Raw genomic sequence first — 144,179 nt, forward strand, 5'->3', positions numbered from 1 at the left:
GTAAGGAGTGCTTTGTATTCTGGGAAAAAAAAATTCGAAAATTCCCATATTTTCTACAGTTGTTACTTTCTCTCAGTCCATTGTTGTTCCAATTCAAAACAGTCCGTTTTATTTTGTTTAAAAATGTTTTCATGTAACAAACAAACAATAAAATAGCAATAGAAATTGTTTAATTTCTTTAGATCTGCTTAGTTAGCGGTAACACATTTGACGATATGAACACTATATACTCAGTAAATTATATAAATAAAATTAATTTGATCTTATTAGAAGAAGAGATTTTTGTGTAATGTTTTATATTTACTTCACATTCATTAAAAGGTACCGCTATGCTGTTCTGGTGCTTTAGCCAAAAACACAACATTGATTATAACAGAGCTTTAACAGACGCTTCGCCTATTATGTGCTGGTCCTGGAAAAGCTGTAGAGACGAACTTCAATTAAAATAAAATGTAAAAGTTCTTTTATAAATTATTTGGAGCGTAAATGTTGTTTTCTGACTTTATTACAAAAATGAGGATTAGTTAAATAGATTAATTATTTTGAAATGTATATAGTAAATATTCTGTTAACTGTTCACGGCATCTTATTATCTGGTGATAAGTTGAAAGTAATCTTTTGACACACCAACTTTTTCGGTGTTTTATTTTTCTTACAGCTAATTGTACCATTCTTGTATATTCTTCAATACCTTTTTTTCTAAGTTACACACTTTTGTTTTTGCAGGAAAAGAATAAAAACAAAATTGGGTTTTGTAAACTATAGCTTATTAAAACGAGCACTGTTAGGAGCTCATTAGATGAACAGCACATATAAAAATGTTTTTCAATCACGTGGGCTTGCCGTAATTACATGATTCGTCGAATAAATCGCGTGGCAATAAATGATAATAATCTTTAATATCATAGCAACCACATTCTATGCTACAATTCTATTACAGTGTAACGCCGTGAAACATAGGTCTGGCGCCGAGATGTCCATGCAAGAATGCTCTTTACTTCGAAACAACAATGACATTACTTCACGGTCACAAGCAACAATTTAAGTTTGTTTGTTTTTTTTCAACTTGGAATATCCTTATGACCTCATCGAGTTTATTTTTTTTTTGTCTGCATTCTGCCTCTGTGTTTTAATATCGTAATGCTGTTTCAGTTTCGCCCCATTGATTTGGTTCAACAATTTTGAGATATCACTCTTTCTAAAGTGCCCTAATAAAGGTACAAAAGCAACCAAAAATGCACCCTAGGATAAATTTTGCCACGTGATACTCTTTTATCATGATTATCACTTTGTTACAGATTTATTATTCACAACTACTGTTGCCTATAGGTTCAAAAGAAGGTGGGTGAAAATCTATCGAGTCTTAGAAGAACTAGATTTATTTCTTAATCCTACTGGTTATATACCGATATAACTCATTCGCTGTGAAGAAGAATTCTCCGAGAAAGACGTTGAAATAATACAAAATATATTTTAACATTCAATTAATAAGACAACAAGAACATCGGTATAATTGTTTTTATATCAGTTACTTTTGTTGGTTACGGTTAGATTTCAGTTTATTTGCTTATTTATTTTATTTTATTTTTTGTAAAGTATTAGGTGGAGAGAACCACCCACTTTATCCGTCCGTTTTTAAACTGGCACTCCGGTATCACTTAAAGAAGATGTGTGAATCTCCCAACTGCGTCGATTCCTTAGTGCTGTATTTGAACAGTCCCACAGAAAATGATGGAACTAGTTTACTATGGGACATTGATGGAAATGGACAGGTGATGCCTGTCTTTTATTTTTATTTGTTTATTGTATTTGTACATGTTTACAATTTGTTTACTTATCTAGCGGGGGCCTGGCATGGCCTGGCGCGTTGAGGCGTACCTCGTAATCTGAGGGTCGCTGGTTCGCGCCCGAGTCGCGCCAAACATGCTCACCCTCCCAGCCGTGGGGGGCGTTATAATGTGACGGTCAATCCCACTATTCGTTGGTAAAAGAGTAGCCCAAGAGTTGGCGGTGGGTGGTGATGACTAGCTGCCTTCCCTCTAGTCTTACACTGCTAAATTAGGGACGGCTAGCACAGATAGCCCTCGAGTAGCTTTGTGCGAAATTCAAAAACAAACAAAACTTATCTAGCATATAATCACCTGTCCTTCGTCTCTCCTTTCACCCGTCCATTCTTTCATATGTCTGTTTTTGTGTACTTTAAGTAAGTATGCCTGATCATAGGAATGTTACTAAGTAATCTGTTAACACTTATTAAATTTATTAAATTATACATTTTTAATTTATGCTGTTAGCTCTTCGGTTTCTTCAATTGTAATCCGGATCATTTTAACATATATTTTGTACTCCATTAATCTGCCTGCATGTGTGATTTCGAATTTTAACTATCTTCAAGTACCGCTCTGAGTATATCAATTTATATTTACATCCTCCTTTTTATTTGGTTTTCTGCTTACATGTACTCTATTCGTCTTTAGAAATATGACCGTTTCGATCAATCACAAGGTGTCTATGTTGCAGGCCTAGCATGACCTGATGATTAGGGTACTCCTCTGGCAATCTGTAGGTGGTGTGGAAGTTATTATGTGACAGTCAGTCCCACTATTCGTTTGTAAAAAGTAGCCTAAAAGTTTTTGATAGTTGACTTGCTGCCTTCCTACTAGTCTATCACTTCAAACTGGGGATGGGTAATGCAAATAGTTTTCATGAATTAAAAGACCACTGTTCGCAGTATAAATTAAGTTGTGCTTAGATAAGGTCCAAAAGTGACAATGCCATCCATAAAATTATAATATAGAATTTAAAGTTTTGGATTAACCGATATTAAATCTGGTGTTGATCGACGTTAAATTAATTCCCTTACACATTTAGAGCTGTACTACATATTCGAAAAACGCGTGGTAACGTTGGATTGCTTATTGTTTGTAATAATTCTTCAATACGCTTATTTTTAGGCGGACGAAGACGAGATATACACAGTGGAAGAAATGATGGCAGACTTACAGGACTGTTCAGCTCGCCAGGTGTTTGTCATTGCCGATCAGAGCTTTTCAGGTCAACTTGTAAAGTCTTTCAATCGCTCGACGAGGCACAGTAACGTCCACATCTTCACCAGCAGCCGAGAGCGAGAGTACTCGTGGCAAGGAGAACTAACTAGACTCTGGGTTAGCTTCCGTCACCAACACGCATGTGTGGACCAAGTGTATGAGGTGAGATTAGAAGCGATAATAAATATTGTAGAATGATCTAAATTATTTTTGAAAAAAATTGTATAAGGGTAATATCTAATAAACCAAGTTTATCTTTCAATATCAGAACGACTAGAGCTATTTAAATTGGGAAGGAAACTATTGTGACTTCAGGCTTAAGGCCAGACACCTGTAGACAGGTGTCAACAGCGGCCTTAATCTTTAGTAGATGCCGCTACAAATAGGGTTAGGGAAAAGTGGAATAAATCCGTTTTGCAACAGAAGTGCTGGCTCTCTCTTTGTTCCAAAACTTATAGATATATAACGTTCTCCTCAAACAGCTGCTAAATGGAAGTTCAAAGCATACCGCCAGTTAGTAGTACATGGTAAAAGCTTTCATTTCTGACAAACGGCTTTCAGCTGGTACTGCACTCTTTTGACGACAATCGCCATATTGAACAGTCTTTGGGTTAATCCTTCAAACATCAAACGCCGACGATGGCTTGTAGAAACTTTTGTTCCGCTTAATCTTCTGGCAACTAAGCACATAGTGACTGAAAAGACAGCATCAGAATTTTGTTTTCCAGCTCCTTCATTTCTCAATTCCAAATTCTTGATATTAACAACCGATTCTCCAAATATGCATACATATATAACACGAAGAGAAAGGCTTAAAACAGTTTATTTTCCTCACATGCAATAAGTGCTAAAATGTAAGCACATTTGAAGGATTCAAACCTCTTCTTCCCCGATGAGGATAAGATCAGTTGATTCTTTTTTTGTAATGCCAAGGGCAGCTAATTTAACCAAATGATTAAGGTGTTTGTACACTAAATAAGTCCAATAGTTCCCAGTCACTTAGCTTTGATATCTGAAGAGAACGCCAACGCACGTTTCTCGTTTTGTCATCAGAATTACGTTTAGTATGATATTCGCCTCGCCTAACATTTATTACTTTTATTATTGTTCTACATTCAGTTAGGGAAATAGTGCACAACTTAATAGTACACTAAAGGTATGTCCATTTTCCCACTATTTCAGCCACTGTAGTGGAAAGATGGGCATACATTTAGTAGTGAAAATGTTTAAATAAATATATATTTTATTGTACGTTATCTACCAATTTCAATTACTAACTGTTTATGTTAATAATACATATGCATATCAATATATACATTACAAAATAAAAGCTGAACCTTTAAAGCTCCAACGTTTTAAATAAGTGGACTTATCTTCATTAGATTCTACTCTTTGGTACAGAACCATTTACATTCAGCCCTGTAAACTTTATATCTCTAATTAGGCAAGTCAGCGAGCTGTTAGACAGTCCAACCCAATGATGTTTAGTGGCTCTTCCGGAAGTAATCGTAAGACTCTGTTCGGAGCACCTTGCGATGTCGTATCTCCTTTTACCAACAGGGAGCTCCATCAAAATTACTATGGTTGTCAGAATCTTCCAGCCAACATCTGGGTAAACCAGTTAATGCAGTAGTTGGACCACAACTGGTTGGATAATTGGCATTTTATGTGTATGTATATATATACACACTTTTTGTAATAAAGAAAATTTATAGTGAAAGGGTAGATTCGTTAAAGGACTTAAGAAAATCTTAACAATAATTTTTTTTCGTGTATATATATATAGAAAACAAACTGGTGTGGCTTCAGACTTAAATCTGTGGTTTGATTAATTATGGGAGAACTGATATTGTGTTCAGTTCTTTTCGTTGTTTGCTTTAGTATTTAATAATTACAATTAAACTATTGTCAAAGTGAAGCTCGACAATCAGTGATGTCGAGAAAACCCACGTTGTTCGCTCTTCTATGTAAAATATTTTCTCAATCCAAACGAGCCGTTTTTGCATATATATGAAGCTCGACAAATTTATTTTTATCGTTTTATTTCAAATTTCATAACTTTAGTGCTGTAAACCACAAATCATATTTTGTCAGATTATGTTTACGTCTGGTCACCTTTTTAGACTGATCGTACGTAATCAACCAGTTTGACAATATTAGTCGTTAAATTTCGAGATTAAAACATTCTCTACAACCTAATAACCAACCATGTTAGTATAATCCACAGTTCTTAATTAATAAACGAGTTTATCAGAAACATGGGCGGAAATTCAGAAACTATGAAGACAATGTAGATGACAAACGTTTTGAATAAGTAGCATAAAACTGTGTTATGAGCTTTTATTATTATTTTTGAATATATAAGTATACATAGTGTATATATATATAATAGTTTTTTTTATAGGTTCTTGTCTTTTAGAAATTAAAATAAAGTTCTAGGGGCTGGCCTACAACATTGCCAGTTCATTATTGTACTGTATGCAAAGACTCTTTGAACAAATATAGACCTCATTGTTATCTGAGGTCATCTTCTGTCGCCAGAAAAGTTAAGTTTGTTAACACTATCTGGATGATGACCATCATTTTTCTTCTTCTCTGCAGATCCATTTATCAGAGAAATTATGAGTAAATTCAGTAAAGGAACAAGGACAATATTTTTCTAGGGCTTATTACTGGTAGAAGTGTAACAGACCGGTGTTTGTATGTTTGTAAATATGTAGCTCAAACAAGTGTTTCACTGTAAATATCTTTTGTCCAGTTCTGTAAGTTTCTGGAAACCTTTGATCATTGTATTCTAACTTCGAAGTACGCTGAATGGATGTATTAAAATCTATGAATAAAGTGAACTTTAAAATGTTGCGTCGTTAAGTCTGTCTTCATTCAACACTAAGTATTAGTAATTCTCACTTGCTTAACACAGAAAATGTTTCATTCGCTTCAGAGTGTATTACCAAACACATAATTCTGAATACACATAATATAATGCGTTAGTAACTTAGATGGTTTGTTTTGAATTTCGCGCAAAGCTACTCAAGGGCTGTCTGTTCTTAATTTAGCAGTGTAAGGCTAGAGGGAAGGCAGCTAGTCATCAACACCCACTGCCAACTCTTGGGATACTCTTTTACCAACAAATAGTGGAATTGACCGTCACATTATAACGTCCCCAAGGCTGAAAGGGTGAGCGTGTTTGGTGTGACGGGGATTCGAACTCATGATCCTCAAATTACGAGTCGAGTATCTTAACCACCTGGCCATGCCGGGCCAACTTAGATAGAAATATGACATTCTTTATCTTCTTATTTTAGTATTGATTTTATTTCAATTTAAAACCTTAATATACATACGTATATTAACATTTTCACGTGCATTGATTAGTGATTCTAAACGAACTACATTTGTTAAATATTCAGTATACTTAACGTTAAAAAACAAGTTATACTATTCGATTTCTTATCAAGTTGTAATTTTTCTCTAACTTTTATAATAACAATACTGTGGTAGAAGGTAACTTTCGTTATTTATTTGCTACCATACTCTACAGTTTTATGATCCTGTTGAAGAAATCTCTGCCATACGAATAGCTGTACAATATGTACGTTTCGTTGTTTATATTCCAAAATATTATTTTCATTCGTTTAAAAGAAACGGAAAAGCTAAGTTACAAGGATCCACTACGAATAAGTGTCTTTATTTACATAAAATAAATGCGTACGACAAAGATACAAAGGCAATCTGCTGCCGTCCCTCCTGAACGACTGACGAAAAAGCAGCCAATCCGAATCACTCTACTACCTTACATTAACACTTAAGGATTGAATTTAACTCCTATTACGCACTCAAAGTTTAAAATTTTGAGAAATTTAGTGTTATCCTTTGAATTATCAACTCCGAACTTTCGAGTCAAACACGACACTAAGACTGAAATATGAAGAAAGCTATGTTTTTTCCATAATTTTTGTTTTACGTGTCACAAACGCCCATTGTACAAGAACTGATCAAGCAGTTGAATCAAACTCATTTTCTGTGTAAAATACATAGGAAACCCCCAGCTATCATATAGATTAGTATGTGACTCGTGTTATTATGATTACTGTAACTAACAAAGTAATGAACTTATGCATAAACAATATGGGGAGTAAATTGTTTAGAAATATGTGGTTAAAAATAAGCAATTAATCCCATTGATAATTCTAGGGTTATAATTCAAAACTTTGTGTCAAAGCACTTGTATTTGAATCCGGCTAAAATGAAAGAAGTAATTTTCTAAAATCGCGTCTCAAATTTCAAAGACAATAAATTTTTATGTTCATGAAATCTACAAAGTTAATTGTTTTGTTTTCCATAAAGTGTATGTGAAGTCATCATCGCTTAACATTAACAGAATTCAAGCTGTAACAACGAAATATACTTACTTTGTTTTAATTTGCACTATAATTAATTATAATTTCCATGTTACAAATTCGTTGTTTTTCAGAACTGTATTTGATAGTTTTTAATCTTATACAAACTACCAACAATAAAGCGCCCATTGTACATTATTGACAATTCTTAAGATATTGTCAACGACTTACTTTAGTGTCAAAATGATATATCAGAAAAATAATAATGTATAGAAGCAGTGAGTCTGCTTGTTTCATGTTTTTTAATCTTTGCGCAATGCTACACAAGAGCCTGTCTGCGTAAAGAATAATATTAATATCAGTAATGTTAGTTTTAAATTGATAAGCAGGAGCACCCACCGTCAACTCCTGGGGTATCATTTTCTAACGAATACTGGGATTTGATCATCTCTAATAGCCCAACAATGGAAATTTGTCTATGTGACCTCCTAGTGTTTCAGGGCTAACAATCAGGTCTCTATACCTGTGTCTGTGACAACACAGGTAGTACAACAAACAAACATAGTCCATGAGTGCTAACTCGTTGGCCACGCCAGAACCATAGTGACAGATTTTTTCTCTCTTATAGTTTCAGTTTAGTTTCCTACGTCAGGGAAGGATAGTTTATTGTTGATTTTACAAGTATATAATGTCATGTAAAAAAACACCAAAAAAACTATACGTAAAAATAAAGGGACATGTTTGTTTGTTTTAAAGCAAAAACAACAATGAGTTACCCATGCTCTGCCCGCCTCGGGTATCAAAAATCAAAATCCGATTTTTAACGTTATAAACCCATTGACTAAGAAATGGTGTTATGATTTGCATAGCTTGAAATCTATCTATACCTTCCCGGTAACGTAGTAGTAAACTTGAAGGCTTATAAAATTAAAATATGGAACTCGTTCCTTACGATAAGCACAGTACATATATGAGCTAGAAAAAACCAAAACATTCGGATGTGATTATTCATTAAAAATTAGATGTTGTAGAAAATGATGCGTAGCACCCGCTAGCAATGCATGTATATTACCAGATAACTTATTATGAATAACCTGAAACAAAATAAAGTTACAGATATATCGATATTTTTCAAAACATAACATGAAACATGGAATTAGAGGGAATAAGTATAATTTCAAAATCATAATGAAAGAGGAAATGCAGAACCACCAATATTTTGATTGTTTAAGAATGGGAAGGCATTAGGAAAATTATTTTTTTTCGTTTTCAGACAATTACATTTGTAATACAAACAATTCGTTTACATGTGAAACAACGATAGTATTTCATGTGTAATAATACAGTGTCTAAATTACAAAATTAGAATTTTCAATCCGAACAGCATCTTTATACACAAGTGGACTAAACATCCAGATCAGATAGCCCTCTGCAATGTTGAAATACCCATCAGAGGAGTGCAGCCAAGCAATAACACTCAAATAATTCGACTGACTGTAACTTTTATAACATAAGGCATCACAGCTAATAGGACATTGCGCCTCTTTTATTTGTAATTATGTATTTTGATAGTCTTAACTGGTAATGAGTCAGTCCGTTACTAAAACCAAAACTGGATTACCTATTCGTTACAGGTCATAACGCTGAACAAAGAACTGTCTGGAAAGTATTTATCTAAGCAAGAAAAAAATAAAGGATTTATGCCTCAGAAGAAAGATTAAGACAGACGGCCAAACAAACTGAAAACACACTATGTGTTATTAACAGGAACAATAGTTTAGTGATTTTCCACTTTCTGTAGCTCGGAATGTGGTAATACATATATTCCATGGGTATGCTCTACTGGACCCTTACTTCACATACCGAATTTTAAGGTAATCCATTACGAAATACAAGAGATAGAAAATATCCAATTTTGATTGAATGAATCCCCCCTTTTCTTTTCTTCGCACCGAAAATATGGAAACTTTGTTTAATAGAAAAACATTTAACTTTTATGAACGTTTTTTTTTTTTTTTTCAAATATGACAAATCCTTACGACTTAGGTGTCAAATTGTGTCTAAATACAGTCAGACACCATCTTCATCGGGATTCAGTGATGTTTTCGACCAGTAAGTCTCAGGTTAAATATATATATATAAGCCACATGTGCAGAGTTATTTTTTAAAAAAAACTTCAAATTCAGCCAAAATGCTTGCGCACGCCTACGCAAAAAGTCAGGGGAACTATCAGTTTAACATTTTTTATTACAACTTTACCTAATAATAAAAGTGGATCATTTTACTTTTTCTTTTTCTTCATTTAAATTAAAAAAGCTGATTTAGAGCAACAAAACTATAGGGTAAAGGGACATACAAATAGAAAAGTATTGGTTAGGCCAAACAAACTAGATTAGCAGTTTCTAGCTTAGCTAACTAATGGATGAATATTTTTCGTAATTTTAAAAGAACTTATGAATGTTGTAAGTTTAGCTACAAGTTTGGCTATCAATTTTGATTTCATTCCTTGAAGTTGCCCACTCAGTTCGTTTCTGGCCACTCCTTTTTATCACACCTCAAGTATTTTCTTATTAAATTATTTTCAGTCTGAGAGATTACACTTGATTTTTTTGAAGTTTTGTTCATTTATCTGAACAAACATGGAAGAAAAACTTTGAAGTAGTAAACTCAATGTTGACAGATAAGTAAAAAAAGCACGATCCATAAACGTTTACCTGATGGAAAAAAAACAACAAAAAATTATATAAAATAAAGATTTAGAAAACAGATTTGATATTAGTCAGAAAAATAATCGTAGAAAAGGTTACTATATTTGTCTAACTTTTTGTTCGTAGCTAAGCACAAAGTAAGCAGTGAGCTAACCACGAGCATCAAAATCCAGATTATAGCGTTGTATGTTCGCAGACATACCGCTGATCCATTGTAAGGCATTCGTCAAAATAATGGGTTAACTTGTGTCCTAGAAGCTCTTTCGGGGTTCTGGAGACTAAATACTGTTTTGTTTTTTTTTGCTTGTTTTTGGCCTACAACTACGTTTTACCGCGACCATTTAACCTAGAATATACCTGACAGATTTGGTTCACACTGGGCAACCTTTTCTTTTTTTTACTTTTTTTAACCTGTTAATAACCGTTACTTCATTCTTTCCTTAGTAATGTTTTGTAAATGTTGGCCTGGCATGGCCAAGTGTGTTAAGGCGTTCGACTCGTTATCCGAGGGTCGCGGGTTCGAATCCCAGTCGCACCAAACATGCTCGCCCTTTCAGCTGTAGGGGCGTTATAATGTGACTGTCAATCCCACTATTCGTTCGTAAAAGAGTAGCCCAAGAATTGGCGGTGGGTGGTGATGACTAGCTGCCTTTCCTCTAGTCTTACACCCCTAAATTAGGGACGGCTAGCGCAGATAGCCCTCGAGTAGCTTTGCGCGAAATTCAAAACAAACTTGTAAATGTTTATATCCGACACCTTAGGCGAATTTTTTTTACGTAACACATACACGTTTAATGTGCATAGCATGTTTTTAATGTAGTGAGACTTTATTTTTCTGTTATTATTACAAAGCTATAACGCTTGATTTTACTAACACAAATATCTCGAGGAGTAACACTATTTACATAATCCTCAGTAGGGTTTATTATACCTGTCATTCACAGCTAAAAATTAAAGTCTCGATTCATGAGATTTGTAGTTAAAGCATTCAGGTAATAGAATTAAACAGTTAGACTCTGCTCTCAAAAACAACAACAGAAATGCGTGTAATATCTTAATGTTAGAAACAAAAGAAAAACAAAGCATGTACTTGAAGTTTTTGTTATACTTTCTCTCAGTGCTTCTGAATATATAAAATAGTTTATTCGTTTTATACATGCATACGTATATGTGTATGTATATATTTTACGATTAAAATATGAAATCTCTGTCGTTCCGGCTCAAAGTTAATACGTATTTTCATATGGAATCTATCAGTTGTAAGTTTCCAGTTACTTACTTGTATGTTATCGACTGACAAGAACATTAACGCTGTCAGTGGTTCAGCGGTAAGGGATAATGACACTAACAATTGTTTTCTGATAGAAAGAGCACACGTGTAGTTACGTGATTAACTCATTACTTTACTATTTATTCATTACCGTTTTGAGCGGCTTACACTATTTCTTCGAATAACGAACAGCTCGTAATATATAATGCTAAGTATTTTACTTTATATTGGATTATAAAACACAAAGCTTAAACAGTGGTTTATATATATAATAATGTATGTATATTTGTATATTCAAATTGACCAAAAACAAGTTTTCGAATAGGTACGACAATAGGGTAAAGTTGAGTTAATAGAAAAAACAAAAACAAGAGTGAATTCACTCTACACAGAATACAGAAATCAGATATTGGAAACAAACAAGAACAAAAACATCATAAAAATGACAAAACCTCGAAATGTTAGTTAAACTACCTGGCTAAAATAATACATTCAAAAGTTCCGTCAACATTGGCTGGCCCTAATAAATTTCAAGTCTGTTTGAGTACTAACGAGCTTTATGTTACATATATGGAGACCAATTACTACATAATTAACTTTAAAACGCTGGTTATTCTGACTTAACCCGTTCTAACGACGTAGTAGAACTTTTATTACGACTAAAATCTGATGTCCTATTATGGTTCGAAATAAATTTCGATAGGCAACGTTCTTTTATCACAGTAATATAAACACGTTTTCAACAATACATAACACAGTTTTTTTTTAACTGTAAAAGAACTTTGACAAGGCAAATTTCAGTCTAATGATGACCTGCAGATAGAAAAATGCGCGATTTCTTGTATTGTGTAAATTATAGAAAACAAAAATGAAAGGCATATATAGAATTCCTATATGCTTCTGATATATTACTTACAGTGTCGCATATAAGGTGCCGTTCAGGTAAAAAATATTTTTTTAAAAATTGCAAAGTTGATTACCATTTCTTAGTCATTGAAGACTGAAATTATATTACGTGAAAGACAAAGAGATTTCATTCTTTAGGTTAAAGCATTTTAGTGAATTGATATTCTAAAATCTATAATAAAACCGCAAGATGGTAATAGTGTGAGATATTCAGAAGACGAACAAAATGGAAAAGATAGTAAGGAAAAAGAAATTTCTACTTCATCGCAAGTGTTAAGTTATATTAACGCTATCAAATTGTATGCAAAGATGAAGGGGTAAAATGAACCTAATGAAAAGACCGTAGAGCTTGCGTTCGCTTTTAACTGCAAGAGAAAGTCCATTAAAAAAACGAAACAGTCGAAATAGGACACTTTCTTCAAATAAATTTGATTAAGATTTTGTGTTCTTATGTATATTTTGAATGTCTATTTTTGTTCTTATTCTGAAAAATATAACGTAAACAATATAATAACTTTATTCACAAACGTCTTACTTCCCTTGAGTCAAGCAAGTATAACTTTCCACTAAAAAACAATGTATAATTAAGAAAATGCATGTTCGCTGCCTAAGCCGGAAATTTTTCTCGGTCCCATGCGATTTCACCTTAGACAGATTTTACCGTATTCTGAAGAAAACTGATATTTAAAATCGTTAGTTAGGCACTCTTTGCGAAGGAAGGTTTTAAAAGGAGTTTTGTGAAGTAAAGGTATCTTAAAACGAGACACAATTTGAAATATTATACATATATCAATGAACACTTGATTCAGATTGGAGAAGAGAGCAGCGCATAGACACAATTAGAAATAGTCTAGCAATGAACCTAAAACATTCAATAACCTTTTTTTTTTTCATTCCATCGGATCTTCTCTGTTGTTGCAGGTTAAGCTAGTGTTCAGGTATACAAGGTAGCTAAGTCACACACCGCCACGATATTTTAAAGTCCCACCCTTACTATGACATTATTTAATAGTGTTTCACTAAATCTCTTTCTCTCCCTCTCTCGTTTTTTTTTTTCTTCTCTACCAGTTTGCGGAAGTAATCTTTTAACATCGTATTTTGAAAACAATGGTTGATATTTTCAACATCTATTAAGGGCAGAACTTAGAAAATCATGGTAATACGTGACACTAACATTGTTTTGTATTATTTTTCTTTGCTCTCGTGTTAGTATGAAACTATTACAACAACAAGAAATAAACATCTTTGCTTGTTTGTTTAAGAAGTAGGTATTGTTTAATAGAAACTACACGTTTCTAGCATCAGATTCAAGCATGATATTGTAGCACTTTGTATTCTTGTCTCCAAAACTGCGAGTGGTATGCATTTCCTAATGTATAAGTTTAATATCGAATTATCCCGTAGTTTATCTTTAAAGGATTTCTCTAAGTTTGTTTTTTGTTATTATTTCTTCATACAACGTTTTTGTTGTTTTCTCTTAAGATATGACTGATTGGTGAACAGTCGTTAATGTACAGACGGCAGTCGCTTAATGTGAAGGAGTGAGACTGTACCCAATAGAGTGGCACATATTCGACTTATTTAAATGTCATTACACCTTTCAACCACACCTATAGATCGGACCAATATCAGCTATGTGTATATGGAACGGTATCCATTGTTTGTACAATGAAGCTTTGTCGTCATCGCTCCAGTTTTACTCTTTTCAACTGAATATAATTGATTTGTCCAAAAGGCAGCAGGGGGTTCTTCATGGCAGAAGGATAGTTTTTAGATTACAAGCCGGCATGTTGTAATTACAAGATCTACCTGTTGCGAACAAATGTTTTGGGTTGAAGCAAGGGAATTGATTACAAGGGCAGAGACGCCTCCCTCAAGTCCGACCCACTGTTCAGTGCAAAGCTTACCGCATAAGCCCTCGCGGGCTTAAAATATTAATTATCCTATACCATTGACACTAATTACGGCTAATGCGAAGCGAGACGGATCGTATTAAAGTTAACTTCTTCCAACTCCGGAAGGAGAGACCTAACACTGGTGGACGAGAATATTAGTTCTCATAACCCACCAAAATTACATCCTTTATTGGTTACCATCTGGAGTAGTCGGCATCGGTTTCCCTTCTAAACTGACTGCGGCACCACTACCATGTAATTATTAGTGACCTTAACTTAGCCAATAGCTTTGTTATTTCTTTAGGCACAGAATGAACCGCGTAACAGCTTTATTATCCAAGCGTACACTTATACATATATATATACAGGGTGTTCGGAAAGTCACTGTGCACTTATATATTTATTAACAGACATGTTTCAATATAGAATACAGGAGGTAAATATGAATGACACTTATAAACAATGTTGGAAGTGACCTCCGTTGGCATCAATACAGGCCTGGATCCTTCTTATTTTGTTTCTAAACACCGCTATCAGTTGCTGGCTTGAAATAGACTGAATAAAATATGATTACAAAACTGTACGGTGACTTTCCGAACACCCTGTATACACACACACACACACAAATACGTATATGAATGTACAGAAGTACACTGTGCCATATCTACAGTGTCACGTTCATCTCACAGCTTCTACAGTGTCACGTTCATCTCACAGCTTCAACTAGTTACAGAACTTCAATAACTACTTTATATTATTGCTCAAATTAACATTTATGTACGTTGTTGGATAAAATTCAAGTTCTCTGGTTGAAACACATGGACACTTACTTACCTTAGTTACCTATAATAGTAATTAATCGAATAGGGTAAGAAGATAGGTCGAAAATAAATAAATATTGACAATCAATAAAAACAGTATAAAATACTATTCAATAATTTCACAGAAAACTAAAGTATTGTATTATGTATGCAAAAACATACAAAATGCAAATTGAATTGTTTACTGTATGCTATAAAGTCCTAAGTCATCCGAATGCCAAGAATGTTTCACGTAATAACTAATAAACACATTATACAGATACAGAAAAAGTCACTAATGCTGTTATGTTTAGAATCTGTAAGCTTCAGCCCATAGAAAAAGTATAAATAAACAATTACTTTCGGCAAATATTGGGGAAGAGAAATTATACTTGGGCCCTTAAATGTAATTATTGTGAAGGTACGTGTCTCTTCCATACAGTTCCGACATCTGCACAGCTCTCAAGATGTGTTGAACAGACGAAATTAAGTACCATTATAAATGCCAGCCACAAGACGCGAAATATTAGTGTTAATTTATGTGAGTCACCAGTTGACGAGTTGTGTTTAATGTGCAAAATTAGGTCCTGTATAAACTTCGATCATAAGAAAAAGGGAAATAGTATTTATGAATAAAAATAAATATTTTTAAGTGTTTGTTTTGATTTCGCGCAAAACTACACGAGGGCTATCTGCGCTAGCCGTCCCTAATTTTGCATTGTAAGACTAGTGGGAAGCAGCTAGTCATCACCACCCACCGCCAATTCTTGGGCTACTCTTTTACCAAAAATAGTGGGATTGACCATCACATTATAATGCCCCACGGCTGAAAAGGCGAGCACGTTTGGTGTGACGGGGATTCGAACCCACTACCCTCAGATTACGAGTTGAATGCCTTAACCCACCTGGCCATGGCAGCCCATAATTTTAAGTGAAACAATCAGATCTTTCGCAATAAAAAAAAATTGTCGTTGAGCATACATCAGGCCCAAATTTTAATTTATATTTCAAACAGTATATTAGATAGCAGTAATATGAGAAAACCAGTAAAGAGACAACATTAAGTTGGATGAATTTATTTTTTAGTTTCTTGGAAGACTTGTAACTTCACAGTAATAAGTATTTTACCGTTTTCCGTTACAAATCTAGAAAAATCTTTAAAGAAGTGAGAACAAAACTACCATAGTAGTAATTCAAACAAATATAACCGATTTTAATGCTCTATATATAATATCACACCTTTATCTTTGCTTTCAGGTACAAACGAAAGGCTTTCCCTCTCTTCAACAGCGAATTGTGTACTTAAATGACGAATGTTTAAAATACTATTAATATTATTATTCCATTCTAAAATATCACAAAACTCGTAGAAGTGCCATTATCATAACCTTTATAAATGAATAACTTAAAACAACGTGAATTTTGTTTTAATCACATTTGATTGTTTGTACTCACGTTCATAAAACGAAATTGTTGTGACTGTGACTAAACTAGAACCCGTAGTTATTTCAACTAATGTTTGATTTTACAAACTTACAACGTGTTGTTTATCTTACAGCTTAAAGCTACACAATTATAAAACTTACACTCTGTGTTGTTTTCTCTGTATTGAAGATAATGTTAGCGTTTACAGACAAAAGTATCGTATATTACCGCTTGTGTTATGTTTCTGTTTAAATGAAACCTTTTGTGTTAATTCTATTTTTCCATTAAGTAAAATAAGTTTACTTCTCATCCTCTATATTGTCCTGTCCTCTGATCGGACTTTCAACGCTACAGTTCGGGATTCGATCCCCGTTAATAATAATATTCGAATATTCTCACTCATACTGTCATTATATTTCGTAAAACACGATACAATGTTCATAAAAATCAACGCTGATTATGTTTATTTTTGTGTGAATTGAATAGAAATTGTATTAATGCACATTATTCTCCCTTATCGCAAGAAAATTACATTTCAACTTCTTAAAACCCGTTTCTTCTACAGTCATTAAAAGATAATAAAACACAATGACATTTCTCAACAAGAAATTTAAGGTATTTCGATAAAACTTAATGATAAGTCTCAGTACATGATTTTAACTGTTTTTAACATATCTAGTTTAAAGTTCCATTGAATACCATATTTGGATTATCCATGATAACTTTGGCTTTCATTTTTATGAGATAATTAGACGAGAAATAAGACAATAATATTTAGTTATGATATGAATATAAGTATTTTGATATGAAACGTAAACAGCTGTACAACGGAAAAAAAGGCTTAATAAAATTTCGTTGTCTCATTTCAATATAATCTCAACCTCAAATGTAATTAGTAAAGTCAATCTCGTGCTGACAGACAGCTTCAAGTTTTATTGTCTAATTCACAAATGTTATATGGTCCACTATCAAGTCTATATAACTGAAGAACATTATTTCAATATTACTACGAGTAACACAGTTTTTGTTTTCAAACAAGGTGAAAGCACTTATACATGTAAAATAGGCAGAGCTCAGCAAAATGTTCTATTAAGTAAGTATCGAATTTACAAAAAAAGGTATATTAACCAACCATGATATTTTTATTGGTAACCATTGTTAATGACATCTTTAGGTCAAGGAAACATGTTTTTGTTGGAAGGACCTTGATAGATATCAAATAGAATTAGTAAACCATAATATTTTTATTGGTAACCATTATTAATGATATCATTAGGTCAAGGAGACAGGTTTTTGTTGGAAAGACTTTAAAAGTTATCAAATAGAATTAGTAAACCATGAGTTTTTATTAGTAACAATTATTAATGGTATCATTAGGTCAAGGAGACAGGCTTTTACTACAGGCTTTTTGACCTGCATATTGATCTTTAATACAGGTTCTCAGACCTTACGACTGAAAGTAAAGAAGAATATATAGTATTTCACTGTATCTGCTATACACAAAGCTGAAGAGGTATTTTTTGTCCTCTATCAGGACTCATCAAGCTGGCTGGAAAACGACAGACATAGTAACGGTTGAGACACTATTCGTATTAACTACCCGTGAAAACAACAAATGTTATGGTGTGAATTAGATTAAGTTGACGAAGCGTGATTAATATCAATTTTGTTTAGTTCACTTACAAATCAGAATTATTACTTACTTACTTTAATCAATTATTTATTACTATTTTTTTTTTAATACATTCTTCGTCATTGATAAGGTATGGTAAATTAGCCAATAGTCTTATTTCTGATACCACAGCGTCATTGTGTTAAGATCGCATCGGTAATTCTAAAACTTTACGGCTAAAATAAATGTAATCATATTTATATCATACTATACCTTTTGAATTCAGTGCCGACTAGGCCTCTTCGTCAATACCATCACTAATCAGGCCGCCTGCCATATGAGATATGACAAACACAGCATTAATTGAGATGCTATTTATGTCATAAAACTACATGAACAACATCTAATAGTATCAATGGTATGAACAAGATTAAGTTGATGACGTTTAATTTTTAAACCATGGGCAGGCTCGCTTTTAATAAGTGCAAACTTCGTATAATGCTTACCTAACAATATTTGCATTTTGATGGAGATTGAGCTGTTATTTAAGAACTGTACACACGTATATGATTTAAAAAGAAAGAAGAAAAAACGTTAATGTACATTTTAAACTAAAAGTAAGAACGTGTGATCTATAATGGGAATAAACACTGGACAAAAAATAGTTCTAAGTTGTTGTTGTTTTCAGCATGAGAAGTCACTCACTGAATTATCTGCACTCTGTCCACTGTGGGAAATCTAACCATGGATTGTAAGTCTGTCGATGTGTCAATGATCCTGCAAAAGGTGCAACATTACTACGTATTTAATGTTTATGAATGTTATTCCTCTAAGTGAAATATTCCTAAATTATCTATTTTGTTGTGTTATAATTGTATAATTAAAATTAAAGAAAAACCGCCATTTAACTTCATATGCTGCTGTATATTAGCTGGAGTAACCGTCTCCTAGACTGAAGTAAAATTATGATTAATGAAAGTTTATCTTGGAACACGAAAAGTTTCTTCCCTAATATGTAATTAATAAAAATAAATGAGATCGTGTTTGGATGCATATTTTACGTCTTTTAAAGTGCTTTGAACAAAACTCCTGGATGTGGCAAAAATGAAGCAGTTAAGTTATTCTGATTTAGGTAAATGTTTCACGCTTCTAACCAACCTTTCTTCCAACTGACCATTTTTTGGACGCCCTGTCACTAAGTCTCTGGTGCAAGCGAATGGTCTCACGAACAGTGCGTTGCATGTGGTAAAAATTATAAATGTTTCGTTTACCGATTTGCATCTTGCATTTCTAATAGCCTTATAATTTCTTCTCTGTCATATTCGTACAATTCTAGGCTTCTTCGATACACGAGTCTTCCTATACTTTTGATAGGGTAATGCATTTATTAGTATTCCTTTTGTTTTATCAGAATAGAGTACAGTGGAACCCCTCTAAAGCAACCACCTTCGGGATTGAGACAAACGGGTCTGATTAGAGGGGTTCCACTGAACATAATTAAGGATTATGTAAACAAAAAAAGGGACTGTGATTGAATGACCGTTTTCAAGAGGTGACCGGATCTGAGGAGTGGCCGCTTAGAGGGCTTCCACTGTATTAATAACCGCTGGTTTTCTTGCCTTGGATGTTTAAAGTACACATTAGATCATAGGTATGTATTTTGACTACGTATGAAGCTAAAGTTTATTGCAGAGTAAACACATGGAACTTCACATTTACAACACAACTGAAACAAACGTTTCAAAATAAAGTAAGCCCATTATCATAAAGCATACAAAAAATTAGTCCATCAGATATGAAATGATATTCATGTATAACTTGGTGGTCACAACATTTAACTTTAAAGAATTTCGTTGCATGTAGACCAATCAAAAAGAAATAGCGGTAAATCTGAAGGCTTATGACACTACAAAACGAATTTCTATACCTATGGTGGATACAGCATAGATAGCCCATTCTGTAGTTTTGTGTTTAACAACAAACAAACAAGTTTGTTGCTCTTTTTTTTAATTTTTATTTGAAATGCAATTCTGATATGACACAGTGTTTAACCCAATGATGAGAAATATGATAAAAAATAGCAACTACAGAACGTAGTCGTTACATTTATATGTATAATTTCATATGTATTTGATGATAATAAAATTTAAAAAAATTCATTGGTTTCACTTTCGCAGCATCTTCAAGTGGTACATGAAATTAAAGTTCTCTTACAATTATCTGAAGTGTAAGAGCCGTTTTATCTAACTTTGTTATGAAAATATGCAAGTCTCTCTACTATGCACTAGAAATTCTGAAAGACAAAAAATATATCTATGATGAAGTTTATCTTAATTATAGTCTATCAAAATTTGCCACATCTGCTGTAAAGTGTATAAAAGCGTCATCTTGAAACGAATTTCTAAATTATGATCTCCGAATAACTGTTTGTACTCTCTTAACTACTGATATCGCTATTTATTTCAGTTGCATTTTATGTTACAGAAGTTTAAACTAAAATATTCCTTTCATAAATATATTAATTGTTTCCTTTACAACGAAGACCTCAGTGGCACGGCGGCATGAGTGCAGACTTTTAACAGTAGACAAGTTTTCAGTACACTCAGTGAGCAGATAATAGCTTTGTACTTACCTTCAAGAAAGTCACGATGATCAAAATGTCTATTCTAAAAACGGTATTTTGGGTTTTAAAGAATAAAATACATATTTTTATATTATGTAAATACGCTGTTTTATTACTCTTGAATTCTTATTCAGTTATTTGATACATTTATTTCTATAAGTGTACAAAATAATCAGTGGAATGGAAACAAAAACAGACTCCGATATAAGAGGCCATAACTCTAAATACTTTCTACCCCAAGTAGGCCCGGCATGGCCTAGCGCGCAAGGCGTGCGACTCGTAATCCAAGGGTCGCGGGTTCGCGTCCGCGTCGCGCTAAACATGCTCGCCCTCCCAGCCGTGGGGGTGTATAATGTGACGGTCAATCCCACTATGCGTTGGTAAAAGAGTAGCCCAAGAGTTGGCGGTGGGTGGTGATGACTAGCTGCCTTCCCTCTAGTCTTACACTGCTAAATTAGGGACGGCTAACACAGATAGCCCTCGAGTAGCTTTGTGCGAAATTCCAAAACAAAACAAAAACCTCAAAAGATGTTTGGCAAACAGAAGACAGTACTTCCAATTCGGTGTATCTAGCTTTCTCAGGTGACTCAAAGAAAGATCACAGGTGGGGATAGTAATAAGCCATGGTGGGTTTGGATTGGTTTGAATTTCGTGCAAAGCTACATAAGGGCTATCTGCTCTAGTCGTCCCTAATTTTGCAGTGTAAAACTAGAGGGAAGGCAGTTAGTCAACACCACCCACTGCCAACTCTTGAGCTACTCTTTTACCAATGAATAGTGGGATTGGCCGTGACATTATAACATCCCCACGGCTGAAATGGCAAGCATGTTTGGTGCAACGGGAATTCGAACCTGCGACCCTCAGATTACGAGTCGAGCACCGTAACCACATGGCTATGCCGGGCTACCATGGTGGATGGGCTGAACAGTGGAGACTGCAACATCATCCAAGAACAGACCCAATTCAGCCATCTGTGACTGGACATGGAGGCCAAAAGGAATAATGGCAGACTGTCTATTCTGAAAAACATAGCCCAATGAGTAAGGAAGACACAACTCCAGGTGGGATGCTATGGTAAGGATCGAAGTTTTGAAGCATAGAGTAAATAAAGTTGCAAGCGACAGAGTGAAGAGGAGGTTTGTGAGATTCAGTGTACAAGCTCTGGACTGGAGAAGTGTGGAAAGTCCCCGTGCAAAGCCAAAGCTTTAGATGGTGAACAGGGTCCAACATCTTCAATGCCGAGGTGCTGACAGTACCATAGACCATAAAAACATAGTCCAGTTTTGATCAGATGAAAGTACGATAAATCTTTAACGTAGAACATCTATCCACTCCCCAGCAGGTGGAAGAAAGGACAAGGAAGATATTGAGTGTCCTCGTACATCTGACTCGTGGGTGCTTGATGTGTGGAATGAAGGTCAGCTTACGGTCAAAGATAAGCCCCAAGAACTTTGTCTCAGGGACCACAGGAAGAACAGCATCACCGAGACGAAGCTTAGGATCGAGGTGAATGCCCCATTAGTGGCAAAAGTGCATGCAAACGGTTTTAGAGAAAGAAAAAGTGAAACAGTTTGCTGTGGTCGACTTCAATAAACAATTGAGGACAGTCTGAAGCTGCCGCTCTATTAACCTTATGCTTTACAACTTCCACATATCGTGATGCAACTGTAGGAAAAAGTTGTCCTGTGATGGCATTAATCTTCACACTGAAAAGTGTGATACTGAAAGCACAGCCTTGAGGGGGAAAAAACACTAGCTAAGTTATAATTTTGTGTGGTATATATCATAATCAATCTCACTTTATCCCTACGTTTATAATAATTAAGGAAAAGGCCAATTTGAAAGCTAAACATTTTAATTGTTTATATTACTAAAACCGAAACTGAAAGAGAAAAAAATAAGTTTTTTTTTTTGTGTTGTAGCAGTATTAGTGATTTGTAGTCCACCCTTGTTCTCAAGATCTTTACATCAATATTCTTCCTGTTAATGAGATTTCAGTGGACAAAATGTGCAGTTTCTAATTTACACATGTCCGTCTATGAAATTAGTCAGAATTCCTATAACTTGAGTATAGAAGAAACTAAAGTAGAACATTTCCTGTGATTATTGTTCTAAATAGAAACACTTTGAATAGAAGTTATTGTTCACACATTTGTTTTGAATAGTTCTTTAATAACAAAACACAGCGTAATAGACTAGACCCGTAAGTTGATTCTGCTATTTGAATTTTTAAGCATTTAAGGTTGAAGGTATTTTAATACTATTTAATTCGTAAATGTGTAAAAAATGAAATGCTACGGACAATTTTAAAATTGTTTTTCAGAATATTTAGAGCTATATAGTAGGTCAGAATGAAATCAATTTAATGTTGTTTTTTATTATTTGATCTCTTTTGCAGGTTTCGAGTAAAACTGTTATCGTATTCTATGAAAATTAATTATTTTGCTCATGTAATATTTTAGTGTGAATGACCAACACATTTTTCTAGTAGAAGTGTGAATAAATGTGTCAAGTAGCATGAATGAAATGTGTCAGAGATTCGATCATATCACATTTGTTTGATAATATATGTATTAATTTTCCTTTGAACCCTAAGTTGTTTGAATATTTTATAATATACTGTTCTAGGGTGAAAACTGTTTAATGTTAAGTTGTATTTGAGTAAACATAATCATTCGATTTTTCGATTTTTTTTTTAGTAGTATGTGACTTTAAACTTTATTTGATCTGGTCTGGCATGGTCATTTGGTTAAGGCTGAACCCTTTTAGCCGTGGGAGCGTCATTATGTAACAATCAATCCCACTTCCTTTTAGTCTTGAACTGCTAAATTAGATACGGCTAGAGTTGATAACCTTCGCGCAGCTTTGTACAAAATTAAAAAAAAAAAATTACTTGATCTTTTGTTCCTGATCTTGCGGCCATCTGGTAGTTCAGCAGTAAGGGTTAGGGTTTATAATGCAATGAATCAGGTTTCCATAAAAGCACAGATAACCAATTCTATAGTTTAGTGCTTAACAAAAAATAAGCAAACAAATGTATCCTACAAGGATCTCTTCCAAAACAGTTTCATATCATCATGTGATTTAATAAACTTTCTAAAGTGACCACAGTTAATGGCTTATTGTCAATAACTTAAATTATATTAAAGATAACCTTAAAAACTACAAATTCCAGACCAACAATGGCAGAAGAAAAACAAAAAAACACAAACACTACAGTAACAAATAAGGTTGCAAGAGAACCTCTCCATGAACAAACCACGATCTTTAATCTTCTTAATGAATGAGAAGAAATTAAGTAAATAAGCTGAGGTCCAAGCTCTTTAATAAAGATAACTCTACCCTTAATTGAATAGTACATTAAAACTCTGTTCAAGGCTTTTGAATATTCTAAATAACTTATTTCTGAAAATTTATAGCACTTCTTACAGACAGGCATGTGATTGTACTCATGTAAAGAATATCAGTTGATACATCTACATCTGTACTGGATGATCTAACAAGGTATTTGTTATTTATAAGTTGTCTACACGTAATAAATTATCTTATGCTGAAATCTACATAGAGAAAGAAAATCTTCCAGTAACTGAAAACTCTAAACATCCAGTTAGTTGGTAAAACGTTCCTGATTATCAAAAGGTTTTTATAACATGTTTTTAAGTCTTTAAAACCATTAACACTTTACTAGTTGTTTAGTAAGTAGTGTATAGAATAGAATCATAAAACATTGGTAAGAAACAACAAGAGACCATAAAATTTGAAATAAATTTGCTTTATTAGGTTTTAGTGAGCATTAGTTTGAAAAATATACAATGTTAATTACAAAACAGGTGTTTCAAAAGTAATTTTTGCATTTCAGATGACTGGAGGAGAGAAATTTGTTTAACTCAATACACAGACCAACTGGACCATGAAGAAAACAATGTACACACACGTTACTCCGACTTGTTGAAAACTCCCTCAATATGACTCTGGATGATAGCTTTTAAACTTTTAGGTAAATGAAATATTATTACATACTATACTCTTATGCTGATGTCTTCACACAGTAAAATTAGTTTGCCAATGAAGTTCATAGCATTGTGCCAACTTGTTTTCTGGACACAGTAATTTAAACAATGGAAGTGACATTTGAAACAACCAGCATATAACAATATGAAAGATTAAACTTCATTCTCTTTTCTTTGTCATGGTAAAATTATCACTTCATAAAAACGTCCATTTTAATTGTTTAGCTTTTAAAATATTTCTAGCACTCTATCTTAAGTTTCATGTGGAATAATAAAATCTTTATTTACAATTTTAAATTTCAAATAAAAATAAGTTTTACATTTATATTTTAAGCGACAAGCACACAAAATGATCAATGTTAAATTTTCTGTATTTAAATACACAAACTGAATTGAAAAAGGTGTTTAAAAACCACTTTTGTAAGATGTGAAGGTGTGGTCTTTTACCTTAAAAATGTGGATCTTTTCTTCTATATAAAGATTTTAAATGATTTATCTCAGCCTAAATAAAACTATTCAAAATGTAAGAGAGCAAAATCAAAGTCAAGTGTTTATTTTATAAAACTTCCCTTGAAAGGTCAGCAGTAAACATACAGACTTAAAATGCTGAAGTCTAGGGTTCAATTTCCCAAAGGGGACAGAGCACCGATAGTCCACTGTGTATATTCACTACAAAATAAAACAACAATTAAACAGTAGAAGACTGTGAACGTTTTAGACTTATTAAAATATTGATGGTAATTTTTTGACATTCCCCCAGCCACATCCCTGGTTTGGTATAGCTAAAAATTACATTGAGAGTTATAAAATAACGATAGAATATAACATAAACAAGTAATGTCATAAATAAAACCATAATATATTTCTTATAATTCATTTATTTCTACAAAACCCTGTTTCTAACCAAAGTGCCCTAAAAGTTTGAAAATGTTATTTTATTATGTCTTAACTATCTACCAGTAACCAAAGTAGTCTAAACAAAAATCAAGTAAATGGAGACCGTACAGAAGAATGAATTTGATTCTGATATCAAAAATGCAGTTAATTTAGGCATATTAAGCATAATTCTATATTTAATATCTTTTCAAATACAACATTTTAAATTTTAATTCTCACTTTTCCAAAATTATTAGTTTTCAAAGAAAATACTAGGATTTTAAAATGCAAAACTTTAGTTTCTCAAATCCAACATGTTCCACATAAACTTAAAAATAACTCATTAAACAGCTAAATACTGTTTAATTTAATGACAGTATAACAAAAAACACAGGTTGTAAATATAAATAAAACAACTGTGTGCAAAAACATAAATCCAGAAGCAATATTTAACTTTTTTCTACTGTACAATGGAAGTGTTTATAAAATTATCCAATGAGCTCTACTGTTAAGAGAAATCCACATATTACTAATTAAACTAAAATACATTTAGATATATTAGCTTTGAAAACATTTCCACAAAGCACCATCACTACTGCATGCTATTTATTGCCCAGTCAAATATTTGTATTGAGCTTCAATACATAATAAGGTTCACATTTTGGGAACCTTCAAGAACACACTCTATTCATTTTTTAAAAATTTATATAAAAAACGAAACATTTAAAGAAAATGAAACTAGGTCATCAATAAATTCTCGTTAATGTAGTTTTTTAACTCTTTCAATTATATGAAGCTACTGTTGATGCTTGAGGTATATTGATGCCCAAACCAAAATTAGTATTATAACTTTTCAATATAAAGCTCTTTTGCATCAAAATTAACTTAATATTCAATTTCTTCAACATAAGTGGATGGAAACAGCCCAACAACCCCATTAAGTTCACCTTCCCACCAATCATCACCACTCTTCCTTTTCAAACAAATTATGTCACCTACAGAAAGACAGGAAAAACATTTAAAATTATTGCATTATTTTAATTTAGAAAACTATAAACACAGAAAAAAACATTAAAAATTATTGCATTATTTTAACTTAGATAACCACAAACACTTAAGTCACCATCTTTTATATTTCAATGGAATAAATATACTTTTAATTCCCCCCCTCCTTGGCACTGCAGTATGTCTGCAGACTCACACTACTAGAAACCTGTTTCAATACCTGTGGTGAGCAAAGCACAGATATTTTGTAGCTTTTGTTTAATTTTAAACAAATGAATAAACAAAACAAAAATATACTCTTAATGTATCTTGCATTCCTTCTTTCCTTCTAATATGGATTAGCAGCTCATCATTTAAGCATAAATATCCCTTTTGTACAAGACTAACATTTAATGTTAAATAGTTCATGTCCTTCCATTTATATTTGACTGAAACATGATGATGTATATTTTTCTTTGACATTAACATGTTCTCATTAAGTCTAAATTATACTTTTACAAACAGCACTGTGAAACAAAATTTGTATCTGTTTCTATATTTTACACACATTTGTCATAATTTTAACATATTAAGTATAATATTTATAATCATTTGTTAATACATCATTTAGAATTGTATTTTTTTTGTTTGTTTAGAATTAAGCACAAAGCCACACAATAAGCTATTTGTGCTCTGCCCAATGTGGGTATCAAAACCTGGTTTTTAGCAGTGTGAGTCTGCAGACATACCACTGTGCTACTGGGGAGCTTAGAATTGTAAAATTATAATAACTGATTTTGAGAAGTATTCACATATTGCTATTTTTAATTAGGCATATCATAATTATTATAACAATATAAAGTTCACAAAACAAAAGAATTCTCATGAACTCAGTTTTATCAGCTTGTAAAATTGTTTTAGTCTAACTTGCTACTCAGTCAGAGATAAAATTTTTCACATGTTGTGTTTTAATTTCAAGTTCTTGTCAGAATAGTTGCTTTGCATCCTGGTTTCAATACAGCTTGACATTTTACTAACCTGAATGAAGTGTTAATTCATCACTTAAGTTTGCCTGATAAGTGTATATGGCTCGACAGTATTGTAGAGTCTCTGTACTAGAAGGCTGGCTTAGTTCTGAAGGTGAATGTTGAACTGAGCCATACACAGATGAAGAATCTGAAAAACATTCGTAGTTAAAGAATTTTACATTTCTATTTAAAACAAGATAGCTATGTTGATGTTTATTGAATTTTTGCTCCTTAGAATTAATGATTTTATCTGTTTTATTCTGTTAATGACTGAAACAAATATACAACCCTAGAATACTGATATGTATTTAACTACAGATATTAGTTTAATTTAGACAGTGCACCACAATACAAGTTATTCTCCCCATGCCTCTGTTAAACAGCGATTTTTTACAACTAGCTCTGTATATTTTAATATCAGCTTCTAACAACAAAGAAAAAAAAGTAATATTATATTTGCTATACAGTGATTCAATTCAGTAACAAGTGTAAAGGCTTATAACCTTAAAAATCAGGTTTCATTACCCAAGGTTGGAAAAGCATAGATAGCCAATTGCATTCATTTAACATGTTTTTAAAGTCTACAACAATCAAGAATAAACACTAACATCTGAGGGCTCATTTGAACCACATGAGAAACCTGTGGGAGATGTCTATGTATGACATAGTGCAAATTTCCATTTGTATATCTCCATCTTTTGAAGATATTAGATTATTAACTTGGATGTGTGGCTGAACATTTTAACTTGACAAATTTATAATGTTATCAGCATTCAGTCTGTACAAAGGTGGTATTTCCTCATGGAATAATGATGCTAACACATTAACCCGATATTATGCAGGGTTCATCTTGGCTTTCTTTCCCCAACTCTCGAATTGTTTAACTTAGAATAAATATCTTGAAAAACTGATATGACCTGCTCTGTGCTATATTTGAAATCATGTACTACTCACATATTGATAACCAATTACTTACACTTTATTGCAGATGGTTAAATACACATCTGCTCCATCCAATGTAATAATATACTTCATATTACCATTTGTAAAATGACATATTATACACACAGCCTTTGACAGATCATCTCACATTATACTGCATCTTTAGAGAAGCTTGTATTGCTTTTGTAGGCCTAACTATTGATGCATTAACCTGCTTATATTCCAAAAGAGGTTACTACTTTAGCAAAAATGGAATATTGTGTTTAGATTATTTCCAGTGACAAGCTGTTTAACTATCTTCACTACCTCCAACCTACAACTTATAGCTAGTCATGGAGTAGACTGTTTTTCTCTGCTGAAATCATAACTTCTTTAATTTTATTATTGGAATCACATCTTCTTTTGTTTTAGAAATAAAGTTCAATACTACACATATTCCTTTCTCCAAAATGCTTAAACTTCATATCCTCAGAAAGTCCAGTAATGCAATTATTCTGAAGAGGTTTAAATTTAGGTACCATTTACTCTTGTAAATCAACATGTCTCAACTCAGTTTAAAATAACTTTTTAACCTGCAAAGATAGTTACAAGCGAAAGGAATAGTCAAGGAAAGGAAGACTGGATATGCAAATCAGATCTATATCTGATAGAAACACATTCTTCTTTAAGAGAAAGAAGAGTATGTGTATTTCTAAATGCACATTTTCAACTTTTGTTTTCAAACCATTCAGTAAGTTAACATGAAGTGCTCAAATGTTTTATACAAACTGAATTAAGTACAAGTTATTAGGGCTTCATCACTGTTCCTGTATGAAACACAAAACATCTCAAAATGTACAAATATAGAAGTCCAACATTATAAATATTTTGTTTCTAAAGTCCTGACTTATGTGTTTAAGAGAATGTTTATTGTACATCCTTAAACTCACCTAACTGTTCATGTATGACAGATACACCATCAGCTATGCCACGGTCAAGTCCAAGTGAATCACTACAAGAAGACCAACTTCCAGATGAATTTCTTCTTTCTAGCTGTGGCCATTCTGGCAGTTTTAGTAAGGTTTGTATTGCACCCTTAAACACAAAATAGTGTTATTTGAAAAGATATTTTTCAGAAAGTATATATATATATATCTTAAAAGAAATAATTGCCTAAATAAGTGAAGTATTTTTTGCCAACTACTACAATATTAAGTACCAGCCAAAAAAAAAACATTAAAGCATAACTTGTTGTTTATATATATTAAAAGAATACACTGAGAATGCTTAGGGAAGAATGTGTTTTTTATGTAAAATAAAATTTAAGTATACATATTTAAGGAATATTTATAATTTATGTTATTACATAAAGCAGGTCAGTGTACTCTTTTCTCAAAATAATACATAATATGTAACTATCCTCATTACAAAAGGCTATATATATATATAAACTTATAATGTATTGTAACTTAGACTAGCTATATACTCACAATAAACTTCTCTCTCTGGAGCCTCAGCGGTATATCTGTAGGCTTATAACATTAAAAATTTCCCATGGTTGGGAAAGCACAGATAATCTATTGTGTAGTTTTGTGTTTAAAAACAAACAAACACAACTAATTATTTACTGGTACTTCAGTAAGCTTATTAACATGTTATGTATATATATTGTGTTGTCTCTTTTAATCTAAAAAATTGTTGAAAGAGAAAATATCTTACTGATTTTATCATTATAATAACCAATGATTAAAATAACAGAATTCATTGCATAGATTTGGTGATTGAGTTGTAGTTTATGTTGAACAACTACAATAATGTTGAGAATATAAAGGGTTTATTTTGATAATTCAGAAAAACTAGAATTAAATGAATAAGTTACATGACAACACTAGCTATTTCTTTTTAATTAATTAATTTTGTTCTGACAGAAAACTGAACTTTAATAACATTCTGTGAATGTTACAATAATCCATATAAAGAGGTTTTGTAAACAATTTGCCAAAGCTAGAATATATCATTTCAGAGTACTCAGTTACCTGCTTATCTTTATATTGATGTAATGTAATAGAGAGTGGACTAACTGGATGAACCACTCCTTCTAGATCGGCCAAAACACACTGAATTTTATACCGAGTTGCTTCCAAAAACAACTGCAAAGCTTCAATCTGAAATATTTCAATGAAAATTGACAAATTTAAATATAATAAAGAGGCACTGAAGTTAAAAAAGTTTATTAAAAAATCAAACTTACAAATCGCCTGTAGTATTACTGGCTAATATCCTATCAAACTTATGTGACAGTTTTCCTTAAATTTAATTTTTAAAATTTTGTCTCTCTTCAAACATTTCATCATTTGTCAATTATTTGGTGAATATAGGTATTATTCTGTTGTAAAATATTAACTGTTAGGTGTTTAATAAATTAGATACTTAACGAGCCCACCAAATTTTTAATTAAGTTGTACTCAGGCAAAAAAAACAAACAGACTAGTTTTGGTATTCCAGGTAAACTGTTTTCCTGTTGAGATTTGGCAGAAGCCATAACAGAAAATGTTTTACAATTAGAGTTAAATTGGGTTCATTTAGCACTGATTGAGTTGTGAGAGAAGAAGGAGACTGGACACAATGTATAGCACACTGAAAACAATCTTTAGTTAAACATGTAAACTTTATCAAAATTGACATGTGCACAGAACAAAAGACATCTCTTTTACTGGATCATTAACTCTTTAAAGTTTAAGAACTTAAGAGATTTGTGAAAAACTTGCTATCTCTAGAAATTTACTTACTTGAAGAAGAAAAAAATGAGTGAGAGAACACTGTATTATACACAAAGTTTTGTAACATATAATGCCATTCCTCTTAAAGTGTGCACTACTACATCACCACTAGTTATTCCAATACAAAAATAAGAAATGACATAGCCTCAACATATCACTTGACCCACCAGTGAAAAATATCTGCCCATTTTGACATTGTATATTATAATTTACAGCAATATTCCTCATGAGAAGCCCATTTGGTACCAAAGATGAATGATCCAGAATGATAGGTAACTAATGTAAAACGATCTTATCTACTTCTTTGACTAATGTTCTACCTTAAACCTACATGCACTTATAGGCATAATTTTTTTTAAATGTTAAATGAACTTCTAACAATTCACATTACTAAGTAAAGGAGATAGAACATACCTAGTATGTCTACATACTATACTGATCTCACCATATGTTAACATTCTTCAGGGTGTTTGGAAAGTCACAGTGCACTTATATATGTATTAACAGACAAAACTGCATAGTGACTTTCCGAACACCCTGTATGTGAAATTCATAATTTTATGCAGGTTAGAAATTATTAAAGTTCAAATATTTTAGTGTATGCCATTAACAGATATTTCTTTCACCAAAGATAGCTTAGTATACATGAAGATGCAATAAATGTGCTTTAAGGACTCATTTTTGTACACATTCTACAACAGGATTAATACAAAACTTAAACTTACATGTTGAAGTTTCTCACTGACATGATCTTGTGTTCCATCAGCAACTAAAGGTGTGTGATCCTCATTAAAAACTCTAACCATGTCTTCTAATCCTAGGGAAAAAGTGAAAAAAATATTACTTTTTGTCTTGTATGTCATGAAAAGTGTTGTTAAAGAAATGATCTTTAACAAGCATTTCATTACATTCAATATTCAGTATATTACAGCTAGCAACAAGCATTCCTATTTCTAACATAGATATCCCTACAAAAGTAATATATCGTACAACTTAGAAGACAAATTAAACTCCATTTACACTTCATAATCATCTATACAGATAAAGCTTCTCAACAAATTTGTTGAGAATATTCAACATGAAGCATAATATAGAAATTACTAATTTATTTCTAGATGGGTATGTAAATTATTTTTTTGAAAGAAAAAGACACATATGAAGACTTAGCTATTTCAAGGCCAAATAACACAGTTTCAAAAGAAGGGATCATCAAAGTTCCCTGCTAAGGCAGATTAACCTGTGTAGTAACGTTTTAGCCATTGGATTTGAAACAACAACACTTTCAATTATAGTATTTAAGTGCACTTGTGTCCTAGAAAAAGTTATACATATTTGCAAAACAAAGGTTCTGAAAATGTTTGGCAAAGAATGTTAAATGAACTTTGGTACAAACATGCAAAAAACTTTATTTATACAATAGCATATGTAAATTGCCCCATTTAGTAGGCACCTTCAGAATTTTCCAATGTAACACTTACTAGCTTATGAAGCAGAGAGAAGGTTTAGGGCATGAATGAAAAGGATAAAAAAAAGTCATCATGAAGTAGACAATGCCTAGTACAATATCCTACAATCACAATATTACCTGTGTCAATGATAAATCTATATAAACATTTAGAAAGGAATTAACCACCAACCCATACCAGCTTTTACAAGTCTCTGTATCACCCCTTGAAATAAGTAGTCTCACTTCAGAAATCTGACACAGAATTATAATCAAGCATCCAAAAACTAAAAAAAAACATTAATTGGTACCCTTAACAATACAGAATTGATGTTGCATTTTTTTGTCATAAGGTTGTTTAAAGTAACTGTACATTCATCCAATGTTGATTTTCAGTCAAAAACAAAAAAACTAATTTTCAAGTATTAATTTTGTTAAACCATTAGCACCATTAAAAGAAGAAAGCAATTTGTCACAACAAAACTATTGTTGTTTATTTAGTTTTAACTAAAAGTTAAATGATGGGCTACCTGTGATCTGTCCACTACATACCATTGTAGCATCATAAGTCTTCAGACTTACTGCTGTGCCACTGGGAGGGGGGGTTTGTTTCTTGTAAAAGGTAAGTTAATGTACAAGAACTTGACATTAAAAATTAGTTGGAGTTACAACATAGATCAAATTTTAAACATTTTAAGCTTTTGAGAGCTAGAAGCTATCTTTAAGTACAAGTTAAAATAGTATGTCTAAGTGCCATAATTTCATGTCTATCATGCAACTTAGCTTGTTGTAATTCAAGGAAAGAGTATTTAGGTTTCAAAAATCTGTGTTCATAATTTAACTTGTAGTACATATGGTAAATACAATGTCCACACACATGATACAAGATTAAGTATGTGCCCTTTTCCATGGATTATTTACTAAAATCAACGAAACTCTTACCAAACCTGGATTTTATAGTGAAATATTCTGTATTGCAAAAAACAAAACAAATATTTGTTTTGTGAGAGAGGTTTGCTGTATAAACATTCTTACTGTTGATTTAGCTTTCTTTTGGTTTCTTTTATTTTTTAGGAGTTGGGCTAAAAAGAATTTTTTCATATTACAAATACACTACTCTACTTTATTAATGTTAAATTTTTTAAAGTTTTTATTTTTTCTTGAGATATAAAAGGGTTAAAGACTGTGTGTAGTGAAGCTAAAAACCTTTATGCATCACACATAAAATTACCTTTTTTCTATTGCTAGTTTACAAAAAAATCATACTTCATATTTATACCTTGTTTTCCTTTCTTTTCTAGTTCTAAGTCTTGTTGCAATAAATTTAATATTCTTTCTAATAATTCTTGTCTTCTTTCTTTCTCCATTTGAATGGAAAAATCTTCTGCCTAAAGAAGAGAAAATATAATTATAACTGCAATAAAATACAACACAAGTTCCAAATTATAGTCACACATAACAAATATCTTGATATTTATATCTATGCACGTTTATTTTATCAAGTTCAATGCTTAACTGTCATTGTATACTTTAGTAAAACTGGATTAATGTAGAGCAATGACATAGATCTACTTAACAGCAAAAAGTCCAACAACATACTTAGGATAAAATAACTCTGAGCTTTCAGATTTTGAGTTTGAAAAACAAAGAAATAGGATACAAATATAGAAATACACTATATTTATATAGTAAAACAATCTTTATGCAAAACACAAACACAAATAAAATGATGTGTACAGGACAAAGGGTGACATTTTTACTGTAGTTCTCTCTAAACTCTCTTAACTTAAGACATTTAAGAAGAATTAGTTAACATCAGAGGTTAAACTTTAGGATGAATTATTACTACTTACAAGGAAAGGTCTTAAACTTAATTCATTTATAAAATTGAGGGCTCAAACTTAAAAGGGAGAAAGCTAACATTTTCAGTTTAATACTTACCTCCACTTACATTAAACTTACTTCTCGATTTCCAGGGTTTCCACTCTTCGCCCATCTAAGCATTGAGGATGCTCGCTTCTAGTCTTTGATACACCACTTGAATGCCTTGGGCAAATTCTAATTTGCAAAATTTTCCACCAACTTCAATGAATTCTTATCTAGGTACTGTATATAAGCACCTCATCTCGATAATGCAATCCCTTTTTCGAGGCATAAACAGATTTTTAGTGGTGAGGTAGAGTGAGAAAACATCAGCAGTGGTAAGTATTATTGGAAATACATTTTCATTTTAGGAAAATGTTAACTTCCAAAACATAATTATTATCTACTAATGATATAATTAGAATCTCACACTGAGAATGTAAAAGGGCCACTGCAGGCATGACCCTTACACAAAGCATCTGTATAGAACAGGATTATACTAAGAGGGCAAATGGTACAAGAGTGGGGGAGCTGCACTACATCCACATTAGATATACCTTTCACCCAGAACTTGTTTTCTACAACTAAGGTAGAATAGAATATGTGTGTTAATCAGTACAGGCCAGCCTTAACCCAACAGATGAGGTTCCATAGTTTGGGGTTCAAATTAAAGGGTCATGGTACCTATATCCCACATTGATAACTAGGGCTATTGGACCACAATGTTATATATATTACACTTTGATTGGATCCCAACTTGTAGCCATAGAGTGGTGCATTTTATACCACCAGAATCACAATGAGAAAGTAAGCAACACCTAAGTAGATGAACTTTCTCCTCAATCTGAAAAAATCCAAAAGGCATCAATGCAGCCTTGGAATAATGGGATCGTGTATGCTGTGCTCAACCAAAGGAAGAGAATGCATCAAGTCTGCAATTACAAATATTCATCCTCACTCCCCAACCAAGTTGGCAAGGAGTATTTTGCTATTGTAACCTATAGTAATTATGTTGATAGTGGTTGCTATTGCAGAATTGAAAAAAGAAGACATATCTGTCTGAGCAACACTCACCATAGAGTTGGATCCAGTGGAAAATAAAGAGACCCTGAAAATAAAAGAGCATATGAATGAGGAAAATACTCATCTCTGGTTAAAGTCTAACAGATGTGGTGAAAATGGCTACAGGGATAGTAAAAAAAACCCAGAAGAGGAAACTGCTAGATTATGTAAGTAATGAGATAGGAAAGCATTAGGAACAGTATATATTCCAGTCTATACAATGTCTTCCAGAGGGCAGTTCAAGCAGGTGGCTAATGACAGATATGACAAACATGGTGAGATGTGACACACAGAAAATTCCTTTTCTATAACAATAATCCATTATGAACTATGTGAATTAATTAATTTACAAATCCACCTTGTGAAGATAATGAGAGGTAAGTCATGATAAATATAAGGATCCCAGTAAAGAAAAATTGATTTCTAGTATCTCAAAATGAGTTAGTACAAGCCACCTAACACTTAAGAGCACTGACAGGATGTAACAAACAATCAGGATCAGAGTAGTCATACAGGAGAGAAATAGCTAGCAAATGGATTAGTGAGAAGGAGTTTTCCCCTTCCTTGGCTGCCAGAGTCTTAGAAAAGACCTATCAAGGTAAAGCAAGACAAATGTGGAATGATAAAGAGTCCTGTGCACATGAATTGCAAACAACTCCAACCAATAACAGCCACAGGCCAACACCAACAAAAAACAGAATTTATGAAAAAGATGAAACAAAGAACATGAAGCTAAGGTCTCAAAAGGAGGATATATAACATATGTAAAACAGCTGTAAAATCCCAATTTCATAATTGAAAAGTTTATTTGGGTCAAAGAATATGAAAGGATTTTAGTAAAACTGATAGAAATGGGGATTAAAAATACTTATAATACTTTCAATACTTATAATACATAAAAATAGTAGAAAAGGATGTCTTATATAAAGCCACCATAGATGAAACAAGACCATTCTCAAACACCCCTAGTTAAAAAATGTGATATGATAGACACTTTTGAATTAAGAGGGTTTACATTCTTTTTACTACACCACTGATGATAAATATTCCATTTCTGTTGTTATATGGTCATGACAGGCCTACAAAGAGATTTATTTAAACAGAGAAAAACCTTAGAAATCAGACCTTTATGTTGAACAAAGAACCACCTAACTTCCAAGCATGAAAATTGAATTTCTAAGCATCTGGGTAGAGAATTTCTGATGAAGGTTGTCTCAATAGTTTTCCAACATGGAAGAAGTAGAAGTGGATATTCCTGCAGATACTGAAGAAGTGAAAACCACACTTGAGCTGGCTATTAAGGTGCAATCAAGAAACTTGACAGGTAATAGAATAAACTCTAGTCAGAATAGGGAGACAGTTATATAGATGTAAATCTGTCCAATCCTGACTGTATGCATCTACTGTCAGTGCTTGAGGATGAGGTATTGGTAACCAAAACAATTGCACTGGAGAATTCCATTGAGTCACAAAGTTATTGGTCACTGGGGGCCCAAACTGAAAGCAAGTCCACTGAAAAACCTCAGTGTAGTATCCATTTCATTAGAAGAATCTGAATGGCTTGAGACAAGTGATCTGCAATTAGATTCATCACTACTGGAGCATAACATGCTAAAAGACTGATACAATAGGAAGGAGCAAAGAAAAAAAATCCAAAGTACAAAAACGAAGGTCTCAAGAATGTGTGCCTCCTTGATGAGAAATCTATAACCATGGAATTGTCTGAATGTATCATGACAATTTCTTCCTTCAAGAGAGACAGATCTTGAATCACTATCCAATGCACTGCAAGAAGTTTGAGAACGTTGATATGGAAGGTAGTTTTGTCTTCTGTCCTGGAACTCCTGAACATGAAGGTAAACTCCCCATCCCTGAAAAGATGCGTATGTGAACATATGGATTTTGGAATGGGTATCCCAATATTAGTGTTGCTGTGATCCAACCTGATAATTGACAATGTCACTCCTGAGTAATAAAATAGGATGATCCAAAGAATTGGAGTGCATGACTGAAAGGACCTCATATATTCTCAAGCTCAAGGAATGAGAGGCTTGAGGGTTGCCCACATCCTCAAAAGAGAGAGAACCATCTACATAGCAGGAAAAGGGAATAGAAGCAAATGCCTAATGGCTCTTTCAATGGATTGAACCCTGATAGGGGTTGATTGAGCATGACTTAAGTGAGTATTGAAAAACACACAAATGGATGAGATACTGCATCAGTGATAAAACAGACTTCTCCAATCTGATAAGGAAGCCCATTTTTGTGCCTTCTGAAAGGAAAATCTGGGATTGTTGTTATGCTAATTGAAGGGATGGAGCCAGAATGAGTCAATTATTCACAAGTGCAAAGGCCCAAGGAATGAAAGTGATGAGAAAAGGTTCAAATAACCCTATAGAAAACAAAGTGCTGATACAAAACCAAAAGAAAGAGTTCAGAACTGTAACAACACCTGACCCTTGTGCACAAACGTAAGAATCCTTTGGGAAAATTCTGCTTTAGAATATGAAGATAAGCATTGATAACACTGAACTTTGTCATCTAGAGCCCTGGTGTAAAGTGACATCATAGGTTGAGAAAAGATTCTATTGGGAAGGAATGAGGATTTAAACATTGGTTGAGTCAAGATAGATTGAGTATTAGACACCAATCTCTTGCATTTTTGGGCACCATGAATAAATGGGAATAGAATCCTGAAAAATGGGATAGACCCTATTTACTGCTTATTTGACTAACAACTTTCTTATGGCCTGGGAACAGAGACCTACTCACTGTTTGTTTGTTTGTTTTTTAATTTTGCACAAAGCTACTCGAGGGCTATCTGTGCTAGCCGTCCCTAATTTAGCAGTGTAAGACTAGAGAAAAGGCAGCTAGTCATCACCACCCACCGCCAACTCTTGGGCTACTCTTTTACCAATGAATAGTGGGATTGACCATCACATTATAATGCCCCCATGACTGAAAGGACGAGCATGTTTGGCGTGATGGGGATGCAAACCCGCGACCCTCAGATTACAAGTCACACACCTTAACATGCTTGACCATGCTGGGCCATCTTCTTACTGTAGATCTGTTGAAGATAAAAAGGCAAAAGGATGAGCAAATAGCAGTGAAGGTGATTTAAAATTAACTAATCATGAAGCCAGAACATGGGATAGCCATGGATCTCTGCTGAGAGAACTCCAGATGTTCAAGAAGTGATGTTATCATGCTCCCACTGCTTTCCTGCCCCAGGGATAATCATCAATGCCATTGTCATTGGTTTGCCCAAGAATAGAGATGGACCCCTAGTATGAGAACTATTAGACCTGGGAATCAAAAGGCTGATACTCTCAAATTAGAGCCAGGAGGATGAGAAGCCAGTGACAATAAAGAAGAATGTGAATGAGCAGTAACAATTCAGGATTTTAACAACTATAACTCCAGCAAATAACCTGGGCCAGAGAAAAGGAGATAAATTCCTGTAACTTTCTGAGGGTAGAAAATGATACACAAATCATTTCTAACAAAATGTCCCAACCCAATGTATCCCAAAAACAAACAAGTCAATAAACCAAAGAAATAATTGAAGAAGACAATCTGACTGAGGTAGACATCAGCAAAATCCCCAACTCGTCCTCAAATTGCTGAGGGGGAACACTGATAAGCTATAAGCTTCACACAAGTGTTAGATTAAAGGACAGTTGTAAAAGTAAGATGAATTGGAGAAAACTGTAATCTGTTTAAAGTGATCACAGGTTCCAATCTAAACCCTTCAGGTAAAAATCCATTGAGAATGTAAACAGGCCTCCTCCAGGTGGTGATAAGCGAAAGTATTCTGAACCAATAAATGTGGAAAACAAGGCCTTTCTATCCTGTCACACAACTGAGCAGTATATTTCCCAGCATGAACAGTAATATCAGAAAAAGGAGGAAAATATGAAATAGTCACTTGCCACCCTTTCTGCTAACTAGGAAGGCTATACGCAATTGCAATGTAAGAGACCTCAGAACCTCACCAACTCGAACAACCAACTGAATAAAAAGGGTTGAAAGTGGCTGATGAAAATTATCTTCTGTTGAGGCTGACCTAGTAAAAGAAGGAGCTTGAGAAGCAAATCTAAATTCTCACCAGCCATTCCCAAATTATTTGTAAAGGCCACCTCAGAACCTCCTGGAGAGACATCCTCAGTCAGCATATACACCTCCATCTTGCATTGGATCATATCACAAACAGGTTTGACTTAAAGTGACCCCTACTCTGGCTGTTGACAAACACTAGTCTAGCAGAGGTGGAAGAGAAAAGGTCTGGTTGACTTGTGTAGCATAAACATTAACTTGGAAATTCATACCTGTTGGTATGTTTTGTTTTTTGTTTCTATTTTTGTTAAATAATTTAAAAGAATAAATGAAAAGATAATCATAGAAACACCAACTGTATTCAAAATCACAATTTAAATAGTAAATTATTGCAACTCTCCTGTGGTAAAAAACCAAGCTGAATGCTTTGTTGAGAAAAAGTAATTACATTATCAGGAGATGTGCTTATATACAGTACCCAGATAGAAAGCAATTAAAGTTGGTGGAGAAATTTGCAAATTAGAGTTTGAGCTAGGTATAAAAGACTGGAGCAAGCATTCTTAATCCTTAGATAGACAAAAAGTGGAAACCATTGAAATCGAGAAATAGATATAGTGTCAGTGGATAATAAGTATGTTTTGGAAGAACACTATGAGGTCAATGTATTACATACCAAAATATCTGTAAGAACTATATTTTATGGATGTGTATACCATCTATGTCATTCTTGGTAAATCTCATCCAAGAATAATAGTGGTCATACTTTCAATATATCATCTGACTTGCCATTTGTAGACACTACTCTCAACATTCTTGCACAACATATAGCATTACAGTAAAAAATTCCATGGACAGAACAGTGTTATCTCAAGATAATATCAAAGTAACAAAGGCAGCTAGTTACAAATTTAGAATAATACATTTACATTAATACAAGAGAAAAGAAACTCATGGTATTTTTATATACTACAATACTAAGCTCAGGATACTGTTTTGTAAGACTTTTGCTCAAATATGATTTAAAAACATCAGTATTTTTGATAATTTAGCAAACTTTTCATAACTTTATAAATTCTAACTAAATTAACTTTACTTTCAAGACACCTAAGTCATACATATATATTTACCAAACAAAAATTACTTAACTCATCTGACTTTACAGGTTATAAGTTATACTTATAAGTAAACTTAACTTTTTGTTTCTTTAATAAGCACCATGCAAGTATTGGTCAGCTGATGCATAAAGATGCACATTTTTACAAAAGCAACAAACATGATACATTATTGTTGACTCATCTAAGCTTATTAAATAAAGAAAATAAAATCTTTGACTGTATCAATTTAAACTGTTTCTAAATGCAGATTTTCTTGAGTGTATTTTAAATCTAGCGTTAACGAAATTATAAACATTAAGCGATATTATTTAATAAAAAAATTATTAATTCAACATACTTAAGTATCAGATAAATATAATAAAGTGAATCACATACATAAAAGTCAGGAAGCAGAGGATCTAAAATATTGGAGTTTGTTCCCTTAATCTGCATAGTTAACTTGATGTCATTCTGAATATTGATACACGATGTTGAAGCTTTTAGTCTCTCTGAGCACTGTATGAACATAATTATAATCAAATTGTTTTATATAGTAATCAAAAGTCAAAAATAATTTATTGTTGTGATATATGCAAGTTCCTTTATAGCCTACAAACTAACTCTGTTACTGTTGCTCCACATTATAAAACACCTGTATAAATTATTTATAATTTTTTGATATAAAAATGACTAATTGGAAACTTCTAAATAATTTTTAATCAGTGGATTCACCTGTTTACTGATAGCTACTAACACAATAAATTAAACTAGATTTTTTTTTCTGCTACAACCTTTTTAGTAAAAAAAAAAAAACATCATTGTCTGGTCAACGACACTAGATCTACGCTCAAGATAAAATTAATCTAGCTATATCTAGTTTAGACTTCAGATCTATTATAAGTATGCTAAAGGGTCATTCCATGTCAAATCATCCAGATTTTGGAAAATTTTCCAGGTGACCCCTCAGAATGCCTTGAAAAAATTCACATGTGCTCATCTACCCATATAATAAAAAACTGCTAAAGATTAGATCAATATCTCTAATAGTTTCTGATTTACAGCCCTGTACAATTTAATTACTTATTTTTTTTTTTTTGGCAAATCCATTTTTGGGCAACTTTGGCTGCTTAAAGCTGCAAGAGTAATGGTGTTAGAGGACTGAAATTTGCTACACTGATTGCATTAATCTCACAGAATCCAAAAATGGTCTCAAACCTAGTTTATCTCTTTTAGGATTTTCATAGTGAGGTTGTAAAATCACCTGAAAACCTAAAATCGTAAGAAAACATTGGTTTATTTAATAAGCCATAGCTCTAAGACTTAATATGATACAAAGCTGAATTTTGTTTTCAAATTTTCTATAACATATCAGTTGATAAATCAGCAATTGTTGTAATTAAAAGTCTATTAGATCTCCTGTAAAACAATTTAGTTGCATGCAACTTTTTATAATTTAGCTAAAAATGGCCCTACTGCAGGCCACAGTTTGACCATGTCACCAGTTATTCAGCCTTTTCAGATTTTTACCATACATTTTTACATTTCTGAATATGATCTACAAATAAAATCAGGATGGTGTTCAACCTACTTTTTGAGTTATAATTTTTTAAAGTATCTTCTGACTATACGTTTTTTATTTTAAAAAAATTCAGTTCAGGTGTGTTATTGTGTGCAAATATATCCATACAATTTTGAAAAATACCTGTCAGAATTTTATGAATCCCAATGAAATATTCTAACCAGCCTTTCACAATGTTAAATAATGAAGTTGTAAGAAACAAGAAAGAATTAATTCATTTCTGAACAAGTTTATTGACATAACTAGTTAGATCACATGGCAATGCAAATATATTGTGTATGCATTACAGTTATGCAGATATGGCTGAGTTTAAGATTCATAATATAATAAATACAAAGGTAAATCAGATACAAAAAGCACAGTGTTACAACAGGGGATAACTGAGAAAGATTATAGTCACACCAAACTGAAATAATCATGACAATGAAATGTTTCAAAAACTGCTTTGGTGATAAAATTAGCCTTAACAACAACAAATAAACATTGCTTTGTTCAGACAGCTTGAATAAATTTTGAAATTCGAGTTTGATTATGTTGAGATCACTTTGACTTAAAATATAGTGGCAAGCACTACTGCCTTGCACAGTAGGTGCACTTATCAAACAAAAAATATGTTGAAAAGGAATCCAGCTTTCATCTTTATGTGATCTTGTAGGCCATGAGAACAGTTCGTTTCTTGATTTCTTCATAAATGACACCAACACAGCAGAATGTTCATCTGATCTATCTTTTATGTTTCCCACATACCATTCATGATCGTATATGCATGCCACATATATCCCTGGCTGATAATTGTCATTGCTATCATTAGACCCTATTTGAGCTGCTGCAGCATCACTTTCACTGCTACTACCAACAGTTACAACTGTGTACACATCATCATCTGATAGCCTGCTCATATACAATTTGTTGGTAGAGTGGGGAATAAAGATATGATGTGACCTAATACCTGACACAGTTTTGCATTTTTCATAGAGCTTAAGTAGATCAAACTTTACACAATTCTGCAGGACTGATTCCTGATTGGCAAAAAAGAACTGAATGCCCTGAATGTGGTCCTTTGCCCAATGGTACATATCAGAGACACTTAAAATTTGATAATTTATTATTTTTCTGAACTGTGATTTTTTTTAAGATCATGTTCAGAGATGTAAGAATATATGGTAAAGGCTGATTAGAATATTTCAACGGGATTCATAAGTTATTTCAAAATTGTATGGATATATTTGCACACAATAACACATCTGAATTGAAGTGTCTTTTTTCAAGTAAACAACGTATGATCAGAGGATACTTTAAAAATTTATAACTCAAAAAGTAGGTTGAACACCATCCTGATTTTTTTTGTAGATCATATTGAGAGATGTAAGAATTATGAAATAGTTTACCTTGTATAGCTCACAAGTAAATTCTAGATGATTTTTGGCTGTTCTCCTCAAGAAAGACACCCTTTTTGTAATCAGTATACAATATCGGGTCAATGTTCACAGCTTTCCATTATTATTGATGAAGAGAGAGAAACACTCATCATTATTTATAGCATAATATAATGTTTAAGAATAGCAAGGAACATAGTGGTCCAACTTGGTTGTCCTATCCTTTAAACTAAACTATTAAATATATTATATTTACAAAAAAAACAAATCTTAAAGTTAGCCTTTATTGTTCATATAATTATAAAGTTTTCTCTTAAATCAACTTCAAATTAATACCTCCACAACATCTGAAGGCAACTCATTCTAAAGGCAAAACATTCTGTTAGAAAATTAAAACTGTCTTAGCTGAAGATGACTGCTACCTTACCACAAATTATATTTGTGCCCACTAATCCTACTATTATAAATGTTAAGTGTGAAAAGAATTGATGGATCAACATTATGAATTCCCTTTACAATCTTAAACACCTTAGACAGGTTCCCTCTAACTTCTTTTTCCAAGGAAAACAATATGAGAGATTCCAGCCTCTCTCTGTATCACAACCACTCCATCTCAGGCACAGTTCTAGTAACCCTCCTCTTCTAAATCATTTCCAAAAATATGATGTCCTTATTAAGGTAAGAAGCTCAAAATTGAACACAGTATTCAAAAATGTGGCCTAACTAACCTATATGATGAAATTATATCACCTTGTCTCTTAATTGAATCACTAATCATGGCTTTATTAGAATCAAGTACTATTTGTTTATTCTTATTTTTCAAAACAACCATTTATTTACAAAATCTAGACATTTTTGGTCTTATCCACTTCATATTTAAAAGTATAAAAGTGATATATAACAACTTAACTAAAGCTAGTGTTACAAAGACCCTCTGTTCTAATTTACAATCTTATTTGTATAAAATGTTTCTTTACTTGAACCATCCTAGGGCCTAATGTACTGAGATGAGATATATATTTTTGAGTGAGCTCCTGCAGATGAGAAAGTCGTTCTTCTTCCAGATGTTGAAAATGACAAGCTGCTCGATATGTGGCTGTTTCTAACTGTTGTCGGGCTCGTTCTGCCTTCAGACAGGAACTGTAGTAATCAAGTTCAACTTTCATGGAAGATTCTGCTGATTTTCTTTTCTTATTTTCTATCTGCAGGAAATTGAAATAAAGTGTTTAAACAATTGATAGGACAGCATGAAAACAAGATGTGTGCAAGATTATTTGTAATTATATTTTTCCTTATTGTAAATGCACAATTACTTCTTGCAAGTATCACAATCCCTGCACACAACTAGCACTTTTTAAACATAAGATAAATAAGAATGTTAATTTATCCAAATAAAAACCTCTTAATTACAATGCATGAATATAATGAACAAATTAAATTAAGCAGCTTATTTCAATACTTTTTAACCCATGGTTTATGTATGTAATGATACAGAAAATTATAAGGCTGCAACAAAATTTAGTTATATTTTAACTGGACAGAAAGGTATGGTTTATTAACAATAACTACATATAAAACTGAAAATTTATTAACTAAGACAATCATTTCTACCTCCATCATGATTAGTTACTATTACTTTTAGTTACAAATACAAAATTGAGATTTGCCATAGGTTAACAATGCATTGTAACTTAAGTTTATATCCAAAAAGCAATTCCAACATGTGACAGCTAGTTCTGATAGGTAATGTGTCAGCACTAACAAACAATTCTTGTTGATAAAGCTACATTAATTTTAATTTTAGGTTTATTTTGATAATTTGATAAGGTAATTAAATATTAAACAACTGCTGAAATATAAATACTGATATAATAGAAATCATATTCTGTGGCTGTTTTAATGCAGTGGTTGCATAATTAACCTTCAACTCTAACACACCAGCACCTTAAAACTCTCAACAATCAAATAACTAAACACCTTACAAAAAACAGTGTCCAAAGATTAGCACGTAAATTCTGCTCTTTAACAATTATAAAGAAAGAAAAAAATCTGCCTGCTGAAACCTGTAGATTAGAATTCAAGCATAACATCATATAATGCAATGAATTGAAAACTGTACATAAAATGCTTGACCACTCTATATATGTCACCTATCATGTGTCAGTGATTCATTATGTCTTGTCTGCTGAAAATGATTATATATATTAAGAAATAAATCCACCTTTTTTTTTCTGTAAAAGTGTCACAGATTTGTTTCTGTCACCTATGCTCAACAAACATGAAAAATCAATAAAATGAAACATCTATCAAATGCTCATCTGTGTCTCCTTTGTAATATAGAGCACAACCTTAAACAAATGTGGTCTTCTACAAATCTCTTTAAAAATTAATGAGGATTTAGAAATGTGAATTTCGAAGTCTATAACTGACAACTAAAACTGCATTACTGACTGCAATAGCATGCATAAGGTAATCATTAACTGTATTATTCATTGATGATAAATATCATTAACTTTAAGTCAATGACTTATGAAATGTTGTATAATAAAACTAACCTTCACAATATCCTTCTCTGAAACTAATCTACCTTGAGCAACTTTACTGTCAGCCATTTGATCTTGTATTCTCTCATTTTCTTTAGCAAAAGCATGATGTTGTTTCTTCAACTTTTGCTCTTCATTGCGTTTTTCAGATAGGTGTTTTAAGCTTCTTTCAACCATAGATTCCACCTGTGATAATAAAAGGTAAGCAATTATGATTTTATATGCTATTTTTATTTGAAAATAGAAGATAACATAAGATAATAATATGAAGAAGAGAAAAGCTGAATTTAGGTGAGACTTCTTCCAGTTTTAAGTTCTTCTGGTTAATTCTTTATTCTAGATGCATCACTAGGTACCTAAAAGATTTGGAGCTCAGGCCCACAACTCACAAGAATTTTTTTAATTTTTCAGCAAAATATCAATCATGGGTTTCTATTCTGATTTTTCATGAGTACCAAATGGATTTGGGGCATGGGCACCATGTGTCAGTGCTGCCTCTGTTGGACACCACAAAACAGTATGTCATCTTTAATGTTTCTAGTTACTCACAATGCCAAACAGAAGAGTTCTTTAACCATTTATCCTAATAACACTAAAACAAACAATATTTGTATTTAAATAGCATAGTATTGGAATGTTTCTTATGACTCTTCATTTATTTTTCATTTTTTTTCCTACTATAAACTTAACTAGATGTGCTAGAAAAAAAAAAGGAGGATAGTATGATGTTAAGCTCACTTCACATTCATTGATTCAGTGAAGTGTCCATGTAGCTCATATTTTAAGTTATAAACAACAATACAAATTATAATGATTATCACAAATAGTTAGTACAAGTAATGATTTATATATAAAAGTTTTACAAACATATAAACAATACTGAGCCTTCTATCTGATCTGAAACTGAATATATGTTATCAATGGTCTTGTGTAAATTACATTTATCTGGAAAGTTAACATGCATTAGTTGAAAGATTGCCAAATAACTACAGACAGCTACAGATATAGCAAGAGCCCTATTTCAGATTTCAATAAAAGGGTGAGGCAATTTTTGTTGTTGGTCCAGAATACTTAATTTGGGAGCATTTGCAGTGATTATTTCCTATATGATTTAATATCCATTTAAACAGTGCAAACTACAATATATATATATATATATATATATATATTTATTATTTCCAAAGTAAATAAATGATATTAAGTACTGGAAGAGAGCTGAATAATGGGGGCTTACTCTACCTTATTACAGAATCTAAGAGACAAATACTTACAAGTTTTTTTGTTTTATGTTGACATTCCACTAAAGTTTTAAGTGGCTTTACAGCTTCTTCTTTCAATCCTACTGCAAACTGCCTGTTATAAATGTTATGGTAAAAAACAAATTTTACAGATACTGTATTATATATATAATCTAGGAATACTGAAATAAAAAAGTAAAGTTAATTATACAATTGTGACCTTGTATCTACCATTTATTTCTATAGTGAAATTATAAACATTTAAGATTCAAACTCAATTTCATTTCATATGTGAAGTGTGCAACTCAAAATAAACAGTAGTACACACACCAACTATATGTTAAGACCTGATGAATTTGCAAGGCCTTACCAATTCTCCACAATACATAGCTTTAGCATCTCTGTAAAAAAACACTTTTCCTTAATTATTCATCGATTTATAAAAACAAAATCACTTTTAACTCTATAGGATAGTAGCTTGGTTAAATAAAAACCAATTTGTGACAAAGGACAGAAAAATGTGCTTCTATTTTGCTTTATTAACATAATGAACATTAAAAATAAAAGTGTAATAAAGAGATATAAAAATATCAATACTGAAAAGAAAGACAATGTTCTCAAATATTCTAACAATAGTGATTACATAGTTCTTTCTCATACTGATGGATATATAAAATTTGTAGTTTCTCAGAAATTAGATGGGGGTATACAGATATACCCCATGAACTTCTTAGTGTTATCTTGTATTACTGTATCAAGTCTGGTGCTAATTGATCAAAAAAATATGAAGCATATAAGGAACAGATGTACACAAACACACACACACACATACATACATACATATTGTTAGGTATAATAATTCATCTCGAACGAGTCTCCAGCTTACTATGTTACTTATTAAAATTTCAAATAGCCTGAATTTTTTATTTAGATTTAGAAGTTAATTGAATGTCAATATGTATCAAATTTATGACATTTGCCAAGAAGATTGATACACACAATTTTCTTTCTTAACAAAGATATATTTTAATATACAAACAGCAATACAATTTTTAATAACAGTTATCACAAATAGTTATTACAAGAAATGATTATATACAAAAGTTTTATAATCTTGCAAACAATACTAAACCTTTTATTTGCTTTAAAACTGAATATTTTATCAATGGTTCATGATGAGCAGCGAATTAATTCTATGATGATATGCGGGTGCACTTCATTTGATGGGAAGATAGCTAGCTCCTTTTGACGTTTTTTCTACCCCTTCCCGATAAAAATATTTAATGTTCTCATAGAAATACTAGTGTCCAAAGCTATTTCACTGAAATTAAATGATTTATAATGTTCAAAATCTACAAACATTCCTGGTCAATATATCTGTAGTTTTCCAAATAATAAGCGTATATGACAAGTATAGCTTACGAGGTTTATAGTAAACTAACTGTAGCAAACCAACAATATTAAACTGTCTTACCGCATTGCATTGGTTACTTTTTATAAGCTTTAAGGCAGGGTTTTCAAAAGTCCAGTTGGAAATCTCTAGTATTTTACATACATACATCGTACATTTTTTATTCTTACGCTGGAAAGTCTTCTACAAACTTAGAGAATTGGCAGGACTTTCGTAATACACATTTTACAACACAAGTTACATACATTTCTAAATACATATTTAACTAAAACAAAAATAGATATTAAAATAAATATACATTAATAAATCCGTTACAATATTAACGTTTATTTATATAGATGATATGAGATTTTGTAGTTATTTGCACAAACCAAATTTAAACATGGTCAGTTAGGTATATGTATATAGGTATGTATTGTTTGTTTGTTTTTAAATTTCGCACAAAGCTACAAGAGGGCTATCTGCGCTAGCCATCCCTAATTCAGCAGTGTAAGACTAGAAGGAAGGCAGCTAGTCATCACCACCCACTGCCAACTCTTGGGCTACTCTTTTACCAACTAATAGTGGGATTGACCATCACATTATAATGCCTCCACGGCTGAAAGAGCGAGCATGTTTGGTGCAAGTGAGATTCGAACCCACGACCCTCAGATTACGAGTCGAACGCCTTAACCCACCTAGCCATGCCAGGCCTTAGGCCATAGGTATGTAACGAAAGTTTCTTACAACACAGTTGTTATATGTAACACTGATAGCTCTACATCAAAGAACACTGAAATGTTTGTTCTCACAATTTCTGTTTGGTAAAACTACATCTAAAATCTGTTAATGTTGAATAAATTTCCGAGAGCTGGTACTGGGTATGTGTAGGATTAACAATTTTTTTATGTATAATAATTTTATATTGTAGTGTAAAAATAAATAAACAAATCTATTTATGTTTCTATTCAATCATATGCATTGAATTAGCAATAACAGAATATTAGTGTAGGAAACCAGTAAAACAATTCTACATTACAAATTTCACATAGCATAGAGGTGGAATATTCAAATCAAATGTATAATTTTGAACTTTCAAGATTAAACCTAAATGGAAGGGTAGGGATTTAAATGGGATACTACAAACTAATAACATAGCGCTAATTAATAATGGCTTTACTTAGGAAATGATTATTTTCTTAAATGACTGGTGTAGGATTCTTATGTGAAACTGATTTCTACTAGCATGAGAAATGCTAGCTTTAAAACAGGAACAAAATTGTAAATTAACTCTGAGTTTAAGCTAAAAAAGTAAGCAGACTGTATACATCATATAAAATAAAAACAGTTTTTGTTACATTGCAAATGAAATACACAGTGTAGTGGAAGACATTCAGGGAAGGAATGTTGTATGAAATCTACATGATAAGGGAGTGAAAGCTGAAAACGTTTATTTGACTGTTCATGATGAGCCAGATGAGCAATTGCTAGAATAAAAGGAAAAATACAATTCCAGTTGTTAATCTGACAACTATGACCTCTTGATTGATATGGATGGGACTGGTCAATCATCACAACAGCCACAGAATCATTACAAGTGACCAATAATCAAAACGTTTTGCAAACCTTGGTTTCTGAGCTAATGGCTCATGTACTACATTGTAAGATTACCAAATGATTTACACTAGTTAGAACAGAAATTTCATCAAAAACCAATGGCCAAAATTAATTTGTAACCCTTACTTTCCAAACTATCAAATAGTCTTATCTGGCAGAATGTATGGACTATATTTTTGCAATTATTACTCAACAGTTACCAACTAGAATGATCAGGTACTTAAGATTATTGACGAAAAGAAATTCACAATCCTTAATGTTTAAGCCCCTTTAAGTGATAATGCAAAATACCTTAAAGTATATGGTTATTACTCAATAAGCAGAAGTTAAAACAGCTGGAATGAATAAATATCTAATATTTCAACAATCTGTATAACTGAAGATGGCAGGTAAGAGTTAGGAAACTCAGTTGGAAGGGTTTTGCAACTTGTTTCTTGAGTTATCAGGTAATATTTCACAATATGGTGTAAGCCTTATATTTTATGATTACCACTTGACTTACTTCAAATGTTAGGACCCATTTGAGAGCCACAGAACTTCGTAATAAACTGCTAAATTAGTTTATAGAGAGTAACAGTAATATGTATATTAAAATTAAAATACGAGTGTGGTCTCACAAATATATATGAACATTAAATTGTTATTATGAGTGTTATATAACACAAATAAATTATACAAATAACACAACAGAAAGCAACAAAGGCACGGAGACAAAAGATTTGATCATGATGTTGATGGCTAATGAGTACGAGATCAAACGTGATAACTAACTTGAAATATGTTTTAGAAAATAAAGTGAAACCTGCCATTTAGCTAGCAAACCAATTACGAAGTAACAAGTAATGCTAAATCTCTTATTGAATTGTGGTATTAAATAGAATAGTGAGACTGAACACAGTAAAATCCAAAATGAACAATCTTTGTTTTAACAATAAACATAAATAGTATACAGTGGGGAATTAAAACTTCCAAGACAGGAATATCCCTTGTACTTAATAGCATTCAGTAATAAAGGAATGTGGACAAGTTGAGGCAACAGGACCATCCAGATATGGAAATGCAACAACTTATAATCCAGCCACAATAACCAAAGTTTGGCGCCTTGTAACAGGTTAAAATCCACGAATACATAGGTCAATGGCAAAAGTCGTCCACGTGTCCAAGTGAACAGTATGCAACATGATCAAGAAGGATTTCCATCTAGAAGTAGAGACACAAATGGAAAATGATAGCCATTCATGGATTTCTTTGTGATTGTACCATTGAAATAAGTGCTGAGAGTACCATTGTCCTCGTACAATAGATAGATTACGGAAACTATCAGGAAATAATTACGTGATTTTAACAAAACAACGTTACGACGACACTTTTTTTGCAGTAAAAATACGCTGCAGGACTACTGACATCAACACGACCGTTAGGCACAGCGTGACCGTAGCTGGCAATAAGGACGGAAACAACGTAATGAAGCTCCAAATTGTTTTATTATAACGTACTCATCTTCTGTATACACATTACCTTGCAGTTGCAAGCACTTCTTTTACAGATAAACTAAATATATTATCATTCAGTTAATCACTATTTGTTGAATATTTTATATTAAAGACAATCAGTAAATCTTGTCAAAATCAACATTCTACGAGAATACCAGTAGGTCAGCATATATAGAAGCGATACCAAATATTTTTCTCCATACTTAGTTTTGGAACATAGAGACCTGTCTCCTCATGTTTCAGCAAAGAAGCAAAAACAGGAAGTTCGTTTTTTATATATTTATTTTGCTGGTTCAGAGACAGCACCATCTGTAAATTAGGTCTACCTTTTACAATACCGAGAAAGTAAACAAAAGTATTCCTACACTAAACATCTAAACAAAAGTAACACCTAATTCATGGCTGGTTTTTATAATCACTGAATAAGGAGGGCAGTAACATCACACGGAGGAGACTACAAAGAAAGGCTGAGAGCATGGCTATATTCTGTATGAGTAAAAAAAATCAGTGTGAATAATTACACGAGATTCAAAGAATCGCCATTGTAGTAGAAAAAATTCACCTGAAATGAAAAGAAAGCAATTATCTTTAATAATACGCATTCGAATAACTTTTGTGTGCTCCTACCTAGAGAGAAAACAAAAGCTAGGAAGTCCAGGTTAAACCGATGCTGACACGGAAGGTGTGCAGTTGAAAGTTTGTTAATACTGTTTTATCCACGTTTGTTTGTAGAAAGTAAGGCAATACGTAATATAACTTTGAGGAAGTTCTGGTATGTAACGTGCGTATGTTAATACTGACGAATTAGCAGAATTAATATTTATCCTAGCATCCATTAGATATTTCATTATAATGTTTAATAGCCTATACTAGTTCTAATTGTTAATTAGACAATCTCCTTTTGTTTCTTTTTTTTTTCAAGAATAGCACAAGAATGGAATTAGAACTATAAACGCAGTCCTTCTTGGGTTTACTTGAAGACGAGTGTAGAAGATAAACTAGTTTATAATTAGTTTCTTGCATTAAAAATTAGTAACTGTTTAATAATTACACTTTGTGTATAAGTTACTAATCATGACAACAACTGATTTATGATCGCTATGTCAGATGACTGTTATTTAAGCGGTTATTTTGTCTGGGATCATACATTCTCAACATTTTCTTCGTATATTGTTTAACAATGACATCGTATGTGCTAATTACTTAAATGCTTGCCCAGCATGGCCAGGTGGTTAAGGCACTTGAATCATAAATCAAAGGTCGCGAGTTCGAATCCCCGTCGCACCAAATATGCTCGCCCTTTCAATCGTGAAGGCCTATAATGTGACGTTTAATCCCACTATTCGTTGGTAAAAGAGTATCCCAACGGTTGGCGGTGGGTAATGATGACTAGCTGTTAAATTAGGGACGACTAGCGCAGATAGGCCTCGTATAGCTTTGGGCGAAATTCAAAACAAAAAACCAACAAACTTAAATGCTTCCTTTTCGCTTTAAAATTTATGCCAGCAAGTAATGCATCTTGTAATCCATTATAATTGTCTCAGGTGTGAAATCAGCATCGATTTAACGAAAATACAACATGGAAACATTCACGAAGTTACTACGAATGTTTAAGCTTTGTGTTTGTATAAGCCTAATGATCGTACATCATTTGGGTAATGAATTTAAAAGGATTTGCATGTACTTTTTCCTACCTATATACGTATATCAAACATTCATGTATATTACATATTTGCCTGTAAGCTTAGCAAATATTAGGTTCAATGAATAACCATTTTATAAATTTTAGCTTGTTCTTGACAAAGATCCAGAACTTTTCACAACAAGACATTTGAATTTATTAAGCATGATAAATGTTTGTAACCACGTTCACATTACGAGTACACAGAAGTTACAATCAATAGTTTATTTATTCATTAATCTTAAACAAAAAAATGTATATAATTAAATATAACAATATAATTCTATCCTAACAGACCTGGCCATGCCAGGGCTAGGTGGGTTAAGGCGTTCGACTTGTAATCCGAGGGTCGCGGGTTCGCACCAAACATGCTCGCCCTTTCAGCCGTGGGTGCGTTATAATGTGACGGTCAATCCCACTATTCGTTGGTAAAAGAGTAGCCCAAGAGTTGACTAGCTGCCTTCCCTCTAGTCTTACACTGCTAAATTACGGACGGTTAGCGCAGATAGCCCTCGTGTAGCTTTGCGCGAAATTCCAAAATAAACAAAAAAAAACAAAACAAACCTAACAGACCATTTTAATATGAGAGATAAGGCTTCGTATTCCATGTAACAGAAGACTACAATGTTGGCTTGAATATCTTGAAATTTTGTTCAACATTTTCTCGACTTATTTAATAATCGTTTTTCCTTCAAGAGTTTTGTTTGTTTGTTTTTTCAAATAGTGAGTAGAAGGAAGTCCTCTTATCCAGCATTACTTCATTTAGGATATAAATATTCACGGATATGTAATAGTCCCCTCGAAGGCCAAGGTCGAACCTCAAGGTTGGCTGATTATGGATCAGAAAATTTGGGCGTTACTTGCTAGCAACAACCTGTTTGTAACCTGCACAGTAACAGTTATCCGGCTAATTCCCGGTACTGGTATGACGAGTTAGAACATACAATACGTAGGAGTCGGAAAGTGAGAAACATGAGGCATAATGGTAAACCACCGCCCTATGGTATTTAATTTATAACCATTATTAATGATAATTTTCAAAATGATATCAGATAACAAAACTCCAGAAAATCTATTTTATGTTTAATCCTTTAAATATTCTTTAATAGCATTAAGCCTACACCCAATAGTGAAATAATATAATACAGCATTTAGTTTCTTATTGTTTAGAAAACTGAGTAATTAATTATATACTTTAATGGGCATTTGATATAAATAAATAATAACTTTTTTATTCAAGGTCGATTTTTTTGACGTGAAGTGTGGAAATTTTCCAGTTTAAATAATACGTAAACTTGGTCTGTACTATCATTCTTTACTTTCATCCATGCCTGGCATGGCCAAGCTCGTAAGGCGTGCGACTCGTAATCCGAGGGTCGCGGGTTCGTTCCTATTATACTAAAGTAAAAAGGTGAGTGGATGTACAAACGTTCAACAAATATATTGTTCTTTGATTTTGTTAAACAAGGCCTGGCATGGCCGAACGCGTAAGCGACTCGTACTCCGAGGGTCGCGGGTTCGCGCCTGTGTCGCGCTAAACATGCTCGCCCTCCCAGCCGTGGGGGCGTATAATGTGACGGTCAATCCCACTATTCGTTGGTAAAAGAGTAGCCCAAGAGTTGGCGGTGGGTGGTGATGACTAGCTGCCTTCCCTCTAGTCTTACACTGCAAAATTAGGGACGGATAGCCCTCGAGTAGCTTTGTGCGAAATTCCAAAAACAAACTTTCATCCACAGATTTGGAATTGAGAAAATATGTTTATCGTATTATCAAAGATTTTAATCTTATAATATATTTATATTTTTAAACGGATCTCAAGTATTATACTTTTTAAAGATATTCGGTGCGACCACACTTCCATTTTTCTTGTACTGAAATACAAAACTATTGCAACCACATTAGTTCTACTCCACTTGGTGTACAAAGTGTACTTTTGCACTTCAAACTATTTTTGATATTTTAGCCAATCCACAGCGACAAATATCTTAAATATAATAAAAATAATAAAGCTAAAATAACTTTTTGAATGGTATTTTTGAAAATTTCCTGTTGTATGTTACATAACCCTTCATTAACATTGGTAAATTATGTATTATATATACTAAGATTAGTCTCACTTCATAAGAACAATATTCTATATCCTGTACTGTTGTTGGAACTACTTCCTCGTTGTCAGTGGTGGTCCTACTGATGGTTTTGATTACTTGCTGTTTGTTACCCATTGCCATAATTACCACTGTAACAAGCTGCTGCGAAGAAGGAAAACGTTAACCTTGGACCACAAGTTTCGACATTTTTCACAGATTCCCTCCCTCAAGGTACGTGGAAATCATTCAGCTCCCAAGACCATAAGTAAATATATAGCAGGTACAAAAACCGTCCGCTGAAGCTCGATCAGAGGACTCGACAGATATATGGTCGAACGGGATTGTTATAACTGCAATCTCTTCAGCCAACGTTCTCATGCAAACGGTTGTTGTTTTCGAAATATAAGTAGAAGCTTGTGAACTTTTACATTATGAGCATTCAACTTCAATTCATTGTTTATTACTTTGTTAGCAGTATCAGTAAAAATTCCGAGATTCACTGCATGGCTTTTTGGGTCGAAAAATTTTCTATCGTGATCATAGTTAAGGACATTTCTCCTGAGTGACTTATGGTGAGGTGTTGGATTCCAATTCCGTCGTAAACATTCTGATGTGTAAGTTTTCTTGCAGCCATCGCGATTATTGCAGGTTCCTTTCTTCGATACATTGTATCCTTTAGCTCTACATTATTTAATGATCTCCAAGGAAGGATTTTTGTATAGTGAAAATATTTAAAATATTTATCCAAATGCCCTAAACGGGTTGTATTCGTCGTTAACCATGTACGTAGGCAATAAAATTTCGCTTGTGGTACCATGACTGGCATCTAAGGTAAAATGTGCCGCCACAGTATTTATATGTTAAAAGCAATTAATTTTCTCTATATAACCACATTCATATACTACCTAACACAGTTCATGTTAAATGTTACTAACATTCTTAGAACTTATAAATAACATACTTATACTAAGCACAGCATTATTTTCATCTCAGTATCATATTTATGAAGTTCTAATATTACTAAAAAGAGGATACGAAATAATAACGTCCAGGAAAAATCTGTACAACTAAGTTAACGAAACCATAAGAGGATGCAGAGATTCGATTAATGTAATAGTTAACAGTCATTTACTACTTGGTTATTTATTTGTTTGGGAATTTCTTTCTCTTACCAAAACGTGAATTTCAATATAAGGAAAATATTATGCGGATGTTTAATCTGTTCTTTAATTCGTTATTTCCGCCACAGGAGACTAGTTTTTATTGAATTCATATCTCATTAGTGCTGCTTGGAAAATTCAAGCAACTAAACAAAGTAGGCCTCATATTATGGTGGAACGCAATAATTTTGTTTCGTTTTGATCTAGAGCCATTACTTTAAGTAATTGGTAGAGAGTATGAGACTACACCTTAAAATCCAACAGCTCTTCACTACGTTACATATCAGTGTTTCCTAGTTTTGGATATTCAGACAAAACTATAAAAGAACTGTGCGAGCTGTCCTTAATTTTGAACTCATGATCTATAGGGAAGGTAGATAGTCGAAAGCACACAACGCCAATTATTGAGCTACACAGGTTTCAAAGCCTTTGTAATGCCTATACATTATATATATTTGATTTATTGAAAGATGTATTAGATTAATAACACTACAAGACCTATCTATATACGCTTTATAATATATTGTATGGGTACACGCTTCGAGCCAAACGCTGGTTTATAATACGTACGTTAAGTCATTTAAATATCGTGCTTCTTGTCCAAGCATACTATATAATGCATAATGAGTTGTTTATTAAAAATACCTATTGTTTTTTCTTTATTTAGTTTTTCTCTGTTCTCACATTCAATTTACAGTAGGAGCTTCAGTGTGCTCTGAATTTTAACATTATAAACCCCGATGCTAACCTCTGACCTACCAGGGGAGGTGGTGAGGACACACAAATTATTAATAACATAGTTTGAACACCACACACTTTCTTCTGCTCAAATTGTTTGTTTGTTTGTTTGTTTTGGAATTTCGCACAAAGCTACTCGAGGGCAATCTGTGCTAGCCGTTTCTAATTTAGCAGTGTAAGACTAGAGGGAAGGCAGCTAGTCATCACCACCCACCGCCAACTCTTGGGCTACTCTTTTACCAACGAATAGTGGGATTGACCGTCACATTATAACGTCCTGACGGCTGGGAGGGCGAGCATGTTTGGCGCGACAGGGATGCGAACCCGCGACCCTCAGATTACGAGCCGCACGCCTTAACACGCTTGGCCATACCGGGCCCAACATCTCTAGAAGATTTTCATGCAAAGATAAAAGAAATTGTACCCGAAAGGGACTTTATGTAATTTTTGTTCGAACTTCTATTATTTTTGTACTTATTTCTATTAGTGTATTTTCTTTCCTTTCTGTTTTCCAAGCCTGATGTGTGCGTCAGTACAAGATGGAATCATAACTAAAGTTTATAGGACGAAAAATTTATTTACCACTTGTTATACTTCTAGATAGGTTCATACATTATAATCTTCTATATATATATATACACTGGCACGTGCAGTAGTACAATTTTAAAAACCAAATAATTGGCGAGACAAAAGTGTCATACAGGTTTTCAAGCACATATGAAACTGGTTGTGACAAGTTTGTAACTTCGACTTGATACACATACGGTTTGCCAACACAAACATTCGGATTTCTACCAGAAACAAAAGTTACAGTCACTAATTTCAGTGTCTTTACACCTTATTTGGTTTACGCGCCGTTACCTTGTCCTGATCACAAGTTTTTCTTAGGAAAAACTGGTTCTATCGAAACTCGATTAGATTTAAGAGATCTGGCGTACTCTTTTACCGTATCTTTCTTTAAAGTTTTTATTATAAAATTTTGACAAGTCCTTAATGAAAGCAGGGTAAATTATCTTCAGAATTACGGGGTATAAATTACAATAACATTAACCACACTTTCAACTGATTTAATCCAAATAATTAAACATTCGTATTCCACTTTTAAAGAACCAAAGATTTGCAGAATCTGAAACGGCATTATTATTGTATGAAGGAGTGTTCAATAAACTCAAGAAATTACGAATAAAATTCAAATACTGTGATGTATGCAGTTTACCTTTTTGTTTCTGTACGTGATGCTACACAATGAACTGTCTTCATTGTGCTAATATCGGGAACGGAGACCCGAATTTTAGTGTTATAAGCCCTCGTGCTTACGCCTCACTACCACCACCCCTGGTGGTGAGAACATACAAATTACTAATAACATACTGTTTGACTGTCATACTTAATAGAGTGGCCGTACTCATTTAAAACTTTCTTCTATTAAATTAACCGACGATTTGCGTTTATTCATTTTAAGGAAAAATATCAAAATCTTACAATTTATGCTTCATTATGTTATTTTGGAACGACTAACGAAAGCACACACACACACACATATATATATAACGCTGAGTTTTAATAGTTTTATTATTAACATATCTAATTACAAATCTCTACATTCTCAAATCTAAACATGATTTATTTGAGAACTTGTTGTATTATCATTATCCATCCATTTATCGTGTGTGTTTTTTTTTTTCGTATAGCAAATCCACGAAGGGCTATCTGCTCAGCCCACCGAGGGGATTGAACCCCTGATTTTAGCGTTGTAAATCCGGAGACATACCGCTGTTCAATACCGCCTTGGCACATATTCAATAAAAACTATTGCTGTTTCGTCAATGTCCGCCAGTTGAAAAAGTAAATTCATTCAATTGATTATTTTGAACCAACTCATACTTATTTCCAATTTTTAAATTACTCCAGCAACAATAAAATATTACAATCGTAAAGGTGAATTAACTTACAAATAATAACAACAACAAAAAGAAATAAAGTTGGGAGTATAATGTCGTTTAGAGTTTTAAAACTATCTCTGTATTTATGTTATTCCTATTTTTTCACAAGCCTGTCATTGTGTTTTACCTTGTAGTTACGGCATGGTAGTCTGTATTTATGTTATTCCTATTTTTTCACAAGCCTGTCATTGTGTTTTACCTTGTAGTTACGGCATGGTAGTTATGGCGCTCGATTCGTAATCTACAGGTCACGGGTTCAAATTCCCGTCAAACCAAACATGCTCGCCCTTTCAGCGGTGGAAGCATTATAATGTAATGGTCAATCCCCCTATTCTTTAGTAAGAGTGTCCCAAGAATTCTTGGCAGTGGGTGGTGTTGACTAATTACCTTCCCTCTAATCCATCACTGCTACACAGGGGACGACAAGCACAGATAGCCTTCAGAAAGCTTTACCGCGAAATTCAAAACAAACCAAAAACTTGCAACTAACGTGTATTTACCTCCCTATCTTTCTAGTGTTTACATCAGGTACTCATATTTCTTGTCATTATTAACTCGTGTCACACAAGCCAGTTCATCTTTTAGTAGTGAGCCTAAGATGATCGGCGAGGAGGAAAGAATCATTCCATAAAACAGATATTTGGTGTTATTTCGATACATGTCAATAAATGAGTCTCGGCACAACTTGTAAAATAAAAATAAACTAAATATTAACGAAAACATGGCATGATGAACTCCATGTGGAGTATATTATGACGGTACCATTCTGTGCATTATATCATTTATATTATTTATTCTTGATTGCAGAAATGGCATTTTTAATTTAAGAATCGCTAGAGACATCGTGTAATGTGTCGTACATTCAACTTTAATTAACAGTGCATCTCTGGACTTTAGTATGCCGTTGGTCTCACAAAGACTGAAACTAGTGATTTCTTACATGTGATTCCAATCTTCAATTTTGAAGATAATACTATTTTGCCTATTTTCTTTTTGAAGTTTCGCTGTAAATGCAGTAATCAATTGACAAATCTCAGATTCAGCTAGTTATGTCAAGCCAAATGTGATATCCTCTTATAAGTTCTTCCCTCATCTGATCTGGGCCCACGGCTTAACTCAATCGCTACATTTAAACCAACGCATTCACAACCATACCTAGAACATTTCAAGCATGTTTCATTGCTTCATCGTTTTACTTTGCATTCACAAGTTAACTATGCCATGTTGGATCTTATGGTCTTGGGTCTGGTCTAAATCAAAACAATCCAAACCTTTTCGATATGACTCATATATGTGGGTCCCTCATGAAAATGCAGAGCTGGCTCGTGTTGAATATTCTCTTTCTAATGACAGGAACACGCTTAAAAATTTATTTAAAAACACACAAAAACTTTCATACATTATTAAAATTCTACCACTTAAAATGAAAAATCGTGTAAATAAAAAAGGAACGAAACTAGGGTATTTCTATAAATTTGTACATCATCCATCATTATTTCAAGGAGTAAAATAAGATAACTAGGTTTTATAATTTTTGTTTGCCACTGAGAACAACCTTTACGCTTTGTAATTGTTGCTGTTTTGAATTAAGCACAAAGCTACACAACTGGCTATTTGTGCTCTGCCTACCACGGGTATCGAAACCCGGATTTTAGCGTTGTAAGTCCGCAGACACACCGCTGAGCCACTGGGGGGGGGGGCACGCATTGTAATATTTAGCTGAAAACCGCAAAATTAAAGTACGATGCAGAGAAGAATTAAATACCCACTAAAAGAAAAACCTAAACAAATTTAAACATATTACGTCCTATTTTGTTTATAATTTTAATTAATACATAGGACACTTCTAAATATTCCAACGAAACAATCCAAGATATTTTATATATATATCTTCTATAGTTTAATTAGAAGATGTTTTTTTTCCCCTAGAGTAGTCAGAATATATTTTTTGTGTAGTAAGATATTTTCCTATTATCCAACTCTATTATGTATTTACTATAATCCTCATGAACGGGTAACAGTATTTGATACATGAACCCACTAATCCATGAACTATGCCGTGTGTTGGAAAATTAAATATTACATACACAAGTCGTACTTCTTTATATTTGATAAATAATTCTAAATTGTGATCAGCTGACAGCTTAATTACAAACACAGTAGTGTACCTGTGTAACTCCGATTCCCGTTCCATCAGCACGGCTATTTCTTGCCAAGTGTCCGAAACGGTTCTGAAAAAAAATAATGAAGACGAAATAAGTACGTGTATTTAATTTTACAAACTAGGTTATCCACGAATCGAATACACTGATACGTTTCTGAAGAAACCATGTACATGAATTCTAAATGTTAGATTTGACGTTGTGTACATAAGCTGTTTTAACAGTAATACTAATAGATTTGACGTTGTGTACATAAACTGTTTTAACAGTAATACTAATAGATTTGACGTTGTGTACATAAGCTGTTTTTACAGTAATCCTAATAGATTTGACGTTGTGTACATAAGCTGTTTTTACAGTAATACTAAAATATCTCTGAAAAGATTCACAAGTTTCTTTTATGTCGTTCACTCAAATGTAACATAACATTGTATTGTCTAAACATTTTGCTCTGGTTAGGCCCAAAATATGATATTTTTAGTAGCATTCTCTCTATCTGTCTCTTTTTTGTAACACTATAAAACTCAGTTATCGATATTAACAATATTGTAGACTAAACGTCTAAAGAAACAAAGTAAACACTTCATTTCAAGACCAAGTCACTCCTTCTCAATTCGATTCTAGAAATATTAAAACTTGTATTTAATTTCGAAACCAGATTATTCCGTCTTGATTCAATTCTAGAAAATAAAGTTTAAACTTCACCGTAAGACCAGGTTATTCCACTTAATTCAATACTAAAATATAATAAAGTTTAGACATCACTCTTAGAATAGATCATTTTGTCTTAAGTTTTAAAAATAAAGTAAGACTTCACTTCAAGACCATGCCACTTTGACCTGACTTAATTTCTATTTACCTTCTAACAAGCAAGATGCATTTGATTTTTAGTTTAAGTCTTATTAGCCATATTAATTAAATCGTGATTTATTCCCGATTGGTTAGCTAATCAGTATTACAACTGCTAACAGTTATACTTCCCTCCAATTTCTAAAGGTTTATCATTACACCAGTGATAGAAGAAATCATCCGAATTAGGGCAATTCTCATGCAGTCAGTTTTATAAAATCTATATTACTAAATATACTAAAAATTGTATATATATATATATAAAAGTAACCTACCAAATTATGCAATTTGAAAGTTAAGGTCCTAAACCCCGCCAAACAATTTACACATACCTATAAGGTGTTTGAGAATGTTATAGTCGAAGTCAGTGTTTAGTAAATCATTAACAATAAAAAGCACACAGCTTACTACCAAACAGTGAACATTTTCAAGTTAAATTAGGCCCAGTGTAGAACTAATGCTAATGAGGAATTTCGTTTGTCAGTAACAACGTTCCACTTATGAATAGGGAAGCTTTTCGTACCCTTAAATTTAGTAATTTAATATCATGTGACAAAATGTCATATAAAGCTATGAACAACATGCTTACCCTCGAACTTCACGTGAAGTTTTGGATAGCTTAGCTGACAGCCTCGCCAGACCTTTGGCATATGTTGATTCCAGATCCGATCTATTGAAAATAAACTTCCTGCATGAATTTTGTAGATTCAGGTATAATTTTATACACAGATTTAAGTGAAATAAACAAGCATCAAATAAGCATGTTACAACATAAAATAAATAAAATTACACTTTTAGTAGTAGTTGTTGTGTGTGTGTGTATTTATAACAAGTCACTTCTATGCATTAGCAATGACTTTTGAGGCCGAGGGGTAATTTGAAACGTTTTGGTTTTTAATTCTGCTCATTTTTTTTCACCAGTTTTTGGTGAGACAGGTATAACCTAACTTATATAAACATGCAAGGTCACATTCAATGAAAAATATCTTAATAACATTACATATTCAAAGAGAAAATCAAGGGTCGCATTTTAAGAAAAAATTGTGTCAAAAGATATATCAAGAACCTTAACTGTAATGCCCTAATAATCAAAAGTTGAATCTTCCACCATAGATATTAGTTTATATATCATACATACCTACACAAATGAAAAAAAAAAAAAGTTAAAGACCTATTATACTAACTCTAGTGAAGGAAATTAGAAGTTTTAAACGTGGAGGAAAAACAAACATATGTGTATACTATGTATTGAGCAAACTGGTCTAGAAAAACTAAAACTACGGGAGGTAAACATAAAGTATCCATCCCCGAGAACGGAGAAGTAAGTAAATCTATCAATTTAAATTATTTCACATACATTAAACAGGTTTATTGTGTTGCACTCTTGGTTTCACTCAGCCAAAGCTGCGAGCTAGATATACTGTCCACCAGGAATAGTAATTGTTGATTATTTCAGTCATGTTAAGAGACGCTCAACAACACTATACGGTAAATTCATATTTTTATTATTTAAGTTACGTCACATTTTGAAATGTGAATGATAATGCGATTGATTCGTAACAGTTTAGTGTAAAATATTCTGTTTGCGAAATAAAATTTGACATTAACATTATTCATGTCTATTCTCCAAACATTTTAAAAGTTAATGTTGAGACAGATTTACTGTCGTATAGCTATTTTAATATAGATGTTTAAGTTACTCATATTTAGAAATGTACGTAACTTATACTGTTAAATCTGTATTACGAAATTCCTACCTATTCACTAAAGTTGTAAAACGTTCTTCAGTGTAAGAATCAACAATACACGTGTGTACATAAACATTGTTGTGCAAGCTGAAATGTCTAAATTTTTTCCAGGCATATAAATACATCGAATACGACCTGCCAAGAAACAGTATATATTATTGGTTTGCTATACTTGGTACATCATAGATTACCCAAACAATCATCATCACAGGCGGGGTGAAGAGAAATAAAACTTTTGAGCGGTCTCCGTTATATTTCATTCTGAACTTCAGCTTGAGGTTAGATAATTTTAAACCGAAACTCCTGCCACGTTTTTTTTTTGTAAAACATTGTTTCGTCAGTTGTATCTCCACATGAAGGACCAACAAAGTTTAAATTCAATTTTTTCTTGTGTATTTAAAAAAAAAGTATACAAACAATTAACATACCTACATTTACAATAATTTTACTCTGACGAATTCTACAGATAGAAACTTATTTCAACCTATGAAGAGTGAATTCATATGCAATTTCATTTAGCTTACTTTAATAAGCCTCCAAGTTTTAATGCAATTCCAGGAATTATCACTTTCACGCACAGTGGTTCCACTATCATAAAGAGAAATATCAATTAGAGGCATCATAGTTGGCTTCAGTCTCTCTTGCCTCTCTCTCTCCCACCTCTAAGGAATACATTTTCACATTCTTTTGCCTTCTTCCTTTAATTTACGTTGAACATTGTGTGAAAGTTAAATCACATATCTGATGATTTTACAGAGTTTCTCAACAGCTTTCGTAGTGTGTGTGTTTTTTCTTATAGCAAAGCCACATTGAGCTATTTGCTTAGTCCACTGAGGGGAACCGAACCCCTAATTTTAGCGTTGTAAATCCGAAAACTTACCGCTGTACCAGCGGGGGACAGCTTTTGCAGAGAAAAAAAAATATACAAGTAATAGACGACAAAGAAGCAGAACTTATTAGTATACTTTACAAAGTAAGACTTGACTAACATGTAATATGTATGATACGTTATTAATGCAAGCACGATACAAGTCTTCCTTCCGGAAGAACAAATTGTATTTTTTTTTTGGTTCACTGCTTATTTGTAGGGCATGTCTTGAAAGTATGTGCGAGACACTGAAGTACAGATTACATTGTCTGGTGACAATCCAAAGGTCAATCAACTAGAACAGAGAGCCGGAATCATCATTGTTTTTAGTGTGTTTGTGGTTTTTCTTATAGCAAAGCCACATTGGGCTATCTGCTGAATCCACCGAGAAGAAGTCCTTCAGTGAGTCAGTTTACTGATTAATCCAATAAAAGTTGGGGTTTAGTTCCTCGCAGTGGCTAGAGAACTAAATGCAAAGAGTAACTGTTGTATTTTTTCATGGTTAACACTATATTATATATATATAAAATGATGTAGCTTTACGACAAGGAGGTCAGATGTAACTGCGTTTGTACTTAATGTAACATTATATTCTTGAATACTCTTACAAGCTTCTAATTTGATATAACTGAGTACCCTAGTATTAATGGCGTTGCACGAATGACATATTAACTGTAGAACTGGTTTTGAATATTTTCCACTTTGGACAAGATCCAAAATGTGCGGAACTCCTGCAAAATTATCATATTACATATTCGAAAATATAAACAACAGTAAAAAAACATAATTGATAATTAAATACATTACAATCAATATTGTTTTTTATTTTGTTTTTTTAGTTTTCTTGTTTAACGTTATGCATTCATTGTAATGTGTTTTATACAAATGGCTTCACTAACTAACAAATTGCCTTTATTATTATTATTGTTATCAGTAATCACTAATACCGCACATTTCGAAGCTTACAGCTGGGTTTCCCTAACTTTTATCATCCATGCCCATTTAATAAATGTTTTCTTGTGTCTCATTCTTGTGAAAGAGTTAGTTACGTGGCGAGGTAGTTATACGGATACACACTAAAATAGTATACGCATTTTAGTAATTAGTTATTATTTTGTTGATAAATAATATATTAAAACGCTTAATTTTGAATTATTCTACTAGTGATTACCTTTATCGCTACCTTCCCAAAAGACCATATACGCTCCTATGAGAGTCGTATTTTGGGAAGCACTTTGTTTCATATTTGTTTTCTTCTTTGTTCAAATTAGACTAAACATACTAATCCATGCGTACGAAACTTGTATTGGTGTTTTTTTGTTTTCAACAGGTGTGCACACATCTAAGGTCGCGGGTTCGAATCCCTGTCACATCAAACATGCTCGCCCTTTCAGCCGTGGGGGCGTTATAGTGTGACGGTCAATCCCACTATTCGTTGGTAAAAGAGTAGTCCAAGAGTTGGCGGTGGGTGGTGATGACTAGCTGCCTTCCCTCTAAGTCTTGCACTGCTAAATTAGGGACGGCTAGCGCAGATAGCCTTCGTGTAGCTTTGCGCGAAATTCAAAACACACCAAACCAATATATTTATATAAGTTTATTAAGTCTTTGCTCATACATTATGATAATTTATCTAAATAAACCTAGTCCACAAGTGACAGGCTTAACAATAACTGCGTTTATCCTGTTTATTGAAGAGCGTATATATCAAGGTATTACCAAGGTAATGATTTCGTCATTTCGTGCTCAGCCTTCTAGAATGAACAGCGCTTTAACACACCACAATGTTTAACCACTTTCGACTAACTGAATGGTCCTCTTCCTTGACTGGATCGCTTAACAAGGTGACATATTCAATCTCAACCGTCAGGTAATACAGGAAAAAAAACAAAAACAAAAAAACGACTAACGACACATACTTCACACCCACTACTGAGGCACCCGATTCCGCTAATCAAGATTCTTAGTGCCAAGACTAGAACAATGTCTTGGTTTTCATACAAAATTTAATAGCCCAGCATGGCCAAGTTGTTAAGGCGTTCGACTCGTGTAGCTTTGCGCGAAATTAAAAACAAATTTAATTAGCTACAAATCAATTTCACATCATGCTTTCGAGCATTAATTCCACATATTGCACAAGATAACCTAAACGTGGCCTTACATTTGTTTTATTCTTATTCATTTCCAGGCTTACGGCGACAAAAATTGGGTTTCGATACCCATGGTGGGCAGAGCACAGATAACCCTTTATGTACTTTTGGCCTGGTTTTGCGTGAAACAAACCAAACTAGTGTTGACAGCCAGACTGTGTAGCTTTGCACGAATTATCAAACAAACAATCCATTTCTGGGATTCAAATGGCGTTTCGAAATGAAAGGCTGCAGAACATAACACTATTACATGCTAACATAACATGCTTTGGGGTGGAGTACGTATTTTAAGTGAAAATCATAATTTCAAACGATTGTAATTATTCAACTGATATTTCATTACAAACCAGAAGTTTTTGTTGTTGTTATTCCCCGTCCCTTTGTAAATGCTTGATGTTTATTATTATATATAACATGAAGACGTCGCAAGATGACCTGTAATTACCAGAAATTTGGATTTTAATCACGTGAAGTTTTAATCGAATAATAAAAATCAAATGAAATTGAGCAAGAGTAGTGAAATCAAATTCAAATCCATAGGGCCCCCAGTGGAATTGTGGTAGTCTTACTGTGCTAAGAAACAGGATTTTGATGCCAGTAGTAGCACAGCACAATAGCCCTCCCTTTAAGTAGCATAAGGTTTAATAACAAACAACAATAATTCAGAGAAACTGATTTACAATACAATAAAAACCGCAACCTAGCGTCAGATTTTACAAGCATAAAAATAGAGGACATATCAAATGCGATACAAGATTTGATTAGTAGTTCTTAGGCTTTTTTATAGATTTAGAGAAAATATGCCACTGTTACCGAGAGTACGTCTTAACGTCAACAGCTTGTGGAGCTTGGCAACAATAGCTGCGAAGCATGTTTTTTGTGAGTTTTTTTCTGCTACAAGTTATTTTAAAGAGAAAAAAAGATAAACAAAACACGATCGTTTCCATTAAATTTCAAATATATAGATCTATGTAAGGTGTTAATCAGTTCGTTAACACAAATTACAGTTGTTTTATCTAACCACAGTATTACCAGTTCAGGATTAGCTTGTAACTAACTACACAGGTATGGTTTTATTGTCTTGAAAGTTTTACATATTCTACAGTTATTCCTGTACGTTGAATGGAAAATTTCCATTTTCTTCCACCACTTGCAGATTCTTTTCACAAAACATCATATGTACTTTTATACAAGTGAATAACTTTCACTAAAACTGGGTCATATTTTGTGATGCTTAAAATGTCAAAAACTACTGATTATAGATTTCTCTAAACCAATCGCCATCGTGACAGGCTTATCAATCATTCTAGAACCCACAAGAAATACACTGCTTGTATATAAACGATCAACAGACCGCATGACGTCATTTCTGAATAATATTTATTTATGCGTAATTTTTGACATTATTCTTTACCTTCAATATTATTTATTCGTCGTTATGACAACAAGTAGTTGTGTAAATGACCCATATATATTCTATTATATTTTTGGTAAATTTGTTGTAAAGAAATAAAGACAAAACATTACAGAATTTGTCAAAAAAGCGTATACGCATATTTTGGAATAAAAATTGAGATCAAGACAAATCATGGGCTTCACAAAACGTTTGCATTGTTCGTGTCGATCGACGAGTTCGAACAGTGGACAAAAAGCATTTTCCACAAATTTCGTAAACACAAAATCAGGATGAACAACGATGCATATTCATTTGATATCAATGTTATTCTCTTTACTTCAGTTTGTTTGTATTTTTATTAACAAACATAATAATAAAAAATGTTCATGTTTTGAACAAAATAATCTGATAAGTAACAGTTTTTACTTCCCAATTCGTAAAAAAATCCTTACCTTACGTTAATATTATTATCGAAATCTGCGTAACTGAATTATGTTAAATGCGTTATTAAAATCAAAAGAACTTAAGAACTTCAACTTCGTTGGCCTGTGTTATTATTCACAGCGAACTTGGGACATAGTGTTGCACACACTACAAAAGTTTTTGTTATTTTTACCTACGTATGAAGCGCGTATTTAAATTATAAAAAAACATGCCTTCTGTGGTATACAAATCTAGATGACACCGTCACGTGGAAAGTTTTGTTTTGGAATTTCGCACAAAGCTACTCGAGGGTTATCTGCGCTAGCCGTCCCTAATTTAGAAGTGTAAGACTAGAGGGAAGGCAGCTAGTCATCACTACCCACCGCCAACTCTTGGGCTACTCTTTTACTAACGAATAGTGGGATTGACCGTCACATTATACACCCCCACGGCTGGGAGGGCGAGCATGTTTAGCGCGACGCGAACTCGCGACCCTCGGATTACGAGTCGCACGCCTTACGCGCTCGGCCATGCCAGGCCTCCACGTGGAAAGAACACGTACCAGTCAAGACTCATTAACCAAAAGGAATGTTATATTATTATCAAACAATCCAAATGCGCGATTATTTAAAATTCGACATCTTCGTATAAAATCCCAATATTGTAATTTGTCAGAACATTCTTCTTCAGCACGATTTATTTGAAAAATTACAGGATAATGAGTGAGATTCTAAATGATCAAGTTTCACAATATCTAACGACGGTACACGACACACATCTAATATACGATGATCGACTAGGTAGGTACACGAACTGATTTATACTAGTGTATTGGTGTACGAATTACACTCTACAGAGTTTCACAAACTACAGTCAGTTTCAAGTATTATTCTTAACTACAGACACTGTTGGATTACATGAAATACGCAGATGCCTCGTTGCCTCAAAATCTCACTCCTAATTAAGGAATTGTAAGTGTTAAAATCTTACTGTTGCTTATAGATCATCTTCACGTAATTATGTTCGAAATAAAAGCAGCGAAACGCATACAGCCCTTACGTAGTTTCTCACAAAAACTTTAAAACAAACAAGCCTGTTATAGTATATAGCAGATGTAAATATGATGTATGCTACATGTTTTTATCCAGATATCAGAGCGGTCAGTTAAAAAAGGGCGATGAATCGAATATTATGTGACAATAATAGACGCTTTATACAAAAGATAAAAACTTCTTATTAAAATAAAATACTATACTTTGCTACGCCTCTATGAAATTACAGGATCACCACAATTTTTTTCTGAATTACTATGCAAAATTCTAAACTTTTCAAACCTACTCTCTTGCACGTAGGACACATTGATACTTAAAGGTTTCCTCGTTATTCTACCTAATTAGTTTTTAATATGGTTAAAAATGTAAAGAATAAAAACTCTAATACATTAGAAGTACAGAAAAGGATATTCAACTAAGTACATTTCAACAAATGTTCAATTTTTGTTAGCAAATTAATATCTGATCTAACCTTCCATCAAATATAATAAATTAGAATTATCAAAAGATAAAGTAGTACAGAATGAAGCACCAGTATTATATTAAACTTAACTATAATTTACATAGTTGTGTGACACGATTATGTGAGTTTCAAAGATGAAAAAGAAAAGAAAGGAGTGAAATTTTTCAGTGTTCGAAGATAATTTTTACAGGTTTTTTTTCACCCTTTTCCAAAATTTTCATACTTCTTCAGGCTAGACAGACTTGTCTGACAAGAATGATTGTTTGTAACACCTGTATTAAGAAATGTATATTCAAATAATTTGCTTTGAATTTCATGTAAAGCCCCAAACGGTTATCATGTGAAACATAGAATACCAGAGTATTTGATAATTTGTAAACTTGTACTTGTCAACATTATTATACCTTTATTATAAGATGCACTTGTTGACTTATTTTTATACTAGTGTAAATGCGGCTATTTTATAAGGTATCACGTGTAAATTAAGTTTATTTTCCTTTAAAGGAGTGTTTTTGGATTTAATTATTCTTATAGAAAGAATACACAAATTGTTATATGTTGTGCACGTTTAAGACTTGCCTATACAATGCTGTAGTTTCAAGTAACGTTTTTATTCTATTCAGTGTTGGATTGGTTTGTTTTGAATTTCGCGCAAAGCTACACGAGGGCTATCTGCGCTGCAGTGTTGGAAATGTAATCTTAATTTCAGTAGTAAATTAGAGATAACTTATAGCTTTTGAACGTTTTACGGCATATTCTTAAAATCGACATCATACTCTGAAGTGTTCATAAAACTTGAATTTTTTTTTTTTTTTAAGTATACTGTTGACACAGAAATATAAATTAAATATTAAGCCTGATTCAGTCTCACGGTTGACATGAGAATAGCTTGATATATAATAATCTTTGTTTCTTTATACATGCACAAATTACTCTTACATTTTTAGTAAACGTTATTTTATGTTCATCGTTTTAATAACTAATTTAGATTTTAAATCTACAAATCTTATTAAGGCAAAACTGAAACTATATTCGATCCCGACAAACATTTATTCTTCGTTTTACTTTGAAAGTTAGTACTGTTTATAACTGGTAATTATTGTGAAAATTTAAACCTAATATATATACACATGTGTTCACATACACTAGGTGCACTTCCGCAGGGCCCTGAAAGTATTCTGTTACAAGAGTAAATAAATCCAAAATTAAGAGTAACAACTACTTTTAGTTCTTGTTTTTGAAGTTTATATATCATGCTGTGTTGTAGCCTACAGAGTTCATAATTCTTCTCGTCATTCTTGGCATGCGTATCTTCTACTGACTTTACAACAGTACACATTTCAACGTTAAGCGTCCCCTATGTGCTGTCATTTGAGTGTTTAGTGGTTAAAACAAGTGATCACTCCAGGCGGCCTTTGGCCCCCTGTCGGAAAGAATTACTTGGAGTGTGAATTAAGAGTTACTATTTTCTGACTTCAGAACTAAATGTTCCACATTTACCTTTAACATATTTATTACTTTTTTAAGTCGTCCAGAAACTGTACCGAAAACAAGATGAATGTGAAACATTTAGTAGTTACATGAGAACCATACGGAAGAATTGTTAATTTATGTGGCAAAATACTATAGATTTTTTTTTCGTCACAAAGAAATCTCAAACATACTTTTTACACCTTGTGCGTTTGAACTTTATTATGACATGTTCATTCATGGTCCGATTACAACGGATACTATAATAACATATGCAAATAAAAAAGGCCTTATTTCTGAAAATTGTTACTCTTCTAATAGTCAATAAATAACATGGAATCAACAGGACGTGGGTTAGTAAGTTGACACGACTTAACTACCTACACAATCAAGAGCTGGAACGAGAACAGAAGTGGTCGTACATCCTCCGACACCCATGACTAATCAACCAATCAAACGTGTAACCTGTTAAAGAAACCTTAAAATTATTTGATTCTCCATTCTTGTACACAAGGCTGTTGACTGGACTACTACCGTGACCGGTGAATAAACAAGTGGACAAGAGGTGAATAAATAGAGGGTAGAGAATTGGTATGACTTGCACACTGGGAAAGCGGTCGTCGATATTGCTCAATCACGTACAGGTATACACACACTCTGCGACATTCAGTTTATATCAAAAACACAATCGATAACTGTGGAACAACACAGTTGTAAAATAAAGCAGGTAAAAGTAAAATAACCTACTTCCATATTTGAAACAAAAAGAAAAGAGTTGTATCTCAGCTAGCTAGATGAACTAACGCCGGATACAGCAGATATCAGGTGGTCCACATGTCTTTAAATTTATTACTTTCACTTCCATATACAACTCGATTTAACAAACCAGAAGAGTCACTATTTTTGCATTCGATAAATAAAGACTTCTGTTATATTAAACACATATTTTCTTCTCATTTCAGGTTCAGTTTCTTTCTCATTATAGCAAGTTCGAATCTTAAATTAGTTTATGCTTGTCAAGACAGTCTACAATAACGGATTTTAGTCAAGCTCCTACATTTAAAACATCAAATTTCCATGTATATGGGTTCTGTCAAAACTACCCTTACGATCACAAGAATAATGAACTCTTTAACATAAAGGGTTTTAAATTTAAAAACTTAAATTCAAAGTACAGCAAACAATTTCGTAGATAACTAATCTATATACATGTAGAAACTCGACAAAATAGTAGAAAATTAATAACTGTTATACCCCTTTTTCGGGCTGCTAATTTCACGCCATAAATAAATATACACAAGTTAGACAGCTGTTGCCAACAGTTGAGAAAACTATTAAGCCAGTTGAAAACATTCTGTTGTTTCAACCTTGTGTGCGTTTTCATTTACAATCTTAAACAACTGTTCATACAGTTCTCCCATTCTGCCTTCTAAAACCATGTATGTACTTTAATACAGGTGACATGGTTTTATTTTCTGATATGTAAATTGTTAAAATCCGAATATCACAGACCAATAAGAGTTTTCAGGCGTGGATTCCACTCTACAAACACGTTGATCATAAATTCAGACTAATCTAAAGTGGTAAGTCTGTTTTGTTTTCAATTTCGCGCAAAGCTACAAGAAGGCTATCCGCGATAGTCGTCCCTAATTTTGCAGTGTAAAACTAGAGGAAAGGTAGCTAGTCATTATCATTCACCGCCAACTATTGGGCTACTCTTTTACTAACAAATTGTGGGGATTGACCGTAACATTATAACGCCCCCACAGCTAAAAGGGCGAGCATATTTGGTGCGACGGCGGTTCAAACTCGCCACCCTTGAATTACGAGCCAAGTGCCTTAACCACCTGGCGGTAAGACATCGTAATTCGTCACTATCGTGATGATATTGATGTATGGAGCAGAAAGTTTCAAAAATTACACACAAGTTGTAAATTAAAAATGCTGCAAACATTTTGTTTACAGCATTCCCTGTAGCTTTGAAATGCATAGTTATTAGGTCCAGTTTGGCATCATTATACACAACGATGCAACAAAATACAGAATCTGTGTGAAATCTACAATGTTTATGAACAAGATAGATATATATTATAATACTTGCGTATTCTTTGATAGATTGTTTAGGCAGAGTATTCATGATGAAATTTTGTAGAATGGACGGCAACTGCCTGTTGTGGAGACACAAGTGTAGTGGACGACGATTCGAAAGTCTTCCTCCTTTCGTCTTTAGGACTGCCGTCCATTCTACAAAGTTTCATCAATACTGGCATACATCCCGCCAAAATTGACAGGGCAAGTACTACCACCTACCCTATAGTATACCCTATCCTCTTATTTCATAGTTAACTAAAATAAATATATTTTAGAAAATCAAATTTCACTAACAAAGAGACAGAAAATTGCAATTGAGGCAGTTGAACATCGGTAAATTCCTTTGTAAACCAGCGCAGATAGCCCTCGAGTAGCTTTGCGCGAAATTCAAAAAAACAAACAAAAAACCTTTGTAAACCAATCAAAACTAAGATCATTCATGAAGTGAATTCGTGGCGTATTCACAGAATAATTATTGGTAAAATTCAGCTAGATTAACAAATTCTAATATATATAGAAAACCAGTGCATTTTGGTAAAACTACGTTCCAACAACAACTTTTATGTCATGTTGTTTGGCAACAAAAGTAAAACCTAATATTGTTGGTTACCTACTGATAGGATAAAATGAAACTTACATACAACAAAACTGTAAAAAATATTTGCTTATTTTTTAACATAGTAGTTAGCCTCCGCTGATTAAAAAAGATTTGTTGTTTATATTAAAAACGTTGGTGATATAACAAAAAATAGTTTAATTCAGAAACGACCTAAGTTTAAAATTGAATCGATATTTTTGCTTTCATGATAAATTTTATGCACTTCGCTCTTAATTAGATGATCCCAGATTATATCTTTACTTTAGGCTTATTATACTAACACTCACTGCACTCATAAGGTATCACGGCACCCCTACCCACCCTAACGGCCTCCTTAAATACACGCCACTAAAATCATAATGAGTAGACAGTAATCGAATTATTTTATTTGGATAAATGCATTTTGGCTTTTATGACTCAAGCGTGATGTAACATGACACACAATAACTTTTATATGAGTTTGATGTGAAATAACGAAAATGTGGAGAAAAGTTATTTATAAAATTCTAAACTAACTTATCTTTCAAGTATATGCAAACACCTAGACCTGGAATGTAACGGAAATGCTGATGATAAGAACACTGACGTAACAAGAAACTAAAACAACTATTGAATTCTAATTCATCAGTGATAGAAATTATTCCGAAAATGTAATTATCAATATTAGTGTGTAAATAACATTTTTCTAAGTCAAGTCAAAATCTTTTTAAATGTCACATATATAATTTCAATAATATTTTAGTACTTCTAAATGCAATTTAACGATACTTACTTCGTCGTATTACTAGATAACCGCACGTCGTTTTTGGTTAGATTAGTATCTTGATTGCAACAGTACTTATTCCAATACAAGATTTTTAGAATAATACAAAAGAGTTCTAACCACAGACACCTAAATCTACTTGAAACGAAACAAATTTTATCCTGGATATCCTATATCCATAGGATAAAGAGCAAAAACTATTTCCTTTTTCAAATATTTCAAAAAGTAAACAAGTAGGCAGATGATTTATAAAACTTATGGATTTCAACTGTTTTATAATACTTCATGCGATTAGTTTTAATTTTATAGTTCAAAAAAACGAAGCATTTCTGTATTTATGTAAAATTTTTCTCAGTAAGACAGTTTGTTGTTTTTTACACCATGTTAAAACTTTTGACATTATCAGCGATTTCGACAGACACCTATTGCATAAGCCCCCCAGTGGCACAGTGGTATGTCTGCGGACTTACACACACACACACACATATTATATTACTATTTTGTGACATACAATACGCATGTTGATATATTATTTGTAGCTGATAATCTTATAGTCATATCTTCTGCAATATTAAAGTTACTGTATTGAAATAACTAAGCTCTACTTGAAGCTCCTTGAATTACTGTCTGTCATATTCCAGCTACTCTGATGAGACCTGGTATTGGAGGAAATATTTCAACGACACTGGCTTAGCTATATAAGATTTAGTGTTGGTTGACGTATGTTTTCCTGTGCTTTCACTCATCAGTTTCTAAAATGACGAACGTAGTTTTCTCACGTTTACGCTGTGGTTATACAACTCACTCCAGAAACAAGACTAGTTTGAGAATGATAATAAACTTACCTCAAAACATAACAAAAAAAATTAAATAAACAATGTTAAAATAAATAATTGTGCTATTATATCTTACCTAAAACTGACTTAACCTGATTTACACCTTAACAATCGTTGTTCATAGAAACTGATGATATGTATAACATCTAGACCAATACTATGCCTGTTGAGTCTCAGCCGAACTGATGAACTCTGTAATTGAGTTAAAAGCCTCATCGGCACTGGATATAGCAGACTTAAGGTGGTTGACATATTATAACATGTTCTCCTTCGCTTTCACTAAAGGTCTTCTAGACTATATGCACAAAATATCCGCACGTTGGGACTGTGATTTCACTCTAAAAAGTGTGTTCAAATCCCATAATTCAAAACAAGAATTGTTCACGGGTTGATAGTAAATGCTGTTGGTTAGCTAGCTTCCTTCTAGTCAATCAGCTCAAAATTTGGAATTGCTATGCGCAAATAGCCCTTTATGTAGCTTTGAGACAAAACATTTTAAAGCCAAATAGATCGGAAATGTGTACATGAACGATACAAGTTCATTAGAACAAAGAACATAGTAAATAGTTAACCTATTTAATGCAATAAAAAGTCAAGCTAACCAAAAATAGTACTAAAGTATGGACAAATGTACGTACAATCGCTTGAATGGTTTTTTCTCACTATATAATGCATTGTGGTTAACTTACGTATTCACTATTAAAATAAACAACACATTACAAATTCAGCCTAAATCGCAAGATTCTTTTCATATTCGTTCGAGTCAGTTTATCGTTACTTTGTGAAAAACTCACATTGGGAATCTTCCATTGCGTGTTATACACATAGGTGTGCTTTTATCTATTCAGCCTTGATACTTGACTCAAAAGTACCCAATTTATAGGAGTAACCTTTACAAATATGTCCTTACGCTAGTTATGTGTCCTTACGCCTCTCCACTATTGAGTTATCGTTTGATAATTGGAGTGTGTATGTGTGTGTTTTCTTGTAATAAAGCCGCATCGGGATATACGCTGAGTCCACTGAGGGGAGATAATTGTAGCGAACAGTCCCAAAACTATCACTTATCCCTCTACCCTTGCTACCTGGACACCACTAAATAACCTTGCCGAATCATATTAATTCGACCATCGCCTCCGCAAAGTGAAAAGTAGGTCTTGTTCTCTTTGGATCTTCGTGACTCGATTAACAACTTTCTGTTTATCAAGAAAGGATAGCCATATATAGGTTGCAAAGCTGATATAAGATTTAAAATAAAAAATAAAAGTTATAATACAAAACAGTGAAACTAAAAAGCGATTTAAAATATAATTATTACGTCAAATGATAGTATCTTAACTCGCTACTTAGTTCTTAAATGGTTAGCACTGTTTTGGTAAGAAATATTGACTTTGAAAATAGTTCCTGCATTTAAGAAAGGAAGCACATTACGCAAATATAACAAGTTGGCAAAAAATCCAAAAACGATTTATAAACATGATAGTGTTTGTTTGTTTTTCTATGGAGGGGGGGAGGGGCATGCTACGTGTTTCGATATAACATTAGTCTGTCTTCTTTCCGGCTCGGCATGGCCAGATGGTTAAGACACTCGACTTGTAATCCGAGGGTCGCGGGTTCGAATCCCGGTCGCAACAAACATACTCGCTCTTTCAGCCGTGGGGGCGTTATAATGTTACAGTGAATCCCACTATTCGTTGGTAAAAGATTAGCTTAATAGTTGGCGGTGGGTGGTGATAACTAGTTGTCTTCCCTCTAGTCTTACACTGCAAAATTAGGGACGGCTAGCGCAGATAGCCCTCGTGTAGCTTTCTACGAAATTCAAAAACAAACAAACTGTATTCTTCCCATATGGTCCACACAAGATAGAATAATATTCAGTCGAAACACGGAGTATGTTCCCTCCAAAATAAATCAATTTACGGTGCTTATAAATCGTTGTTTCCATAATAATAATTATTATTGTTCCTGCAATAATTCGCATGTTTTACAGTTATACCTAGCCGTAACTACTGAAAGAATTATCAGAAAAAACATATATGGTATTACTACTGTGTGTTTTCTTATAGCTAACTGCTAAGCCTACCGAGGGGAATAGAACCCCCTGATTTTAGCGTTGTAAATCCATAGACTTACCGCTGTGCTAGCGAGGGGAGGTATTATTACTGATTGAGGTAGACCGAAGATGAAACTCTTATTGTTCAATATAGGTATTTTATTGACTTCTGCAAGAAATAACAATTATAGTATCAGAATATTATAAAAGTAACAGATGTCATGCCCAAAAACCTTGAAATCGAAAATTACGTTTTAAAATCTGTACACGTGCAATAATAAATAGTGTAAGTATGTATCTGCTGTCCACTGAAAGCCTTTCCCCCAAGCAACTTATTCAATTACTTTATTATTCAATCTTATATCGAATCAAGTTCAGTGCGATAGTTTAATTAGTTCACGGTAATTTTTTACAATAAAGTAATTCACTGTGCTAAGAAAAGTTTTGTTTTGAGAAGAAAATTATTTGCCGACAGTAAAATGTCGTGATACCACACATTGTTGTCAGTGTCACTGTGTGGTGTTCGATTTTTACAAACACGATTAAGCTCATACATAAAAGTCCAGCTAAAAATAAATAGTCTATCCTTCATTACTCACGCTTTCTTTTTCTGGATGAATATTAACATTTGCCACTTTTTCAACAATACGTTTTTTTTTGTTTTTTTTCAAATGTTTCTCTTCTTTTATCGTCAAGGGACAGAAAGTCATTGGTTAAAATATATGCTAATAACTCAACAGCTTTCAATACCTCTTTTTGTTTGGAATTGTCCTCTGCTTTTGTTTTTGCAATAATTTCATAAGCATTTTTGTTTATGATACAACTCTTAAATATCTTATTAAGTAAAATATTTGAATATTTTAATTATCCTTAATATAATTCAAATGTTTTTTGCATTGTTGGTAACTACACTATATATATATATATATATATATATATAAACAATGGCAAACACTTCATTTGATCTGAGGAAACAAAGTAATTTTTAAAAATAGATAAAACAAGTTGAGAACACGTTTTAAATGTATAACTAGCTGTCTTTGATGCATTCTGCACGTGCTGTTTGTCTTCGAAAGACAAATCCTGTTTCTTGTTCACATTTGATAAGTTGCTGATTAGGTGATCATTTTAACCTCGGTTATCATACATGGTACAACCTAAACAAGGCATTGGAAGGATTGGTTTTGAATTTCGCACAAAACCACACAAGGGATATCTGCGCTAGCCGTCCCTAATTTAGCAGTGTAAGAAAGCAAGTCATCACCACCCACCGCAAACTCTTGGACTACTCTTTAATCAACGAATAGTGAAATTGATCGACACATTATAACGCTCCCACAGCTGAAATGGCCAACATGTTTGGTGTGACGAGAATTCGAACCCGTGACCCTCAGGTTGCGAGCCAATCGCCCTAACCACTTGGCTAGGGTGTAGAAGGTCAACTACAACACTTGCCGACTGCTATCTGCACAGTTAAGAATGGCTAATCCATTGTCTACGGATTCGATACAGATTTTGGGGCAGAACACGGTATGTAAAATCAAGAAGGCTACTTTTTACTTTAACTCCGTACAATGCGACGTCCGTGAGTTTGTCATTTTACAGACTAAATAAAATAAGATCTCTTCAGAAGTCGTCCTCTGACTGATAGCAGGGAAAAGGAAGTATAATCGTTTCTAAGTATTTCAAGTTGCCAAAATTTAACGAGGCTCTTTCAGTCAGACTTACTCTGGTCATTTTGAATATGTGGTTACTTATGTTACACGGGTTACAGTTGGTAATATATTGTCAGTAAACTGAAGCATTAAGTGTTTTCATTGAAAACTAAGTTATAATGCTTTCGGTTAATCCTTACATGTCATGCTTGATCACAATAATCATACACTAGACTTATCCGTATATCGCCGTTTCTGTAACTTGGAAATATTCTATAGTTTGGTCGCTCTTAAAATATTATATTACATTCTTCTGAAGCTGTAAAGTTAGGTTAATTATATCCACTGGTTAATTCATGATGTCAGAAGAACATGATGGTTCAAGAAGTCTTGATAGAAATGAATGAGGGGTATAGGGTTTTTATTCATCCATTGGGTTGGAATAGTAAAATGCGGTACTATTATTGAATTTCCTGTGGAATTTAGTACTATGATTTATTAAAAAGGATTAGTATAAAAATATGAAAAAAAAAAATACAATCTTACCGTTCTTGTAAAATAGAAGCGATCTCTTTACAAAAGTCTCCGCCCTGTTTTATAAACTTTCGTAAATCTTCAAACCCGTTTGGTCCCTATAATTAAGGAAAGCAAGCGTAAGTTTCTTTTTTAAAAAACAGGATAATAAGACACGTAAGTAAATATTCTAAATAAATATGTTTATTTACACTATTTGTAAAGGAGAGGATTCAATGAACGTTTCAACATTTTTTCGGGTTTATAGCAATAATTAATGTTTCTAATTTCACGAGTCTTACATACCAGTTTTAAATACAATAGTTTCTCACTGTAGTTAGTTAATTTGTTCAAAAAAAAAAATTAGCATAGTAAAAACATGTACTGTTTTTCCCGGCGTCGGTTTGTTTGTTTGTTTTTGAATTTCGGACAAAGCTACTCGAGGGCTATCTGTGCTAGCCGTCCCTAATTTAGCAGTGTAAGACTAGAGGGAAGGCAGCTAGTCATCACCACCCACCGCCAACTCTTGGGCTACTCTTTTATCAACGAATAGTGGGATTGATCGTAACATTATAATGCCCCCACGGCTGAAAGGGCGAGCATGTTTGGCACGACGGGGATGCGAACCCTCGACCCACAAATTACGAGTCGCACGCCTTAACACGCTTGACCATGCCGGGCTTCCCGGCGTCGGAGACGCACCCCCATTTTGACTAGCTAAATTTTGAAAAAAAAAAAAAAGAGATAAACATAATAATAAGGTTGCATCACTTCCAATCTCACTAAGATGTTTCGTGGATTGTTTAGTGACTGACGGTACATAAATCCTCTTACCCACTTCTCGTTTTTTGTGAGCTGTATTACATCTACCTTTGAAAGTGTATACCTTATAATATCATTGGAATATATGTATTATCACCAGTAATAACGTTATTCTAAACCTACTCTAGCAGTGCCTTTATTTTTTGTAAAAGCCATAATATGGGCTATGTTAAAAAATTTGATTAAGTTGAACTGTTACAGAGAGCTACTACCGAGAATAGGTCTGTGTTTGAGATCGTTATACAACTGAACATAATTGTCTGAAGAAACCAAAACAAACGATATTTTGCGAATGGTTGCCGTTACTGAGTGGTGTTTCTGAAATTTTACTTTTCATATGTTCTTATAATGTTGCCTTAATAACAAGATCATTCGAGGTGAGTAAAAATGTCATTATTTGATAGGAAACAGACAAATTGGGCCATCGACTGGTTTACCTTAGCCTCCTGCGGAAGTGTCAATAAATTCTGTGATCATTCATGATTATCTTGTTTATTTATTTGTTATTTAATACTAAGCAACTTATACATTTCATTCTGGGTCATATAGACGGGCTTAGTTTGCTGTCTTGTATCGAAACCCTTCCTCTAGGCTTAGGTTTAGGCCTATAGCAACGTAACTTTCGGCCTGGAAGACGCAGGGTAAATATTTGAGACTTATTTTGGGGAAAAAAAATAGCGTCTTCGACGTTGGGAAATACGGTAAATGTTTAATACTTAGACAGTTATTATTGCTTTTTAATAATAAAAAAAAATGTTCTGTTTCTAGAGCTGAAGTATATCTTAGTACATACTGTACATACGGGATGACGCGATAGCCACACATTTAACGTAAACTATGCCTGGAAATACATTCACTACCATACTTCAAAATCTGATTGTGAAATGTCAATAATAAAATATTAACATTTTTATCAGTTACAAAGATATAACAAAAACTTCTTGAATTCGATAACAGCTTACGTGTTTTAGAAACGATTAAGAGCGGAATTATCGTGTTTTAAGAAGTTTCTGAGGCTCAGACTCTTTACAAGCATAACAAAAAAGCAGTTGTTTTTTTCAAGCTTACAACAGCCCTGTCTCCGGTCGGTCAGCAGTAATTCTCCAGATTTAAAACTCCAAAACCCGGGATTCGATTTCCCAAAGCAGCTGAAAACAAACAGCGAGCCCAAAATATCGGAATACAAAACAATTATAAATATCATTTATGACATAAAACATGTTTTTATTTTTATTACTGAAACTCCAAGTTGTTTAATACACACACTTACCTACTAATCTACCAAGAAAGAACATCTGCGCCACACCGCGTATGAAATTGTCAGATTTTTTTTTTTTTTTTGGCGCTTCGGTCACATTTTAGTAGCATTAGTACGTGGCAAGAACACCTGCGACGCGTTTCCTATTAAAGAAATATTCGTTATTTCGAAACAAACCGAAACTGGAACATTCTAGTGAGAATCTGATACAAATCACCTGGTCGCTCTCTTTCTTCCACAATAAGAGTAATCAATAAGGTATCTTTATATTTCGTATCTTATCAATAAAAGGAAGTAAAAGCAACATCTGCTGTGTAGTAATAAAATTCTTTTCCGTCGATAGTGTATCAACTTTTACGTTGCTTCTATTCTCGATTAGAATATCTTTTTCTAAGCGTTACTTTTACGATGAACATAACATAAAATTAAAAAAAAAACATTTAGTTTTCAAAGGGAGACGAACTTAATTCAACTTATTTATAATGCTGAAATATTTCACTTAAAATAGTTAGGGACTTTTTTTTAAATAATGCAATTAATTTCATTATCCCGTGAAAGAAGACAAATCTGATTTTCAAAGGAGATCCTTCTAGAACACGTGAGCGGCTTTTGCCATCGAACTTTGTGTTCCTAGAATTTTACCTGCCAAAACACGCCACGCTTTGCTTACCACGGTTGGAATAGAGCTTGTTACAGACTTCTTTCTAAATGGTCTTGGTGCCCTAGTTGATCCTTGTTCATTTGTTTCCCAATACCATTAATTTCAAGGGATGTTCCCCTCTTGGAAATTATAAATCTCCGATATAATCGCATCTTTATATTCTGAATGAATGAATACTTTGCGTCCGAAAGGGTTGTCACACATCATTCCCAAATGCGATCACTTTTATATGGAATCACATCAGAACTACCAATGAAACGGCGTTGTCAAAACGTAGTTCTGATACATGTCTTAATAAATTATAACAGTTTATTTGAGTTCGAGATATAGAGCTGGAACTTATACAACTTTAAATATTGCATCATACGTTCATTGCTATTGCTAGTAACAGCATCAGTATCATCATGACTGAAATAACTTCCGAAAACAATTATAAACAATTTCGACAAGTTACATTGGTTTGATTAGTGTGTTTTAGTTATGTAAATTATATACGACTAGTGACACAATCTCAATCACAAATTAGGCAAATATAAATATAAATAACAATTTCTACTCACCTTAAAAGTGTCTTTAAAGAGTGCCATGTCCAGATTTTTTAATTACATGCTCTTTACTGGTGCATTTTCTTACGAATTAACTCGTAGTTATTTTACAAGGTATTCAAAAGGTGTAGTTCACAAATATTTGCATACGGCTTCATCTATATTGCGATATTTTATACTTGTATACTATTGTTCTGATGTTATCGTTCTGACGGTGGTTGAAATATATCAGTTTCCCATCACTATGAAATACATGAAAAACAAACGTGTCCACCACACAGTTCAAACACACACATCAACCTCTATGTTTACAATGAAACAGTTGTGAGACGAGTACTGTGATTTAAACAGGTTCTACCAAATCGAGGCTACGAAGTTGTCACGTGAGAACAAGTAACGGCACACATGGTTAATGTATTGAGATTTTGATTGTTATGTATATATACATATATTACATTAATATTGTATTTAAAGATGTCTCAGTAATATTTTATAATTAGTACCACAGATTTAATTATGCTTTATGAAAAAACAGTCACACATGAAACAGATATGAGTAATCGGAACTTTATCACCATCAGTGAATAATCACTGATAATTTGATGCCCTGTCCCTTACATTCTAGGCCTAAATTTTGAACTTAGTTCACATGGGTTTAGACTTCTATTATTTTTACTCGTTTGATGAAAAAATGGTAATCCTAGTTATATTTAATTATAAAATCATTTTGGGCATTATGTAAAACCATATAATATTTTAGCTAATAAATTAAAATTTAACCAAAATTTAAGTGGATTTTATTGTTCATTTGTTTGTTTTTGTTTTTTTTTAAATTTTGCCCAAAGCTACTCCAGGGCTATCTGCGCTAGCCGTCCCTAATTTAGCAGGGTAAGACTAGAGGGAAGGCAGCTAGTCATTACCACCCACCGCCAACTTTTGGGATACCTTTTTACCAACGAATAGTGGGATTGAACGTTACATTATAACGCCTCCACGGCTAAAAAGACGAGCATGTTTGGTGCGACGGGGATACAAACACTCGACCCTCACATTACGAGCCGCACGCCTTAACCCACCTGGCCATGCCGGGCCTTTATTGTTTGCTTGTTTAGAATTAAGCTCAAAGCTACACAAGGGGTTATCTAAGCTCTGCCCATCACAGGTATCACAACCTGGTTTTTAGCGGTGTGAGTCCACAGACATACCGCGGTGCCATTGTGGAAATTACAATAGTTTATGTACATACTAAAGATGAATCGTTTTACTTAGAATTTCGTACTAACGATTTGGCCTACCGTTAGAAGTACTAGTAGTAACTTCGATTGCTATGGTGCCCCAGAGCAGGACGAGCCTGCGGGCCAAGTAGTGAGGATGTTTAGCACCCAGAGGGAAAAACGTAATCCCCCCCCCATCTCAACTTAGGTGTTCAACAAATTGATAAATTTTCTATCAAGTATGAGATGTCAGTGTATTTTAATCAAACTAACACTGAAAACAAGAGATTTCCCTGGAAATGGGATTTCGGATAATATAATATTTTATGTCTAGCATAAGAAAACATTTTAATGAACCTCAATCTTACGGGAATAGCTAAATTCTTGGTAAGTTGGTTGTTAATTTGGTACCCTCTGAACCCAATACCCGGTGACAAATGTCTCCTTTCACTACGCCATTGGTTTCAAGCCCGCAGCCAGGTCAAGTGAGAAGATTCTTTTTAATTCAAGTGGAACTCGTTTCATGTATAACTTTAGTACCTAGAGAGATAAAAAGTCTAACGTGTGTAATGGTTCCTTTATTATAACTGAAAGTAAACGTTTCTTGTAAATTTCCTTGAATAAGTATGAAAATGCTATTTCTGCATGTATGCACAGTGTTACAAAAACAGTTATATAGAGAGAATTCATCGTCAATGAAAAGAAAAAATAAATGATAATAGGAGAACAAAATTCCGACTGAAGTGGAGGGAGTTCGTTTGCATCCTGGTCCGGCATGGCCAGGTGGGTTAAGGCGTTCCACTCGTAATCTGAGGGTCACGGATTCGAATCCATGTCACACCAAACATGCTTGCTCTTTGAGATGTGAGGAGCGTTATAATGCACGGTCAATCCCACTATTCGTTGGTAAAAGAGTAGCCCAAGAGATGACGGTGGGTAGTAATGACTAGCTGCCTTCTTTCTGGTCTTTGCGCGAAATTAAAACAAACCAAACCAAATCTTAAAATTGGTCCTGAGCCTCGTCGGCCTTTTGAACATCTTTCTAATATATGAAACAAATTTTTCATGGGCCCGTGATATTGTTGTTTACAGGGTTGCTAATGGCGTACGGGACACACATAAAATCTAAATAAAAAACTTAATCAATATTACAAGTAATCCTATTAATTACTGCCGAGATTCCCTAATTATTTTGAAGAGGAAATAAGTAATTTCACCCAATTTTTTGGCCCACAAGCTTTATAGAAAGCCAAATTGTAAAACCACCTAATATGAGCGGTCTGTCGACTACAACGGTATCTGATAGTATTAAAATAACTCATCAATGTAACAGTCAAGCTTAAACTTTTTCTCTCTCTTTACTTCTGAATATCCTGATGCCGAAAAAAGTGATTTTAATTGTTATGTAATTATTTATAACTTATGTAAGCTTAAATTACGCTTAGTTCCTATTATACTAAAGTAAAAAGGTGAGTGGATGTACAAACGTTCAACAAATATATTGTTCTTTGATTTTGTTAAACAAGGCCTGGCATGGCCGAACGCGTAAGGCGTGCGACTCGTAATTCGCGGGTTCGCGCCTGTGTCGCGCTAAACATGCTCGCCCTCCCAGCCGTGGGGGGTGTATAATGTGACGGTCAATCCCACTATTCGTTGGTAAAAGAGTAGCCCAAGAGTTGGCGGTGGGTGATGATGACTAGCTGCCTTCCCTCTAGTCTTACACTGCAAAAGTAGGGACGGCTAGCACGGATAGCCCTCGAGTAGCTTTGTGCGAAATTCCAAAACAAACAAACAAACTTGGTAAACAAAACGCATTTAATGTGATGCTTCCCAACTATGCCTATTCGTTTTGTGTTTTCACTTGTTTTCTCCCAGTAATAAGGCCCTTGTGATTTATTCTCCTATTTGTCGTTAGCAATTTGTTGTACAAATTTCATTCTCGTGAGAATTTTTTTTTTGTGATTTAACTAATGTACTGTATAGAATGTATCTAATAATAGATTTTACTGGTCAATCAACACCTAGTGATTTGACATCACAAAGTAAGTGTTACAATCTTTTATTGGATCGTTTCTTTTGGATTATTTAGCAAAGTTTAGTCTACTTACTGAGAGCGAAAGCGTTTGTTGTTGTTTTTCGAGTGCAAGTTAGCCTAACTAGTGTATTCGCTAATAAACCTAATTTCACAATAGACGCTACACAACAGATTCACTTATTCGCTCATTCTCTCGCACTGCAAAACGTGTGGCTTATCGTTCCCTGTTTCGTCTAAACACAAATTCGGTAAACACATCTCCGAAGTTAATTAACTAACTCAATCAAATACTATCTCATTACTTCAAGCTCAGTATAACCTACTAATGAACTCAATAATTATCTACTTTAGTTTAACTTGAATTTTATAATGCTAAACTTGTTCGAAAAGATGAATAAAACTCCAGACTTGTAGGCATGTGCGCATCACATGGTATCAAACTTCCCTCTAACCAAACAACAAAAACGTTTGAATTTTTAAAAAGCGTACAGCACAACCTGAAAAAGCTGCATTTTCTTTTGATACATCGTGAATCAATGTATTTTATAATGATTTTTATTGAGCTTATTCCGTCTACTAGGAACAAGGTGATGCCCACTTTTTCTTGACTGTGTACGACAATATGCATTATGGTATCTCAAATTTTCCTGAATTTATACGTAAAACTGTTGATCATATCGGTTGTACCATCTTCTGAACCAGGAGTGGCCAAACCGCGGCTTGCGGAAATATGTTGGCTGAGCTCCTTTTTGTATCACAATTAATATAAAAGGTTAATAAAAAAATTTCAAGCTTTATAATTATTTACTGGGTATAAACTGAGAGTCCACTGGATTAAAACTTAAGTTTAATGTTCATGGTGAGTAAATGTATTTAAGAATTTAAATTATAATGTTAATGATAGATTTGAGTCAGGTATTAAAGAAATTTCGGATCAGCAAGGATTACAGAGGAATTGTGTTGGAGAATCAGTAATCATACAAGCAAAGATTATAGAGGAATTGAATCAGTAATCGTACAAGCCGGTGCTGACAATGTTAGTTTTAGTGGGTGTGGCTTGCAATCTCGTGGTATGGCGTGTGTGGCTGTGTTGCGGGTAGTGTTAGTGTGATACTGGGCGCTGTAGAGTTTGGTTGCGTTGCGCGTGTTGGAGCTTATTGTTTTTTTTTTCACTTTAATTTTTTAAAAGTGCCTGTGAAAATTTTGTGAAAGAAGATGGCGTCATCAAATTGTAAAAAGCGAGAATATGAAGATGAAAACAGAAATTTAAGCCAGAGTGGGAGGAAGGTTTTGCATTCACCGTTAATGAAGGTAAATCTTTGTCTTAGCTGCAATGTGTTACTCAATCATTACAAAGCCAGTAACTTGAAACAAATCACAAAAACGTTTCATCTGATTATCCACATGAATCAGAATTACAGAAAACAAGTTAACTGTATGAAAATCATCACTAAATAGCCAGCAGACACTGTTGACAACGTTTAGTAAGGAAATTGATACAACGACTAAAGCTAGGTTTGTTATATCATGACATATTGCTCGTGCTAAACGCCCATATTCTGATGGTGAATTCGTTAAGAAGAATATAGCTGAAGATGTTGCAGTGTTAGATCGAAATAACACAAAACTTCAGCAAATAATATCACAAACACCACCTTCACGCTACACTACAGAGAGACGTATCTCCCAGATCAGTGCTGATGTTGCAGGCAAAATGCAAAATGATTTAAAGAATTCCTTTGCATTCAGCTTAGCCCTTGACGAATCCACAGACATATAAGACAACCCACAACTGGCAGCATTTGCTCGTTATGTTTTGGCACTAAAAGAAACAACTCGTAGTGTTGACATTAAAAATGCGCTTGTCAGAGCGTTAACAAATGCCGATATTCCACTGGATAAACTCGTCAGTGTTGCAACAGATGGAGCCCCTGCAATGGTGGGGAAAAATGCAGGATTAATTGCACTTATGAAAAGTGATCCCAGCTTTCCAGAGTTTCTCCGTCTTCATTGCATTATTCATCGTGAACACCTGGCAGCCAGATACTTCAAGTTTGAAGATGTTATGAAATTTTTTCTTGAAATTGTCAATTTCGTATGCTTAAATGGGAAGACCCATCGACAGTTCAAAACGTTTTTATTGAAGAACTGGAGCTTGAAGATAAACCCAGTGAGGTCTTTTTCTACTGCATTGTGACGTGGTTGTCAACCAGCAATGTCTTAAATAGGCTTGTGAATCTGTTGGAGCCTATTATTACTTTTCTTGAAGAAAAGAAAAGATTCTATCCTCAACTGGGAAATGATGAATATAATGAATCATCTACAAACTCTCAACTTGGCACTCCAAGGGAAGGATAACAGTGTTTCTGATCATACTCATACAATTTTCAGCTTTTAGGATAAAATAAGACTTTTTCAAAGAGACATATTGTGAAGAAACTTTCGACATTGCATTGGAAAAGGAGAATAAATACATTCCCTGATATTAAAATAAAAGACCACAAAGTGGAAGAATACAAATATAAAGTACAAGGACTGCTTGATAACTTTCTGGACAGGTTTGAGGACTTTCTTGTAAATCCATTCATGGTTGATCTGATCAGTGATGGTTGTCCAATTCTTGAACCTCTTGTTACAGATTCATCTGCTGCAGAAATAGAACTAATAGAACTACAGGGGTCTAAAGATGATCCATAAATCTCATTCTACAATTGAGTTCTGGAATCAAGTTCCAGAAATAAAATATTCTGAACTGAAGAAAACCAGCATGCGACTCATCTCAATTTTCAGCACAATATACTGCTGTGAATCACTGTACCGTGTAATGAAGTTTGTAAAGTCGAAGCATCGTGCAGTCCTGACAAATCAACACCTGACGAGCTAATTCGTACAGCCTTGATAACCTATCACCCGGAATTTCAACGACTCACAACCAAGATGAAAATTTACAAGACCTCTACTAGCAGTAAATAGCCTGATAATTGTATCAATGTCTTTTTATGTCAGAAAAATATTATGGTAAGACAAACATTTTGTAAGGTGGTATCTGATTAAAATATCTCTAATTTTATTGTTTTACATATTTTCCTTCATGTTTTGATCAGACATTTGCTAAGACAAATAGATATGATTAAAAGTATCTGTTTTTACCACTTTTATTTTTATTTTTGGCAGTCTCATTTAATGTTAATGAAATGCAAATTTTCATATTTTTCTTAGATGTTTCCGTAGTTCATTATTATATTAAAAATACGCTCAATATAGTTAAAACAATAATCAGCCAGGATTTTGAAAACAGTTGATATATATGTGTGTACTTTGTGATTATTGAAACTAATATAAATTAATAGTTTAGAAACTACATACAATAAATATTATTACGTACATGTATTTATTAATATTTATATAAAATTTATGTAATACAATGTGCATGTTACGATGAAAACGTGTGTGTAATATTTGTTCACGTCTTGTAGCTCTCAAACATCTGAAGTTTATCGTATGTGGCTCTTACGTTAGACAAGTTTGGCTACTTCCACTCTAAGCCAAACTAAAAATAAAAAAAAATTAGAACAATTTAAAGCCAGTATTTATCATTCAAATATTTATCAAGCTTTATTTTAAACTCATTCAAATTTACTGCCTTCACAACATCCGAAGGAAATGCATTCCATGGGCTAACCACCCTATTTAAAAAATAAAATTGTCTTCACCGGAGATGGCTTCTACTTTGTCTAAATTTATATTTATGTCACCTAGTTTTGTACTTCGTGCTGTTAAGTGTGAAAAATGTTGATGCATCAGCATTATCATTTCCTTTTACAATCTTAAACACTTCAATCACATCCCCTCTATCTCTTCTTCTTTTTTTTATGAGAATACAATTTGTGAGATTTCAGTCTCTTCTCATATGACAATCCCTCCATCGCAGACACCATTGTAGTTACCCTTCTCTCAACCATTTTCAACAATTCAATGTATTTCTTCATCTTTGTTACTGAACACAATAAAATACCATATACAATGAATATAATTATAACTTATTTAGACTTGTATTTAATATTTTCTGTAGATACAACCTAAAATCCTACTTACCTTACTACTAGCAACAGCACACTGATTTTCTTTCATGACACTGTTAAGTTTATTCCCATCAAAATTATACTTATAATTCCAATTATGATAACTCACATACAATATCTTGCATTTATCACTGGATGATCCAGTAAAGCAGCAGTATCCTCTCCACAGTTACCCAAGACCTTGATACCATCAGAAAATTTAAGTAATTTGTTGACCGTTTCTTCATCTTTGTTATTGATGTAATTAAAAAAACAATGGTCCTAAGATTGAGCCCTAAGGTATAACACTTACAACATTGATCCAGCCTGACTAAACTCCATTTATAACAACCCTTTGTTTTCTTCTATCAAGCTATTCTTCTATCCAATTAGTTAACTTATCCTCTATACCGATAGAGATGAGTTTCTTTACTATTCTTTTATGTGGCGCTTTTTTAAGTGCTTTCTGAACATCCAAATACACCAAATCTACACAATTACCCTTACCTACATATACAGTAGCATTTTCAAAAATGTCAAAACATTCATAAGGCAAGATTTTCCATTAGTGAAACCATATTGACTATCCGATAAATTCTAAAGTTTGTTAAATTACTTTGCAAAGCATCTTTTATCAGACTTTCCAAACTTTCCTTACAACTGGTGTAAAACAAATAGGCCTATGATCACTGGGACAACATCTATTAATTAACTCCCTTGAAGACAGAAGTGATTTAGCTAATTTCAAATCTGTTGCTTCTTGTCCAGTATTCAAGGACTTACAAAAAATGTGGCAAATGGCTCACCTATCCAATCTTTGATCTCCTTTAAAACTCTCGGAGAAATTTTATTTGGCCCAGGAGCCTTATCATTCTTTAACTTAGCAATTTTATATTAACAAACGTAGAATTTATGCAATTGTCTTGTTCAATTTTGTTTCATCTATCAGTTGTTCAAGATGAGGAATACTGCTTAAGTCTTCATTAAAGAATATTCATTATGCATTCAGTTCAAACATCTTTTGAAATGCATTTAACATTTGCCAACACAATGAGTCAGCAAAAGCAGTTGTATATTTTAACGATTTGTTAGATTGACAGGAAGAATCATGGTAATAAATGTTAAAAGTAGAACTTTTCAATCCGTTAGACCTCAAATGAATGTTTTAGTTTTAAATTATGGTGTTATTCTGATTTTGTGTTGGAAATAGCTTGTCTGAAAAATAAATGTCTTTGATTTGTAACTTCGCAACATGTCTTTGGGAATGTACTCTAATTTGAAGTAATTTTAGATTTAATCAGTATTTATTTTCTTTATTGGTCCTTGAAACTGTTTTCCGTCTACTTTTCTTTGTAAGATTTAGTTGGAGTTTTTTGAATGCCTCTACATGAAGATCTTCCCCCATATCTGATGTCTTACTTACAAGACAAATCTTGTTTGTCGTATACCGAAAAATGCCAGTAGTTTGTTTTTTCCTCTCCCATATGATTGATCAACCATATTTTAATTTCTAAATTGCTATTTATGTGTCTGGGTTCAATATTAACAGCCTCACTTAGATTCCTCTTTCCCATTTTGAACATCAGATGTACGTACATATTCTGCATTGTTGAGGTGTATGGGGAATCTCCCCACTTTTTGTTTTTACCCAACTTCTGATCAAAACTTTGTCGTATACTCGGATGCACTATTTTCGCGTAGCAATAATCGAGTAAGACCTGTAGAATTAAATTGTATTATTGTCGAATAGGTAATATCTATGTATATAAAACACACAGATCTGTGTGTCTGTCCGTTACCTAACTACTCCTCGGTTACCGACCAGTCTTAACCAAATTTTGTGAGATAATAGTTTGGAACACGAGACAGGTTAATTGGAGTTCAAGCTCCCCTCCCTATTATTGCTTTCATTCTATATTTATAATATTTAACATGAGTTAATGTTAACTAGATTCAAAGATAGCACCACGTCCTCACACCAAAAACACATTATTAAATTTTCTATAACACAACATACACATAGTGTGAGTAGAGAGAATGCAAATGTCTTATATATTTATGGAGGAATGCAATGAAAAATAAAAAGTTGCCACTATTCCAATACTACATAAACTCAGCTGAACTTCCTACACCAAAAGCCACGACAAGGCTTATATGAAGAGCCCATAAGACACTTCTGCGGCCAATGACCATCTATTAATTGATCACATGAAGCATCGTGAAACATTCAGAGCTGGGTGTTGAAGGAAGGTAACAGAAATCACATGCACCGCCAATACTTTTCTGCTACCTCTTCGTACGAAGGAATCCGGAGCATAGCACAATGTGTACCATGTTTTAAGTAGATGTATAGTGGGTTCTTAAATCTCGTACATCAATTTTAGTGAGGTAATAATGTTAAGTTACAACGAAATTATGTGAAAATTAGGATATATGTGTTGTTTATTATAGCATCCACCAACACATTTTTGTTTAAGTTCGTAACCCAGACAAAGAAGGGGGTATCTCAACTGGTAAACAAAACATAATTCATTACATGTTTATATATATAACTCTCAATCGTATTGCAAAAATTATAATGAAAACGATAAAATGAAAACTCAAAATGCAGTTACAAAAATGATATTAAGAATTCTTGAAAGAGAATATTTTATATTCAGTAAATGGATGTATAAAGCTGTACAACATCCAGTCGAAACTTGTATTTAAAAAACGAGTTTTCGAAAGTCTTAGTACGATTTTCTGACACTAGATGGGGGACCATAGTATATATTGATTTTTTTCGTTTGTCAATAACTGATTCCTGAGTGATAAAAAAAGAGCAAAAACATTATAGCAAGACCTGCAGATAATTTGGTTTCATCTTACGAAAGACGTTTATGGTTCTGAATATAAATAAATCTTTACAAACTTCCGAATCACAGCGGAAAAGCATCATGCCACAGAAATTGTTTTGGAATTTCGCACAAAGCTTCTCGAGGGCTGTCTGTGCTAGCCGTCCCTAATTTAGCAGTGTAAGACTAGAGGGAAGGCAGCTGTCATCACCACCCACCGCCAAATCTTGGGCTACTCTTTTACCAACGAATAGTGGGATTGACCGTAACATTATAACGCCCCCACGGCTGGGAGGGCGAGCATGTTTGGCGCGACCGAGATGCGAACCCACGACCCTCAGATTACGAGTCGCATGCCTTAACGCGCTTGGCCTGGCCGGGCCGCCACAGAAATTATCTTAAAAGTAATGTGTCATTTGATCCATCCCTTTCCCCACTGCAGTAGCTGAACGGTAAGGATAAAGCCTATTAACGTTAGTTAAAATCCGGGCGCAATACAGATAACTGAATGTGTAGCTTTCTGCTAAACAACAACTACACAGTTCATGCATACATTATTGTGTGTTAAAAAACAAAATACATAAAAAATATATTTTCACTAATTCAGTTTTGTTCTAACAATACTAGAGTGGCTGGCTGTCTCGTTAATTGTTGTGTTTTATTTTAATATCGAAAGTAGCAGTTAATAAGACGATCTATACTGTATACCTTATAGATGTTGAACTTTAAAACTTGAAAAGACACACTATTCAGACAAAACAAACTGGTATACACTTTACAAAAACCATTCGACAAAAACAACAAAACGATTCGTCAACTTCGGAATGTTTTCAGATCGGTACTACCCAATTGAAACTTGCTTATTAATACAATATAGATTGGTAGTATACACCAAACAAAATTTCACTTTTTGCAATATTTAAACAGTCAGGTGGCAGAGAAGGGAGTGTCATAGTTCAAGTTATCCCTTTTAGACAGATCTTCCTATTTACGGTTGACGATCATTTTTACTCGTTTTGCTTTAAATATCTGAATTACAAAATTTTCAGTCTTTTTATTCAGTGTTTACTGATGTATTTTTGGTGGTTAAAAGTTTCTGTTTTTGCTTACTTCAATGCCCCCTAGTAGTACAGCGGTATGTTTGCCAACCTACAACGCTAGAAACCGAGTTCCGATACTCGTTGTAGGCAAAGAACACATAGTCCATTGTGTAGCTTTATGCTTAATTACAAACAACAAGGCACTCAACTCCTAACTTGAGGGTGGCGGGTTCGAATCCCCGTCACACTAAACATGATTGCTCTTTCAACCGTGGAGGTGTTATAATGAGTGGTCAATCCCACTCTTCATTGGTAAAGGAATAGCCCAAGAATTGGCGGTGGGTGGTGATGACTAACTGCCTTCCTTCTAGTCTTACACTGCTAAATTAGGAAGGGCTAGCACAGATAGCCCTCGTGCAGCTTTGCTCGAAGTTCAAAACAAACCAGACCAACAACAGCTTACTTAAATATTTACGTCTTCTTGTTGAAACAGTGCATCGAGTCAAGTGAAATGCTAAATGAATAAATTAGCATACGTATTTTATTTTTTCGGATAAACAAAATATGTAGTAAAGGTGTAAAGTGTTGAAATCACAAAACAAAATATAAATAAACGAGGACGACTGTTTTATAAAGGATCAAATACTAGACTCTTTATTAGTAGTAGTATTATTTCATTGTTGTTTTCGCTTAGGAAGATCTTAGTACTTATGCATAGAGTTAAAGAGAATTCACTGATGTCTTACTGAATTCTCGAGAAGTTTCTTTTCGTCTGATGTGGAACGACACATGTCAGAAGCGAATGAGTTTGCATATGATAAGTGCTATACCCAAATAGCGAAAAAACACATTGGACATGTTTCTAATTTTAGAAGGTGATTAGTATCAGGTGCAGGTGCAGAAACTTGAGTGGTGGCTTTTCCCAAAACTTGCTTAATGTTATCCTGTCTGAAATAGATCGCAAGTCTTTCACACAGTTGCTAATTTCCCCTTTCACTAACAGACCTTCTCATCTGCGATGCCATCTTTTCCACCAATACATAAAATTTCACCCTCTACTCACAAAAACTCCTAAACCAGTCCACCTATTTTCACAGCGTTGGTTTAATTGAGGAAGGTTCATCAGCCTAACTATATACTTTATATTATAAGAACTTTATCAACGATTGTATTCATATCAGTACTCGCCTACAGGACAATATACTGAAACCAGTAAAAGCAATAAAACAACTGATTAGCAGACAAAAAAGAAGAAAAAAGGGAGAGAAATACATCATACCAGACACACGTATTCTTGAATTCTCGAATATGGACCTGACTAAATTTTTCGCCATAACAGGGAAATAATTATGAAGTAATAAAATCATTTACATTTGGTCAATATGATGAAACTCCATCACAACGTAAAATGTGCACAATTATTAATATTATAATTCCGTAATGCCCATAGAATTATTTTTGCCACACTCACACTTGATATAAAACTCGATTTTTTACAAAGGCGTAAAACAAAGACTCATCGACTTGCCAGGCGGTTAAGGCTCTTGACTCCCAGTCTGAGAGTAGCCGGTTCGAATCCACCTCCCACAAAACATGCTCGCCCTTTTAGGAATGGGAGCGTTTTAATATGACGGTCAATTCCACTATTCTTTGGTAAAAGGGTAGCCCAACAAATAAAGTAATATAGATGGTGATGACTAGCTGCCTTCCCTCTAGTCTTTCATTGACTAAATTAGAGACGGCATGCGCAAGTAGCCATCGTGTAGCTTTACGCGAGATTAAAAAAAAAACAAGTCCTCGAAGAAAAAAACAACAACATAATTCGATTTTTGTCTTTTTCTATGCCCGTGATATTTTCACTTAGCCCTGAGCTGTGATACTTCAATTTATTCATGTCCTGGCAAATGTTGTTCATACTTCTAGTTCTGTATAGAATATTCGCGTTTTCATATTTAACCTAATCTTGATATAAAGCGTTCCTTGCCGCTTTTATGGATCCCGACACTAAGAAAGTCTCCAGAACTGTTACGACGCGACATACTGTTGCCACTTTTTTCAGACTTCGTTAAAAACACTTTACATATAAATATACAAATTTTATTTTAAGATATGTTTTTTACAATATCATATTAACAAACATTTTATTGTTTACTAACAGAAAATAAATAATTACCATTGCCCTACAAAAAAAAAAAAAAAATCTATGATACCATATCTGTATGAACATTATATAAAAAGTCGGTATAAATATTGAAGCTTTTCAAAATGTATCGTGTTGTTGTTTTTAATTCAAACATATTTTATTGTGTCGTTAATCACGTTACACACTTATAATATGTATATAAACAAGCCCGTACACAAAATGTTTGAAAAGAAGACATAGAAGAATATATTAGCTATTTCAGCTTTGACTATCATACACATACATGTATGCATTACTAAAATAACATGTTAGCATGCTCCATTCTTCTGGGGTACATTTCCATAAATAACCTACATACAGTTTCAATGTTGATAGCAGTTTCATAATGATTACGTATTAAAGCTAGAACATTAAGTTTTTCTATGGTTTGTGTACACTTAAGGTAATTATTAAAGTGACGGAGAGCAAAATGGCTTCCACATGAACTAAGTGGCAGTATTTTGTTTTACATCACAGAAAAGGGGATTCGGTCGAACCTCCTCTGCTTATTTGCATGATAGATATATATGTATAACGTTTTAGTATACATGTATGCAGTAAAGTATTTATAAATTGTGTCTCAGATTTATTGTGAAATTGTACTTTTAATTTAGAAATTAATTGAATGTTGACATGTGTTACATTTATGACACTTGCCAACAAGATTAGTACAAACATTTTTTTTTCAAACACAAATATATACTCTTCAAAAAAAGAAACGCAAAAGGCAAAATATGAGACACATTGTTAACAAGTTTATTCCGGGTAGTTTTGTATGACATGTGTGAAACTTTGCACATTTACTGCTGAACATTCAAAGTCTGCAAAGGCGAAGTCACGCTCATTAGTTGAAGTTTAACGTCAATCAACGTCAATAACGAGTATGCCCACCGTGAGCATCAATAACTGCTTGGCATCTCCTGCCCATGGAAGCGATGAGAGGACAAATCACATCCTGTGGAATGGCTGTCCACTCAGCCTGCAAAGCTGCTGCAAGCTGAGGTAGAGTCTGCGGTAGAGATTGTCGCCGTCGCAGACGTCGGTCCAATTCGTCCCAAAGATGTCCGATGGGGTTTAAATCTGGTGATATGGAGGGCCAGGGAAGAACGTTGATGTTGTCGTGTCTCAAGAAGACAGTGGTGAGTCGGGCTGTATGAGGACGGGCGTTGTCATGTTGAAAAACGTCGTTGACGTTCACCATGATGGGTTGCACATGGGGCCTAAGAATCTCGTAGACGGTTGCGTATGGTCTGATCGGAAACCCTACGCAGCCCTGGTATGGTTGAGACGTCGCAGTGGTGGTTCTATCCCGAAGGTGACGTAACCGGATGCTGCGATCTTGTGCGGGCGTGGTCACACGAGGTCTGCCAGATCGTGGACGGTCACGAGTTGATCCATGTTGTTGGTGACGATTTCATAGCCTTGTGATGGTACTTGGGTGGACATTCACAGCTCTGGCAACATCTGATTGATATTCGCCAGCTTCCAAGCGACCAATGGTGTTGTTGCGTTGTGCTTCAGTCAGTCTTGGCGTAACTGTATTGCGTGTCGGTGGCTTAACACTGAGCTATGGAAACCGAGAACCCGTCACTTTTATAGGGATTTTGCACATGTTGCACTTGCAGAACATGCAGATCTCTCAAACAAATTTATTGATAATGCATGCGTTTTGGCGAAAAATCCGATGTTTTCCCCCGTTTTCAAAGTGCACAACTTTTATTGTCATTTTGGTCTGACGATCAGTGCCTTAACTCGTGTAACATCACATACTCTGAGCTTGTAACGTTATTACATATATTTCTCTTTAAAATAACAAAAATATCCCTTTTGGTTTCTTTTTTGAAGAGTATATTTTAATATACAACAACAATACAACTTATAATAACAGTTATGGCCCGGCATGGCCAAGCGCGTTAAGACGTGCGACTCGTAATCTGAGGGTTGCGGGTTCGCATTCCTGTCGCGCCAAACATGCTTGCCCTTTCAGCCGTGGGGCGTTATAATGTGACGGTCAATCCCATTATTCGTTGGTAAAAAAGTAGCCCAAGAGTTGGCGGTGGGTGGTGATGACTAGCTGCCTTCCCTCTAGTCTTACACTGCTAAATTAGAGACGGCTAGCACAGATAGCCCTCGAGTAGCTTTGTGCGAAAGTCCAAAACAAACAAACAATAACAGTTATTACAAATAATGGTTTATATACAAGTTTTATAAACTTGCAAACAATACTGAGTCTTCTATCTGGTCTGAAACTGAATCTTTTATCGACAGTACACGAAGAGCAAATTAATTCTATGTTGATGCACAAGTGCGCTTTTCTTGACGGGAAAACTAGCTCTATTATTGGCAGGCCTCACTCAATTTATAAGCTCACTTTTCATAGAGGAAGATATCTAATGTCATCGTAGAAATACTAACATTCGAAGGTAATTCTCTGAAATTGAACGATTTATAATGTTCGAAATCTATAAACGTTCCTGGTCAAATATCTGTAGTTTTCTGATTAATAAGCGTTTATCACAATTATAGCTTCCGATGTTTATTGTACACTGACTGTAACGAACCAAGAATATTATTAACCTGTCTCCCCTTGGCTTTGGTTACCTTTTTTTAAGCTTGAGAGTAGATTTTCTAAAAATTTCAACTAAGGCAACAATACTCATATTTCACGTACACACATCGTACGTTGTTGATTCCTACCTCCTATAGAATATTTTACAAACTTAGAAAACAAGTGGGATTTACGCAATACACATTTAACAATATAAGTTTCATACATTTTAAAATACATATATAACCAAACCAAACATCAACATTAAAATAAATATATAGTAAAAAGATCCGTTACAGTTGTGTCAGTAGCTTACTCTTCGTGTTATATTCTCACTTTTAAAATGTTATTGTTACTTTGTACTGTTGTTGTTGTTTTGAATTAAGCATAAAGCTACACAATAGGCTATCTGTGCTCTGCCTACCACAGGTATCAAAACCCGGTTTTTAGCGTTGTAAGTCCGCAGATATGCCGCTGAGCCACTGGGTGGCTGCTTTGTAGTGACTGTGTAGTACGTATGATCATTCGTAATTCAAATATGGCGGTGATAGTGACCTTTGTGACGTATTCCTGAAGCTTCTTTAGACAAATTTGTTTACTGATACTCATTGTCCTGAATAATTTGTAATGATAAGCCGATGGGTAAATGGAGGGGGAGGTCGTTAAGGCGTGATTAGTTGACTATTACCTTTCGATCAGAATAGGTTACCTACATACAACAAAACTAAAAACCAACAAGAATTCAGTGTAAAATTATTTTCTTACGTTAATACTTATAAAAATTATAACCCATTGTTTTTGTGTGTGTTTGTTTTTTTTTTCAGTTCGATAACATCACTGTTAAATGATGAAACTTTGCAGAATGGACGGCAACTGCCCGTTGTGGAGACACAAGTGTAGAGGACGACGTTTTAAAAGTCTTGAAGACGAAAGGCGGAAGATTTTCGAAACACCGTCCTCTGCACTTGTGCCTCCACAACAGGCAGTTGCCGTCCATTCTGCAAAGTTTCGTCCTGAATACTCTGCCTAAACAATCTATCAAATAATCACATTTAAATATATTTTTGAGGGTAAACCCAATAAAGTTATCCATTCCGGATATCCCAAAAAGTACAAACGTAAATTTGTGGATTAGAAGCTCGAACTACCACGTTTACGCCTTACATTGAAAGCACTGTGAAAAGAAAAGCTACATAAAATTGACTACTATATAGAGTTGATACTATTATATTTTGAGATTTGTCTATAACATCCATATTTTTATTTGCAAAGTTAAGAACTGATCGTTTAGTAAGTGAGTCATAGGTTTGAGCCATTTGAGAGGGGAACTCATATTGCTTTATGAAATTTTTAAAGATTGTTGAAGTGGATTGTCTATCTGTAACAACAGGGACAAAATATATAATTAACATACAGTTTTAATCTAAATAAAAGTAATAAATGAATACAAAAGAAGTGAAAATTTACTTTATAAGCCTAAAGTAATTTATTTTTGAGTATATTTTGATGTACTTAATTTTTATAGAACTGTATTTTATGTGTGTACATTTGGAAAAAAAAAATTCAGGCTGTGTTTAGATGATAAGTTGTATCTAAATTTTTCAATATCGATTCTATTACACTCAAGAAACTGGTAGAAAATAATGAAGACGAGGACAAAAGAAGCGTGCGGTACTGCGGAGTTTTAGTAAATATATCAAACAGCCGATAGCACTGCCTATGTAGAGTTTGTTTATGTAGCACAAAACTACACAATGGGATGTCTGTGCTCTACCCACTACGAGTATCGAAACCTGGTTTGTAGCATTGTAAGTCAGCAGATATACTGCTGTGCCACTAGGGGGCGCCTATATAAGGATGGGTCGGTTTGTTCTTCGAATGATATTTTAAATATGTTTTCCAATAAACATAACTTTACAATACTGTACAGTGTTTCCTCTTATAACAATCTGTGTAAGGACAGTCACAAGTTTTAGGAATTTCTGTAAATATGATACCAAAGAGTTTGAATTTCTTGCTCTTCTTTCTTTTGTTTCTTTTTCTTTGGATAAAAACCTCAAAATCCAAAACAATGGTGTCAACCAGTTTCACTGAGATGACATAGTTTCAAATGAAATGTCCGCTTTTATAAGTATTATAAACAACTAGTAGTAATACAAATATTCATAAGTTTAGTGTAAACGAAGTTATCATTACTTCTTGAAGTCAGATTTATTACGCAAATTTTATAACCTTTGGAAAGTGCTTAGGTGCAGGTTGAAACAGGAATTATAGCCAGTAATAGATAAACAACAAATATTACAACTGGAACTTCGTTGTATTTTGAACTTAGTTATGAATCCTATGTTTATTGAAACACTGTATAAAAAAACAAGCAAACAAATGAAAATTTTTGGAAAAAAGTAAATGTAGGATTGATTGATTGAAATTAAGCACAGAGCAACATCACGTGACCTGCCAGTCACGGGTTTCGAAACCAGAATTTTAGCGTTGTAAGTCCGCAGAAATACCGCTGTGCCACAGGGGGCGTAAATGTAAGGATGGTTAATGTCAATCCTTCGAAAAAAATGTAAAAGATAGTAGGGATGGTATTTGTATCATGCCTTTATAATAGAACAGGCAAAAATTAACATAACAGACAAAAACAAATAATCCGACATTCTAAATTGGTACAAAGAATATATCGTACAAAAACTCGCTGTAATTAGTAACACTCGTAAATATGTTGCACATACTACTTAATATCAAAACAATAAGCATTATGAATTCAGTTTATGAATATTATACGACCATGTCAAAATTTCATAATTGGATTTTCTCCATTTGGCGTCCACCAACAGATCGTTTCGAAATTAACACCAGTAATGTAGTAAAATAAAATAAAATACCACATAGGGCCCACCATAGCCTGATGGTTAGGGCGCTAACCATCAATTTGACCTCAATCTGAGGGTCAAACCAAACATACTCTCATTTTCAGCCGTCATGGTGTTATATGTCACTTAATCCCACTATTCATTGGTAAAAGAGTAGCCTAAGAGTTGGCAGAGTTTATGACTAGCTTCCTTCTCTCTAGTCTTTAACTACTAAATTAGGGATGGCTATCGCAGTTTGGAATTAAATATAAAACTAGGCAACGGGTTATCTGCGCTTTGCCGGTTTCTAGCAGTGCGAGTCCGCACACATACTGCTGTGCCTTTTGGAAGGGCGCAGATAGCTCTCGTGTGGCTTTGGACGAAATTTAGCAAACAAGGACCCCATAATTGTAGCAGTTAAAAGAATCATGTTAACTCTTGTTTATTTGTTTGTTTTGAATTGTTTGGTGCGACCGGGATTCAAACCCGCGACCCTCAGATTACGAGTTGAACGCCTTAACGCAGCTGACCATGCCGGTCCTAACCTTTGTTTAAGAACAAGTTACATGATTTTTCAAGAAATATTCCAAATATTTAAATGTTATCAAAAAATTCATTTTAAAAACACTCGCGTATCATGCAAAAAATATGTAAAAGTTCATTGTTAGCGTGAATACCCAAGAATGTGATTAATGTTCATAATTTTATGTTAACGAAAAAAGTTCATTCAACCTAATGATAATGTTTTTTCTTAATCAACATTTCTGGTATACATACAACTGGTATGCCCTCTCACGTGATAACCTCAACCCCACAGTACTATCCGCCCTTCTCTGCCCCATGCGTGATCAAACCTATTCACTCCACGAGAGCCATGCCCAGTAGACGTGAATCAATAAGTTGAGTCTACTACACAGTCTTCCGCTAAGTTTGCTTGCTGAGGTCATCGCCGGATGTTCTGCTTCGACATGACCATATAAGGTAATGAAATAGAACTTCGCAAGGGGAGTTGGCAATACTGTGGAATGCTGGGTAATGTTGAACATTTGTGCCCAGCATTAACGTCAACGTTTACACCTGCGTATGTGTGTGTGGTATTTGTTTGTGACCACCTGTACTTCAGCAACGAGCGATATTTGTGTAAGCTAACTTATGAAATAAATGCACGAGCTTGTATTGCCGATACTAGCAAACCTATGTATTTAATGTAATAGGTCAGCATTTCTATCTTTAAAACCATTTTTCAATATACGTATATGCAAAACAGTTAAATCACTTCCCACTTTATTGAGCATTTAACAAGATTTTCACTAATGAATCTACCTTCAAACCACTAACTCTTAAACTAATGGTAACTACACAATAGAACCCTTTAATACAAGAAAGTCGCATATTTCCATTGATTTAGTAGAATTTATAAACTATACACTGTTCTAACAAAACTTAGATCATATAAGAGAATATGATCTACATGTTTCTAACCAAAGAATTTTAGTGTTAAATGAAAAATCAGAGAGTTAATACCACTGGACTAGCGTTCTAATTTTTTATTTAACACTATTAACACAAATTTTTTTGTTAGAAACACGTGGTTCATAATCTTTCAACGAAGTGTTTTCGTTGGCATTATGAAAGCTGATAGGTAGTGTTACATTTCTTTGCTACTACACATTATTTGTTGCAGTATCAACTTTCAATAGTTCAGTTACTTATACTAGTTAATTGGTTTTGAATTCAAAATATTTGTAAATAGTTAAAGATTCACGCGAACTCGTGCACAAACGAAATTTAAATATGTTAAATACAGGACTGCTGTAATGTGATTTGGACAAAACTACCTTAACAATTTCCCTTTATATGTGAATATGTTTAAGTGAAAATTGACTGCGTGTCTGTTTGATGTATGAAGTGCCTTTTCTTGTAAATAACTATTGAACTTCGCTTTAGGTAATACAAAGTCAAACGTGAAAGTAGCGTAAAATAATAAACATGCCAAATTGGAAACCATTCAATGACGTCACTTAAGTTGATAAATTTACAGGTTAAACAAGAATTTCTTACCAAACTTGTTTTATTTAGTCTAAATGTACAACAAAATTCAAACTATATATAACAAAATATTCGAAGGTGAAATTCACACTTAACGAGATTCTCGGAAATTACGTGTACCAGGAAATTCGTTACATATTAAATGCACAATTGACAGTTCCATGTCATACGTTTAATACAAATAGTAATATAGTTATCTGGATAATTCCGTGCAAAACACAAGGCAAGCCATTAGAGTGAAAAGATGTAACTATGGTTCAAATGCGGTAACAAAACCAAAGTAAATAAACAAAAACGTTAGAGTGTAAGTTTCTTAAATCACTGATCTCCAGGTTTGTTTCGAAAACTCACTGATGGTAAGACATAAGAACAAAATACACTATAGAACAGTGCTTCGGACTTAATCTCATCTTAATGTTCCACATACTTTTTCCATAACTTAAAAAACTCCCAAAAGAAATCTTCAAAAATTAGTACTATCAACCCCCTAACCAGACTGTTGCATTTAGAAACATTTGCGATGGACGATACTTGGACCAGATTCATCATATTCTTGTTTAGAAATCCACATCTGCTGGAACGTGGAAAGAGAAGCCAAGATGGAGCCTCCGATCCAGACGGAATACTTTCTTTCTGGAGGAGCTATTATTTTTATTTTCATTGTGCTAGGGGCAAGAGCACAGATTTCCTTTTGCATTCTATCAGCGATACCGGGGAACATCGTGCTTCCTCCGGACAGTACGGTGTTGGCATACAAGTCCTTACGGATATCCACGTCGCACTTCATGATGGAGTTGAAGGTAGTTTCTTGAATTCCGCAAGATTCCATGCCCAAGAAGGAGGGCTGGAACATAGCTTCAGGGCAACGGAATCTTTCGTTACCGATAGTTATTACCTGGCCGTCGGGCAACTCGTAGGATTTTTCCAGTGATGAAGATGAAGCGGCAGTGGTCATTTCATTTTCAAAGTCCAGAGCAACATAGCATAGTTTTTCTTTGATGTCGCGTACGATTTCTCTTTCAGCTAAAAGAGAAAGCGAACGATGCAAATTAAAGATGCTAAATTAAAAAACATTTCACTCGACATTCAAACATGGGGGATCTGAAGTGTGAAACTGATAAGTTATTTTGAAGACGTAGTTAGAACTGAATCTTCAAATCATTCAGAACAAATGGTTACTCCGTAAATGGTAGTGTATACACTTATCAGTTAAACTGATGAGACTAATAAGACAGGCCTACGAATTTAAACTGGATAAAAGTTTGGTTTTAACAGGAGGATTTTCCATAATTCTGCTACGCAAATTAAAATTTTCTTTATCAAGCAAAGATTTTTTTATATTGCAAATTGGGACTTTAAAAACACTAACTCTTACCGAATTAAATTATTTCGTTTACAACTATGAACACTAATGTTTGGAATCCGGAACGATGAATGAGACACGTCGCGATTGGTATAGAGAAATCTACAGCTAGTAGTTACAAACGCTTTAATTGTAAAAATGTTGTGACCCGATTTCAATGATTCACTTATGAACAAGTAGAAGAACCAATACGAGATGAAGAAATATGGATATAATTTTTAGATTCTATGTACACGAATTTATGTTGAATGTGTAAAAATTAAAACAATAAAACCATCGCAGACCTGTGTAATCAGTTGAATACGGACAATTGTGTAATATACTGACAACATTTCGACAACTTCAATCCTAGAGATAAGCGTTACCTTAACAAGTGCAACCTAACCAAATCCATGAGAGATTTAAATCACAACAAAATACTTTACCAGTAGTGGTGAAACTGTACCCTCGTTCGGTAAGGATCTTCATCAGATAATCGGTGAGATCACGACCAGCCAAGTCCAGTCGTAAGATGGCGTGAGGAAGGGCGTAGCCTTCATAGATAGGTACAGTATGAGATACTCCATCACCACTGTCTAGAACTATACCAGTTGTACGCCCAGAAGCATACAAAGAAAGCACTGCCTGGATAGCAACGTACATAGCAGGGGTGTTGAAAGTTTCAAACATAATCTGAAAAAAATCAGTTAAGAAGCTACTTATTTCAAATTTCGTAACAACTCATTGTCACATTTAAAATATGTATGCACCAAATAATTCATGTACTTTATATGGCAGGTTTTATGAAAGTGGTTTGACAAGTTTCGATAATCTGCACCCAAAAATTTAACATTAATTTTATTTACACAATACACAAATATGTTCTACTAGCTTGACATACAAAGTACGCAAAATTAAAAACCAACAATGTTACATCATTTTCAAATATAGCGGTTTCGGTTGGAAAAACACTACACACACCTGGGTCATTTTCTCTCTGTTAGCTTTAGGGTTGAGAGGAGCTTCAGTTAGCAAGACTGGGTGCTCTTCTGGTGCTACACGAAGCTCGTTATAGAAAGTGTGATGCCAGATTTTTTCCATGTCATCCCAATTTGTAACGATGCCATGTTCAATTGGGTATTTCAGGGTCAAAATTCCACGCTTACTTTGGGCTTCATCGCCGACATAACTGTCTTTCTGACCCATTCCTACCATCACACCCTGCAGGAAGAAAAACGAAAACAAGTTATTCAGATTTTATATTAAATATTCCTGTGTAAACAAAAAGTATTAATTTGTAATGTGCCATGAAATAAATGTTTTGCGATGACAAATTATTGTTTATTATATATTTGGCTAGAAAATGTACAATGTTAATTGTTGCGATTAAGTTCCATGAACTTATTCTCCTCTTTACACTAACGCCTTTTAAAAAGGTCATTTAAGTGATGTGTTAAGCTTTTAATCTCACCAATATGATTATGGAACCTGAATATCCGTAATCATATTATACAGTGCAAGGAGTTAAGTTTAACTTGAATTAAACGAGTTTAAAACAAATTTGTTTGTACTGTCTAGAAATTAAAATGTTAATAGTTTTACAGCGAAATGCACTTAGAATTCTAAACATTTGACTTTTTCCAAATTATCGAGAGTAACAAAAATCACCCAAAGTCTAAAGATAAGTTTATATAAAGTTGGTAATATATCTACTTCAACAAACGAATCCACTACAAATGGAGTTATCCGAAAATCACAAATACACCAAATATTTTAAAACTACAAAATAGTAATATTTGGAAGCTTCAAACGAAGTGCTATGTACAAAAAGTTATAATAAGGACCAAAGAAACAGATGTCCTTTTTGAAACCTAACAATACGTACAACAGCATGACCATGTTGCTAGTATGAAATAGTTTCAGGACTAGTTACCATTAGCGAGAAGTGTAAAAACTGTTTAATCCTTAAACGGCGAAAATTTTGTAGGTTGCAGCATCGATTGATGATGGCCGCCGTTTAAGGGTTAAAATGAACTATCGAATTAAACATCCAAAGATTAAAATACACATACATTAAACAAGTACATCTTGCGTCAATTGTATATTGTAAAATCAGGTGTTGTTGCTGTTAAGGGTAAAACTACACAAACTGTGACAAAGGGCTATATGTGCTCTACGAACAACGGGTATAGAACCCCGGTTTCTAGCGGTGCAAGTCCGCAGACACACCACTGTACCGCTGGCGAGCAAATTAGAGAAGTGTTGTTATTGAATTAAAAAGTGAAAAATAAATACCATAACAAATATTATTTTATTCAAACATATACTTACTCAAGTACTCCTACAGAAAAGGATGTTTTCGAAACCGGTTACAATCTCATTATTTAATACGTTCACGAATAAAACCTATGTTCTTACCTGATGCCTTGGTCGACCCACAATCGATGGGAAAACAGCACGAGGAGCATCATCTCCAGCAAAGCCGGCTTTACACATTCCAGAACCATTATCCACCACAAGAGCGGCTACGTCCTCTTCACACATGTTCAGAAGTTTTCAGATAAATTAGTACCAACCACCACTCGTACCAAGCGAGAAACTCAAAGTACTGCCCTCTACCTGTTTCGCGTACGTATATACATCTATTTAACATCCCGTCAGATACTAGCGCCGCCAGTGGCTGGTCTTGCTAACAAAACCTGATATAATTTTCCGAAAAAAAAAGATTAAAACACATAGGGCATATATGATAACTAGATAAACAGGTAATATGTGTAAAAAACATCATTATTACGCTATGATTAAATTTGTAAAAGTTTCATAACTTGAGGTTTCTCGTAAATGTAAATAAATTATATTTTAAATTAATTACATTTTGGGTATTATGTGCTAATTAAAATTTACTTATAGTTTATTTCTTTCAATATTTTAAAATGTGCAATTTTTAAAAAAACACATTTTTAATTTGAAAAGTGCGTAGTATTTTGAAAAAGTAATACTCGTTTATCACTTCTAATGTACTCGTACACACGGAATTCAACATGCATAGTTATCGTTCTATACCATATTTGGTAATATGAATCAACCGACCACTTTCTGTCGAGCGTTTTCAATTGGTTGATCCTGTTATCGGCGCGAGTAGTTTTACAAAATTCGTATTCAGTGGCGTCCAATCAAATTATACTTTGAAGTTGATGCCCATGTATGGAATACACGAGACTGGCACGAGACTGAGGAGCCAAACAACTAGCTTTCACACATGATAAGTTGAAAAGAACGCCATATTCATAGGTTCCATACTCCTCTCATGTGACCTCCAATACCAAAATTCTTGTCATTTTTATAAAAAAATAAAAACTGTGTGTTTGTGTTTTCTTATAGCAAAGCCACATTGGGCTATCTGCTGAGCCCACCGAGGAGGATCGAACCCCTGATATTAGCGTTGTAAATCCGTAGACATACCGCTGTACTAGCGGGGGGCAAAATAAAAACAAACAGTAATATACATAAAGATATAATCTAACTTATGAATATTTAATTACATTTGAAGAAAACTGATGAATTTTTCGGTCTCAGTGTGATTATATTTTTTGCTCCTCAACTTCTCAAGTGTACTTGATTCGTGAGTAACGTTTTAACAATTGTCGTTGAAGATTAACCGAGTAAAATTATGAATGTGTCTGGGAAAGCACTTTGTGTAAGATATATTAGCAAAATGGTGATAACAATTATCAAAATCGCGCAATAATTTATTAAAACTATGATATGTTTCGACAAGAACACGAGCTTCTAAAACTTTTGTATAGTTACGCGTAACCCCGTGTTATAGTTACAGAACAGAAGGGAGTGAGATATATAAAAATAATATAGTCGAAACAATAAATTACAAGGTCAAAGTAAACCAAATCATACTAAAACTGGCAGGACCACCATCACGATTTTAAACCAAATCTCCTACTTTTAAAATTTGTGTAGGTTTTATATAATCACGCAGCATATCAAACTTAGTTTGATGTTTTATGTTATGCCTGTAATTTAACTAAAGTGTATTTAAGACAAGTTTCTTTCAAATTACTTCCCGTACATATGATCATTATGTTCCTTAAATATGATTCTTAATGAATTTGAAGTTGGATCAATATAATTCCTGCCATATTCACATGAAATGCAAGGTATTCTTTGTTTTGTTCTTTATGAAAACTCTCCATCTGGTACAGCGGTAAGTCTACGGAATTACAACGCTAAAGTCAGGAGTTCGACTCCTCTCGGTGGTCTCAGCAGATAGCCTGACGTGGCTTTACTATACAAAAAAACACAAACACATCTTTACGTAAAACAGTTTTTTTTTTTTGGTTTGACAATGAACCAATTATAATAATTCATGTATTTAGGTGATCACATTGAGTATAATACTTTCTAGTACAAAAGGAGATAGGAGGAACTTACAATGATTTTTCTCTCTAATTAATGATAAGGGAAACATGAAATTATTAATTTCAACATATACACCATTTAGGATTAATGCCTCTAGACAATGTATCAGTTCTTCAGTATCTTAGTTTAGATTCAAAATCCTCTTTAAAAGTATAAAAATGTCTGCTCTTGTTTAAAGAAAACACAAGAAGAAATTTCCTGTAATATTTGATGATTTGATCGGTTGTATCGCTGGATGAAAGAACATAATTTTTTCTTCCAAATGTTATTTATTATTGTAATTCCTACTGTTTTTACCCTCCAGTAGCACAGCGGTATGTCTGTAAACGTACAACGCTAGAAACCGGATTTCGATACCCATGGTGGACAGAGCACAGATAGCTAGCTCATTATGTAACTTTATTCAAAATAACAACCTACTGTTTTCTTATATATATATAAACATTTTAAGTAATTTATCTACAAGTTTTTAGACATACAATTACAAAATTGTGTTCGTATTTTTATTGACAGAAAACAAGTAGGAAAAAAATCATTTATAGAAAATAGTATGCTACTTCCACGACTTAACGAGTTATCTAGAAATCTGAAATCTGATGCAAGGATTGTTTTAAGCCTACACGTAAGATAAATGACTTATTGTCAAACTGAAAAAACAAAACAAACAAACTACCTTACATAAAAGGCAAGTACAAAGAAACAAAGAGCGTATTATATCCATATGAATATGTTCAATATTGCAGGAATTATATCGTCAAATCTCACATACATTAAAAATTAGATCTAAGGTACGTTTAGCTGATATAAGTATAGGACAGTAATAATTGTTGTTTTTCAGAGTTCTCTGCTTCCCCTCCAGTGGTACAGTGGTGTGTCTGCGGACTTACAACGCTAGAAACCTGATTTTGATACCCGTGTTGGGCAGAACAAAGAAAGACCATTCTATCGCTTTGTGCTTAATTACAAACAAATCAACAAGGTTCCAAAGTTCCCCATTTTATATTCACGTAATTCTTCAGTTGTCTATGTTTTGAAAATAGAAAAGGTGTTGCTTGCTTATTGACAAGTAATTAACTTATTACAGGGAAGATGGAACATGGGGTTTTGATTTCAGATGTTATCTTTCCTGTCCCTAAACTGGACGAAGGTCAGGGGCCGCTACTCTCTAGAACTCAACTTTTATTCGACATAAATCGTGTAGGTAAAGTGAGTTTCTTGTGCAACTTTGTTGGCTTTGTTTTGAATCTTGTTTTTGTGTATGAAGCCAGGTTTGCCCCTGTAAAACAAACTTTAGGATTTGGGGAATTTCTGTATATTATTACCAATCATTCAATGTTGAGTTGTTTTCGATTCTCCTAATTGTAGATAGGAGAGGGAATTACATTCCACAATCGATGATTCTCTGAATCTCCAATTAGTGTATAACTGGAAACTCTGTAGAAAATCCATTTTAGCAATAATACCACGTAGGGAAAATTTTGATGCAATGGCCAAGGATATTAGCATTGCAGCAAAGTACTGCATTTCCTTTGAGAGAGATTAGTAGCTAAACTTACAACTTTGTACAAGAAATATACCTTATATTCAAGCTCTATGAGCAATGAGAGCCTATCCTTAAGAAGTAGCGGCCCATGGCCCTTATTTAAATTGCAAACAGGAAAAATAACTTTATAGTCCTGGATGTCATGTGCTATTTTTCCTGCAAGAAAACCAGCTAATTGCCAATTATCGAACTCACATCTTCTATGCCTGAAATATGTATGGCAGGTAGATGAGTTATATTAAACACTTCATTGGGCATTGAGAATTAAGTCGATGTTCGTCCAAGTACAGAGCTTCTGCAGCTTGCCAACGCGACTTTTCTGTAGAAACAGGCCATTTTATGCGAAATGAGTCTTGAACCCATCAAGGAAAGATCCATGTTGAAACAACATGAGCTGTTGAAGGTGAGGCAGACAGCTCTCCTCCATTGATTGAGAGAGAGTAACCATTAGATTATTTCAGACACGCCAGTGTGTGGAATGAGAAGATATGAGGGGAGACAGTATTATGTATGACACTGAAGTAGTATAACCTAGAGCTTTATTCCATCAAGTGGTGAATCAGGAGCTTCAGGACTGTAAAGGTTGCCTGAAATACTAACAATGGCCTCCTTATCACTTTACTTATATAACAAGCTAGTAGCTAGGACAATTGTTGACTTGTACAAGAATGACTGAAATAAATCGATAATCCTTGCTCTCCAAACTATCAAATAATGTTCACTTGTGTAATTTCCTAGTTGATTATCAAACTTAGATGATCATTTGGTTATACTTCTAATGACTGAAATGGCGAGCCTTGGTTTCCAAGCCTCTGGGTAGTGATGTAATATATCATGCATTTATTGAGTGGTAGAAGTACCACTCATGTAGGTCCGGCATGGCCAAGCGTGTTAAGGCGTGCCACTCGTAATCTGAGGGTCGCGGATTCGCATCCCCGTCGTGCCAAACATGCTCGCCCTTTCAGCCGTGGGGGCGTTATAATGTGACGGTCAATCCCACTATTCGTTGGTAAAAGAATAGCCCAAGAGTTGGCGGTGGGTGGTGATGACTAGCTGCCTTCCCTCTAGTCTTACACTGTTAAATTAGGGACGGCTAGCACAGATAGCCCTCGAGTAGCTTTGTGCGAAATTAAAGAAAAACAAAAAAACAAACCACTCATGTAACTTGCAAAATTCTTGAGTTTCATGATTTTCAAACTATAGAACATTACGAAACTATAACTACGGACTTTTAGTTTATGTAAGTAGCCCTTGTACATTACTATGGTAATATCACACATGTCTGAGGTAACATGAAAAAAGCTAGTTTGTAAGTGGTGATGTGTAGATACCGCAATATCACTCTATGCAAATATATCATTTAAGATTGTGTATTCTGTGTGACATACGTATAGGTAACTCTTAACATACTCATTTATAATACTGACAACATAACACACAGTAAAGATTTAAATGAGAATATTAGAGTTTGATCCGAACGCTGCATACATTTAGTAAATTAGCTGGCCTATATTTGAAGAAACAGTGAGCTTTTTTTGTTTGTTTTTTTCATTTAAACTTGTGTAAATGTTTAAGATTGGAATATCCAAAAGATATTGAATTTTGTTGAAGTGGGTGCAATTAATAAAGGGCTCACCCCACTCTTGCAGGAAAACAGGATTTTACCTGTTTTTTGCAAGCTTTGAACAGAACATTTCAGTTGTATTGGTCTGAAATCTAACTGAGTGAAACTATTGGTGTAAAATGAGGTTCATAAACAGTGCAAGTGGTAGGATAAATGTAAACTTTGTGTACTCATATTTTGTGTGATTATAACGGAAGATTGAAATGTTCCAATAATACCCAGTTTTTCTGAATAATTTACAATCATTGATAACAGTGCAAAGCAAGTCATTGCAGATGAAAATGAAGACTGTGCAACTCTTCTGTGAGATGTAGAAATTATTCTCTTTACTTGACATATATTTGAAACGAAATATTAATGGCATCGAGTTTCAATGATCAGAGTAGCTAAGCTGACATCTGAGTGGTGTTCAGTCTAATGTTTGTCAATGATCAGAGTAGTTAAGCTGACATCTGAGTGGTGTTCAGTCTAATGTTTGTCAATGATCAGAGTAGCTAAGCTGACATCTGAGTGGTGTTCAATCTAATGTTTGTCAATGATCAGAGTAGCTAAGCTGACATCTGAGTGGTGTTCAATCTAATGTTTGTCTTTCTTGTAGATAACTACATTAAAGCCTCCGCTCCCATTTCTATTTTACCAGAGTTTTGCTCCGTTGATTCAATACTCAGAGAGTGGTGGAAGGAATGCATCTGGGTTACTGAGTAGCTGTGAACTATCATGGTGCTCATGACGATCTCAAATGCAGCTAGATTAACTCAAACTCAAGATCATTTGATTCTTACATTGACAAAGCTATTCATAAATAGTGGGAATCATTATATACTGTGAAGATAAATATGTAAACACAGAACTTAACCAAGGTTTTATTTAATGTTTTCACATTTTGGTCTTGAAGGGACTTTTCAAAATAAAGTTTAGTTTTGATTCAAGACAACAACCATTTTCATACACACTCTTGATTGAGTTTCTCTGGTCTATTGGAAGTATTTTTGATATGCTACTTTCAATATTAATTTTACTATTTAAGATACAACTTGACAACCTTTTCACTATCTTGGTATTTCAACTTGCCAGCTGATGTATCTGACTCTTATTGCTGTTTTACCCCAGATCCTGTAAAGAAATTGTGAATGGTGATATACTGCCTTCTATAACTGGGACTGGCTTTGTATTTATATCACACACGCTAAGGTACCCGTCCTTTGTCCGAATTATGAATGTTAAAGAACATAGGGTGAATGGTACGACAAATAACAAAAAATCATAACTTTCACACAATTTATTTATAAACTTTTATTTTAGTATTCATTATTACCTCACCCAAGATCTTATATAAGCTTTAAGAACTGAATATTTGTATACTTAAAACAAGGTATACACTGTGTTATGGTCATGATTACTTTGTAGGGAGAGGTAGCTGATAAAATAGCGGTGGTGAGGGTGCTTTCTATTACCCGATTTCAACACTCAGCTCTTAATGTACTTCTACGGTGTTTCATGTAATTAATTATTTGATTATTGGCCGCAGAAGTTTCTTACGGCCCAAAGGTGAAAGGTTACTGGTTAAAGTAGGAAGTTCGTATAACTCAAAAAACGGCTCTTCATATCAGCCTTGTCATATTGACTCTTGGAGTAGGAACTTCAGCTGAGTTTATGTAGCATTGGAATAATGGCAAGTTTTTAATTTTCATTGCATTCCTCCATAGAGGATGCTAGTGCACTCTCTGAGATATATAAAACGTTCGGTTTGTGTGTATGTTGTGTTAGAAATATTCTAATAACACTTTTTTAATATCAGGACGTAGCCCATTTATGAATGCAGTTAACGTTAACTTACGTCAAATACAATAAATGCTCAACAGGAGCAATAGTGGAAGAGTGGAGGGGTTTTGAACACCTATAACGAGTCCCTTGTTCCAATCTATCATCCCACAAGGTTTGGTTAAGATTGACATAGCGACCTAAGAGTAGTTAAATAACGGACAGACAAACAAGCAGACATACAGATTTTTTTGTGCTTTATATACATATATAGAGCGAATATATATGAATACATATTCTTTGACAATGTATCTGACATGATGGTAGTTTTAACTCGATAGACTAGAGTATCCCATACCTACATCAACCATTTCATTACTGGTAATAGTAACCATCCATGAATTCAGGGAGTATGGATTCAGGTGACCTCATGATACCTACTGTGCCATCCATCAGCTTGGATTTTCTGACGTCAGGACAAGTGAACTTCTGAATCGAGAAGAAGACCATGGGTGAGAATACTTCAGTGTTCAAGAGCAGGTCTCACTTAATGTCCAACTTTTCTGAAAAGGAAAAAAAGTATAACTGATAGTATGGCGACATACCTTGTCAGAAAATGTTTAGATAGTAGAACTAGCAGACATTCTGTGTGTGCGGATACATACAGTAGGACTATCTAATATCTCAATTGAAAGCCTTACACTGTAGCCAAGAAGTGCAGAACTCAACAGATCTGGCACCAGCACTTACAATGACACCAGGTGCAATTTGTCAAGCTGGAGTTACCATTGTGATTTCATCTATTCCAGTTTGCAGAGACATTCACAATAATAACTACGACAACCATTGCAATCCACTCCACTCGAGGGTGGTGATCCCTATGACAGCTCCAGAAGTGAAAACTGAGAATATGATGTTCCCTACAAAGCCTCCAACCAAGGTAAAAGTACAATTCACTCGAAAAGCAAACAAGTATATAATGGCAGTATGAAATACATAGAAAAACCCATTATTGTTTTACTTTACCAAGTAACAACTTTAAATTTATTAGCTATGATAACAAAAAAAGAAATATTATGTTCCATTCTAATGCTCTTCAACCATGAGGGCGTTATAATGTCACGGTCAATTCCACTATTCATTGGTAAAAGAGCAGCTCAAGATTTGGAAGTGGGTGGTGTTGACTGGCTGCCTTCTCTCTAGTCTATCACTACTAAATAATGGATGACTAGCGAAGATAGTCCTCGTTTGACTTTTCGCGAAATTACAAACAAACCAAACCAAGTCCAATCACTTTTTAATTGTTAGAGGTTCTTAACACATTGTCATTTTTCATTTCTGAAAAGCCACACAGTGGCTCAGCAAAAACTTGAGTGACTGTCACGCTAAAATTTGGGTTTTGATTTTTGCAGTGAGCATAAATCAAATAACTCGTTGTGTAGCTTCTTGTTTAACAACAAACCCTTATGAAAAAATAACTGAGATTGATGAAAAACTGGTAAGCTTCATATTGTAAAGTATTTAAAAGAACAACAATAAAAAATGCAAAAACTTTCAACATTAATATTTTTACTCTCTAATTTTAAAAGATGTGGTTCGTACGTGTAGATGTATCCCACGTTTTGACGTGTGTTTGTTTACACCGTCTATCATTTATTTTATCTTCGTAGCCTTTCTATTGCACGAACATACATTACTTACATAAGCTGACATAAACTGTATAAACACACAAAGAGAGAGAAGTGTTTTCCTAATCGAAAGCCGAAAAATGCAGTTATTCACCGCATCTGGTGCTATATTTTAACACATAATTTTGCACTTTTAACGTTGTGACATTTACCGTTCGATGTAGACGTAATGAGAAAAGTACATCTTTGTAGCACCTTTGAACCAAACATTTATATTTAATGTATAAGTCTCTTCAAGGGAATGAGAAATTATTATCCACATCTAAAAATGCTGTTACTACTTAAAGTGGAAGATGTCTCTCACGTTCCATAGATAATATTGAGTTTGTATTAAGCACTTAGATAATCAGTACGTCTTACCGTTACAACAGCTTTTCACTAAGTTTTTTAGTTTGTTTTGTTTGTTTGTTTGTGTTGTTTGTTTGTTTTGGAATTTCGCATAAAGCTACTCGAGGGCTATCTGTGCTAGCCGTCCCTAATTTAGCAGTGTAAGACTAGAGGGAAGGCAGCTAGTCATCATCACCCACCGCCAACTCTTGGGCTACTCTTATACCAACGAATAAATCCCACTGGATTGACCGTTACATTATAACGCGCCCACGGCTGAAAGGGCGAGCATGTTTGGCGCAACCGGAATGCGAACCCGCGACCCTCAGATTACGAGTCGCACGCTTGGCCATGCCGGGCCAAGTTTTTTAGTTATAAGCATAACTATCTCTCGTTGTAGTTGCTCTTCTTCTAAAATCAGAAAGTTTTGGTAAAAAAGATACGAATTTAATAACTATTGTTTCGGTTTCACACAAAGTATGTCAATGAGGATATTATACAGTAAACAAAAGTTTAAATTTAAAGACAATGTCAATATTTAAACCAATAACTACAACGACACAAAATGGTTAACGTGTCTAGAGCTGTTTCGTATAAACAACAATAGATTGTTTCTGGTTTATTACAGTACATTATAATAATTTTAAATATGCAATTCAACAAGTCACCTGATAGCAGCTCTCAAAATAGAGTTGTAGTGGAATGGAATGTATCAGAATTATACTTGGACATTGACGTTTTGTCTGTGGTGTGACGCCACCGAAAATAGATTGCTTTTGGGAAGGGTATTTAACAATCTTTTCCGAATCAAAATGTTTATACATTAGATTCTAAAATACTTCTTCAGCTTTAGAATTTCCAACTCGGGGAGAAGATTATTCAGAAAGAAACCTGCAACACGTATTTAAGCCGTGATAAGAAAAGTATAAATTGTTGTAACTAAAGATAATCCATGGACACGAAGATAAATAGTAAAATCCATTCACCCGTGCCAGGCAACAGTATGCAATATAATCCGTCGTTAAAAGTGACACAAATCGTGTGTACTCAAGCTGCTTTCGCGACATATCCGTTCAACCGTTGCATGCGTCAAACAGCTGAGAAATGAAACGAGTTTTCATGTTATTCCATACGAAAACATAACGGTCAAGTTGCCGATAAAACACGTTTCTTTCTTTTTGTTTATTTGTTTGTTGCGTTAAAACTCGATCTATAGACCTTAACTTTTACTTCCGAGCCAGTGAAGACCAAGCGCCTATGGATTTCTGTACAAACAGACTATTTAAACAGCAGCTGGAAAATCGTTGTCCTCGTTCACTAGATAGTTTATGGAGGTCATGTAGGGAGTAAAAAGAAGAGTGCTTTGGACATGACAGTCTTACAACGGAGTCTTTTCCAACAGAAAAACTACGATTCAGTGTTCTCATCAAGAGTCACAGTCATCAGATAGAGAATGATTGGATGAGGCGACACGGACTCCAACGATGTGGTGAGACTCAGAAATCGTTTTATCATAACATACTACTTCTTTGTATACAAAATAGCGTCGTCGTTTGATTGTAAAGAACGAAACAATATATATAATACATTTGTTAGGCTATAACGTGAATACAAATATTGTTAGAAATTAAATAATTATATATAAATGGAATTACATTATTTCTGCGTATTCTACTGAAGCATCTTGAGACATACGTTATCTATAAATCAAAATATCACATAATATTATCTAGATTTTAATAAAGAATGTGCTCAGTGTTTGACGAAATTAATTCAGCGTTTTTATAACGCTGGGTCAACTGAGTAAAATGTCTTGTTGTTTCTTTTAATAAAGCCTGAATAATATTGCACCGTTTCCTAATTTATAATTAAGTGGAGTGTGTGAACATCGCTTCAAAAGTGACGCCCTCCGATCATGAAGGTGCCAGGAATACATAGTTTTATGCCAGATTTGAATTCAGTGACCTTTTTTGTACCCCATATAAATAACGGTAGAAAAGTTATGCCATAAAATTCGCCTTCCAAGTTTGTTTCTATTGTCTTCAAGACTGTGAAAGGAGTTTGCAGATAAACTAATTCACAAACACGATGTGAATTACTATAGCACAATCAGATCCAACTTACAACTTTTATCTCAAACCATCAGCTTATGCATTCATGAATTATTCAGTAAACCAGCAGGGGTCAGGTTTCTACAGAGCCCAGTTAACACTTCATTTTTTTATTCAATATTTTTAGAAAATAACTTTTGTTTTTCTATTGTAATTATGTTTTAATTTGTATAGCACTATCAAATTCCTGCTCGACGATTATTTTCGGGCTCGGAAATCTTTAAGGTAATAGGAATTAGACAGGATTCTTAAAATAATAAAATGCTTTCTGTATTTCTATATGTTTTAATGCAGTTGGTTTGTACATAAAACTCTAAGTGGGTCGCAGGCTTCAATCCTCGTCACACCGAATATGCTAGCCCTTTCAGCCGTGCGGGCGTTTTAATGTGATAATCAATCCCACTATTCGTTGATAAAAAAGTAGCCCAATAGTTGGCGGTGGGTGGTGATGACTAGCTATTTTAGTCTTACACTGCTACATTAGGGACGGCTAGCGCAGATAGCCCTAGTGTAACTTCGTACAAAATTAAAAACAAAAGTAAACTCCAATAGTTATGACTACAAAGGGAATTGATACTTTTCTACACATGGCGCAGCATGGCCAGGTGGTAAAGGCACTCGACTCGTAATCCAAGGGTCGCGGGCTCGAACCCCTCTCATACCAAACATGCTTGCCCTTTCAGCCATGGGGGCGTTATAAATGTTACGGCCAATCCCACTATTCGTTGGTAAAAGAGTAGCCCAAGAGTTGGCGGTGGCCTTTCCTCTAGTCTTACACTGCTAAATTAGGAACGGCTAGCGCAGATAGCCCTCGAGTAGCTTTGGGCGAAATTCAAAACAAACAAACAATGTTTTCTGCACATGACTAAATTGCCTTTGACTTTGAAACCAGTATTAAATACATGGTATAATTTCTTCATAGACTACTGAATATTCTAACCTCTCTGATTACAATCATTACGTAAACACAATTGTCACATCATGCTACACTAACATTGGCGCAATGTGGTCCAATGCCTCAGAATAATTAATTTAAATTTAATCATTAAATCGATTTTCTCGTATATGTTACAGATGCATTATTTAATTCATTTAAGATAGGTATACGTGAAAAATTTTAGTTATATAAGAGTCTTGCTTGATAACTTGATTATAGGAAGATTAAGCGTTAAAAGGTTAAATGCACTTGAAATTTTGTAATTATTTTTATTGTATTTTATTCATTAAACTTGAAGTGGTGACGCAATAAATTAATAGAAGCTCGTTGAAGAAAGCCGGCATTTCTAGAAACTCTACATCACTTAAACACTTATGTAGAGTACTGTTTAAATAAATTAACACAAATAATCTAATCTTCAATTTGGTCATCTCAAACCGTTCACTTTCAGACCCGGTATGTCCAGGTGCTTAAGGCGCTCGATCCGCAACCTGAGGGTAACGTGTTTGAGTCGTCGTCACACTAAACGTGCTCACTCTTTCAGCTGTGGGGGTGTCATAATGTTACAGTCAATCCAGATATTCGTTGACAAAACAGTAGCCCAAGAGCTGGCTGTAGGTCATCACGACTAGATGCCTTCCCTCTAGTCTTACACTGCTAAATTAGGGACGGCTAGAGCAAATAGCTCTCGTGTAGCTTTGTGCGAAATTCAAAAACAAACAAACCGATTACTTTTGAAGTAAACATCCCCTCTCATTTGGGCATTTAGAAATATTAAAGATCATGCACAACTATATAAAATGACGTCATGTTTGATTCTCGTAGCTTTTTCTCTTATAACTTAATCAAATAGGAAGACTACTTTAGTATGTATAATTAATTTAAAATTTTTACATGATTTTGAAATTCAGACAGAAATAAAATTTAAATCTATGCCTTAGTACCCTTTGACTTTTAAAACAAAACATCGAGACACAATTTACTTATTATTTCGAGACATTCGTGAAAATGTTTACACTTTCAAGATGTTTTGTACAAGGACATTTAAAATGACATATCAGTGTTCTTTTATTTTATCGCGTCGTGTACTAAATATGACTAAAAATATTGTTGTCCGACAGGCTTGCTTTAATAAATTCATTCTTTCTATTGATTTGTGTTAAAACTGATTGATCAAAGATAAGCATAGGTTATAGAGTTTAAATTATTCCCCAATAATATTTCTGTGAAACACAAGTCAGGTTTTAGCAATATACAGTATTAGTATGGTGTTTTGGATATTCTAATAAGCAGGAATACTCCTCCCTCAGTGGTAAAGCGGTAAGTATGAAAGCTTCTAATGCTAAAAACCAGATTTCGACACCCTTGGTGGGCACAACACTAATATCCACGCTTAACTACAAACACTAAATTAATTAAAGATTAATAAATACGAAATTAAATGTTACCACGAATAGTGACACATTTAGAGAATAGCTCAGGAAAATCATAATTAATCAATATGATTTCATATCCGAACGAGGGAACAAATGTATGTTTGCGAATGTGTTTTTTCTTCATTGTTATGTTGCATTTATTTTATTTTTAAATAGTCAGGTACTTGTATTATTGCATAGAATCCAGTTGCTTAATCTTATGAGATTATTGTGTAACAGATTTACTATTGTACATTTATTTTAGTGCCTACTTTTGCTTCAGTGTAGTTTTTTATGGATATGGCGTATATTGTTGGCTGTGTATTGTGCAAGTCCCGCCTGTTCTCTAAATTTGTAGAATATTCTATAACATATTTGTTTCACAAAAACGCTAGAGTGTTTTCGAACATTGTTCAAGAAACTCATGTGGTTCGTATAAAAGCAGTGAGCTGAGAAACAGAAAAAAACACATACAATCAGTGTGCCATAGGCCTTGGAAGCTATAACTGTGATGAACGCCTATCAATCAGAAAATTACAGAATTTGATCAGGAACATTATAGATTTCGAATATTACAAACAGTTCAATTTCAATGAATTAACTTTGGACGTTAGTATTTCTTCGAGGACATTTGATATAGTCGTCGGTGAAAACTTATGGGTGTTTCATGTTAGCTAGTCGTCGAAAGATGTGAACAGGTGTATCAACAAAGAATTGATTTGCTTGTTGTGGGCCTGGATCGTACGATAAAATATTCAGTTTTAGGATGAATATAAGAATTAGTATTGTCTGTAAGATTGCAAAACTCTTGTGTATTTGCAATAACTGTTAGTAATATCCGTTATTATAAACTGTATTGCATTTTCGTTTGCATATTAAAATATATTTGTATTAAAAAAGAAAATTGTGTGTAACAGTCCTGTTGGCAAATATTATAAATTGGATACATATTAATATTTAATTAATCACTAAATTAAAATTAAAATTTCTGGTTATTTGAGATAGTAATACAATAACGTACGTAACATAATAAATCGGAGGCTCGTCCGAAATAAATTATGATAAGTAACAACTGTAATACAAGTTTATGTATAAAATGTTTTGTAAATAATACGAGATTTATTTTTTACGTAAACTAAAACATATAAAGTTGCGTATTAAGAGTATGACACCAGGTTGAATCTAGTAGGTTCACAGACACTTAAAACACTATATGATTATCATAAGACTAGTAATTGTACATTTTTCCTCAGGTGGCACATTGGTATGTTTATCGGTTTATAGCATTAAAATGGTATTCGATACCTGTGACGAGTACACAGCACGAGTAGAAAACCGCGTAGGTTAGTATTTAACTATAAAAAATTTTAAATTTTGGCTAAAACATATTCCAATTAGCAAAAACACTGATCGGAGAAACAAACATTTAGGCCTTTAATAGTTTCAAAACTTATTAACATGTAAAATTCCATACACTTAAAAGTAATAAAATATATTTAATCAAACTTTCGTAAATAACTTCAGGTTGTCCTAATCTTCAGGTGTGAGGAAAAATATTTTATAAATGATTAAAATAAGATACGCAATGTGTACGCTTAAAAACGTGTACTTCTAGTGAGTCTTGTTGATAATTAACTTTACTTCCCTTCATATGGTTTTAATTTAACGAATACTGAGTAAGTTGAATATATAGAGTATTTTTCTTGTTTTAGAACATCAGTTTATTTTATGCAACTGCGTATTTCGAAACGAGTGGCCCTCTAGTGACTTGACAGTGAGTATGAGATCTCATAACGCTAAAAAATCAGGTTTAGATACCAGTGGTAGGCACAGCACAGATAATTCATTGAGTTGCTTTGCGCTGAACAATAAACAATCAAAAAGACAACAATCATGGATATTTTGTATAGAAATCGGAAAAGTAATGTTGTTCATAACATGTTCCATAGAAAGGAGTTATTTGTTCAACCAATGAAATTTTGCAACCGCAATACAGTAAACGCACACGAAAGCACCCTTGCAGACTGTATTGAATGGACACACTTCCGTGTCAGTCCTATAATGCACTTCCTTTTTTTAGAAGTTTTCCTTTTATTTTCTCCCCAGTGTTTCCTCCTAGCTTTAATTATTGATAGAGGATGGGTGTATCCATACGTATATATCAGATAATTTTGTCCTAAATTCGTAATTAGTAGAAATAGTTGTTGTCGTTGTCCATCTGTAACAAGGAGTGTCTACTTCCTTCTGTAGGAAAAGATATTTCTTCATCAGAAATGAGAATCATTTCTTCAGAAAATGTTGAAGGAAGCAGTATAGGTGTGGACAACCATTTCAGCTCCTTGTTAGTTTTGCGTGTTCTATATTCTTCTCAGTTTGTTGTAAGATCTACAATGAAAACAGGTTCTACATATACCAAGTTTACGGGACTTTGTCACACTAATCAGGATCTTTCCTTCATTGTTCAACTATTTACCTCTTTCGTCTTTGTTTTCTTCGAATGTAATATGCAATATATTACACCTCTATTTAGTTGTTATACAATTTTAGCTTCCAAGGACCTAGAGCACGGATACAATATTAACGTTCACTTGAAGCTTTTTGTTTATTTTTCTGCTTAAGCAGGAAATTAATGCATAAACCCTGAGATTTTTAACTTTGAGGTCTAGTTGATGATCTCATTGGCAACAAATAATCTTTCCGATACTTGATGAAACAGTCTGAACTATTTGATAAATACTGATTGATTTTGCAAACGTTTTTCCTACTGTAGATCTTTGAATACCTTATAAAAGGTATGAGTTATTCAATGCTCTTTTTCTTGTCGTAGATGTCAGGATTCCATTTAAAAAAACGTTGAGATATTTCATGCTGTTTTCCTTGTTGAAGATTTTGAAGTTCACTTTAAAAGCTTTAAGATATTTCACGTTGTTTTCGATGTTGTACATTATTTTGAGGAAGCAGCTTATAGAAATTTTCAAATATTTCACGATGCTTTCATTGTTGAAGCCCCCCCCCCTTCAGTGGCACAACGACATCCTGCCCACTCACACAGCTAAAAACGAGTTTCGATACCCGTGGTGGGTAGACTACATATAGCCCATTGTATAGCTTTGTACTTAGTTCTAAATAAACAAACATTGTGGGTGAGTTTAGAGTTTCTCATAAAAGCTATGAACTATTTTATATTACTTTCTTACTTGAATATTTTGGGGTTCTTTATAAAAGCTATGAACTATTTCATGTTGTTTTCATTTTTGAATATTTTGGTGATCCTTATAAAGGTTATGAACTATTTCATGTTGTTTTCTTTCTTGAATATTTTGGGGTTCTTTATAAAGGTTATGAACTATTTCATGTTCTTTCCTTTCGTGAATGTGTTGGGGTTCCTTATAAAAGCTATGAACTATTTCATGTTGTTTCTTTTCTTGAAGATTTTGGATTCCTTTTATATTATTTTTAGTATTTCACGCCTCACTGTCCATGAGTTTTAGAACCTAAAGTAAAAATTTGCATGAGGAAGTTTCTTGCATACTGCTAACCGTTGTGTATCAAGACTTTAATGTCTTGAAATTGAGCCAGCTGAGATAACTACGTTTTCTTGGTAAATTCTAATTTGTGGGTTACAGAATTTCAGCTAGGAGAAGCAGGAAAAGGAAATTTTCAAGGCTTTTCCGTTCAGTTTCCGAATAGGGAAGTGATGTAAACCTCACAATCCCATTTCTTTCTTTTTTTCGGAACATATGTTCGTTCACAGCAAAACGCTCACATTTTGCTATAATGATATCAGCAACAAAAGGTTTTGGGTTTGTTAATAATAGTAACAATATATATGAAAAATAGTTATATAAAATTAAAAACGATTATAGTTAGGTGGAATTGCTAGTAATATGTATGGTTTTTATTGTTCCGCGCACCCTATCAACAAGGAGACACTACTCACAAATGAATGCCTTTTTCTTGAATAAAAGACACGGAACAAAGATTACAATATTACCATTAGTATTTAAAGGACCTGTCATTTGCAGTATTCGGGGCAGAAATACGATTGCATCTTTATTTACTGTTACAAAATCGGAACTTTAACTTGTGGCGAGATACTCGATGAATAATGTCCGTAGAAGTTCGTTGTTTGGGACGTTCTTGTGTGTTACGATCAAGGCTAAACCAACAAGTTCGATAGGGTTCATATCCGGCGATTGGTCTGACTACAGGGCAGTAAAAATTTGAGCTGAAAGAGTAATACCTTTCTACAAAGTTGATAAAAACAGACCTTGCTGGAGATAATATTCGAGACGCAGTGATTATCCATTCATATACCACCATCTTCCAACTCTTCAAATGGTACCCTACTCCATAATAGAAACAAAATCGTATTTTATCGTGGCTTACAGACGGTTCAACAAAACTTCCTCTGAGTGTGGCAAAGTGGTACACCATGCGTTCACATCTTCACATGTTATTGTAAAATTAAAAAACAACAACAAAATATTAATTCTAAGTCTGTACAGTTTCATATAACATGTGGTCAGTCAAGAACCTTATTAATTTGATTTCGTTCTGCCTGCCTTTTTTCCTTTATCATTTTATAGAAATATTAGCAACTCCTGTTTTGTAACCTATAATATAATAAGTTGATTGTTGTGCCTGTTCTTAACTAAAAACGAATGGTTAATTCTCATGTTTTAGGGCGCCCGAGCACAAAGTGTTTTCGGTTTCAGACGTTTTTATAGCTGTATTATCACTCTATTCAATGTGAACAGTTGTAATGCAATTGGACTGGAGAGTTCTCGCTGAATTTCAATGTCCTACCACCGTCAAACTACGCTGTACCCATGTTTCCACATCGAGGTTAATAGCATATGACGACACGGAGATGGATCAGTTTATAATATTGAAGATTATTATTTACTTATTTGTAGGCTCTGCATCTGAATCTGAATAACCAGATTTTAATACTAATATTTTTGTTATTACTGATTTTAAATTTTGTTCACATTAATAAGTAAGTTATTAGTTTTCAATTTTCGGTCAATAATTGTTTTTAAACTTAATTTATGATAGTTAGCATATTTACCTCCTTATGGTCTGAATATTTATTGTATATAGTGACTGAAATGTAATCGATGATCGATTATTCACATTACGTTAACGCAAGTTTGTGGTTAACTTCTGCTTTTAATGTAGTGGGTGAGAGTTACTTTCAAGTACATCATTGTTCTATCCTTGGTCCGTTACAAGGTTGTCATTCAAAATGCAATAACGGTGCGTTTATTGGTTTATTTTGTTTAGAAAGGTCAACAATTTAGGGGTCACAGAATGGAGAATTACAGCTATGTTATTTAGATTACAGTTAAAGGGCAATAAGTATTTACATAGCATTGTACAATACTTTTCACCTTTATTCTAGAGAATATCAATAAGTATTTACATAGCATTGTACAATACTTTTCACCTTTATTCTAGAGAATATCAATAAGTATTTACATAGCATTGTACAATACTTTTCACCTTTATTCTAGAGAATATCAATAAGTATTTACATAGCATTGTACAATACTTTTCACCTTTATTCTAGAGAATATCAATAAGTATTTACATAGCATTGTACAATACTTTTCACCTTTATTCTAGAGAATATCAATAAGTATTTACATAGCATTGTACAATACTTTTCACCTTTATTCTAGAGAATATCAATAAGTATTTACATAGCATTGTACAATACTTTTCACCTTTATTCTAGAGAATATCGGGTAACCGTTAAGACTTAATCATTAAAGTATAACTTTGACAAAGAATTCGAAAATATAAAGTATATCGATCTAAGAACCGACCGCCTTTGATATAATAATTTTTTTATGTTTATTTTGTATTACTCTTTCTATTTGGCTTGAAGTTCAGTTGCTTCACACCTACTAAAATACATTTCAAAGGTAAGAGTACTTAATTTTCAAAAATATAATTTTTAGTTTTACAGTTGGAGGTACAACACGTAGTATTGATTTAATTTGGTTTGGTTTGAATTTCGCGCAAAACAACTCGAGGGCTATCTGCGCTGACCATCACTAATTTAGCAGTGATAGACTAGAGGAAGGCAAATAGTCAACATACCCACCGCCAATTTTTAGGGTACTCTTTTATCAACGAAGAAAAGGATAACTGAACATCATGATGACCCCCCCCTTCATGGTTGAACGGGAGAACATGTTCTATGACGGGGATTTTCAGCCCGCGACCCTCAGATTGTCAGTCGAGCGTTCTAAGCACCAGACCGTGCCACGACCTATATACTACGTCCACTGGGGGAAATCTAGCCCCAGATCTTAGCGTTGTAAGTCCGTAAATTTACAGCTATCCTATCACTGTTCCAAGTATTAAATAAGATACGTTATAAAAGTGCAACTGATGATGGCATCTTGTCAAGCAGACACAACAACAACACTGGCTTTGTACAGTAAATATATAAATTAGTTTCAGATTGAGTTAACAATATTAACACAATGTAAGTCCTCTAAACTAGGTTTAGGTATTGTTAATATGAAGTTACACATACATTGTTTTCATAAATTGTTTGTTTGTTTTAAAACAAAGCCATATTGGGCTATCTGCTGTGTCCATTGCGAGAATCGAACTTCGGATGTTTAAGTCTCACCAGGGGGCGTTTTTGTAAGTAAAGAACAATTTATTCCATCTGTTTTGTCTCAAACATTTTTTTAGCTCTTGTATACATTATTTACATCCTTTAAGAAAAACCAATCTGAATGGATCATGTAGAACCACCTCGATAAACTGCATCAAAACAGAAATAGAAAGAAGGTCGACATGGGTGTATAATCCTTAGAAAGTGGCGCGTGTTAAAATTAACATAATTCATATTATTTTAATTGTGTACTGGTGGTCCACACGTGAAAATGTCTAACCGAAACCGAAACAAAGTCTGAGAAAACATTCTCAAAGCTGTTGATGTAACATGTTAGAATTATCAAATATGACAATAAAAATTAGAGATTGACTAGAATGCATTAAAAGTTTCTATGTTGAATTACACAGGAGAAGTCTCTGAGAGAAGAAAGAAAGATAACTAACAATCTATTTTGTAATTTCTATAATGGATATTATGAATACCACGCATAATATTGGGAAGACGACGTCCATAATAAAGAAGAAAGGTTTACCTTTCGAAATCTTTTGAGTTATAGGATTTTTGTCATGACGAGTTATATAAAAAACTTAGGTTACGTCAGGATGAAGATATTACAAACAGTAACAGAAGACCACACGTGACACAAAGATGGAGATACGATATCAGATAACTGTGATGTCAAGAAAACAATGTTATAAGCATAAGAAGAAAAAATGTGGACAGCATCAGGAGATGATACGGTAATGACTAAGTAATATCAAAAGGATGATATGGTAAGAGATACGAAATATCATCTCAAACCACATCAGGGGAAGATCTGATAAGCATAAAAAGAAAACTTAGATAATATCAGGAGGAAGATGTGATGGGTGATATTAATTACAGTCATAATCTTTCTGATTACGTAATAAATCGATAATAAACTTTTAAACCTACCTGTATCTTTCTTACAGACAAGTTAAACTTGGTTGGAGATGAAGTTTCGACATCAAAAAAAAGGTCGTTGGAAAATAATTCCATAATTTAAAAAAACAAACTAAATCAGTAAATCTAAATACGATTTTACACGAATGAAATTTAAATATAAATAAACAGGTATAAAGTATTAAAAACTTGACCTCTGCCCTCCTGACCTCTTCCCCTTCTGTGACATAAAAGTTGAAAATACTTTAGCTTTATTATTTGTTTAAACTCTTATTACTAAAAATAAATTCGACGCTTCTTCACAACTAGTGGTGGTCTCACTCTGAAATTGAACTTGAAGACAAGCATTATTTGTTAGAAAGGGAAAAACATGGTATTTTGAATTATTAGAAGTAAATATCTTACCAGCTCGTTAAGGATATTAACCCTTTAGTTCAAATGATATAGCAGTCTAAGAGTGAAATTCAATGCAAGGACATATATTTTAAAAAGTAAATATTTTGAAAATCTGTTAGAAAGAAAGGAAAATAAATATATACAAAGAAATAATAGTGGGAAAATCAACAATAATTTTCTGTGGAATTATTCTACCTTGGTTCTAATTTTGTCTGATTTTGTAAAGATTATTTTTGGGTGTGGTGTTATTTGTTGAATTCTTGAATGGTAGATGTTTGTTTTGATCAACCTGTTTCAGTAGATAAAAGACATAGAAAGGTTGTAATTGGAAATATTTCTATTATAAGAGTCGCATAGTACTAGGATAATTTATAATTGCAGAGATTTCCTGAAAAATAACAAACTTCAGTAATTAAAGTCCACATTAATACCAGCTAAGAGCCCTAATCTTGAGCAACGTAAACCCATTTAACATATGGACTATCATCAGTGAGTAAAATCTTTATTAATCCCAGTTGAGACTTTTAGTTTTAAGCAACATTAACCAAGCTAACATGGTGACCTATATCAGTGAGTAAAATCTTTATCGTTTGAGAATCCTAGTTTGAGCAGTATCAACCCAGCTAACCTTCTGATCAAAATCAGTGAATAAAATCATTTCTATTACCAGTTGAGAACCTTAATTTTGAACAACATCACCCCAGCTAACATGCTGATCCATATCAATGACTAAAAAACCTGAGAACCCTGGCTTTGAGTAGCAACACTCCAACTAAATAACTAAATATGTAAACAAAGCCTGTGGCTACATGACAAAGAAGAAATAAGTATTCAGTCTCATATCATGTAACATGTTAAAAGCCAAGTCCATTCATAAATGGTGGACAATTATCCCTGTATGGGTGCTTGTTTTAACATATTTTTTTTTCAGTTCTACACAGTTATTGACTTTTTTGTTTTGGCATTTGTATTAAAACAAACTGTATTTATATACCACAGCAGTTGAAATAGTTATTAAGCAGTTGAATTAAGATATCTGAAATTCTTTCCTATTAGTCCAGTTTTATACTGCAATTTGCAACAGTTTTACGTACGTGCATTGGATAAATATCATATATAATATTAAAATATATATCGAGCAATGGTCTTATAATAGGCTGCAAGTATGTCAAGTAAGTATCAGAAGTTGCCAAACTAAGTTAAGTTTTGAAACTAAAGCACAAGCGTTCACAATTAAGAAATATTTTTATTCACAAAACAGAGTACAAAACAGATGTCAACAAAAAAATCTAAATGATAACACCATACGACCACATAATCGTAAAAGTAGATTATATTTTGGCTATTAAATTTCCATATATTGCCTTTAGAACTACAATAATGCTTTTTTGTTAGAAAAAACAATAATATCCAGTTTCTATTGACCTGTACCCCAACTACTCATCAATAAGTTCCAAGACTTATAACTCTAGAATTTGGTGTTTGATCACAACAACCAACAGAGGGCAAGTAGAACATTGTGCAGCTTTCCGCTAAAGCGAAAAACGTATGCAAACTTATACCTATTAACATTGGTTATTCGCTTTACCTTACACATTAACAATGGTAACGACACTCATGGTAACTTGTTCTAACGCACATCTCAAAATTACAATAATATATATAGACAGAAAGGAATGAATTATTGTTAAACAGTTCAAGGGGAAATACCAACCTATGAACTTCTACTGGTGAAAGCAGCATGGTTATCTATACTCTATATAACATCAAAGTCGATAAAAAACCATAGACTTGCTTGTTCTCTGCTATGTCGGCAAGTCAAAGAATAAGAGTTACAAGTAACCCTTAGCAGTATTAATCTAGTATTCTGGATGATCTCTTCAGTTTTTTACTCGAGCCAATCACAAACAAGGATACTGATATAATAGCTGATGATTAACTGCGTGCCGGAGTAGTGGTAGTGACTCATGGAGGCTAACCTGGTGGACCTGGGACTATACAAACAATAGAAAAGGAAACCGGTGCATGTCGTGGTTGTGTGCAGATAGTTACGAACTATTCACACTAAAGCAATTCGACATTTACAACAAGTTAGACATCAATAAGAAAAGAAAAATTTTGGCCTCGAATAGCGCAGTTTAATATGGCGGACATTTTTTATTTAATAAATATACATCTGTATATTGTTCATGTACAACAAGGGTTAGTATGGTTTATGAAAAAATACTTCTCTTTGATACCATGAATATCAAAATATAATAATAATAATACAATATATAGAAACTGAACTCAGATTTATTGTTTTAAATTTCACTTTCGTATAATAAAATTGAACTTTTTGCTATGTCAAAGGTCACTTTTCATTTTATCATCTCTAGCTCTTTAGAAAAAAATTAAACACCACTCCACTTAAAGACTTAGATTATGATTTCAAAATGTCAGTTTGAATTTACGATCGAATAATTTTTTATTTATGATACTAAGAAATATTTTATTTAAAAAAATCATAAGTAACAGAATAAAAGTTGGAAATTTAATGGTTGGAAGTTCTAAATAAATCTTTTAAACACAAATAAAAACTTTCGAATGTGAATATTAACCATATTAAGAAGTACATTCTGCGAATTTTATTTGCTGTTTTCGCTTTCAGTTAACATTATTTCTTTATCAATGACTTCATTTCCTAAAACACTCAGTCCTTTTATATGCTCCCCCCAGCGGTACAGTGGTATGTCTGCTGAAATACAATGCTAGAAAACGGGTTTCAATACCCGTGGTGAGCAGAGCACAAATAGCCCATTGCATAGCTTTGCGCTTAGCTACAAACAACACTTCCCCCCGATGGGACAGTGGTAAGTTTTTCGAGTTAAAACGCTAAAATCAGGGCTCGATTCCCCTCGGTGGACACAACAGATAACCCGATGTTGTTTTGTTATAAGAAATACACACTAAACTTTTATATGACTGGTAGACTTGTTCATTGCATAACTCCTATTTTCTGTTGAAAGTAAAGGGGAGTAGCTTATTAGGCGAAAGACCTTATCAGCATTATATACGTCAAATATAGCGTGGTTGACGTATTTTAATATGTTCTTTTTTGATTTCGCTCGTGGGTTCTTAGAAACGTTTGTTTCAAGCACTGACTTTTGCTTACAACTGATCTTCAAGGGTATTAGCTAACTCAAATATGTTCTACTTCCAGTATTTTGAGGAAACATACTGTTTTAATTTATAACACTTGATACCAAAAGTTTAAGTTGTATTCTTAAAAATAGTTGTTCATCATACCTTTTAACTTACTGCTATACGTTTAATAAAATAATGTGAAAAATCGTCATATATGTAATATATGGTTATAACAACCAGACCATAGTTGTAGTTCTGTAATCAATTATAAAAAAACAATAGAAATTTGATACTACAACCTTTATAACTACTTTCAAAGGACTGTGCTTAAACAAGAAACATTTTACTGCTCTCTTTTAGCCCCATCTGGTGGTCAGAGCACAGCTTGTCTATTCTGCAGCTATGTGCTTACTTCTCAACAAACAAACTTCACTTTTCATTAAACCCCAGTGTTTGAAAACTCACATTGAAGTAGTTTTGTCACATGAAGCGAGTTTCTTTTTGCTAGAAGTAACACAGATTCTCACGTGTTTGACTTAAGACCTGCCTCCCGCTAGTACAGCGGTATGTCTGCGGATTTACAACGCTAAAATCAGGGGTTCGATGCCCCTCGGTGGGCTGAGCAGATAGCCCGATGTGGCTTTGTTATAAGAAAACCACACAAACACACACTTAAGACGCCTAAAAACATGTTATGTACATTATCTAAGGTTACTATAAGAATTAATTAATACCAACCATTATAGTTTTTTTCATAACACGCTTTTAGTTCTGAGAAAATTCCAACTTGCGATTTTTTTTCTTAAATAAACAATTTAAAACTCATAAACAGTGTTTTCGAACTTTGTGTAACTCGCTCAGTTACAGTAGCAAAGATTAATCACACGACGAGTTTTAATGTCAATTATTATCTGTATCGTTTATTTGTTATTGAAACGACCCATCATCTATCTAGTTGTATTTCTTTTAGTTTCTTAAATTTCAGGTTTAGGTAAGAGACCATTCAAGCTTATTTCTTGATGTTGCATTAAGTTATTACAACGTTAATAAAGGCAGTTGTTATGGTGCTGCATCATTCACACTCTTAAATATTTGACTTACGTAAATTATTGTTTTATTTAGTTGATCAGTATGTGATACGCGGACATATGATGAGTCTTCTACCTTCTTTAGTAATTTAAAATTAATTCAAGTTATTTATTATCTAGTTTCCTCACTTTCATAGCTGTGACATATGGTTCAAGATGTCTAACATTATCTTGTTCTAGACACCTCAACCCTTTTTTTATTTTGTTAGATGGTGTCTTCTGTCTACAAAGATATTTAAGGTTATTTTAAGCCTAGATGGAAACTGATAGCTGGCCAATGCTGTCAGGGAGCAGAGATCACGAGATGACACCGCCCACTAGACAGATAATGCAAACTGATGTTTGAAAACCAGGACATACAGACACACATTTTTTTCCATTTCTACTGGACGAGTTATTCCTTGATCCAGTTGAAGAGATGATACACTTGTCTACGTAGATACGTACACCTTTTGCTATTGTATTTAAATAAAGATTATTTTCACTGTCATTTAAAGGTATCTAATCTCTTTATTTATCTTACATCTTGATCTAATCTACTGTTATTTGCGGTTTTGTTTGTCTGATACTTGCCTGGAAATCAGTTTTAACTGAAAATACAAGTAACCAGAAATTTTCCAGTTGTTTATTTCTTTCTTTTCTCACTGATTACTGTTTTTTATATTCTTAATTTTCAATGTACCTTTATAGCAACTTTCTCACCTAGCCAGGTTTTTAAACCGCTGTTATTACGACCCGTTTGTGATAATAATAGAGGTTAAGAGTCTTCGCAACTCATCAGAGGGTTCGATTTTCTGTAGTGGATACAGCAAGTAGCCTAGTATGGCTATATGGCTATAAACCAAACAAACAGATAAGACTTGTCAAAAGAGGAATACATATTTAAAAAAAAAGATTATATTTTTTGTTATTGTTTGTTATTAATCACAAAGCTACACAAAGGGCTATCTGCACTATGTCCACCACATGTATCGAATCCCTGGTTCTAGCATTATAAGACTGCAGACAAATCATTGTGCCACTAGGGGTCGGTAAATGGTTGTAGCCGTTCTATTAAAAACAAATTAGTCAAAGAGGGTTATTGTAATTATTATAGTAAACATTCAGTTTTGTTTGACTTCCTAAATCTTAAAACATGGAATATTTTAATTTTAAAAAGTTGTTTCGTAAGATCGTTTGAGTTATAGTTTTTTTTAAATACTAGCGCGATTTTTAAACCTATTAGGACAATATCTTTAAAGCCTGCGTATCAGTTTATCATTGTATTTTAAAACTACGTGAACTTACTGACAGTAAAACATGTTGGTATAATCCTTTCTTTTTTCTCTTTTCCCTGTTCGAGAGACCGCAAACAAAAAGTAATAGAAGTGAGAGTACTGAACGTTATGTTTTCATTGAATCGAATTATACTGCCCACGGTCCTTGGACGATTGACCTTGCGTCAAATCTTGTCAAGTGGTAAAAAACGAAATAATAAATGAAACGTCATTTAAACTTACGATGCGTGATTGCAGTATAAACAAATATCACACAAGTTCTTTGTTGCAAACTTAAGTGAGAAAAAAGGTTAGTGCTAATATTCTTAAGGCATGTGCTCCAAATAGTGAGACCATATAAGGATAACTAAATTTAATATTGTAACCTGGCCTCTCAGAATAAAAGAAAGTGCTGGCAAAGAAATAATTGAAGAGGTGAGTTTGTTTGTTTGTTTTTGAATTTCGCGCAAAGCTACACAAGGGCTATCTGCGCTAGCCGTCCCTAATTTTGCAGTGTAAAACTGGAGAGAAGGCAACTAGTCATCACCACTCACCGCCAACTCTTGGGCTACTCTTTGCTAACGAATAGTGGGATTTACCGTAATATTACAACGCTCTCACGGCTGAAAGGGCGAGAATGTTTGGTGTGGCGGGGATCCAAACTCGCGACTCTCAGATTACGGGTCGAGTGCTTTAACCTCCTGGATATGCCGGGCCTAAAGAGGTGAGATATTTAAAGTTGTGGACTAGTTGGTTTATGGCTGTCCAATCAGAAGAATGAGCTTAACCTACTCGAACCTATAATGAACAAAAAGTTAATGAATTTTTATTGTTGTTTTTTTCTTAAACGATAATTGTATTCTGAATGTCCCATGGTGAAGTTTATTTTTCAGGATGGTCTTGAAATATATTACTTAGTATTCTATCAACATATCTCCAAAAGTCCTTTCCACTTCAAAAACAAATACAGAGTTAAAATATAGGTTTTATGCATTCTTAATGAATGATGAAATGTTATAATTCTGATTTCTTTTTATTATTGTATCATATATGTACATTACCGTCAATGTTCTTGATAAAATACTGTCTAGGAAAGCAGTTTTGTTCAGTAAAACTTTATAAACCGATTCAAATAAAACCGAAAGGATCTGATTTACTACAAACTGGTAACTATAATTTACAATTACATATATGCATGACCAGTAATATATTCCGTGGATTATTTGTTATGCTTCCAAACAGAAAAACGTTATCAAGGTCTTCCTGCTAAGCTAAACGACATCAAATACGTGATTGAATTTAATTTTACCAACCCATTTGTATGTACCTTCAAATAACATACTTAAAACCTTCCGACATTATTTCTATTCGAAACTTTTATATGGTACAAAAGGATAAAGTAAACATAATTCAAGTTCAAGGGTATATGGTGATGCTCTAAGCTGTCATGCTCCCCAGCACCCCGTACTTGCCCTTACTATTTCATACACCACGAGGAGTTGTTGGTGTGTCTCCATTGGCTATACGACCATAGTTTATTCCATATATATCTCCATCTGACAAACTGTGACATCACTTTGACAGAAATATGTCAGAAAGCCAAAATTTAAGAGGGAGAAACAGTGTTCCGAAAGTAAGGATACCATAAACCTATCCCTCTTATTTGTAATTTTACATTTGAAATAAGTCTCCAAGGATAGTAAAAATTACAAATAAGAGGGATAGGTTTATGGTGTCCCTACTTTCGGAAGACAGTTTCTTCCTCTTAATTTTTGGCTTTCTGACATATTTCTGTACCATAAGTGATGATTATATTGTAGTAGTTGTTGTTCTATCTATCTAGTTTTCTTCCGTAATCCTTGGTATTGATGGATTGTCTAGAGTGTTTTTTTTATAAAGAGCCATAGGATTCGGTGCCGTCCAACACCTGTACTGCAGGATTAAAGTCCAGGCCTAACTTACAATAAAAAATATTAAAGAAATTCATAGATAAAGTTAATATTTTATTATTTTTTCTTCCTTCAAGACAGATGAGATGGATAAATCGCATCCCTTTTCAGTTTATAGACAGCATCTGATTTGCGAGCAATCACCCGTGAATAGTGATTCTCTCGGTATTATAGGTTCACTAATATCTCAATGACTTCTTATTCATTGAGATATAAACCAAAATAATTTTTAATCTGCCAACCAGGAGAACTATAACAAGCCATTTGCAGAAGTGGAACTACTGTTCAGTACTTAACCAGTCTGGTAAGACATTCATCAAACCAATAATATTCATTATAAGATGTTGTGTCGTTTCATTCCTGCCTTACTTTCTCATATGCTCCTTTTTTTTCTAACCAGATATTTTAAGATGCTTTTTCCCTCTGATTAAAAAACAAGATATTCCATTTATTACAAAACGCTTTATGTTGAAGACTTTCAGAGTTTCTGTCAATTCCCAAATATTTCAGCAGACCACTACAAATGAAATTTTGTTTGCCACATCAAAAACTATTGATATGCATAAAAAAATCTGCTAATGAGGTTTCTGTCCAGACTCAGAGCTCCAGCAGTAATGTTCTGATACATGTAGGATTACTTATTAGCAATGAGCTCTTTCCCCTTCCTTACATCAAGCATTTGAATGTTTGTTAAGTATACATAGGTATTGTATATCCTGTGGATCGTATAATCAACATCCTGGAAAGCAGACACGCCTTTTTTGTGGATTTGTCATTCCTTCATCTGCTTAAACCTGATTAGTGGATCTCTTACATAGAAATCGGTCAGTCAATCTGCTTTAAAAACGCTGATCTAAAGTATCTTCAGAGTCTTAGGCCATGCTAAGAAGCCATCTGTACTTCTCCTGTCTGGAGTTTGTCTATCAAGTCCTAAGAATTTATAATCTATATTCAGTGAACACAATTATCCTTGCAATATGGTGCTACGCTCTAATCTCTGTCCCAACATCCCGCTTTTGTATTTTCTTCTTTTGGTTTTTCACATGCAAGCAATGTTGGGCGAGATTGTTTCTTTCTTCAAAACAATTGTTGTGTCTGATATTTAAACTTATCCCATTATAAATTGTTTATTTGTTTTTGAATTTCGCACAAAGCTACTCAAGGGCTATCTGTGCTAGCCGTCCCTAATTTAGTAGTGTAAGACTAGAGGAAAGGCAGCTAGTCATCACCACCCACCACCAACTCTTGGACTATTCTTTTACCAACGAATAGTGGGATTGACCGTTACATTATAACGCCCCCACGGCTGAAAGGGCGAGCATGTTTGGTGCGACGAGGATGCGAACCCGTGACCCTCAGATTACGAGCCGCACGCCTTAACATGCTTGGCCATGCCGGGCCCTAATTATAAATAGCTTGCCACAATACCAGCTTGTTATCTATCCTTAAACTCACCTTAAAAAGTCTTATATTCCCTATTATAAGGCCCGACATGGCCAGTTGGATAAGGCACTCAACTCGTAATCCGAGGGTCGCGGGTTCGAATCCCCGTAATACCAAAATTGCTCGCCATTTCAGCCGAGAGGGCGTTATAATGTAACAGTCAATCCCACTATTCGTTGGTAAAAGAGTAGCCCAAAAATTGGCGGTGGGTGGTGATGACTAGTTACCTTTCCTCTAATCTTACATTGCTAAATTAGGGACGGTTAGCGCAGATAGCCCTCGAGTAGCTTTGCGCGGAATTAAAAAAAAACTATAACCAAACCTTATTATAAATTCCAACTTAGTTTTTCATGCACATATTTTAAGCTATTTCTTCATCATTCCTATTTTTACAGATTTCTGAAAACCACGTGATTCAGTTCATTTGCCCATCACTTTCAGTGATGCTAAGATTACACGTAATGTCTTGTTTTGAATTACGTGGCGGCTAAACAGTATTATCGGTACAACACACACAAACATGCTTAGTTCACTGTTGAGTAGAATTATTTTTTGATAATCCGCTTCCTGTTTTCTTTTTGTTATTTTTTCCTCTTTGTGTGAAATTGGCTCGTTTTCCTAATCATATCTGCGAACAACTCTTTTTGAGTTCCTGGCCGTATTGGGAACCAGAAGATTGTTACAGCTGCAGTGTCAACTGATTCATTCTCACTTGCTATAATTTAACTTCTGCCCATTCCTTGTATTGATTTGTAACCTGATGTCGAGGTCTTTATGCCACTTGACAACAGCTTAAGAATTAACAGCAGACTAATAAACCTTTCAACAAAACTTGTTGAATATTAGTACCTCACCACCATTAGTTACTTGTAGATGACGAACCAACGTGTGAACATTCTCACAATGAGTTGATCATCGTTTAAATGTTCGGCATCAGGTACATATATATAACTTTTTAAGCCATAAACAAAACACATTAAAATTAAACAAAATACTCTGCATATTTTTAAAAGGATCGTAAGGTACAAGCTACATTGTGGGATTATAAAATGTATCCTAGATTTTAGGGGTGACTGAGGAAGTAGAACCCACATTGCGGTGGGGATACACCGTCTATCAGTCTTAACCTCCAATTCATTAGTCTCACATAAGAAATAGACACAATTAGTATAGAAATTAGGAAAGCGAAGTGTGGGTGATCAAGCCCACAACGTCCCACATCTATATCACACTTCACTCCTGCAGACAGTTGTGGGAAGGTGACTGTTCTCCCAAGTTAAAATAAAATAAGAAAAATAAGGTACTTCCATTTGGGGTAAGTAAGATAAAACTTATCTCTTGAAGTTAGCATTCCTGCCCCCAATATGGTAGAGGGTCACGTTGAATATTGTCTTTGCAAATAGCGTAACTGTACAACTTGACAATGTTTTTACCTTTTATGCGTCAATGGAATTTTATAATGTAGTTTAAATGTTTATCAACTGTTCTTACTATATATTATATTTTGGTGGCCATACTTTTGTGCTTCTACTGTTATCGCGTTTTAAATTTATACATTTGTCGTGTTTGTCTTTAGCAAAAAGCTACACAATTAGCTATTTGTGCTATGCACACCTCAGTTATTGAAACTCTATTTTTAAAGTTATAAACCCTCAGACTTACTGCTGAACCATCAAGGTGCATGTGTTAAGTGTTACAGTTTTAACATTTAAACGTTTTAGACAGTGTCATTTATTTTGTTTGGTTCAAATGGCTTTTGTAGCCTTGCGTTAAAAATTAGTTTACTGATAAAAATAGTAAAAAATACCAACGAACATTCGTATGAAAAAAAACAAAAAACATCAAACTTCCCCATTCACCATCCATAAAAGTTTCTACTGACTATTTCTTGGTTTGATAAGAGTTTCGGCATCTCGAAATCTCACAGTTGTTTTAATTAATGTAAAATTAATGTCTTATGCCGAAATATCCAATATGTGAAAATTTAGTTTAATGATTAATCTGCTATGTGTATTAAACATTTAGTTTCTGGTTGTGTGTGTTTTTTTTAAATAACAAATTTTCAGTCTTTAAAAAAATATTAATTATTCTCGTTTAATAAAGTTAATGATGGTGATGGCTAGCTGCCTTCCCTCTTAGTCTTACACTACTATATTAGAGAAGGTTAGAGCAGACAGCCCTCGTGCAGTTTTGCGCGGAATTAAAAAACGAACAAACAAACAATAACAAAGTCAGAGGGCGATATACTTTACAAATTATATAACTGTTGAGTTTATCGAAATGTCAATCAGTAGCCTAGTCTATCAAACGTCAATCAGAAACATAAGGAATCCGAGTTGTTTTGCGTGTATGTGAAGGAAAGTGAATTGTCAGATTACAGGAAAAAAGTAACAATATGTTTTAGTTTATCACATGACTTCGAACATAAAAATGTGAAAAATTCATGGATTGTAGTTCTTTGATATATCTGCTTATTACCGGTCTGTTCATAGTTTCCTTTACTGTTCCCTTCAGATATGAGCATATCTTAGCGACATGTGCTTAATAAACGAAACCAACAAACCATCATTTAACACGCGGGAAATGCAGGAGTCACGTGCCAAGCGGAACTATCAAAGTGCTTTGAAATTCAATTCAAATTCGAGCCATTAAAGGCTAACCACCAGCACACTAATAAGTGGGTGTATTAAATGGTTAAACAGGAAATATTTGAACATCGTAAACAGATTATTAGTAAACAAAACATATATATCCATAGTATGGTCATATCTCAACATTAAATGAATTCTTTATGGTGGCTCAGCGGTAAACCTAAGGGTTTATAATGCTAAAACTCGTTTCTTCACATTCCAAACAGGGTTTCAGATATTTACATTAATTTAAAATACCATTGTTTAAATTTTAAATATATTTTATTACAGACGTCGTCACCTTTTCCTGACCATGTATATATAAAGGAATTGAAAGCATCCTACCAAGAATAGCTTAATTATCCTAGAATAATATCATGAGTAGATGTTTAGACGTTTTAAGTCACAAAAGGCCAGACATTTGGTAGTATTCATTCGATATGTTACTCAGCTGACAAATTTTCTCTCTTAGGGTCAACATGTAGGAATTTTCACATTTGAACGCAAGTGATCAATGTTGTTATTTCTTACGCTACTTGGGCCCGGCATGGCCAAGCGCGTAAGGCGTGCGACTCGTAATCCGAGGGTTGCGGGTTCGCGCCTGCGTCGCGCTAAACATGCTCGCCCTCCCAGCCGTGGGGGTGTATAATGTGACGGTCAATCCCACTATTCGTTGGTAAAAGAGTAGCCCAAGAGTTGGCGGTGGGTGGTGATGACTAGCTGCCTTCCCTCTAGTCTTACACTGCTAAATTAGGGACGGCTAGCGTAGATAGCTCTCGGGTAGCTTTGAACGAAATTCGAACCAAACATTCAAATAAACTAACTTGGAATCAACGGCACAGGCAAATATTTTAATAGTATGCCTAAAAGCAAAGATCATGTTTAAATAAATTATATTAAACATTCATATACACGGAGCATCCCGCTAGTACAGCGGTATGTCTCCGGATTTACAACGCTAAAATCAGGGGTTCGATTCCACTCAGTGGGCTGAGCAGATAACCTTTGTGGCTTTGCTAAAAGAAAACATATACATGGAAATTAACTGGTCTAGCTATTTAATACGCCCACAGTACGCCTTCAGAAACTTACAGTTTTGACTTACACTAATAAAAATGTTAAATTGCACTTATGGCCTCTCTTTTTTTTGTCTTCATTAAAATATCATTTGAAATCAGCAACCAAAACCTTGAATTTATCAACGTGTTTATTTAATAATCACGAATGAAAACAAAAATAGGAAAAAATTTTAATCGATAGTAATGAAAAATTTATAAATGAGTGTATAAGCCACTAAACGTATATCTGAGATAATTTTGTTCTATTACATGCCAGTCATGGTTTGGCCTGCAGATGAGTTTCCTGTGTTCCCCTAGGTAACAAAACATAAATGACTGGCTTATTTATTTGTAAAGCAATTAAAGGATTCCTGCTAATAGTATTATGCTTCTGTGTGGGTTTTGTTCCAGTCGACAATTTCTAATAAATGTTTATTCTCACATGTACGTTTGATGCACATATGTAATTACGTCCAGAGCAATTCAGGCGCTCACAAAACTTGACTTTACAGGAATTATATTACACCATCCATCTGGAACGCTGGGTTTTCTTTCATTCGCCTGTCTGCGTATGCAAGTTGAAACTTTCTCATTACGACAGACTGTTTCAACTTGTGTATCCGGCATTTTTCTTAGGGAACGTTGCTTACTTCTCTCTGATTTTAACGGTTACATTTAGAAGGTCGAGACCCCTATAACATAATAAATATCAAAATAACTATACAAAAATTTGTATTTGCAATTTCTCTTAATCTAATCAATCTTTAACTGAACAGAATAAGGGGCCTGGGTTTTTATTGCAATACATTATTGCCAAGTAAAAAATTAAAATGACAGGAGTGTAGATAAAAGAAAAAATAAATAACATTTTTTATTGCACTAATACTCTGTTTCTGTGTTCCCAATAAATATTTTTCAGTCTTGTCTAGTTTTACAGCTGAATGCACATTGTTAAGAGAGAAGGAAACTGTAATATCCATGAATAACGAAGTTGATATATTTACCTTCGTAAATAACATGAATTTGACCTTTTGGGTTGGTTTTTTTTTTTTTTTTTTGGAAAGGGCAAACAACCAAATTTGTCACACAAGTTTTCTGCAATACCCAGCGTTTCAGCACAAACAGGTATGTAAACGTTCATTAACATCATCAGAAGACAGCTAGTCTCGGTCAGTGAAACTAGAATAACACTATGTAACACAAATTTTGTTCCTGGATAGTATGTGTTTTTTCTTAATTGTTCATGTTGTAAAAGTACAGAAAATGGCCATTATTCCCTTGAAACTTTGCTTTTGTGACCTGGATAATGAAATTTAAAAATTAACCTATTTTCTATGTAAAAAGCGGGCAAAATTGCACATTTTCATTTACATAAGGTTTGAATAAAACAACATATGAAACAAGATGTACATGTATTTATACTAATGTTATACAAAAATGTTTAGAAGTGAGTAGTTTTTCGAAATTTGCGACTGTAATGTAAATCACTTTCACGTATCAGCCCCCAAATATAGTCTCCCATCATGTTTTCTTTATATGTTCCCAGGCCACAAAAGCAAAGTTTGAAGAGAAAAATAGGTCTTTTCCATTTACTTTAGGCATGAGCAATTGGGAAACAACACTTTCTGCCCAGGAACAAGAAAAAGTAAAAATTTTGTTACATAGTGTAATAGAATGGCTTATGTATTTGGATGGTTGATA

The 144,179-nt window shown here is 33.8% G+C and overlaps 3 protein-coding genes and 1 long non-coding RNA gene across 10 annotated transcripts in view; 2 read left to right on the forward strand and 2 right to left on the reverse strand.

The window, feature by feature from the left end:
- The window catches only part of LOC143246265 (uncharacterized), an 11,247-nt gene extending 5,385 nt beyond the window's left edge, over window positions 1-5,862 (forward strand). For 2 of the 3 annotated variants that reach the window (XM_076492711.1, XM_076492710.1), the window contains 3 exons: window positions 1,597-1,772; window positions 2,955-3,209; window positions 4,492-5,862. In XM_076492711.1, the coding sequence (XP_076348826.1) occupies window positions 1,597-1,772; window positions 2,955-3,209; window positions 4,492-4,680 (620 nt within the window). In that variant the 3' untranslated portion in view covers window positions 4,681-5,862. The remainder of the gene's footprint in view (window positions 1-1,596; window positions 1,773-2,954; window positions 3,210-4,491) is intronic. The other variant, XM_076492713.1, reaches the window with a different exon arrangement.
- Window positions 5,863-24,382: 18,520 nt separating this feature from the next.
- On the reverse strand, window positions 24,383-84,280 carry LOC143246266 (nostrin-like). 5 transcript variants are annotated; one of them, XM_076492714.1, is made up of 14 exons: window positions 83,981-84,280; window positions 80,713-80,798; window positions 63,193-63,273; window positions 61,761-61,823; window positions 47,517-47,598; window positions 46,258-46,431; window positions 44,680-44,904; window positions 41,144-41,263; window positions 33,949-34,057; window positions 31,951-32,042; window positions 30,482-30,610; window positions 29,396-29,540; window positions 27,535-27,672; window positions 24,383-26,507 (listed from the first exon to the last, which is right to left on the reverse strand). In XM_076492714.1, the coding sequence occupies exons 1-14, from the start codon at window positions 84,005-84,007 to the stop codon at window positions 26,398-26,400; spliced, it is 1,581 nt and encodes a 526-aa protein (XP_076348829.1). In that variant the 5' UTR covers window positions 84,008-84,280; the 3' UTR covers window positions 24,383-26,397. The 5 variants fall into 5 exon arrangements, with proteins under 5 accessions (XP_076348829.1, XP_076348830.1, XP_076348833.1 ...); XM_076492715.1 differs by lacking the exon at window positions 41,144-41,263; XM_076492718.1 differs by lacking the exon at window positions 80,713-80,798 and having other exon boundaries at window positions 83,981-84,271.
- A 20,507-nt stretch (window positions 84,281-104,787) lies between these two features.
- On the reverse strand, window positions 104,788-108,771 carry LOC143246268 (actin-11). Its single transcript, XM_076492719.1, has 4 exons — window positions 108,544-108,771; window positions 107,107-107,346; window positions 106,572-106,818; window positions 104,788-105,806 (listed from the first exon to the last, which is right to left on the reverse strand). The coding sequence occupies exons 1-4, from the start codon at window positions 108,667-108,669 to the stop codon at window positions 105,289-105,291; spliced, it is 1,131 nt and encodes a 376-aa protein (XP_076348834.1). The 5' UTR covers window positions 108,670-108,771; the 3' UTR covers window positions 104,788-105,288.
- A 19,870-nt stretch (window positions 108,772-128,641) lies between these two features.
- LOC143246269 (uncharacterized) lies at window positions 128,642-134,632 on the forward strand. Its single transcript, XR_013025895.1, has 2 exons — window positions 128,642-132,130; window positions 134,352-134,632. It is a non-coding gene; the product is annotated as an uncharacterized LOC143246269 (long non-coding RNA).
- Window positions 134,633-144,179: the final 9,547 nt, after the last annotated feature.

Source organism: Tachypleus tridentatus, chromosome 3 (assembly GCF_004210375.1).
Source record: "Tachypleus tridentatus isolate NWPU-2018 chromosome 3, ASM421037v1, whole genome shotgun sequence".
Taxonomy (NCBI): domain Eukaryota; kingdom Metazoa; phylum Arthropoda; class Merostomata; order Xiphosura; family Limulidae; genus Tachypleus; species Tachypleus tridentatus.

Coding starts and splice junctions, on each gene's coding strand:
- LOC143246266 (XM_076492714.1), bottom strand. CDS start 84,007: ATGGCACTCTTTAAAGACACTTTTAAG. Junction 41,264..44,679: donor TAGGCCCTAGGATGGTTCAA/GTAAAGAAACAT, acceptor ATGTTCATACAG/TGCTCAGAGAGACTAAAAGC. Junction 30,611..31,950: donor TCAGTGAGAAACTTCAACAT/GTAAGTTTAAGT, acceptor GAAATATTTCAG/ATTGAAGCTTTGCAGTTGTT.
- LOC143246268 (XM_076492719.1), bottom strand. CDS start 108,669: ATGTGTGAAGAGGACGTAGCCGCTCTTGTGGTGGATAATGGTTCTGGA. Junction 107,347..108,543: donor TGGGTCGACCAAGGCATCAG/GTAAGAACATAG, acceptor TTCTTCCTGCAG/GGTGTGATGGTAGGAATGGG. Junction 105,807..106,571: donor GTACAGTTTCACCACTACTG/GTAAAGTATTTT, acceptor TTTCTCTTTTAG/CTGAAAGAGAAATCGTACGC.